This window comes from Pleurodeles waltl, chromosome 6 (assembly GCF_031143425.1).
Source record: "Pleurodeles waltl isolate 20211129_DDA chromosome 6, aPleWal1.hap1.20221129, whole genome shotgun sequence".
Classification (NCBI taxonomy): domain Eukaryota; kingdom Metazoa; phylum Chordata; class Amphibia; order Caudata; family Salamandridae; genus Pleurodeles; species Pleurodeles waltl.
The window spans coordinates 45687640-45822059 of NC_090445.1; the positions used below are offsets into that span (position 1 = coordinate 45687640).

The following is a 134420-nucleotide window of genomic DNA, read 5'->3' on the forward strand; positions in this document are numbered from 1 at the left end:
TGGAGCTTTAAGTATGGCTTCCACATTGCAAAATTTTGGCTTAATGCCCTCCGGAGAAATGGAATGACCCAGATAATCAATATGTTGTGTTAAAAATTTGCATTTCTCAGGTCTGATAGTGATCCCCCTATCATTCAAAATTTTGAGTACTTTCTCCAAAACAATGAGATGCTCATCCTTAATTTCCGTGAATATCAAGATGTCATCTTAAAATGCTTGCACATTAGATAAATCTCTAAACAGAATATCCATTACCCTCTGAAAAACACTAGCTGCCGATGCAAGCCCAAAAGGTAACCTCAGGTACTTATATGCTCCAAAAGGTGTGATAAATGTTGTGAAATCTTGCGATTCAGCACTTAAGGTTATCTGATGGTAGGCAGCATGTAAATCAATCACAGAAAAATATTTGGATTCCCCTATATTGGCTAACATTTCATGTATCCGAGGCAAAGGATGACAATCTATGAGAATATTGTTGTTAAGAGATCTAAGGTCTACACACAAATGGAGCTCTCCTGATTTTTTTTTTTGCTAGAACAATGGGAGAGACCCATTCAGACGATTCAGTAGGAGTTATGACCCCTTCTCGCTCCAAATCTTCCAGTAGATTCTTCAAGTCTTCACGAACACTGATAGGCACTGGTCTCACTTTGTGAGAAATTGGCTTAGTATTAGGCTTCAATTTGATTTTGTGTTGGAAACCCAAAACAGTTCCAATTTCAGACTTGAAAACACCTGGAAACTTGGAGACCATAGAAGATAATACATCAGAATGTGCCTCAATGGATAACACTGGCAGTTCCCCCAAAACAATCGGATCAACTTGACTGGGTCTGAGATGAATACCCAACTTGGCCAAATCCAACCAACCCACAATGTTTCTACCCTTGACCGCAACATAGATTTTAGTCCAGGTGCTTCTGCCAAGAATTTGTAGATGTGAATAAAAATAACCCAGTAATTCAATCTTTTTGTCACCAAACGCTTTAGGATTAATACCTGGACTTTCCAACTGAAAAGTGGTTGGCCAAAGAGAATGAAAAGTGCTGTCAGCCAAAATGGTGATGGGAGCACCAGAGTTAGCCATGACTGATAGACTTTTGCCGTCAATTAGAGCTAGACACATTGGCTCCTTAATACTGCAAAATGGTTGATCGCTATCGACAGTAAGAATAACATTAGCAAATCTGTCTGAACAATCATGAACTTGAGTAGTAAAATTATCTGTAGCGCTTTGAGAGGCACTAATATCAATAGTATGTATTCCAACATTTGTGCTTGCAGGTAGAGATCTACAAACTGCTTGAAAATGTCCAATTTTCCTGCACTTCATGCATTTCTTGCCTATCGCCGGGCACAATGAAAAGTTTCCCAGGTGATTGCGCGAACTACATCTGTAACAAACAGTTTTTTTCCTTTCTTTGACCTTTCTTACAGTTGCCACCTTATGTTCATTTGAAATGTAGGAAACCGGTGAGAGACCATCTCGATCACTAAGAGCTTGCATGGAAATTATGGACCTTTCGATACTCTTGGCAATGTCCATAACTTCAGAAAGAGAAGGATTTCTACAGGTAAGTAATCTTTCTGGCGTGCGATAAAACAGCGCCTGTGACTCTCAACGGTAACGGCTAGCGGCTCTGCTCACGCAGTAATCGAGCAATGGACGCACAACCCTACTCCTGGTACCAAAAATGTAGTGGTGGGGCGAAGAAAGAGCGTCCTCTGATAAATTCTGGAAGAAGGTTTATTGCTTTCAGGAAAAGTACAGGAACATGGAGAGTCACGGCTAAATGCCAGTCCAGGTGAGAGGTTCAGAATAACTGCCCCTCACCCGGCAAACAAAAGAAAACATTCTCTAGACGAATTGGAACGGACTGTATCAGAGGAAAGAATTCCCTGATGCAACCTCATTCCATAAAGATTAAAGCATACACTACACTCACCAATCACATTTCAGGTTTTGATTCAGCATGAAAATGGCTACCCTGAATCTTCCTAACCACATCTACATGACTCCTTCCTTTTCGGCTTGCTGGAAAACAACCATAGATCATGTCAGGCTGTTAAAATTGCTTGAGCACAGAATGGGCCTTTGCCTTTAACTGCTGGGCTGCTACCTTGTCAATCTTAGTCACATGTCAAAACAACTTTTCTTCAGTGTCCAGAGATAATTGTGGTGTACCTCAAGGCTCAACTCTGGCCCCCATGCAATTTGGGCCCGTATTTATACTTTTTTTGCACCGCATTTGTGTCGTTTTTTGACGCAAAAACGGCGCAAACTTGCAAAATGCCATTGTATTTTGTAGGTTTGCGCCGTTTTGCGTCAAAAAGCGGCGCAAATGCGGCGCTAAAAAAAGTATAAATACGGGCCTTAGTCTTTCTTGAGTCCTTAGAGGATACACTAAATAAGTCTGACTATACACAACAATATGCAGGCGATACAACGCTATTCATGAAGACATCATGCCTTAAGGACATTTGCATAAAGAAGTCCAGCATTCTAAAAATGCAACACCAGATGTCAAACAAATTGTTCCTACAAAACCCCCAAATGACTGGATTTTAACTCATCAACCTAAGAAATGAAAACAAAATGGACAAGCATCTATTGATTTAACTCTCATTCGACATTTTCCACAAACTGCAAAATCCTTAGGTTTCACAATTGGTAGCACTCTGATTCTAAGCACACTCATTCAACAAACAGGCCCAGTCAGCAAACTGCATCCTTCATGCCCTGAAAAGATAAAGCATCTTCCGAACCCCAACCAACCTGGAACCGCTGCCCACAACCTTATCGTCTCCTGCCTGGAATACAGCTCGTTTGATCTCCTTTAAAAACATTTGATCATGTGGCTCCTGTGTTGAAGGGACACCACTGGCTTCCTATCTTCCCGGGGTACAATTGAAATCTGGACATCGCATTCATAGGGACATTCATCTTAAGACCCCTCTAAATCTTTCCACACTTATCATCCATGGATGATAGAGAAGACTTAGGGGCAACAATGATTTCCTCCGACAAACACTGACTTTCAACACGTCCTTAGCACTACAACTATCATTCTCCAGAGCTTTCCTAGCCCCTGGATCTCCCTTCTTCCCCCCATCAGCACGCAACCTGAGTCGCTCACCTTCAGGTGTCTACTGCAAACCCATGTCTCCTCCTCCACCTCAACTAGCTGCATGGCCGGATGCCCTCCTTCTCTGTTCTCTTCCTCGTGATGGTTTTATGCTCTTCAGATACTCTTCTCTTGAACTATATCTTTTGTTACTTTAAAGCACGCGTTACACCTTGAACTACAGCTGCATTATAGAAGGCCTCAAGTAACCAAATACATAATATGAAGGGTTGTATGTCGGAACGCCGCCTGCCGAAACAACGAGTGCCTGAACAACGAGGTCGGAACACCGACCTCGTTGTTACTACTAATGCCTTTATATTTCGTTGTAAAGGCATTCCTGGTAAAGGCATTAGTAATAGGCACCCATTGATCCTGCATGCGTCACCCCAACCCCCCAACCCCCCAATCCCATCCCAATACCTAAAATGCCCGCCCCCCCAACCCCCGCCCCAAAACCTAAAAACCCCCGACCCCCCACCCCGCCCCAAAATCTAAAACACCCGACCCCTCACCCCCGCCCCAAAACCTAAAACCCCCCGCCCCCCCAACCTGCCCCAAAACCTAAAACACCCCACCCCCAATCCCCCACCCCAAAACCAAAAACCCCTCACCCCGCCCCAAAACCTAAAACGCCCCACCCCCCCAACCCTCGCCCCAAAACCTAAAACTCCCGACCCCCCACCGCCGCCCCAAAACCTAAAACGCCCCGCCCCCCAACCCTCGCCCCAAAACCTAAAACTCCCATCCCCCCAAACCCCGCCCCAAAACCTAAAACCCCCGCCCCCCCACTTACCTTAGTCGTCACCTCGTCATCCGTGCCGTCCTCCTCAGCCAACTCCCTTGTTTGTGCCTTAACCGCGCATGTTCGTTGTTCAGGACATGCGTGGTTTAGGCACAAAATAACGAAGTTGTGGTTAAAGAAACCGTTGCTCCGCTTTCGTTAACCAGGACTTCGTTATAAAAAAGTCGGCATAGAGGACGTTTCCCAATATGAAGTGACTGCCAAAGACCGTAGGTATCTGGGTATTCATATCAACAGAGGCCTGGGGAGAATGGTTGGGGCCAACTTATACACTCTGATAACATGCACCTAAAATGACTGTGCTTGCTGGACACACCTCATTCTGCTGGTATGGGGCAGGGTCCACACCATTGAAATGACTATATCTTCCAGGTACAGTTATATCCTAGGAATGACACCAATATGTAGAGTTTCATTGAAGCATAGTGAACTGAGTATAAAGATGTATGTCTGGAGAGGAGCGAGAGCTTGACTGAGTTGTATTTTCGCATCCATCATCTCTCATCTATTATATATTTCCCTCACGCACCGCTGAGTCATGCACAGGTTATCATTGAACACCAACTATTACAGTGCCTCAGTGATGCCCTACTCACAGAGCCTAAAACATCTGTACCACTATCCAGAGAGAACCCAGGCATTTGGTGTATGTTCTCCATGTGGAAAGCTGTGCATAAGCTGGTTGGGATTCCCTGCTTCATCAGCTGGCTCCTATATGGTAAAATGCTGTCCCCTACTAGGTGGTGCACCCCTATCTTGGAATGAATTGCATGATAAGCAGTTTCCCTTCTGGACCATCTACTTTAGGATTAAGTTCCTAGGGATTTCCAATACCTGCGCACACATTCTGTGCACACATTTTAGCTTAGTCCATGAACATTATTGCTTGATTTGTCTGTTAAGATCACTCCTGATCAACTTACCTGATTCCTCAATTCTGAACTACCTACAAACATGGGGTTACGTGGATCCTGTGTTATAGTGGGTACTTATTAATGGTTTGTTTGTAAGCCCACGAGAAAACTACCAGCATAACATGGTAAAATACTCTGGATAAAGAATAGCCAACAGAGGGATAGCCTTCCTCACTGCTTTCATGAAATAGATTTGCAAGAGACCAGACTTCTATTCCTATGATTCATGATTCTGCATGGTTGGTACTGGTCCAACTATGGAGAATAGGCATATTGCTAAATTCAAAATGTAGGAGATGCCACCAAACAAGGTGCAATCTGAAATACATACTTTTGAGTTGCCCAGTCATCCAAACATAGTCCCATGCTGACCCTTTCACATTCTCCATTCATGAACTGTCCATTCAGTATAACTTATCCTCCATCACTTGCTTGAGCCAAAATATCCACAGGTATCAACATATTTGGGGGCTGCCAAGACATGGCCCAGATTTACAAAAAGTGGTGCTTGAGCTCTGATGCACCACTTTTTCAAGAGCCCCCTACCAACACCTAACGACACCACGGTACGTCATGTTTACCAAACTGTGCACCATGGCAGTAGTTAGGACAATAGCGTCAAAAATGTTGATGCTATTGTGGCGCTTTGTTACACTAGAGTCAAAAATGTTGATGCTAGTGTAGCAAAGTGCAAGGAGGCCCATTGATTACAATGGGTGCCTCATGTTAACGCCTGCCCTTGAGCAGGGATTAAAAATGACACCAAAAATGGCGCAGTTAAATCTTGTAGATTTCACTGCTCCATTTTTACGGGCCTCCTAACGCTGGAACGCCCTCTTTACACACATTATGCCTGATGTAGGCACAATGTGGCACAAGGGGTTGCAAAGTGTTGCAATTCATGCATTGCGGAACTTTGTCAATATGGTGCGGTGAAACTTGCCTCCTTGAGCCACATGAGCATTAAAAAATTACGCTAATGTGGAGGAAGGAGGCACTAGGCCTTTTTAAATGTGGCCTTATGTATCTGTCGCCACTCGACACAACACTGTGTTCCTGTTGTAGATGAATGGTTAATGCAACTAACAAAGGTAGCCCAAATGCACCCATCAGTGACATCACTCACACATGCTACAGTGCATAAATTATTTTTCCCTCCCTCACCTACAATCTCCACTGAAAGTCTTGAAAACAGTCAGCTCATACCCTTTATTCTAGGCCCCATGCAATGTTCTGTGTGCAAATTCATGTAAACGCATCTGAAACGTGGAATTATTGGAGTGGCAAATCCTTTGAACCAGTCCCTTTGTGGTAAACAAATCTACAAGAGATGCCTGGTCAGTCCTCATAGTAAACTCAGACCCTACACATTTTAATGAAAATGGGATACCCCCCACAACAGGCGAACGCCTTCTTTTCTATGTCCAAGGTGACAGAAGGGACATCTTTCTTTCTCTTGAGTATGAACTACATGGAACCCAAAGTTGCTGACATACTTATTAATTTATGGTTGTATTCGGAATTAGAAGCATCACCCCTCAGAAATCATTTAGATTTTTAAATAGATTTTTTAAGATGTTTAGTTGTGTCAGCACACCCACGAATTAAGTTGTCATGAAATTCAATAAGTTTTTTTTAACTTCTTGATGGGACTTGGGGCAACAACAATGGCTCTCAGCAGATTTTCCTTCAAAGAGGCACATTCTTTAATAATATAAAGGTGAGAGCATCCAATCCACTTGTGCGAGAATTCCACTATTGTTTTTTATTTTTCTTTAAACGTCATGTAAGATTACATTTTGAGCTTCCTTCAGTCATGTGCTAAATTTTGATCTTCGAAATAAGTATTTTTGTTGTTCTTAAAGAGACAGTGCCGAGCCCTCTCGAAGACCACTGATGCAGCTTCTAGGCCAAATCCTCTTGAAGGACTGTCTGGTAACAGCAGACAATACATCAAAGCTAAAACCAGATACCTTCATCAGGGTCGCCATCACTTCTCCAGTGTTTGTGTCAATAAGTAACTTTCTCGCCCATAGCTTCGCCGCTTCACATCTGTACATTCTGGCACTTTTCTGCAGTTGTTAGAGGATAAAGGGAAGGAGAAGTTCGATGCAAGACATGACCAGCTGCCCATGCTCACAATCTAAAACTTTTAGCCCTTTATCAAGTTAGGGTGAATGACAGTGGTTCTTGAAATCCCCTCCTATGCAGTTTTTTAAATCGCTAAAACACACACAACTCTTCTGGGCAAGTTTTCGCACAGATAACTTTATTACCACAGCACATATATAACATTGGAATCACACATATGACTCCAGGGAAGATGGTACCTTAGCAGCAGCACAAGAGACATTAGGATACTGGAGCAGAGACAGATATGGTGAGGGAGCACCTTTGACCCATTCTTCAATAGCAGTCACCCCTGGAAGAATGATCAGACTACTTCCCTCATTACTACCCCCTGAGTCCTGCAAGAAGAGTTCTTTCCTCCAGTGGCAGGCAGGGTGGATTCAGAGGAATGCAGAGAAGCATGGGATGGAGAAATGAAGCATAGCCACTTTGTAATGAATCATCTCCTGTATTTCTAATATTGGGTAACTCTATAACCTTGAATTGAACCAACCATCACTACTGCGTAAGGTTGTCCTACTCCTTCACAGTTGAGTACAGAGGGGACCTCCTGATCACCAATCATGGCCTGGCACATCCAGGAGGCAGCAAAGCCTGCTCTGAAATTGACAAGTCCACGTGCTCCAAACATTCTGTAGCAGGAGCCCAGAGAACCCGAATAAAAGGGGCCAAGCACTGTGTGCAACCCAGGGACCTTGTTTCATGCAACGCCAAGACCACATGTCTACCAAAATTAAAGAGGCAAACGCACAGATGCAGATCCCTGACACCACAGAGTCAAAATCTCTGGAACCCCTCTCCCCAGCCATGAGCACGCAACTCAACTACTGCAATCAGCACTGTACAGGCGATGATATATCTGAGGAACTTGCCACCAAAAAGTAGGAGCGAGTAATGCCACACAGCCACATGCCTGATATGTGTGACCAGAACTAACTTTGTGAACCCTTAACCTGCTGACTCCATCCCCCTACATTCTTCTTGTTTAGAATCTTCTGTAAGAAAAGCAGTGCATCTAGTTTCAAACTTATTACCCACCAAAGAAGCTAAAGCAAACAACCTCCCTCACACAACTAACTATTCACCCATCATTTACCCACCCCGACTACTCCCTCCACCACTCTATTCACGTGTATGCATGGCGCTTCGAAGTGGCTGAATGGTGGTGTGTAGAGGCAATATAAGAGACTAATAAATAACTCCACTGAGTAATTCCAGTGTAATTCCATATAGAACCGGTGCCTGCAATGTTAACATTGGGTAAATCATGCATTATTCAGTATTGAACCATTTCCAGCAGTTTTAATAATGTTTGTGGGTTATTTCAACTTATCTGCAGTGTTGAGCAGCCTATATGCAATGTTAATGTGGAATAAATCCAGTGGAATTGTTTATTGACCATGTCTTTGCAGCATAAACATAGAGCAGCTCACTGCATCTAGATTGCAAACACAATCAGCTGAAAAGGAAAGTAAAGTGCTTGCACAGTAAAACGTGCACCTGTCACCACAGTGCAAACAGAGCTACATTACAATTAAAAACACAAGCATAATGGAGTGTAATTGCAATGTACCTGTAGTACTAACACAGGCTCCAATATTGCAAGTGCAATGCACCTGCATTAGAACTAAAATGGAAACAAAGTACAAACACAATACAACCTGTTCCAGCAGTACAAAGTAATGAACCCACAGCAGAAATACAGTGCACTCAGAGATAAAATACAAAGTATTTGAAATGTTGAGAGTGTGCACCTACAAGCACAGTGCATTAATGCATCTGCATTACAAATAAAACACATCTATTAGCACATAATGAAACCATACAACAAACACAGTACAACAGCAAAACAAGTGCAATGCAATGCAAACAGAGTTGCAAACATAGTGCAACTGAAGTACAACGAAATCACACCCCTGGTGCAAACACAGGATACCCATATCGCAAACTTAACGCAGTTGCATTACAAATACACTGTTCCCACAGTTCAGGCGTAAAGTAGTGTAGTGCAGACATAATGTTCCTGAACTGCAAATATCCTCGAGCTACAATCCAGCTAAACAGTATGTAGATATATATGAGATTTATGAAGTGCAAGCCTAGCTACAAAGCAGAATGTGATTTAACAAAGAGCGTACATCGTGGAGTGTAGGTGGGTTCATAGTGGTGTGGGGGTCTCTTGATTGCAGCGCATCAAATGTAAGGAGTAAAGGGGGATTGCAGGTGGTTGGTAGATGGGGTTACCATAGGGAAGGGGCTTGTAGTACAAGGGGGATTAAAGTTTAGGGAGGGGGCATACAGAAAATAGGATTAATGCCTAGACAAGAAAGGAAGATGAACTGAGTAGGAGACTGAAGGACAGTGTTGAGGTGGCGAAAATGAAATCACTTCATGTGATTACATTGAGAGGACATTTTGATTGCAGAGATGGAGTCTTCAGTTCTTTCTTAACTGGAAATTAGATGAATTCTGGATGATTTGGACTGAGATGGAGTTTCGCACCCTTGGTGCATGGGTGAAGAAGGCTCGGCTTCTCATCTTCTTCTTGCAGTTTCGGGTTTGCGTGGGGTCAGTGGTGCTGCTTGTTATGCGCATTCCACAGGGATTCTTAGTCTCAGTTGCCACAAACGTCACAGTGCAGGAGTTGTCTGCCTTACAGACGATGCAACAGTTCATTGATGTGGCCTACGAAAGGTTGCTCGAGCCTTTGCAGTGCTCATCCAGTTAAAATAGTAGGAACGTGTAGTGTAAATTCAGTGAACCACAATTGTTGTGGCTCGAAAGACTCAGCTTACAGAAGAGGGGAAGAAACTTAGGGCTAGATAGATTTATTTTATTACGCCATCAGAAAAAGGATGCAGCAGCTCAAAAACAAACCTCAGAGATGAAGCATCCCTCTCAATCTTTGGCTTTCACCGTAGTCTGCTGAGTACCGTCTCCATGGATGGAAGAGCCCGGAAGAGAACCTTCACACTACAGTCTAGCCTACACGTCCATCTTTCAGGATTGCTCAGGTACGATATGCAACTTGGAGCTATCAAGCTCTACTTGACATGGTAAGTGCATGCTGAATCTATAAAACGCAGAATTCTTTAGTCCAACAATCTGATCAGGACCATTTTGTTGAACAACTGACAGACTCCTCTGTCGCTAAACAACTAGAACAACATAGTAGCCTTCCATTCGTTCAAATCAATTTTGGCATCACTAACTCTTTGCGTCCATGGCATTGTCCAGAGGACCATCATCACATGTCCAGAGCCTCATCCTTGTTGCTACATCACTACTTTACTTATTGAAGGGGCTGCTGGAGAATTAGAATAGAGGGATGTGCAGTAGCAATTAATGTGGAAATCTGCTCACATTTTGAGTGTAAATGTTTCCATGGTTGTAAATGTGAATTTAATATGTTACGTGTGAACACCGACGTGTTTCTTTCTGCAAATATGGAAGAGGGAATTTTAAGAAGTCTATCATATCAGTTGGTTGACTTGCCTGCCTTCACTTTGCAAACTTTGTCCAGGTTGGATCAGTTTTGTGTTTCAAATGCTGATTTAGTTTAGGAAAGGGCCTATCGTAATCAATGCTTTAGGGCACAGCAGGCTGTGATATGTTAGGCAATTCATTTCCCTTGGGCTTGGAGAATGTTGGAGAGGTAGGGTGGGTGTCATGGTCAACATTCCATCCTTGCTCCTTTGATAGCCTTTTGCCTGTTTGGTGCACTGGTGATGCACCCATGCAGGGGGATGTCGGTCTTCTCTCCTTTCTGTAAGTTGTTCAACATGTCTAGAATTTATAGAGGCTGGAGTGGTGGTGCCTCAATGTGTCATGATAATCTTACTTATTAACTGGGGAAGTGTTTTGACCAGTCTTCTCTCTAAGGATGACTCAAGTTGATTTTTTTGGGGCAGGCTTGCTTTCCTTTCCTGCTGGCTGGTGTATCACTGGTTCAGGGAAGGTGGGATAGGTTTGGGAGTTGCTTCTGGCTCCACATTCTATGCCACCACCCGGTAGTTGGCATGGATCTCAGGTTTGATGTCGCACACAAGAGTGAGGAGCTGCCGGAGAACTCTCTCCTTATTCCGCTGGTGATTGGCCTGCATGGTCTGGATCTTCTTTCGTGTTTGTTGTTCCACCTCTGTCGAGAGATTCCCTTGTGAGCCCATGACCTGGAACGCAGAAAAGAACTTTAGTACACAGCTGCAACATCTTACTAACCACCTCTCTTCAGAAGTCTCTACTACCCTAGCACAATGGCACCCATTTGACCCAGAATATTTTAAGACCTTCAATTTTGGATTCAATACATCTTTTAGTACAATGGACACCACAAGTGTTAGTTAAACCGTGGTGGGGGGATGTGTATGTGTGTGAAGGGATAGCCAAAGGCAACCTGTGTGTGCGTGTGAAGGGACTGGCAAAGGCAGCCTGATGGCTCTAGTCCATGGAAGGCGCCAGATATTTTGGCACAGCCCGATTGGCCAGCCGAGTAACTGGGCCATTTTTGAGGAGGGTCTCCTTTCATAACTTTTATAAATAAGGAGTCCTTCCAGCTGGCAGCAAATTGGATGAACTACTGGGAGGGTGTCAAATACAAAACCGGCTGAATGTGTTAATTTTGGTTGCTGCTGAGGCACATTTATGGATGTCACTCAAAGCTGCCTTTTGCTATTAACCTAATATCATACTTATATATTACTAAAAATACTCATCACATCTTGTTTAGCACTCTTTATATGTGCAAGCCTAACAGCTTAAGCTAACATTCTATTTGTTTTATAAACATGTCACTAAGCATCATTTCTAGGCTAATTTATTCACTTCCCTTTATTCATTTATCTGTGGAAGATACACAATTGAAGTCCTGCATATAACAATACTTATTTCAACTTTTGTTTCAATTTACCACCCACAACAGACGCTCCGGGGAGGGTTTGGGGGTTGTAGTGAAATATGTGTTTTTGACCACTGACTTTGTGTTGCACCACTTTGCACCTGGATTAGTTGTTCAGTGTTCACCAATTGCAGATTACATTTTGTATTCAGTTTAGCTGCCTATTGACTTTATCGTAGCGTTACACTGCCATGTTAAAGGTTGCACAATGTAAACTGTGCTTGTTTTCGTATTCTTTCTCACTGAAGAGCTGAGACATATTATGGAGGAGGTAGGCAGTCAGCACAATAAGAATGTACCAGACTTCTGTTTTTTATTGCAAGCAGGGAACGGTTTGGCCTTGAAAGAGACAATTTGGGAGACTGGCCAGTTCCAACATGTTTCTTTCAACTCTGACCTACATTAGCCAGCATGTTTAAATATTTCTTTTTTTAGGGGAGGTTTTTTTCCAGAAAGCCCTTCTCAGGTTCTTTAAGATATAAAAAGGTGGCCCTGCTCAGTAGCGGTGGAATTTCCAAGACCTCGGTCAGGATTAGACGTCAAATGCCTGACATCTGTCCCGTGAGGGTGGATATCTCTTTCTCGCAGTTGAACGGGGTCATCTTCTTGCTGGCATGAGAAAGATGAAGAGCTTGGCAGGCCCTACGGTGATGAACTTTTACTTTATTCTTTGCTTTGCATAATCATAACTACATATATTTGCTGTGTACATTACAGTTGAGAAACATTTTGGTATATTTTCCTTTCATTGCTTTTACTATTATTAAACGTGTGCTTTCAACCTACTAATCTCCTTTTTTAGGAACCTTGTGGTGAAATAATAATAAATGTCTTCTTTGAACTGAGAAGTGCATTCCAGAGATTTTTGTCAGCTCGATCATTAGTGAAAGCAAAACAGGGGTTAATAAATCCATTGCATGAACAAAATCCCATATGGAAACGTGCGCTCATGTAACACTTTAATTGATGTATCAAAAACCAGGCTTGTAGCAGACATCTTCCTGAAACAGGAGATTAGAAAAAACTGGCAGCTGCAGCTTAACCAGTTCAGAGCTCAAGAAAGACTATGGCCCAAATGTATCAAAGTACTGTTTTGCATTTCCTAAATAGCGAATTTTAAGAAATTGCTACTTGAGAAATGAAAAATGGTATGTAAGAAAATAGCGAATCCCTAATAGCGATTTCTAAAAATTAGCAATCGCTATTAGGGAATCGCTATTAGGGAATGGAACTCCATTCATCCCTTTGGGCCTAAAGGCCGATAGGTGCGAATGGTTTTACATTTCCTAATTTGCTAATTCCTTTTAGGAATTCGCAATTTAGGTAATGCAAATCAAAGGGTGCTGGGGGCCTAAGGCCCCCTTTGATGCACTCTCTCAAAAAAAAAAAAATGCGCACATGTAAAGCACACACATACCCTAGGTACATGTGTGCGCTACATGGCACTTTTAAAAATGCATTTTTAAAAATTACACATGGTTACCACCAACTTGAAGTTGGTGGTAATTGCATTTCCTAAATGCCCAGTTTGCGTATAGGAAATGCATGATACATGTGCAAAGGTAATCGTAAATAGGTATTCCCTATTTGTGATTTCCTATTTAGAGAATCGCAATTTGCGATTCGCAAATTTGAGTCGCAATTTTAGGGAATCGCTATTTTAGCGTTTCTTAAAATTGCACTGCGAATGCCTTTCATAAATCCCAAAAGGTTGTTTTGCATTTGCAAATGGTGGAATTTTGCGATTCACGCCGTCTGCGAATGCAAAATTGTTGATACATCTGGCCCTATATATGCAAAGCAACTCCCTGTATCAGGAAAGGTAAGTCTTTCATTGGCATAGCACATGACTAGTTCCTAATGCATTCCTGAAGCTGTGGTCATACATGAACCTACTGGAGCAACACATATGCAAGCACTAATTTGTAACAGGAAGGTGTGTGCTACACAGTGTGTAATAATGATGCTACATGTCTAGGGTAGCTTCATTCTTGCACAAGTGCATTAGATCAACACCCTCTAGGTTGCTTCCTCCTACAATTAGTTGCAGATTACTGGCTCGTTTGTAGTTGGAATCTGTCTTGCGGAGATGCAATCTCTGTAGTCTCTTAAGTATTACAGGAAAATGGGCTCCATAAGAAAGTGCCACATGTTGACATTTTTGTTCACTCCCTGCTGGATCTCTTCAGCTCACCCCTGAGCCGATCCCATTTACTAGAATGGGAAACCCACTCCCACGTGTGCCATGAAGAGCCTCCTCAGATGGCCTGGTGGTCTTCAGTGAAGACTTCCTGATTCTGCAGCTCAGTAGTTTTTCTTCATGAACCAAATATCAACCAGCAATTCATATTTAGTCATAGGCTTGGAGGGGCACAAGTAAAGCTGACTGACATCTAAAGTTAAATTTACCTTAACCAACCTGAGGATTACCACTTGGTTTAGTACTGTTGCGTATCCTATTGTTAATTCTAGCAACCGGTCTCATCTTTTATCTTTGAAAAAATAACAGCGCAAAGATAGCGTCCCAGCGAAGCACTGCCTGGTCTACAAATTATTGCATTTGATGCTCTAGCTGTGTCTACCAAGATGGCCGCTTACCGCCTGCTGTTTACGCTGGAACTCCTTCTCGCGCTCAAGCCTGTACTGCTCGATCTCTGCTTGCGCCTCCTCCTTCGCCTGCTTCAGCCTGCGGGCTTTGCCTGTGCGGGGGGGGGGTGGAAGAGAAGGAGACAAGAAGAGGGATATTATAAAACATTGACAAACCATGATGACCTTGATAATGTTGACATAGTAATACTGACTCAATTGCACGAGGTGTGGCCCAGGTTGTCTCTTAGATATGGGGCACAGGAGACCCCCTGTACCCCATTTTCATTTGAGTCAATGAGCAGAGAAGCAAAAGCAAAACTCTTCCCAGAACATGTGGTGGGAGGTTGCTCCCCGTCCATAATAACCTGGTGAAAATGCCACAGTGTGCACAAAATGGATCAAAGCCGTGCCATGGGAACACATTGGAGTGGCTTACAGCCAGGCTCAGAAAAGAGCTGCAAAGAGTATATAGACATCTCACCCCTCATTTGTCTGTACACTTGACATAACATCACCCTTTGAAGGGATGGGTTTTTTTCCAGGTCTTTACATATTTTTCTAAGATTCTTGTATGACAACTTCTCACACCGCACTCCCATCACCACACACCTAAAGGAGATCCACTCGATCCCTAGTCACAACTAAGTACAATTCAAACTCCTCACTCAGACATTCAAGGCACTACACCTAACTTTGACCCAACATAAACCAACAGCATAACATAACTTCTCAAAGTAAGTCTGACAGCGGTGGAAGCAGTCTGTATACTCTGGAGATCAGTACAGCACATCTATAAAAGCTCACTTACTATTTATGTGCCCTGGCACCTAGTACTGCTATGGCCTATGGGTTCCTCGTCGCCAGAGGAGATGTTTGAGGCAAGGGTCCGAATGAAAGTACTGCTGGGATTTTGCCCTCCGTGATCCAGTAGCAAGAGCAAGTGGCACGAGGACTGATCTGTCTTCAACGTGACTTTGCATTTGTCCTTGGGTGTTTGTACCATCTTCAGTGTGACTTTGCATTTGTCCTTGGGTGTTTGTACCATCTTCAGTGTGACTTTGCATTTGTCCTTGGGCTGTAAAGGTGCTGAACACTGGATGCACTAGTCCAGAAAATTAATAAATCCATAGCATTAACACAAGCCCGTATGGAAAACTGTGCTCATGCCCCATCTAACACTTTAACTGATGTATTAAAAATGATGCACGTAGCGGACAACTTCCAGAGACAGGAGATTACAACAGACTGGGAGGTATTGCACCTTGTGGTAGATCAAGGCACTGTTCAGTGGTGGGGACTGTGTGTGAAGTTTTAAAAGTATGGAGAAAGGAGGAGACCAGAACCTAGGAGTGTAAAATGTTGTGAAGATCCTGCCTAGCCGGCCATCTCTACTGTTCTCTAAAGACACTTGCGGTCTGTCTGATCCACAGAGAACATTGGGTGCAAAGTGGACCCTGCACAGACCCGGCCTGGGTAAAAGCTGAAAGGCTAACATCTTAGACTGCAGCCCGGGGTAAGGAAAACCGGCGCCTTCACCTCCTGCACCTGACATAGCGATGGGCATTAACCGAGGGAGTAATCGATTCTCCGGATACCTTCTTGTGGGGCAGAGCTCCAATATTGTAGATGCGGATGGTGAGCTGCATATGTAAGGTGGAGATATGCAACCATGCACTCCATATATTGATATATGTTTGCCTTGAGAAAGATGATTGTTCCTCGAAACACGTGTTGGCTGTTCATTGCACTAATTGTTCCTACTGATGAAAAATATACTCCACTTGGATGAAGAAGATCATGTTGAGTGACCACTTTCTTGGACACAATTGTACTTGTGAATCGTGGCAATTGATTGTGTTGAAAGAAATCCAACAGGACTGTAAAGTTAAAATCTATGTATGTGCCTGGGGGCTCCTCTAAACCAAAGAGTTAACTAACCATTCAATGAACATACACGGTATATCAACGAGTGCACCCAAAACCAGTATGCTAGGACACACGTGATGTGAATCAGAGTGCAAAAAGTAAGCAAAACATTCGAATAAATATATATCTCTTTCATTTAAAAAGTAAAGGGGTTTGGCCCTGCAGTGCAAGGGTTGAAATCCTACCAAGGGGTGGGGGCGCAGAGGGGGTCAATGAGGAATTTTTAAACTGTTTTTTGAACACAATAACAATTATGGAATCACAGAAAGCAAGGACATATATCCAGGGCCACTGGAATAATGCAATAGTGCTACTGCATTTGACACATAATCCATCATCTGCTGTACAATCTACAGGTTCAACAAAAACAAAATCGGGGCATATTTACAACTTTTTGGCAGTGGGCAATGCTGCCCTGCGTCAAAAAAAAAGGGCAGAAATTTGCCATATCTATGAGATACAGCGCATTCCTGTCTTCTTCCACTAAGCTTGCGCACAATTGGCTGCCTTGCACCAAAGCAGACACCCTTGCACCATGGAAATAAAGTTATTTCTCCTTGTTATGTGTCCCCCGGGGGAGGCGTAGGTTTTAGACGCATTCCCAGGTTTACAAATCCTTGTAAATCTGGGAATGCATCTAAATCCACGGGTGTTGCATGGGAAACCCCATTGCAAGGCCCATGGAACGCCTCTTTGACAATGAGTAAGGCAACGCAGCTACTTGCACTGCGTTACCTTACTCTATATCTACAAGCACACGAAAAGCCATGCAAAGTGACTTTGAGTGGCTTGTAGATATGGGCCTGCAGCCTGTGCCGCCATGCGCCACATAAAGTGACGCACCAGCATCACATGCCACTTGTAATTATGCCCCTCTGTGTCTAGCTCAAACGGTTCTAAAGTTACTAAAAATGCAGCGACACGTGTTACTGCACAGTGAAAGGTCCATAGCAAAGCTGGACTAGTCACTTTTTGTTGCTTATTGCTAAATTTGGTTATTAAAATACTACCAATGAGGTACAACCAATACCCAGATAGTGTTACCAAGTTCAAAAATGATGAAATAATGAAGTAATACTATTACAAAATGTGCCACATTATGCCGCATAATTTGCCTTTTCTTTCCGCATAATTTACTCAACCCTGCTGCATTTTTTCGCCCTCTCCAGCTGTATAACTCCAGTGGCCCTGCATATATTCCATGCACCGCGGAGTGCACCGAGTGAGAAGATCAGGAGGCCGGGCCTGCCTGGTATGTGCAAACTCGTGTTACTTCCTCTGGTCAAGAGGCGTCGGTCCTCTGACTCCTGAGCCGAAAAAGGATGTGTTCACTTTAATTCGACTATGTGTCAGTATTCATGGAAGCAGGGAGGCGCGAGAGTGTGACTCAATTCACATGCATAATACTAATTGTGTAAATGTAGGAATATTTACAAGTACTATGAAATCAACTGCTCTTTTTAAATTCCGTCCGACAGAATACTGTGCTGTGACTTACTAGCAATGTGAATACCGCAGAAGAGGATACTGTGCTGTGAATTACTACCAATGTGAATACCGCAGAAGAGGATACTGTGCTGTGAATTACTACCAATGTGAATGCCGCAGAAAAGGATACTGCGCTGTGAATTACTACCAATGTGAATGCCGCAGAAGAGGATACTGCGCTGTGAATTACTACCAATGTGAATGCCGCAGAAAAGGATACTGCGCTGTAAATTACTACCAATGTGAATGCCGCAGACGAGGATACTGCGCTGTGAATTACTATCAATGTGAATACCGCAGAAGAGGATACTGCGCTGTGAATTACTACCAATGTGAATGCCGCAGAAGAGGATACTGCGCTGTGAATTACTACCAATGTGAATGCCGCAGAAGAGGATACTGCGCTGTGAATTACTATCAATGTGAATGTCGCAGAAGAGGATACTGCGCTGTGAATTACTATCAATGTGAATGCCGCAGAAGAGGATACTGCGCTGTGAATTACTATCATCAATGTGAATACCGCAGAAGAGGATACTGTGCCGTGAAATACTACTAATGTGAATACTGCAGAAGAGGATACTGTGCCGTGAAATACTACCAATGTAAATACCGCAGAAGAGGAAACTGTGCCGTGAAATACTATCAATGTGAATACCGCAGAAGAGGATACTGTGCTGAGAATAACTACCAATGTGAATACCGCAGAAGAGGAAACTGTGCTGCAAATTACTATCAATGTGAATACCGCAGAAGAGGATACTGTGCTGTGAATTACTATCAGTGTGAATACAGCAGAAGAGGATACCGTGCTGTGAATTAATACCAATGTGAATGCCGCAGAAGAGGATACTGTGCTGTGAATTACTACCAATGTGAATACCGCAGAAGAGGATACTGTACTGTGAATTACTATTAATGTGAATACCGCAGACGAGGATACTGTGCTGTGAATTACTACCAATGTAAATACTGCAGAAGAGGATACTGTGCCGTGAAATACTACCAATGTGAATACCGCAGAAGAGGAAACTGTGCTGTGAAATACTATCAATGTGAATACCGCAGAAGAGGATACTGTGCTGCAAATTACTACCAATGTGAATACCGCAGAAGAGGAACCTGTGCTGTGAAATACTATCAATGTGAATACCGCAGAAGAGGATACTGTGCTGTGAATTACTACCAATGTGAATACCGCAGAAGAGGATACTGTACTGTGAATTACTATTAATGTGAATACCGCAGACGAGGATACTGTGCTGTGAATTACTACCAATGTGAATACTGCAGAAGAGGATACTGTGCCATGAAATACTACCAATGTGAATACCGCAGAAGAGGAAACTGTGCTGTGAAATACTATCAATGTGAATACCGCAGAAGAGGATACTGTGCTGCAAATTACTACCAATGTGAATACCGCAGAAGAGGAACCTGTGCTGTGAAATACTATCAATGTGAATACCGCAGAAGAGGATACCGTGCTGTGAATTAATACCAATGTGAATACTGCAGAAGAGGATACTGTGCTGTGAATTACTACCAATGTGAATACCGCAGAAGAGGATACTGTGCTGTGAATTACTACCAATGTGAATGCCGCAGAAAAGGATACTGCGCTGTAAACTACTACCAATGTGAATCCCGCAGAAGAGGATACTGTGCTGTGAATTACTACCAATGTGAATACCGCAGAACAAGATACTTTGCTGTGAATTACTACCACTGTGAATACCGAAGAGGATACTGTGCTGTAAATTACTACCAATGTGAATACCGCAGAAGAGGATACTGTGCTGTAAATTACTACCAATGTGAATACCGTAGAAGAGGATACTGTGCTGTGAATTACTACCCCTATGAATACTGCAGAAGAGAATACCGTGCTGTAAATTACCACTCCTGTAAATACCGTAGAGGAGGATACTGTGCTGTGAATTGCCACTCCTGTAAATACCACAGAAGAGGCTGTGGATTACTACCAATGTGAATACCTTAGGAGATACTGTGCTGTAGACGACTGCCCTTTAAATACCCTGCGAACACATAGAACGAGAGTGCTGCCCCAGTGAATACATGGTACAAAATGCTGTGCGGTAGTTTACTTCCCCTGTGAACACATGGAAACAGCTTGCCACGGAGGGGTCTGAAGCCCTGTGAACACATAGAAGCAGAACACTGTGGTGGGGCTTGCTGCCCCTGTTAATATGCAGCAACAGAATGCTGTGGTATGGTGTGCTGCCCCTGTTAATATACAGAAGCAGAATGCTGTGGTATGGTGTGCTGCCCCTGTTAATATACAGAAACAAAAGGCTGTGGTATGGTTTGCTGTCCCTGTTAATATACAGAAACAGAAGGCTGTGGTATGGTGTGCTGCCCCTGTTAATATACAGAAACCTAATGCTGTGGTATGGTGTGCTGCCCCTGTTAATATACAGAAACCTAATGCTGTGGTATGGTGTGCTGCCCCTGTTAATATACAGAAGCAGAAGGCTGTGGTATGGTGTGCTGTCTCTGTTAATATACAGAAACAGAAGGCTGTGGTATGATTTGCTGTCCCTGTTAATATACAGAAGCAGAATGCTGTGGTATGGTTTGCTGCCTCTGTTGATATACAGAAACAGAATGCTGTGGTGGGGTCTGATGCCCCTGTTAATATACAGAAACGGAATGCTGTGGTGGGGTCTGATGCCATGTGAACACATGGAAGCAGAATGCTGTGGTACTGCCCCTCTGAACACACAAACATGGGATGCTGTGGAGTGGTTCGCTGCCCCTGTGAACACAGTATACAATGCTGTTATAGACTACTGCCCCACGCACACCGTGACAAAACATGTCGACGACGCGTGCGGCTCACTCCATCACGGGACTTGCCCCTTCACGGTATGTTTCTACTCTCTCTTCTCAGTGCAACTCGATCCCTCAAGGATGAGAGGCTGAGACGGACATGCCTGGCTTCGAACCCGAGACCTACAGGTTACATGAGATATTTTGAACTGGGTGAATTACCACGAAGCTTACACATTACTATGACGTAATAGTGGTACATCAGGTACCAAAACTCGTGGAAATGTTTGCACCGAATTCACATGGCATTGTGCAGAGGATACAACATACACACAATGCTTCTAATCTAGACAGACAGACAGATAAATAGATGGATAGATAGACAGACAGATAGACAGTGCATGTAGTTTTAGGGTCACAGAGTGAGTCCGCTATTGTAGTGGGGCCCAAAAATGTGTCCTCAGTTGTGTGGGCGCCAGTGGGGGCTCCCACTTGCCCCTCACCCTATTCAGAGATGTAGTGGCGCAACGAAGCTCGAGGGGTCCCCCTGCAAAAATATACGGAGGTGCCCCCTCGCCCTGGCCCACCACCTACCACTTGTGCGCGGGGTGGGGGCTGTAGCTCGCCTCCTACCCACACCTGCATCGTGGGGGCTTCTTCTGTGACGCCACTAGATGCCATTGCCAACATATCCTCGAACCCGGAACCCGACCCACCTCCATCCACCTTCACAACCCCCCTGCGCCCGCCCCTTCACTCAGCAGCCAACAGTGACGACCCTGATGACTAAAATTAAATGAAACGTCCCTCGCTGCACGCTAGAACACAACCTCCCGCCCCTCCACACCAGGCGCCTCTGCTTTCGGACACACCGTGTCGGAGGGTCGCCTCGCGTGGCAGGCGCTATATCCAGTCGGGTCTCGCGTTATTTATAGATTTCTTTGAATAATGTGATCTGCTAACCAGCGCCACAGTCTCGCAGGATACCCAAGACGAGGGTTTTCTGAGGGCTACCCTCCTCCACATCCATCCTCCAGCTGGTGTGCGATGCAGGGGCCGACAGAGGCGACCACGAGTCCTCTGCATTTGCCCCCACGCCCCTCCCGCTCTTGCCCCCGTCCTCCACTGGTGCCTATCACCGGTGCCCCCCCCCCCCCCGCCCCCCGCACTTCTCCTCTTAATCTCTCCCTCTCCTGACCCCTAGCTGCCCCAGCCTCCCTCGCCCACGTCTCTTCCCAAACCCTCCTTACACCCCCACCCGCCGACCCCCACAAGGGCAGGAGGGGCCCTTACGTTTGCGGGCCTCCGCCACCTTCTCCGCGGCCCTCTTCTCGGCCTGCAGGAGCTGCTGGATGCCTTGCGACTGGCTCGCCATCTTTGCTCGGTGTCTCCTCCCTGCCTGGGTACCACCGGAGGATGGATGCAGGAGGCGGGGGGAGGAGCGTAGGTAGGAGGGAGAGGGCAGAGACGAAAGAGTGGAGGAGTGGGAGGGGCACAGGGGGAGGTAGAAAGGAGCGAGGATGGTGGAGAGATTATGTTTGTAAATAGCAGGCATTCAACGCCTCTCACACCTGTGACCACCGTGCATTACAGATGGATGCTTGGAGACTCACCACGTATGTACCAGATACATCCACACACGCAGCGCACCCACAAAGAGAGCGTCTCTGGAACAAACATACAGCCTCATAACAAGAGAGATTACCACAAGATATACACAGAGTCACACGAGACTGACACGTGCAAGCACACAAACAGTCCACTACAAATACACAAAGCAACCAATGAAACAGGCCTTCAAAATATATACGCACACACTTTGCATGACATACGCAGACCCTCAACACTTCCATATACCAGTGAAGGTATATACACCAGTGCCTACACAATCTATGCATCACTAAAGCAAACTCACGCTTCATGTACACACCGTCAAAACACACCGAAAGGCAAAGGCGTGACCTTCTCTTTCGAAACACATACATCCCAACCACATGACCTCCAACCACAACACCCAACATAGCACACATATTCCCCCAACATATGCGCCCAATCATTCTTCACCTTATTCACTCTCAGAACACATAAAGAGACCCACAGTACAACACCCACACAGCACCACTATCACTGCCCACCCACAACACACAAGAAAAATACAACCTCACACATGACCACATGCCCAGAAATATATAGCCACAAACCAATTGCACACGCATCAAGAACTCAACGCATTCTGGGCTGCACATTCACATATACATTCCTACCTACAACACATATACAACACCAGAACACATACATTCCACCCGGCTCATGCAAACATTGTATTAGTATAAAAATACACCCACGTCATCATCTTACACCCGGATTCACACAAACACACTCACAGCCCAGCAATAAATACATTATAAACAACACAACTCTAAAAACACCCATATCAGCATAATCATAAACATACACACACTGTCAACATTTACAATCCGATCCCAAAAGTAATAGACATGCTCATACCTACTGTATAGTCATACAAACCACACACACAGCACAAAATGTACCTATTACCACAACATACACACCCACTGTTTTCAAGCACAATACATAAATCTGCTACCTCAACGTGCACAGACCATTAACAAAGCACACACCAAAGCAACAATATACACTTATATAACATATGCACACCCCTCAACACACCAACATATATTCAAGCATACCACACGCACACCTCTCAAGGCATAATACCCTGCAACATACGCACAAACCCCAGACAATGTGTGCACATAGATGCCAACAACACAACCCCTTGGGTACTACAACATACACTTCTGCCAAACCAGCAGCATGCCAACCGACCACCATAGGAAAAGTTACTAACCTTAGGCAAAGCTCTGGATACTCTGTCTAACTGCTCATCCCTCACCTTTAGAATATCCAAAGGTACCAGAGAGATCCAGAGATTTCTTTATTACCGGTGCTTGTGCACGCTGGTTGGTGGTGTAGCTGAAAGGTAATTCTTCATTGTCCCACACAAGATGGAAGAGTGCCTCATATAAGCTCTACTCTTGCACGCAGATGTCAGTTTCATTTCTTTTTCCTTCTGCGCCCTGAGACATGGAGCGCCAAGTAAACCATAGGGGACGATGCGCCCATTTCTAACTTGGAACCTTTTAAGATGCTAACAAGGCCACTCCAGAGAACAGGGAAGAGGAAGGCTAGTCAAGAATCTGTGGTTAGATAGAACATCCACCAGAAAGAGTGTTAGCAAGGTAATTTGGACTTTTGATAGATACTTCGAATGGTAGAGTCATCCTCTTTAGAATAGAGACCCCAGCACTACTTCTGAAGGTGGAGGGTCTGGGGATTGGGTTCAGACCACAAAGCCTTGCAGAACCAAGCAGGCAAATTAACCTTCCTGCTGGACTTGACTGCTGAGGCAGTAGTGATGCCTGGATGTATGCACCAACAACCACATAGAAGCCTGGCAGTTTTCTGGCAGAGGCAACCTTGCTCCAAAGCTGTTGTGGAGGACGTGTCCCTGGTGGGGTGTGTCCACAGGCCCTCAAGGAGTTACTTCTTGGCCAGCGCATAACATTTTCTTCTAGAGTGCTATCCACCTGATGGGGTCCCCTTCTGCACCACCTTCTTTTTCTATGATCCAGTGATACCCACAAAAGGCTTGCCCACAACATTGTCTTTTGTGCAGTCAATGTATAAGTTTAAAGATCTCTTAGGATCACGCTGACGGATTTTCTCCTCTTTCGAGAAGTAAGGTGGCGCGAAGAACGCTGGCAGACAGAGATTGGCCGACGTGAAAAGGGCTCTCAACATTCAGTTGACAGGCCTTTTGTCTCTGGGGCATAGGTGGCCCACCATTGGGGGTTCAAGGCAACCCCAAACTCCCAGCACGAGCAACACAGGGCCGGTCAGGTACAGAGGTCAAACAGGAGGCAAAATAACGTGGGCGCCTATGGAGACAGGGGTACCCCGGATCCAGTGTGCTTGCAGGTAAGTTCCCGCGTTGTCGGAGGGCAGACCAGAGGGTTTGGAGGAGTACTGGAGGGGCCCCAAGTAAGCACAAAAACCACACCCTCATCGGCACGGGGGCAGCTGGGTGCAGTGTGCCAACAGGACATCGGGTTCTCAATAGAACTCTAAGGAGGGACCCTGGGGTCACTTAGGTGCTGCAGGCAGGGCACAGGGGGGCCTCTCAGGTAAGCCACTGACTGGGCAAGGGTGAGGGTTGCCTGCTGGCCATTGCTGCACCTGTGCTCGGTTTCTCTCGGGCCTGGGTGCTGCAGGTGCAGTGCTTCTCCCGCCGTCGGATATCTTCATCCCAGGCAGTCACGGTCAGGGGGGTCATAGGGATTCCATCTGCAGGTGTTGTCATGGGGGTGCAGGGAGGTCAGCCCAGGGTGGACACGTGGTCGGTGTCGCCTGGGGGTTTCTCTGGATAGTTGCTTTCTCTGGACATGGGCTGGGGGCGTTGGGTGCAGAGTAATTGGACTCACGCTTCTGGAGTGAGGTGAGAGTCCCTTTAAATTTGGTTTCTTGGTCTTTTCTTTGGGCAGGTCCCCTGCCCATGGGAGTTTCTTGGTCCTCAGTAATGCAGGCAGTCCCCTAGAGACTTTTCAGGGGTTGCAGGGGTTGCAGGTCCTGCAGAATGCGTTGCTTCTTTTATTGCAGCTTTTTGAAGCAGGAGACTGGCCAGTAGGGCTGGGACCAAGTCAGTTGATGTCTCCTCTTCTCTGTGGGGTTTTCATCTCAGCAGTCCCTTTTTCTTGAGGTCGTCATGCAGTCTAATGATCTGGGTTCAGGGTTGCCACTAAATACTAAATTTCGGGGTGTGTTAGGGTCAGGGGGCAGTAGCCAATGGCTACTGTCCCTGATGATGGCTACACCCTCCTTATGCCCACTCCCTCTGGGGAGGAGGGCACATCCCTATCCCTATTGGTTCTACTCCTCCAAAGCAAGATGGAGGATTTCTCAAGGAGGGGTGTCACTTCAGCTCTGGTCACCTTAGGCGTGTACCTGACTGGAGGGGTGATTCCTCCTTGTTTTTCCCATTATCCCTCTGGACTTGCTGCCAAAAGTAGTGGCTCATCTGGGGAGGCGGGCATCTCCACTGGCTGGAGTGCCCTGGGGGCATTGTAACACCAGGCCTGAGCCTTTGAGGCTCACTGCTAGGTGTTACAGTTCCTGCAGGGGGGAGGTGTGAAGCACCTCCACCCAGAGCAGGTTTTTGTTTCTGTCCTCAGAGAGCACAAAGGCCCTCACCACATGGGGTCAGAAACTCGTCTCTCAGGTGCAAACCGGCACAGACCAGTCAGTCCTGCACTGAAGGATTGGGTAAAATGCCCTCTGTGTGCATTTGGCATCAATGTAGGTTTCTTATTCTGAGAAGTTTGAAACCAAATCTCCCAGTATTCAGTGAAGCCATTATGGAACTGTGGAGTTCATATTGACAAACTCCCAGACCATATACTTAATATGGCCACACTGTAATTACAACGTCCAAGAATTTACTTATACACTGTAGGGACATATTGCTCATGCAGCTATGTCCTCACCTGTGGTATAGTGCACTGTGCTTTAGGGTTTTAATGCCTGCTAGAGGGGTGACTTACCTATGCCACAGGCAGTGTGTTGTCTGCATGGCACCCTGAGGTGGATGCCATGTCAACTTTGCCTTTTTCTCCCCACCAACACACACAATCTGCCATGGCAGTGTGCATGTGTTAGGTGAGGTGTCCCTTAGGGTGGCACAACACATGCTGCAGCCCTTAGGGACCTTCCCTGGTTACAGGGCCCTGGGTACCAATGGTAACTTTTACAAGGGACTTATCTGCATGCCAAGGGTGAGGCAATTGTGGAGACAATGGTACATTTTTAGTGAAAGAACACTGGTGCTGGGGCCTGGTTAGCAGGATCCCAGCACACTCGCAGTCAAGTCAGCATCAATACCAGGCAGAAAGTGGAGGGGGTAACTGCAACAAGGAGCCATTTATCTACACATCGGCTTCTTGCAGTCTCTTCATGGCTTCAATCTTCTTGTTTTTGGTGTAGACATCATTTCTTAGCACACTGCCTACTAGGAATTTAGAAGTCATCGGAAGAAAGTTCTTCAGATTCAGTCTGGTGCCTGGAGATATTATGAAGGTGAGGAATCTGCAGTTAGACATATCCATCAGGCACAAATGATATACTGACTTGCAGCATGGCACAACCACACAATATTTACACACCACCAAATATATAGGCTCACACTCTTCCATTATACACACATAGCAATCAATCAATCAGGATTTGTAAAGCAACGCTAATCACCCGACAGGGTATCCAGGTGCTTGCAGGTCCCAGAAAAGCAGCGAAAATTAAGGAAAAGCAAGGAGAAGGCACAAAAAAACAGGAACAAGCAAAGAGAAAGCAGTGAAAATGAGGGAAAGTAAGAAGAAGGCACATAAAAAACGGGGAAAAGGCAAGGAGAAAACAGTAAGAACATGAGAAAAGCAAGGAGAAAACACACAACATACAAGAAGAAAAGCATGGAGAAAGCAGTGAAAACAATTGAAAAGCAAGAAGAAGGCAAACTAAAAAAAGGCAGGAAAGGCAACGAGAAAGTAGTGAAAACTAGGGTAAAGGAAGAAGACACAAAAAAACAGGGGAAAAGGCAAGGAGAAAAGTGTGAGAATGAGGGAAACGCAAGGAGAAGGCACACAACAAAATTGAGAAAAAGCACAGAGAAAGCAGTGAAAATGAGGGAAAAGCAAAGAGAAGGCACACAAAAAGGGGGGAAAACAAGGAGAAGGCACACAATAAAACATACATACATCTCAGATCTGTTGGAAATATCTTATAAAAGCATGTAGACCTAAGTCACACAAAACCTACAGAGAATATCTTCAAACTTCTAACGTTCACACACATTGCAAAACATTTATACAACACAACACATGCACAATGCAGAGAGTCACTTGCAAAGCCCAGAACCTAAATACAACCTTTTTGAAACCCATAAACACAGCCAAAAATGCACATACCTGCAGTTTCTTACACAAAACAAGCACAACTTAAGTCTTATCAACATGTACAATTCAGACATGCACACATATCTGCACAGCACACAGACACACAACTGCACCACAAGAGATTTAGGGCCAGATGTAGAAAAGGGTTTTACCCATTTTGTGTCTATGGGAAAATGTGTTCGTACATATGGCCCTTACTTACACAGCGGTATGCTCCACAAAGCATAAACTAAGACCACATGTATAGCCCTATGACACGTCTCATCTCACAATACCTACAACCTCCAAACATTTAAAATATTTAACTCCAACCCCAAAACACACACAAAGACACACTCCAAACCCCTGAACCTGCATCCATATTACTATATATGTTTTCAATTTTCATTGATGTATTGTGTTCACTATGAACTGAATTGAATAGACATGTGGAAACTGCACAGCCCTCCATGTTAAAACAAGTGAGATTTATCTACATTTCTTAATATGATCATGGACATGGATCACAGAATGCCAAAGGTGTGATGCCAGCACAGAGAACCCAGAGACTCCTTTGTTGTTAACTTTGTAGTTAGTTGCTGCAGACAACATCTAGTCAGAAGAGCCAAGATATGACTAAGGGGGTCATTCTAAGTCTGGCGGGCGGCGGAGGCCGCCCGCCAGACTTCCCCCCTCCAAAATACCGCTCCGCGGTCGCAAGACCGCTGAGGGTATTTTGGCTTTTGCACTGGGCTGGCGGGCGACCGCCAAAAGGTCGCCCGCCAGCCCAGTGCAAAAACCCTTCCCACTAGGACGCCGGCTCAGAATTGAGCCGGCGGAGTGGGAAGGTGCGACAGGTGCAGTGGCACCCGTCGCGTATTTCAGTGTCTGCAATGCAGACACTGAAATACAAAGTGGGGCCCTCTTACGGGGGCCCCTGCAGTGCCCATGCCATTGGCATGGGCACTGCAGGGGCCCCCAGGGGCCCCACGACAACCCATACCGCCATCCTGTTCCCGGCGGGAGAACCGCCAGGAACAGGATGGCGGTATGGGCTGTCAGAATCCCCCATGGCGGCGGAAAACCGGCGGGAGACCGCCGGTTTTCCTCTTCTGACCGCGGCTGAACCGCCGCGGTCAGAATGCCCTGCGGGGCACCGCCAGCCTGTTGGCGGTGCTCCCGCCAACCCTGGCCCCGGCGGTAAGGAACCGCCGGGGTCAGAATCACCCCCTAAATCTTCTAATCCAGAAAGAGCAGCTAGACCAATTTAGTGGGTGCCTTTGTCTCAAGAAATAACCTCATTCAGGTGGGAGAATCTTGGGCATACTGTAGTGCTTGGAAGCAGTACAAGGATATTCTTGCATAAAAGATATCTTGGTAATCAAGCATTCCGCTGCCTTTTGGCTAGGTTTACACTGTAGGAATACTATATACATAATTTTATGACAAGACCGGAGGCTCATATTATGCTATCTTTTCTTGCTTTTCATCGACCAGCAGCCACAGTTAAGAAACATAGAACCAATCCCAAGGGCAAGCGAACAAGCAGCCAATGGGAAAAAACAGAATATATCATACACCAATCAGACACAGGAAGCTACGTAAGGTATACCTATCTTGACCGCAAGCAGTCCTCTTTAAGATAAGTATACTTTCCATTACATGCCAAATGTTATCCTATATCGCATATGGTGCAAGCTGTGTTTCGTTTAAGATGTATTTAATGGTTTACTGACGTTTCCTCTTGCTCTTCGTCGCTTTGCGATGTTATTCTACAGTTTTCAGGCTCTCCCCTCCCCACCCTACCTCTTGGTGCCGGCCTTAACGGCTCCTGGTCACTGTGCGCGTCTTGTTAACAACGCGTCTCTACTGTCTGTCATAGCATGTCGTCTTCCTTCCTCACGCCTCAAAATCATCGCTGTGCCACTCCTGCAGGGCCCTTCGTTACAGAGCTCCAACCGCGTTATTATAGCCGTAATACTTAGTTGTTATTTCCTGTAAGGGCGCAGGCTTTCCTTTAGCCTGTCACGCCCCTCTTCAACAGTGCCCCTCCCTCCTCCCAGAACACTCCCCTTAATTTTTTAACCTTTTCTCTACCAAAATGGATTTTTCATAATTTCTAAATGAAACTAATGACAGTGAAGAGGAGTTTAAAAGTAATTTAAATAAATGTATTCAATCCTCTGTTGCCAAGACGGTTTCAGCCTCAATGACCAAGGATTCCAAGCAATTTGAGAATACTGTGTCATCTTTAATGTCACAATCTACCCTGGCCCTGTCTGCAGGGGAAAGCAGAAAGCGCAAAGCCATGGTGGCTTATCAAAATGCCCAAACTAAATCTAATTCTGCTCTTTTAGAAGGTGAGTCTTCCTCACAATTGATAAAGGATAACGTTCCTCACAAGCCTCCTAATCAGGAGGGGAAAACTTCAGGCAGTAAACGTAAGTCAAAAACCAAACTTCTATCTCCTGCCCAAAAGATTGTGATTTCTACTATAAAAGATGATGATCTCTCTTGATGGATCCTTTTGATTCCAAAACAATTCTACACTCAGATGGCAATCCCATGTTCGACCCTAAATTGATCCACCATCATAACTCCACGGAGTGGCTACCCTCAGACCACATGGGAGATTATATTACTGCAAAACTCCGTTTGCCATTGGACTCCATTCCGAATGCCCCAGACCTTCTTTACCCCTTCACATAACTTCTAGTCCGGTTATTGACCCTTCTATAATTACCTTCTTTACCAAATTCGGAAAAGACCCTCGTAAAGGAGTTGACAGAGCTTGGTCCTTCTGCCAAGACAAAACGTTGGATATCGTTGGTCCTCTTTCCCGTATTTTCGACATGGCAGAAATTGCAATACTGGAGAACAACTTTATCGATCCACAGGAATTATCTCTATGGGTTCAAAGAGCTTTCTGTCTTTTAGGCAATGCGAACCCGGCCATAACACATGTGAGACGGGAAGGGTTACTTCTTAAGCTGGATTCCAAATTAGCCAACCTAGCTCTTACGGATCCAGGACCTAAAGCTGGTGGCTAATTGTTTGGAGATTCCTTTATCAAGGAACTCAGCAGGTACGTCACTACGTTTGCATCCCTGGACAAGGCTCAACAGTCACTTAAGAAGGTTTTCAACAATCGTGTTTTTGCCAGGGCCGGAAGAGGAAGGAGCCGCTTTACTGGTTGCTTTGCCAGATCTCAAAGTTACAGAGGCTCATCAAATTCTTCCTAACAAGAATATCGCCCACAGTTCTACCCCCAGAGAACAAGAGGGTTCAGAGGTCTAAATCAGCGGAACGTCAGATCCCATCAACCAGCAAGTAAGTGTTCCTTTTGGCCATCTTTCCGTAGGGGGTAGCTTAACATTTTTTATCCTCAGATGGAAAAATATCACCTCAGATCCCTGGGTTCTAAATACAGTTCATGGCTATTCCATAGAACTCTACAAAAAACCTTTTCAAACGTCTCTTCCCTTTCCCCTAACTTTCTCATCAAGTATGTCCTCCCTAATTTCAAAAGAAATTCAAATGCTCCTTCACAAACACGCAATTCAAGCAACCCATCGACATCCAACAGGGTTTCCAAGTTCTATCTTTCTGGTTCAGAAGAAGAACAAGAAATAGAGACCAGTCATATATCTAAAACAGTTCAACCAAATTGTGGTGTATCAACACTTAAAAATGGAGACTATCTTGCATCTCAGGGAAGCTTTACAACAGAACGATTGGATGGTAAGACTCGAAGACGCTTACCTCACTATTCCTATTCATCACAATTCTTACAATTTCAGTGGCAGAATCAAACTTATCAATTCTCCTCTCTTCCTTTTGGTCTGTCATCAGCCCCATGGTGTTTCACCAAATTAATGAAACCCGTGGTGGCTCATCTCAGAGCTCAGGGCATCAGATTAATAATTTACCTGGACGACATCCTCTTAATGTGTCAAAATCTTCATACTCTTCACAAACAAATCCATTATACTTCTTCTCTCATATCGAACCTAGACATCATAATAAACAGAGAAAAGTCTATTTTAACTCCTTCTCAAGCCATGGAGTTTCTCGGTTTTCTGGTAAACTCCACAGAAGCTACTCTTCATTTGCCCCAATCGAAAATAAATGCTATAAAATCAGAGCTAACCCAATCTTTACGCCTTCCTTCTCTCTTCCTCAGGTCTCTTGTAAGGACTATAGGTCTACTTTCTTCTTCCATTCAAGCTATTTTTCCAGGACCTCTCCACTATCGGGCCCTTCAGACATTGAAAATTGGCCACCTCCACAAGGGTCTTGCTTACTCAGAATCCATCCCCCTGAATCAAGAATCCCGTATAGGACTTCAATGGTGGCTAGATCACCTAGACGCTTGGAACAGCAAGACTATCTTTGCGTCAGCCCCAGATCTTGTGTTAGAATCCGATGCAAGCCTAACAGGTTGGGGCGCAGGATGTGGACCTATATCGACTGGAGGTACATGGTCGCCACAGGAGTCTTTATTGAACATCAGTTGTTTAGAGATGCTTGCAGGCTCCTTTGCAATCAAAAACTTTGCAAAGAACATAGTTCACTGTTCTATCCTTCTATGGATGGCACTCTCTCTGCCGTCAGGTACATCAATCATCTGGCGGTACCAAATCCAAACCATTAGCAGAACTTGCAAAAAGTTTCTGGGAGTTCTGCCTCCAGAACAGAATATCAGTTCAGGCAGAATACTTACCAGGAGATCTCAGCTCGGTTGCGGATTGGTATTTCCGCCACTTGCGTGTCACCAGCGAATGGACACTTCATCCATCTGCCTTCCATGCCCTTTCATAGAAATGGGGTCCTCTACACATAGATCTCTTCGCGTCCCGCCTAAATTCCCACCTTCCTCTCTTCTTCAGTTGAAGACTGGATCCCCTAGCCTTAACAACAGACACCTTTCTGCAGGACTGGTCCCAGTCAACAAACTACGCTTTCCCTCCTTTTCTGATGATCAGCAGGATACTCGCCCAGGTGCGACAACAAAAAGCCATTCTGATCTTGGTGGTTCCCTTCTGGCAATCACAGGTTTGGTACCCTCCCCTCCTAGAACTGGCAATGGACTTCCCAGTTCTCCCCCCCCTCCTTTCCCGATCTCATTCTCCACCCTAAGGGTCTTCCTCACGACCTTGTCCTCAACAACACACTTCATCTTTCAGCCTGGAAGGTCACAGGTCTTCCCTCTCTTATCCAGGAATTTCGGCTGAAGCTTCAAACTATATCAAAAACTCATGGGCTCCAGGCACAGTAAAATATATAAACATATAAATCAGCCTGCTCCATTTGGTCTTGCAATCCATTTTCAGCGGATATCTTTCTAATTGCTAACTTTCTGGCTTCTCAAGCCAGTTCAGGCAAATCTTATAGAACAATCAACCTCGATCATTCGGCCATTTCGATAAATCATCCTTTCATTAATGGCAAGCCTGTTGGTGAACACCATCTAATATGCCATCTGTTAAAGGGAGTACAATTCTCTAATCCTCCTTTTCCTAAATACAGTAAATTATGGGATGTTAATCTTGTTTTACAGTTGTTTTTGTTCTGGCCTGTTAATGATTCATAATCTCTCAACATGCTTTCAGCTAAATTAACAATGTTTTTATGTTCGATTTCGATAAAGCATCTTTCAGAGGTAAAGGCTTTAGATATTTCAGCCTGTCATTTCACCCCTAATGGTATTCTTTTCAATGTTACAAGACGTACTAAAACTAACATTTGAACTGTTTTTTATCCTTTTTTTCCCAATCAACCGTGTGTTGGAAATTGCCTAAAATCTTATGAAAGTAGAACTTTCCATCTCAGAACGTCCTCTGTTACTCAACTCCTCATATCCTTCAGGAAACCCCACAAACCCGTATCGTCTCCTACTGTAGCTCGATGGGTTAAATGGGTCATGTCCCTAGCAGGTATTGACACCTCTAAATTTGGACCCCATTCTTCCTGGGGTGCCATGGCTTCCAAAGCCTTTTGGGCAGGTTCCCATTTAGAGGACATTCTGAGATCTGCTGATTGGTCTAATGACTCTATATTTCATACTTTCTATTGCAAACCTATTAATACAGCATCATCTGTGGTTATTGATATGCTTTAATAAAGCATAATATGAGCCTCCAGTCTTGTCATAAGATGTAGATTTTTCAAATAAATTATATAGGAAAGTCTTAATTTCATTAAAGACACGTAGGCGAGTATTATCTGGCCTCATGATTTCATTAACAGTGTTTATTTCCCTCTTTCCCTCCCTTAGTCTTAGAAAACGCAACATCATATTCCACCTAATAATCTTCATTACAATGTTTCTCCAGGCTGGAGTTTTCTAACAGCGGCTGTTTCTTCCAAGGAACCTTCTCCTTATGTTGCAGATAGAACTGTTACAGACTTTCATTTGGACTGGATTCAAGACTTTTTCTCTCTAGTTTTGTCCGTTGGCATTATTGCATATATTTTACCAATGTTTAATACTTTCTCAGGACTATTCTTGCACAAGAAAAGAGGGCTGTTTGCGTTCAAGATTGGTATAACTTACGTAGCTACCAGTGTCTGATTGGTGTATGATATATTCAGGTTTTTTTTCCATTGGCTGCTTGTTCGCTTGCCCTTGGAATCGGTTCTATGTTGCTGGAGAGCAGCTGCTATTCGATTAAAAGCAGGAAAAGATAGCATAACACTCGCCTCCATATCTTTAATGATATTAAGACTTTCCTACATAATTTATTTGGAAAATCTACATTACATACAATCAAGGTGCAAGATGATCGTAGATCCTATGACTGTAGTGAATCCTAGTTTGTTTTAATAGGATAACAGGAGTTAGCTTAGCCTCTGGCTTGAAGACTCGTGCTCCCTTCACCTAGTGACTTTTAACCTACTTAGCTTGCTGGATCTTAGCCCATTTTATTATTTAATTAATCTAAGATGGCTGCCTTGTTTATAGTTAGGCCACTTGTTATGCTTTGCATTATCAGTGCCACCGCGCTAAGGCGTCAAGATCAAGCGACAAAGACAGACAAACAGTAGGTGTTCACACTTAGGGATTTTCCCTCTCTATACTTTCGAGGGAATTGTTTATAATAATTGCCATCCCAAGCATGTCTGATATCTATTGTTTGGGAACACACCTAGGTCAGGGGTCGTGGTAGATCTGTATAAATACATCACACTTTAGATGGATAATCAGAGGGATTCCGACCAGAGGGCATCGCCACCATCGTTGATACCGATGCTGCACGCCCTCTTGACGCTGACCCAGTCATCGTGTCCCTGCGGAGTCTGAGATAGAGACCTCATTCCAAGGTAACGAGGGTTGGGGGCTCCTCTCATGGACATGGCATTGGCAGATTAGGTTTAGCAAACCCAGCTCTCCTTTAGGTAGGAGGTTAGGCCTCTCACATTAGGGTATTAGGGCATATTACATCTTGTATGTCTTTTACATGCATTGCAAGATGGTGGGGGTCTTTGTAATAATGATTCTCATCTTCACAATCCTGTTTCTTGCATTATTCATTATCCTAATCATTGCAGCCCATGCAACATATCGCAAACTGCAGTTGTGTTAAATAAAAACGATTGAAACTTTACTGGATCTTTGACATTGCCTGTATTTGTATCAGACATGATATATGTGTGAGAAAGGGGTAATCTCTGTTTAACCACGACACTCCCTGAGATGTCTTATTCTCGAGTCCATGCGTAAAGGCTGCCACAAATCACCTTTTACTATTGTGTTTTTGGTGAGGTGCTGCTAGTGAGCCGGTAAGGTTGGGACAACAGTTGCGACTTGTTGTAGGATAGGCATAGTTGCCTACATGCAAAAGTACTGTCATCCTTTAGCCAGCAGTCTTGCCTAGAGCAAGAGTTCCAACTACGACATGACCACCTGATTAAACGCACTAGGGACACAAAATTAAAATTAAAATTAAAAAAAATCAAGCAATGTTGAGAGAGAGAAGTCAAGCTAAGGCCCACACCCCAAACTCAAGGGTCTTCACTTTCCTCATAAAAGACACTCAGTGGCAAAGAAGGAAAGGTAAATCTAACAATGGTCCTTGATTAGCCAAAAGATAGCAGATGCTAACCATCAACTCAGTTTTGCTGGTGTTTAGTTTAAAACCAAAAGTAGAATTACTTAAGTTCAGGTGGATACTCTATCTACAGATGCTACAATTTCTGAGTGCCCCAATGCACCAGACTAGACTTGGAGATTTCTTCAGCAATTCTCCCGCGCACTACCAGATGGCATCATACTGCTCTTCAGTGACTCCATACCGCCCAATAAGTGATGGAGCTGAGCCATGTATAAGCTGTACCTCTTCCCACTGACATTAGTTTCTGAATCTTTCTCTTGTGCTGTAAGATGAGAAGCACTTTAAACAAATTTTAAATGACAGTGTGTTGAATTCTAACATGGAACCGTATTATGATGTACAGAAGTCCACTTCACCCAATGGAGAAGAGGGAGGGCAGTCAGGGCATTCCACTTTGACAAGGTGCTCTCTTGCATCACCTTCTCTTTATTTGATCCAAAGAAACCACAAAGAGCTGATCATCCACATATTTGCCTCTCATGCGGTTAATGTAAAAGATGTAAGACCAATTAGGGTTGAGGAGATGTAGCCTCTCTGTTTCTTTAGAAGGGACTTCATGGAAGGGTGCCTGGCTGCGAGGATGACATCTAGTGCTTCTGATGGCAACTCAAAGAAGTTCATCTGGCACCTCAATCTCCATGCATGAAAGTGTAGATTACTAAGATCTGGGTATAGGACTCTGCTCTTTTTCTGGGACAGAAGAACCTCCCAATGGGGTAGATCAATCAATCAATCAAAGGCATTTGTATAGCGCACTGCTCACCCGGAGGGTCTCAAGGCGCTGGGGGGGGGGGGGGGGGGGGAAACGCTACTGCTCGAACAGCCAGGTCTTGAGTTGCTTCCTGAAGGCGAGATGGTCTTGCGTTGTCCGGAGGTGGATGGGGAGGGAGTTCCATGTCTTGGCTGCCAGGTAGGAGAAGGATCTTCCTCCGGCGGTGGCTCTGCGGATGCGGGGGACGGTGGCGAGAGCGAGGCTGGCGGAGCGGAGCTGGCGGGTGGGCTTGTGGAAGGTCAGGCGGCTGTTGAGGAACTTGGGGCCCAGGTCGTGGAGGGCCTTGTGTGCGTGGGTGAGGAGTCGGAACGTGATTCTTTTGTTGACGGGGAGCCAGTGCAGGTCTCTCAGGTGTTCGGAGATGTGGCTGTGTCGGGGGATGTCCAGGATGAGTCGTGCTGAGGCGTTCTGGATCCGTTGGAGTTTCTTCCGGAGTTTGGCGGCGGTGCCGGCGTAGAGGGCGTTCCCGTAGTCCAGCCGACTGGTGACGAGGGCCTGGGTGACCGTCTTCCTGGTCTCGGTGGGGATCCACCGGAAGATCTTTCGAAGCATGCGCAGGGTGTTGAAGCATGAAGATGAGACGGCGTTGACTTGTCTGGTCATCGAGAGGGAGGAGTCCAGGATGAAGCCTAGGTTGCGAGCGTGGTCCGTTGGCTTGGGGGTGGCTCCCAGGGCGGGGGGCCACCAGGAGTCGTCCCAGGCGGATGGTGATGATCCCAGGATGAGGACCTCCGTCTTGTCTGAGTTCAGTTTCAGGCGGCTGTTCTTCATCCATTCGGCGACGTCTTTCATCCCTTCGTGTAGGCTGGCTCTGGCGGCGTCCGGGTCGCTGGTGAGGGAGAGGATCAGCTGGGTGTCGTCGGCGTAGGTGATGATCTTGAGGTTGTGTTGACGTGCGATGGTTGCGAGGGGGCTCATATAGACGTTGAAGAGGGTGGGGCTGAGCGATGACCCTTGTGGAACTCCGCAGATGACTTCGGTGGCCGCTGACCGGAACGGGGGGAGGCGGACTCTCTGGGTTCTTCCGGCGAGGAATGAGGCGATCCACTCCAGGGCCTTCCCCTGGATGCCGGTGTTGTTCAGGCGCTGTACCAGGGTGCGGTGGCAGACAGTGTCGAACGCTGCGGAGAGGTCCAGGAGGATGAGGGCCGCAGTTTCCCCATTGTCCATTAGGGATCTGATGTCGTCTGTGGCTGCGATGAGGGCGGTCTCCGTGCTGTGGTTGGCTCGGAAGCCGGATTGCGAGTGGTCGAGGGATCCGTTGGTCTCGAGGAAGGCAGCTAGCTGTCTGTTGACGGTCTTCTCGATGACTTTGGCAGGAAACGGGAGGAGCGAGATGGGGCGGTAGTTCTTGAGGTCGGAGGGGTCTGCAGTTGGTTTCTTCAGCAGGGCACTGATCTCGGCGTGTTTCCAGCACTCCGGGAAGGTGGCGGTGTTGAAGGAGGCGTTGACGATGTCACGGAGGTGGGGTGCGATGATGTGGTCAGCCGTGTTGAAGATGTGGTGTGGGCAGGGGTCCGTAGGGGATCCGGAGTGGATGGTGTTCATTGTGCGTGTTGTGTCTTCGGTGCTGACTGGGGTCCAGGTGCGGAGGGTGGCGGTGGGGGGCATCGGTTCGGTGGTGGGGTTTGTGGTTGGTGGGCCGAAGCTGTTGTGAATGTTGGCGATCTTGTCGTGGAAGAAGGCTGCGAGGGAGTCGCAGAGGTCTTGCGAGGGAGTGATGTCATTGTTTCCGGCGTCGGGGTTGGAGAGCTCTTTGACGATGCTGAAGAGTTCCTTGCTGTTGTGGGTGTTGTTGTCCAGTCGTTCCTTGAAGGCTGTTTTCTTTGTGGCGCGGATCAGTTGGTGGTGTTTGCGGGTGGCGTGTTTGAGGGCCGTCATGTTGTCTGTGGTCTGGTTGGTGCGCCAGGTGTTCTCCAGGGAGCGGCAGTTCTTCTTGGAGGTGATGAGCTCGTCGGTGAACCAGGAGGCTTTCTTGCTGCTGCGTCTGCTGGGGGGGTTCTTCTTCAGTGGTGCGAGGGCGTCTGCGCAGTTGGTGATCCACTGTGTGAGGTTGTTGGCGGCTTCGTTGGGGTCCGTTGAGCTGGTGGGGGGGTTCTGGCTGAGGAAGGTGGTGAGCTGGTCGCCGGTGATCTTGTTCCAGCTCCTGCGGGGGGTTTGTTGAGGGTGGTGGTGGGTCGTCGTTTTACTGAAGCTGAAGTGGACGCAGCTGTGGTCAGTCCACTGGAGATTGGTGGAGTGGCTGAAGGTGACATATTTGCTGGATGAGAAGACTGGGTCAAGCGTGTGGCCGGCGTGGTGTGTAGGGGTGGTTACCAGTTGCTTGAGTCCGAGGTTGGCCAGGTTGTCCAGTAGAGCAGTGGTGTTGCGGTCCTTCTCGTCCTCCAGGTGGAAGTTGAGGTCCCCCAGGAGGATGTAGTCGGTGGAATTGATGGCGTGGGGGCTGACGAAGTCTGTGATGTCTTCGCTGAACTGTGTGCGTGGTCCCGGTGGTCTGTAGATGAGGGTGCCTCTGAGCGTGGTCTTGGGGTTGGTGTGTATCTGGAAGTAGATAAATCAGAGGGTAGAGGCTGAGGCTCAGAAGCTCTGAGTACAATACTCTGCTTGCTTAGTTCAGGGCTATAAAGATGATTTGGACCTGGTCTCACCTGATCTGATGATCATCAGAACTCAAGGTAGGTGAGGGAGCAGTGTAAACTCATACAAGAGACCAAAGGCCCAATGTAGACCGAATGTGTCTACTAATGGCTTTATTGTAGGACCCTCTAATATACAGAAGCTTTAACACTGCATGTTTTCATCATGGCAAACAGATCTGGCTAAGTCATGCTCCAGTTACCACTGTCCTGTACCACATTGAGGTGGTAGACTCTACTGAAGTTCTGACAGCCAATGTCTGCTCTGGCATTCAGTGACCCTGCTAGGTGGAAATATTTTCTGCTTCTCAAGCCACTTCCATAGGTTTATGGCCTCCTAGCACAGGATGCAGGACCCTACCCCACTTGGCTTGTTGTAGTACCATATGGCCGTCACGTTGTCTGTGAGGACCTGCACCAGCCTCCAGTTGATGGAAGACAGAAAGGCTTTCAGGGTCAGATGGATTGCCCACAGCTTCAGAAGACTGACATGGAGCTGGCTCTCCACTGCAAACCAAAGGCCTCTAATCTCCACAGGTGATCCTCCCCTACTCCAGCAATGATGCATCAGTCACAGACAAGGAGAGTGGCCAGTCGTTGAGGTACAAAAATGCATGAACCCCTAACCTTCGCAGATTGGCTGGGGCCACCACCACAGTTTCATGACCATCCAAAGGTCAAATTAGGCGGAAGGGAAGCACAGTGAATAGTTCCAGGACCCATCTTGAACGAGCTACAGAGATTGGCTGTGGGACTACAGGAAAATATGCATTCTGCATGTCCAGGGACACCATCCAGTCTCCTGGTCCAGAGCAGTGAGGATTTGAGACAGAGTGAGCATTTTGAATTTGTTTTTTCTCAGAAAGGCCTTTGGTGTTCAGAGGTCTACTATCGGCTTGAGGTCTCTTTTCTTCTTTGGCAAAAGAAAGTAGCACTACTAGCAACTCTCCCACCCTCTACAAATCCATCACCTTCTCAATGGCATCTTTGACCATCCAGGAGAGTGATTTCTTGCATAAAGATTGCAGAGTGATTCCAAAAAAGTGTTTATGAAATGGGGGAATATGGGGCAGGAAAGAAACAAAAGGGATAGCATAGCCTCTTTGATCAATCTGGCAAACCCGGTCTACAAAAACCATGGTCTGATGTTATTGATCTCCAACAAAAAAGGAACTGTAAGCTGCCCCCTGAATTCAAAGCAGCTCTGAAGCAGCTGTAGTGGGGGAAGAGGATATGGAAGGCTGCTACCCCTGCTGATGTGAACAGCCTTGCCTTCCACTTTTCTATATTGTCGTTGGAACTACCTGGCTGGGGCTAACAACCTCAAAGACAGTGCAGGAGCGTGCTAGTCTTTAATCGTTCACGTGCCACATCACCCTTCCCTCCAAACAGTCATGATCCCTTATGAGCATGTCCATAAGAGCCACCTGAACATCTCCTGAAAACCCAGTTAACTACATTCAGGTGTGCTGTCTGGATGCCCATACAGTATGCAGCGTCCAAGCTAGCATACAACCCATACTTCGTTGAAACTTGACCTTCTGGATTGTTTGGGCAAATAAGGCCCCAAGTTCCTCCCAGATGGCCGGCAAGATCTTGATGGCCATTTCCCATAAGGCCTGGGTGTACCAGCCGAGAGGTTACACTGCATTCAAAGATCTTATGGCCAAACTAGTGAAAGAGAATATTTTCCTCCCAAAGGTATCAATATGTTTTGACTCCCTATCCAGGGATTGGTCCTACATGTTATTAACATTGGTCCTACACGCATCTGGGTTGGCTTTACTTATTGACACTTTTAAGACCTAGGTTTTCTGGTATAGGATGCCGAGTCAAAAAATCAGGGCCGGGGGGCAGGTTTATGTTGCCTTGCCACATGTCAACTGACTAGAGGGCCAGAGTATGGTTTAGACCAAGTGGCCATAAGAGTGTCAGTGATAACCTCATTGTCAACAGTAGCTCAGATGAGGTTGGGCCTGGTTGAAGGATTTTAGTCACTAAATTTGCCTTAGTTTAAAGTGTGGACAAATGCAAATCCAGCACTTCTGCTGCTCTTTGTTCTTTACACTACTACGGTGAAAGATGCTCTTTCATCAGTTAGTGGCTCAGGTAGTGAGCATAGCTGTCTCTGGGAAAATATTAAGACCACTTGCATTTTGCAAGTCTAGACATAGCCTTTCATTAGTATAGTGAGGAGGGGGCAGCTTGCCTGCCTCCTTGTCATCATCAGTGTTGTGGGTGACATATGTATGCCCTAAAATACATCAGCACTAGATCAGAATAAGGCCTTCAGCCTCTGGTAGTACTGGCATTTAGGTAGTCTTAATAATGAAATTGCCACTAGCTAAGACAGCTCTTGGATAGTTATGACTCTAGATAAATTAGCCCCAGAGATAGTTCCTTCCCACAGTAAGGGACCTACAGCCTGTGGTACATACGGAATCTTACTCCTGCCAAGAGCCGGACATCTAGATTACTCTTGTGAAAGTAAAAGCATATTTACCATAATCTTGAAGCAATATGAAAAGCAGTGTTGCTCAACATGTGCTGCAGATTATCACTCACACATTGTAAATGCACTTAAAGCGTTCAAGTAATTGCAAGAACTTGCAAAGAACATCTAACCGCACTTGCAAAGTACTTTTTCCTTGGAATTTTATGAAACTCTGGCATCTTATTTTTATCACCAAGATTCAATTATTTCAATCCACATTTACTCTGGGCCCAGGATGCTGAGTATGTCAGTCAACCCACACACCCTAATACATAAAAGTCATTGTTCACCAAATGTTTACCTCCATCTCCCAGCAAGACAAAATCTCTAATCAGGTTAACTAAATCTGGGCTCCCCTTTGACTCTTGTCCGGTGCCTTCGTTTAATGTCCTGGCCCTACTAGAGGAGATTTTATCAACTGCTCCTTTCCTACCACTTGTGTTCCAACGATTTGGAAACAAATTCTTCTATTCCAGCTTCATAGGCCTCTTGCTGACCCTTGTTTACCCAGGAGCTATCTCCCTATTTTTCTTTCACTGTCTATCTCCAAAGTATCTAAAAAGGAAGTGGGTCAGCGATTGACTACTTTATTATTTTATTTATTATAAAGCACAACCATCATCCTCATGAGGACATCCTGGCTCTGAACCAAACACACAAAAGCTCTCAAACTCAAAGCCACTAGAGGGGAAAAGCCAGGTCGTCAGGTGCTTATGAAAGGCAAGGAGATTCTCTGTGAGGCAAATTTCTTAAGGCAGGGACTTCCAATGTGCCTAATCGACACTCCAAAATCTTGCCTTTAATTCTCAAGTTTCAAAAGTCATTTTCATTTCTTTCTTTTATTTGAGAACTCCAAGGAAAATTCTACCCTTACGTTCCCAGGAGAACCGATTCATGGTCATTCACGCCATCACTAGATGATGTTTACAATACAGCAACATTCTCTATCTAGGGGTACCCAAATACCAACTTCAAAGACTTCCATTGATTCAAAATGCTGCTGGCTGTCTTTAACTAGGTTGATCTCAGCGCCCTTCCATTTCCACTCATCTTGTCCAACTTCACTGGTTACCACAGCCAAAAGCACTCTCTTTAAATGTCTCTGCATTCTCCAGAAAGCTTTTTATGGACATAACAATCAATTCATTAAAGATGTTGTCCTCTGGTACTCACCAACTCACTGTCTTAGATCATTGTCAGCTCATCTGCTTGAAGTTCTCAAATTTCATCATATATGCCAGGGTTGCCATTCCTTTTCCTTCCCTGTAGCCAAGGCTTACAACTTTTTATCGCTCCTGCTTGCAATGACTAATCATCTTTCTTCCAGAACATTACTCAAAACCTGGGTGTTCACTTAACATCCTTAGTTGCAACCTTAGTCAGATTCTTCCCATCCAAAGGATACTATAGTGGGTAACAGTGTGCTCAACAAATTAATTAACATGGTATTATCAGCCATGATTTGCAGCTCTATGGTCAGCCTTTACAGTAGGGTGCCGACATCTGAACAAATCGTCATGTCATCAACACATCAAAAAAGGATGGATCCCAGATCCCTCAGCTAACCATGAGGTATCAGCTATAGTTGAAAAGGGTGTGGATAGCAGGAAGTTCTGTGGGACATCAAAAGTAAGTGGAACTGGACACGAGGGAAGTGATCACAGCTTCTAATTTGTTGAATCCTGCTCAGTAAAGTTTAAGAAAACCATCCAAGGGAAGATGTTGACCATAACAACCAAACACAAGGTCAGTGGTGCTGAAAGACATAAATAAGTCCAACATTACTTACAGTGACCTATTCCCCTTCATCATGTTGGGGAAGAATGTCATCCCTCACACATAGCAGAACCTTTTCCATCCCATGTTGGCTGTCCAGTGATACCACCAAAACCTTTGAAGCTGCATGATCACTATACAGTCCTACTTCCTTGAAGTTCTAGGGAACATTTTAATAGAAGGTTATCTTCTTCACAAGTGGAATCAGAGGGCCCTATCCCCGACATGGGATGAGGTTAACATGTTTAGTGAGTACTAGTGCCAATAGATCAGTGAGTTACCATGCAGCAAGTACTGGTGAGGAGCCCGCTGGGAAGTAAATGTGTTTAAGGGCCATTTGCTGTTGGATTACTTTAACCATCTAAACTGGATGAGAGGTGGAAGTCAGATGGAGGGTCAGCCTTGACGGTGTCCACCTCGATTACAGAACAGAGCTAGCAGAAGACAACATTAAGATTGCTTCGAATTTGTAAAAATCTAAAGTGCTGGAGTTGTTATAAGGTGCTTCCTTTCAGGAAGAGGATGTTTTGGATGTCACAGAAATATTTTTCGGACTTTAATAGTAAAGTAATCCTGTGACCTAGTACCTCAGACCATAACAATGAAATTGCAATGTTTTTTAAACAGGCTTCCAAGATGAAAGCATCTGAGCTCTCCTACGTCACCACCATCCTTTGGATGCACTATTTCCAGGGTGGGCAAAAATTGTTATGCCCTCAATAGTGGCCTGTATATCAAATTTGCGTTCTTCAATGGGATTGAAGGAGGGACATCCTGAGTGGCATGTGGCTACAAGGAGACAACAAATTGCAAGAGGCCTTTTTCTGGAACTACACAGCCGACTGGTGGAAACTGTGTCACAACTGGACCCTGCTGTTAGCCTCTGCCTGGCACCCCGTGAGTCTCTGAGTGCCTCCCTGAGGTCCAGGTGTGTGTTACAAGTGTACTTGTTAGACCTGTCAGCCTAAGGGTGGCCTCCCTCCCCACCCCAACTTTTTGCCTTCCTCCTCCACATTTTCTGACCTCGTTTTTGCTGGCATTAGGACTCTGCACACTTTACCACTGCTGACCAGTGCTAAAATCCTTGTGCTCTCTCTTCTAAACAAGGTAATACTGGCTTACTCCCGATTGGCATATTTAATTTACGTATAAATCCCCAGTGAAGTGGCACTACCTGTGGCCAGGGCTTGTAATTGAAATGCTACTAGTGGGTCTGCAGCATTGATTGTACCACCCATTAAAGTAGCCCTTTAAAGATGTCTCAGGCCTGCCATTGCCGAGCCGCGAGTGCAGTTTCAAACTGCCATTTCGACCTGATAGAATAAACTTTTGGCCAGGCCCAAACCTTCCTTTTTTATACATATGGCACCCCTAGGATAGGCTCTGGCCAGCTCAGAGGGCAGGGTGCAGTGTATTTAAAAGGTAGGGCATGCACGTTTATGTTTTACATGCCCAGGTAGTGAACAACTCTTTAAATGTGTTTTTCCTACTTTAAGGTCTAGATCTCCCATAGTAAACATTGGAATTGCCTAATTACATTTTATAAGTTGGAGGATATAACCAGTTCATGTTTAATGTTTCTTGAATCCTAATTCAAACTCCCAATTTATTGTGAAGTCAGATTCTTAATTACAATTCTGAAAATGCCACTTTTAGAAAGTTGGCATTTTCACGGCTTAGCTATTTGGTGCCTGCAGACAGTCTCTGAACTCATGACTGAGTGTAGTTGGCAGCTGGGCTTTGTGTATTCCTTCTAGACAACCACACACAATGGGAGCTTAGGTGTAACTGGATGGGCCATCTCTGGCAGGATGGGAAGGAGAAGCTGGACACAGCCTCGCTTACGCCTGAGTAGGCTGTGTCCTGTCTTCACACAAAGAGCTGCATACCCCTGTAGTTAGTCTGTAGGAAGGAAGAGCATCTGTGCACTTCAAAGGCATGCCTCTGGAAGCTTCTCACCACTTCGAAGGCACAACTGAGTATAAATACTGGACCTCAGACACCAACTCTCCAGTACACTTTTGGATGTGTGGATACTCTGCCAGAAAGGACTGCTGTGTTGCTAAAGGACTGTCACTCTCCAGGGCTCCTGCTTTGTGGTGCTGACTTGCTGCCCTCATGTGTGAGTGAGAAGGACTGGATCTGCAACTTGCAGTGGTGGCTGGTGGAATATGAAAGAGGTGGGCGTAAAACAAACAACTTATGCATAAGAGATCCTAGGTCCTTATTTAAAGGAACACTTTCCTGCAAAAAACAAGCACAAGAGGTATTTTCCTCTTTCAGAATGCAGCACACATAGAAAGAGGAAAAAATGGGGAGAAATAACGATTTTTCTCCCCTTTGGGTCACTGATTGTAAATCTGGGAGTGTCTCAGATTCCTTTGAATTCCATGGGTGTTAAGTGGGAACACCCCAAGCAACAACCATTGAAGGCCCCTTTCACGCAGTAATATGAGTGAAAGGGGTCAATATTTACAAGGCTATGAAAAGCCATGCAAGGTGGCTTTGTGTGGCCTTGTAAATATGGGTTGGTACACTGTGCCAATGGAGCATAACAAAATGACGTTACGTGGTGCAGTGTGCTTCTATGGCCTCGTAATGAGGCCCCTAGTATTTAATACAGTTCCTCCACTCCCTGAGAAAATTAGTAAGAAGTGTTGTACGTAGATGTAATTTTCAGCACTATTTTTTGATTAATGTATTCAAAAATAATGTTATTATATATGTTTATAAAGTAAAACTCATTAAACGTTGTGTTTTTTACTTGTTTGTTTAGCATATTACTCCTGTACAGTGCATCCTTTGAACTGAGTGCATGGATGTCACAATTAGGAGCTGCGCTCTGGAGTTGAGGGTGACGGCAGTGCAGGTTCCTCAGTGTCTGTCACGGAAGCAAAAGCATGCTCGGAATACATAGTCATCCAATTGTTGTCCTCGCTGCAAAGCACACAGGGAAATAGTAATCTGCATTCCAATTGCAATTGTATTTCTGTGAAAGAGCTCATAATGGAAGCATAAAGTTGCCAAAACATTATTAAAACATCAGTCACTGCTGCGCATCGCCACCTGATTAAGTGACCTGACCTGCAAGTTAACACACACATCGCATTGCTTAATATTTAACAAAGATCAGGTAGCTGTCATTTTCTGATTGTTACCTGAGTCTTGCTGCTTGCTCTTCGTGTATAAGGTGAAGAGAAGTAGTCCGGGTCTATTTCTGCTCTGCGAGTACCCTCTGAGCTTTATCATGCAGATCACATTGTGGACAGCCAGCCTCGTATGCACCACAATCCTTTCCCAGCTACTCACAGAATGAGGTGGGGCCATGGAGGCTTGTTTCCACCCACCCTGTGACGAAGGGCTGCAGTGCGACACAGCCTTGCGGATTGACAGCCAGCTTTGGAAACCCAGCGCTTATGCTTAAAGCGCCCAGGCTGTTTTCTTTGACCGAGGCTTTAGTGAGTCATAAGGGGCAGTACCTTACAGTGTTGTAGGATGCCGGAGGCCAGGGCTGAGATCAGGTAAGCCCTAGAAATCCTGCGACGGCCAGCACATGCGCTGCAGCACGTGTCTTTCAGAAGTGCCTGGTTTTGCCTGACCCTCGCGCAGAGCGAGGGTCACACTGTTTGAAGTTTTCATGAATTCAAATAAGCATTTTTTGATGCAGAAATTGAAGCTGGGGCGGAGCCCTGTCGCCCTAATCAAGAAACTGCCACTGGCAACTTGAGTGACTCCACGGGGTAATTGGCTGACATCTTGATCTGAAGCCTCAGGGACATAACAGACTTCCAACAACTTTGCATCTGTCTTGACGACGATGACGGACTCCGCATCGCAGTCTCGCAGCTCTTTGGAACCAATGCATCACACCGACTGTGTGCCACACCGCAGATGCCAGAACTCACTGCAAGGCGCATCGACGGGATCTTTGACGCTGATGCAACAGGACCTTGTACCGCAGCTTCGCCGCATCTTAGAACAGATGCATCGCCTCAGCTGCGTGACACCTTCAACAGAGATCCATGCAATGATCCTGCAACCCAGGATACTCTGTTTGGTGGGTCTAACTAGGTCCCTGTGGCCGATCTGCATTCCATCGTGGTCAGCTTGAGCTTGTGACTTTGCCCTGGTCCAGTGCGATCAGATATCCGCAGTTGCTGCTTTACACCTTTTGGCACTATTTTCCTTAAAAACTTTAAAATGCATTATCTTCCATTCTCCTAATTCGATTTTAGTCATTGTGGTCCTCTTATTTATTGAAAATCACTCTATTTTTCTAACCTATTTTGGACTCCTTTTATAGTGTGTTTTCACTGTGTTATCATTAGGAGTGTTTCACAAGTACTTCACACATTGCCACTAAGTAAAGCCTAACTGCTCTCTACCAAGCTACCAGGGGGCTGACCATGGGATAATTTGGGGTTGCTTGTGCCTTCTCCCGACTAGGACTGTGATTGCTGCTTGACCAGGGTTCACACCCCAGTCAACCACCAACCCGATTTCTTATAGTACTAATATGGTTGTTTGGGCACTAGAAGAAAGTTTGGAAACAATTCAAAACCTTTCCTCCAGACTATTGGCACTTATAAGTCTTAAGTTTGAAGGTAAAGTCTTTGCCAAGGACAAACCAGGTTGGTGTGTCTGCACTCCATCGCAGTTGGCCTGAAATTGCACCTTGGTCCTAGTCTACCACTACCATTAACTATTGTAGTGCTTTACTTTTTTTCTTGGTGCTGTATATACCCAAAACTTTAACATTCATATTTCTGGTTCCTGTTCCCCTTATCTGATTTTTGTCATTTGGTGCCATTTTGTTTTACTAAAATGTACTCTATTTTCCTAATTTTTGGGGGGATTGTTATTGTCTTGTATTTATGCAGTACCAAACAGTCATACTTTCCAGATTGCCCTAAATTAGGCCTGTCTGTTCTGTGCTATAACTACTTAAGGGCTAAACTCAGGTTAATTAAGTTACTTTGAGAGTTTACCCTGATAAGAGTTTTGAATATTCCATGAAGTGGGCAATCGCTCACCCCAAATAATATTCCAATGCCTTACACACAGCAACCACTGTATGACTGGTCCAAAACAGCCAAAGCACCACAAATTGTACAAACACATATAGCTCCATGAAATGTACAACCAGAACAATGCAGCATTACGAAGAATACATACCTACACACACACAACCCCCAATAATATTTATGCATCAGAAAATTACATGAAGATCCCCAAAACCCACACATGCACAAAACAAAAATTTATATTTAGACACACAAGCAGCCCTTCAGCAACCAAGCACAGGCACAACAGTAAGATGAGGCCCAAAAAAGTTCTGCAAATGTTTATTAGAAGAATAACCAATACAACTAGAAATTTCTTCATTATCCGGCAAAGTCATGTTTCCCAGAAGTAAAATAGCAAAAGGCACCTTTGATACAGGAGAGAAGTAAGGGTATGCTAGAAACATTGAAGGCCTGCTCCTCCTGGTGAGGCTGCATTACTCCCTCATCCTTTTCCCTGGTTACCTGCTCTCCTAGCTGGAAGTCAGCACTTGGCTAATGATCTACAACTTAAAGAAACATGGCCTGAAAAATGTTTCAGCACCTCCCCCTCAACTTTGTGGGAGCCCTCAGTGGGATTCCCGAAGCCCAAAAGGAATTTAAAGATCTATCAGCACCAAAGATGCCTGGGATCGGATTTGCTGACAAACGTTGGTCACCCCGAATGTCATCCTACAGCTTATGATTTGCAAGATATCGTGGTTGGAGAACTCAGTTATTCTACAATCTAGGATGTTCTGTTGTCTGGATTAAATGCCAACCATTCCATGGAAGAGCGGGGGAGAGCAATCCTACTAGTGAAGCTCCACCAGAAAACCGTGTCTGCCACATGATTTGTCTTCCTTACCATTCGGATGGCTCGGGCCTATTTCAGAGGTGATGATAATGCCTGCAAGAGAAGGACGATCTAGATCTTTGCAATAACAGCTGAATCCTTACATCTTGGCAAAGAGGTCATCTTCTGGTTGGATCATTATTCCTTTCAGCAGCTGAGAGTTCCACAAGTTGAGATATGCTGGTTAGCTGCTTAGAAGGTGAAGCTCCAAGACTACTTGACATAAGTGGGAATGGGCTGGCAGTCTGAGGTGGAGGTGTAACAAGGCTTGACACCTTTGGCAATGGTGTTGGGAGATCAGGACAGGAGGTTTGTGGAGATCCGATAACTTGCGACCAATCATGGTGGAGACAATGATCAGCAAGGGCGCATTTTCTCCAGTTGAGAGCAGGAACGTCACACTTGTCTTCCAATGGTTCTCAGAAATACTATATGTCACATATGACATGACACATCAGTTGCCTTTTTATGGGTCACAAATCCTGCAAGGTACTTCTCCCATGTAAAGTCTCTGGCATCACCTGTATGCAACCAGAGACAAAACTGAAGGCTTTCAACATTAACGATTGTCTACTGCTATCAATAGCTTTTCTGTTCTTCAACGACTCGTAAGTAGAGGCCATGAAGCATTCCCTGGCACCTGGGGTTTCAAGAGCCAACAATGTGGCCAAAAGGGAGGCAGGGTACCTCACTTGTACCCAGTGTATTAGCGTTTTGCCAACCAGAACAATAGAGAACAGCTCTTCTCTTGTCGGCCAGCAATCAGCAAAGTGCTCAAGATCCAAAACAGTTAAAATGCGAGGGGGCTCCAGTCTGCAACTACATGTGGGAATGCTACATTTCTACTGGTATACATCCAAGTGAAGGGAACCACCCTTTACATCCACCTTTACTACAGAATACAAGTATTACCTCTTACTCCCTCTGAATTCCAAGAAGGCAGACACCTTTGTTTTCTGGCAAGATGTCTGTCCCTTTGAACTCAGTTGCCCTTGAAGGGAAGGTCACTAATGAGGCAGGGCAAATATTTTTGCAAATTGAGGTCTTCTTTCTCCTTGCTAGGGACAAATCCATTAACAATATGAGGTGTTACCTTTTCAAGCCAAGACACAGCATTGGCTGTCTAATTTAAGAAATACTTTTTATCCTTCTCCAGATAAACTTTTAAAGCAGTATATTGTCAAAGTATTCTAGAATTAGCAATTGGATTCAAAAATTATGTACACCTCTACATACTCAAGGTAATTGGATCTGAAGTCGGTGAGATATTGAAAATATGTTAATTTACAAAGCAATACATTTAACAATGCATTGCCTGCAGGAACTTCTATGTGTTTGTTTGGTAGTAGGGCCCAGCACTTAAATACACATAGATCTATGAAAGAAGTGTTTTAGGTCTTTGTGCATAAAATACAAGTACATGTTAAATAGAAATGGAAACAGGCACAAATGAGAAGGCTTCATCTGTGTGAGGCCTTCCCGCAGGTAATAGAGGCATCATTGTCATCAAATTCGAGGAGCTGAAAAAATGAGAAGGGACCGTTACATATCAGCAGAGCCGATAACACCTTTTGCTAATCTTGGATCCTGGAAGGGTTGCATGTGATTTCATAGAAAAACAGTTTCATGGAATACCGTTACTGAGAAACCATTTAATCTAAACTGTCAATGGAAATATTCAGGATGAATGGCATTTACCTTTATGTAGAAACCAATTCACAGAATGCCTTTTTGGTAGAAACTGGCTTTTGAATCCTCATTTTTTAAGTGTAAATGAAATGGTTGCAGGTCTTACTTTCAGAAACAGTTTTTTTCTGAGATATTTATTTCAGTGTTTTAATTCAGGGGACATTATTTATATCTTTTACGTTATCAAATAATTACTTCACATGGTGTTAATTCCCTAATCACTGGTAAACACCATCCACCGCTGACCCCTCACAAACCCCTAAATATCCTCAATCCCTGCCCCTAAACCCCTCACCACACCTAAACTACACTCATCCCTTAAGACTAAAACCTCTTTTTACCCCCGAAAAATCCACCATATTTGGACCATAAAATCACTCACTGCCCCTAACGTCATACATTTCTGATCCCTAAAAACCCCTTTCTACACCTAAGCCCCAGCCATCTCATACGCCTTAAAACACCTCAGCACCCCCAAACTCCACTCATCCCTGAACACTAAAAAACGCTCACTGTCCTTAACCTCTTAGCTGCTGGGCCTTTCCCCCCCCCCCCCAATATACCGTTTTGTCTGCTGGACTCTTTTGGTTGCGGGGATATAAAGGGCTTGTAGATTCATCAAGAACCCTAGGTACCCAGAGCCAATAAATGAGCTGCACCCTGCAGTTGGTTTTCATTCTATACTGGGTATACAGCAATTCATTTGCTGAAATATGAACAGTAAAAAATAGGTATCAAGAAAACCTTTGCATTTCCAAAATGGGCTCAAGTTAAGGTTTTGAGGAGCAGTGGTTATTTGCACATCTCTGAATTCCGGGGTGCTCATACTAGCATGTGAATTGCAGGGCATTTCTCAAATAGACGTTTTTTTTACACACTCTCTTATATTTGGAAGGAAAAAATGTAGAGAAAGATAAGGGGCAATAACACTTGTTTTGCTATTCTATGTTCACCCAAGTCTCCCGATAAAAATGATACCTCACTTGTGTGGGTAGGCCTAGCGCCCGCGACAGGAAATGCCCCAAAACACAACGTGGACACATCCCATTTTTTTGACAGAAAACAGAGCTGTTTTTTGCAAAGTGCCTAGCTGTGGATTTGGGCCTCTAGCTCAGCCGGCACCTAGGGAAACCTACCAACCCTATGCATTTTTGAAAACTAGAGACCTAGGAGAATCCAAGATGGGGTGACTTGTGGGGCTCTGACCAGGTTCTGTTACCCAGAATCCTTTGCAAACCTCAAAACGTGGCTAAAAAAACACGTTTTCCTCTCATTTCGGTGACAGAAAGTTCTGGGATCTGAGAGGAGCCACCAATTTCCTTCCACCCAGCGTTCCCCAAAGTGTGCCGATAAAAATGATACCTCACTTGTGTGGGTAGGCCTAGTGCCTGCGACAGGAAATGCCCCAAAACACAACGTGGACACATCCCATTTTTTGACAGAAAACACTGCTGTTATTCCAAAGTGCCTGCCTGTACATTTTGGCCTCTAGCTCAGCCAGCACCTAGGGAAACCTACCAAACCTGTGCATTTTTGAAAACTAGAGACCTAGGGGAATCCAATATGGGGTGACTTGTGGGGCTCTGACCAGGTTCTGTTACCCAGAATCCTTTGCAAACCTCAAAAAGTGGCTAAAATAACACGTTTTCCTCACATTTCGGTGACAGAAAGTTCTGGAATCTGAGAGGAGCCACAAATTTCCTTCCACCCAGCGTTCCCCCAAGTCTCCCGATAAAAATGATACCTCACTTGTGTGGGTAGGCCTGGTGCCCGCGACAGGAATAGATCACACAACGGTCAATGTTGGTCCTTACATGAGGCAGCTGTTGACCCTGGGGTGATCCATTCCTGACGCAGGCACTAGGTGTAGGCACTCAAGTGGGGTAGTGTTTTTATCAGGACAGGTGAGGAGTCACTGGGTGGTAAGAATTTTGTGGATCCCAGCATATTCCTGTAGTTTGTGTGACAGAAATGCAAGAAAAATAGAGTTTTTATTCAACATTTCAGCTTTGCAGGGTATTCTGGGTAAGAAAACTTTGGGGAATCCACACAAGTCACACCTCTGTGGACTCCCCCGAATGTCTAGTTTCCAGAAATGTTTGGGTTTAGTGTGTTTCTCTATATGGCCGCCGAACCCAGGACCAAAAACACAGGTGCCTGCCCTACAAAACCAGTTTGTTTTGCCATAGCTAATTTTGATTTCTCCAAAATACGATTTGGGTGGTGGAATTTGGGGCTGAACGAAATTGGGGAGCTCCCAAGAGAGAGATAGATATATATATATATATATATATCTCTCTCTCTCTCTCTATTACCCAGTTGCACAAACAGCTTGCGAAGGGACAGCAGGACTGTCCTCATCACCTCCCTCATAATGTACTGGAAGAGGAGTTATCGAATGGGACTCCTCCGACTGAAAAATCACTCCCAGAGTCTGCGCCATTGTCCTATCCCTCAGATGATGTCTCAGTCTCTGATCCTATGTCAGAGCGGTCCTCTATAACCCGAGTGCAGGCAGCAGTCATCCATCAAGATGCCATCGCTGCTATTGGCTAAACTGTTGCTCTAAAACACTAGCCTACGTAGACAGTAACAAAATCGATGGTGTGTGTGAGATACGTGCAACAGTAGAGGCCACCTTACCTGCGCTTCTTCCCTCAATCAGCACGTTCTTTCAAGACACTCAAAAAACACCTTGTCACATACCATTCGTCACAGTCTTTAGCACCTCCTGCGCCCAGTCCAACAATCATTATTGCTGCTCCCACTCCCTCCTCCTCGGATTCCCTCATTACAACCCAGCAAAAGTGCCCTTCATCTCTCCATAGCCGCCCTCCACCCCGCACATACATTTCACTTGTATTATAGCGCAGGTAATGGCTGACTTTACTAATGTACTCAGCTATTTACATAAAATACAGATTTGCTCTTTGCAGTAGGCATATAAATCTTCTGCGCTTCTTTATGGCACTAAAACTGCCACTAGACAAGTCTGACCCTTTTCCCCCCAGGGAAACCACACACCTATTGACAAAACTGATATATATATGACAGCCAACCACCTGAAACTCAACTCAAGCAAAACCGAAATAATCCTCTTTGGCCCACACAAAAAAACCTGGGACCCCTCATGGTGGCCCACCACGCTAGGCCCTGCACCCACCCCCGCCAACCACGCACGCAACCTCAGCATCATCCTAGACTCCTCCCTATCGATGACCCAACAAATCAACGCTCTCACCTCCTCATGCTTCAACACACTCCGTATACTGAAAAAAACATTCAAATGGATCCCCACAGAGACCAGAAAAACTGTCACTCACGCACTCATCAGCAGCAGACTTGATTACGGAAACGCCCTCTAAGCCGGCACCACTCTAAAACTCAAGCGCAAACTACACGCATCCAGAACTCAGCAGCACGACTCATCCTCGACCTCCCCCAACACGAACACATCTCTCCACACCTCAAATCCCTCCACTGGCTCCCCATTGACAAAAGGATCACCTTCAAGATCCTCACCCTCGCACACAAATCATTCCACAACACAGGCCCTGCCTACCTCAACGAGAGTCACGTTCCACACCCCCACACGAAACCTCCGCTCAGCTGACCTCTCTCGCGCCTCTGTCCCCCGCATCAAACACACCACCACCGGGGGCAGATCCTTCTCCTACCTTGCACCCAAAACCTGGAACGCCCTCCAAACCCACCTATGCAAGACCCAAAACCTACTTCTTTTCAGGAAGGGCCTCAAAACCTGGCTTTTCGAACAGTGAACCTCCCAGCCCCTTTCCCTCCCCCCGTTCCCCCCCCCCCAGCGCCTGGAGACCCTCACGGGTGAGTAGCGCGCTTTATAAATCTCTTTGATTGATTGATTGATATATATATAGATCTATCTCTCTATATATATTTCTATCTATCTACATAGATATATCTATAGATATATCCATGCCCAAAGATATATCTATATATATAGATCTATTTTTTTTAGTTGTATGGTTTCCTTGGGGGCCAAAATGCCCCCCAGGGAAACCCTACAACATCTAAAAAAAAAAATATTGCCCCCACAGGGGGTCGCCCTGCCCACGGGCGACCCCCTGTCCTTTTATTTTAATTTTATTTTTTTTAAGAAAAAAAAAAATTCCCCTGGGGGGAGGGGGGCGCGATCGCGTTCCGTTTTACGAGGGGGCCGACCCCCCCAAGTGAAATCCCTGGCGTCTAGTGGTGATTCCTGGCCCCCGATCGCTGCACAGCTGCGATCGGGGCCAGGAAACAGTTTCAGAAGGCCTCGTAAGAAAGGGGAGAGTCTCCCCTTTCTTACGAGGCCTTTTGAAAGTGTTTCCTGGCCCCCGATCGCAGCACAGCTGCCACCGGGGGCCAGGAAACACTTTCAGGAAGGCCTCGTAAGAAAGGGGAGACTCTCCCCTTTCTTACGAGGCCTTCCCGAACGTGGGGAAGGCTGTTTTCCCCATTGAAGCAGGAAGCGGCCGCAAGGCTGCTTCCTGCTTCGATGGGAAAACAACTTTGTAACGTCAGCACGCCTCGCGTCACAAAGGGATGGGTGGGGGGTAGGGGGGAGACACGGAAGCTTCCGTGTCTCCCGGGGCTAGAAAAAAAAAGGATTTATTAACACCCTCCCTGGTGTCGGCCACTGGTCGTGACCCGCACCAGGGAGGTAGTGCGGGCGTCGGACAGTGGCCGTCGCCCGCATTGAAGGGGTTAAACACCATCCATCCATGTCCAATAAGAACTCATCACCCTAAACTACTTGTCCCTGAACCTTTGAAACCCCTTTCTACATCTAAACTCCACTCTTCCCTGCATCCGTAAAACCTCTCCCCACCCTAAACTCCACCCCATCCTGAAACCTAAAAACACCTCACCACCCCAGCGGCTACCCCTAATAATGGCATAAGACGCGCTGGACTGCTTTTCTTCGCATTTGTGGCTTTATTTGAAATACAGAATATTTGTTGTGTAAATGATTGTTCAGGACATCTCTAGAGGTTCAAATGTATCTTTATGCTTTGAGAAAGCCCAGGTGAATGCACCCCATTGGGCGAAACACGTGTCGGCTGGCTGAATGTTCACTATGCTCCATGAGTTAATCAATTAAATGCAATATGGAAATTATCTATTTCATCTGAATAAATTTCAATCTGGATAATGCTTTGAGATATTCTTTTGAACACTTCAAGGAACCCTCAAGAATAATTGGCAATTGGTTGCCTCAATTTTATTGCTACAAGTGGGAACCTACCATATACCATTTAGCTTACGTCAAGTACGGAGGATTAGGGTCCATTTCCTCCGATTTGAGTTCCCACGTCTATCACATGAACAGGCAATTGGTACGGGAAGTATTTCAACTGGACCCCTTTATACCCGTTTAGCAGCTACCCATAATTTAACCTTAAAAACCCTCACCAGCCATGAACCCTAAAATCCCTCAACACCCTTACACTACACCCATCCCTGAAATCTTAAACCACCTCACTCACCTAAACACCACTCATCTGTGGATCATCTCCGAACTCTAAAAACCCATTTCTATGCCAGAACTCCAATTATTCCTGACCCCTAAACATCACCAATAACTGAACCCAAAAAAAACACTGTAGTCCTAAACTCACGTTTAATGTAATCTAGATGTTTCCTTAAAATTATCTTTCCTTTAAAGCGTTTCCTTTAGTTTTCAATATTGTTTGTATTTCCTTAAAATTGGTTTCTCTTGAATTTGCTTCCTCTAATGTGGTTCCTCAGTATTCATTTCCCATTAATTCACACACATCACCCCAAAAGCTGTCAAATATGTCCTTTTCAAAATGTTAAACTCCATATTTGGGCCTCCTATCTTAAATTGTGGCCAAGTACATGCATAGCATGGCTGCTGGTCCATGGAGGGTGATGACTACAGTGGTGACCCACAGTCTCAATTTGTCTTCATGAAAAGGATATCAATGATCACTCATAAGATAGCTATTAGGCTGTACTTCAACCACTCCAGGGAGGCATCTGGCATCCATTAATCTGGTCATTCCACTCGTAACCTCTCTAAACATGGGGAACTCCTCTGGCAATGCATACTTTCAAATTAGCTGGTGAGATTCTAGCAGATATAATTTGAATTTTAAGAAAGCAGTGCAGACTTTGTAAAGCAGGCCACAGATCATCATTCTGGCCCAAATACAGCTTACAGAAAAGTTCTGTAAGTAATTAAAGTAACTTTTAATGACCGGCTGACTACGATTATTTAAGTGCATCTGTGGGCGGTGAGGACACAAGAAGCTGGAGACATATTTCTCCCTCCTTCTATAGCATTAATATGGAGTAAGAACATTTACTCATGATCCACAGTGATTCTCAGGCTCGTACAGCAGAGACTTGTATACTGGCTAGTAGTAGGATGACAAGCTTTGGAAAAAAGAGCTCTGATAAACTATTCATACCAATCAGGACTAGCTCTGTTTTGGCTCAGGCAAGAAACATCTTGTGTTACCTCCATCAGGACCAGTTTTGTTTCGACTTAGGCAAGAGCCATCTGCGTTGCCTCAATCAGGACCAACTCGGTTTGGCTCCATTGGTCTTCCATAACCATGAGGGTTTAGTGTTTGTGCGTGAGACTTTTCCTCACTTTCCTCCAGACTCATATGATCAGTAAGGTACAATGAACATTGCCAATTAACAGCTCCAGGCTTGTTTTCGAGGGGGACGCAAAGTAGCCCGGGTGGAACTCAGACCAGATTTCTGCATCATGCATATAAATCAACTGAACTATCATTAATTGGGTGCTGTGTGATACATCATCTCCCGCACAAAAAACAGGGTGAAGTTCATTCATAAGCAGTCCACCAGCCCCCTAAAAAAGAAAAAAACAGGCAACATTTTATTCTCAAATTTATCGTTTGTCATTAATTGTGCTTTTTGTTATTAAAGAGGTATTCTAGAGTTGTCTCTGGAGCGTCTGCATCAAGGTACCAGGTGTTAACAAGTCCCCCTTGGGTGGTCACGGTGGCTGCAGATGTTCACCATGTTCAAGTACATGGAATGGTCTATCATGGCATAGTCAATCCCACACACAATTTATCTGTATCACTCTTCACCGATGGCAGAGTAGAGCATAACCACAGAGTTTGCACCATGGCTACCACTATCACTGAGAAGCTCATCTGAGCCCTTGGGATGTCATAACAGCCCATAGATGTTGACTTTGGCTATGGATATGGATTCTGTGATGTCAACTCGCCCCTTCTCATAGATGATATAGATGTACTGCTCATCGTCAATGGTGTGGTTCAGCGTCGTTATGGAGGAGTAGCCGCTGGCAGCAGCCCAGATCTGGGACGTCTGCTTCACCCATGAGCTGCCATTGCAGAAGCTCCATCGCAGGGTCAAGTTCACACCTAGGGAGACCAAGGACCAAGACAATGCGGTGAGAGGAGAAACAATGTCTATTCAGGTACAGTAGGAAATATTTCAAACCCTCTGACCCACAACACTGAATCCTACAGCAATGCCCCTGCCCCAATCACAGACCGAGGTCTTGCAGGACCGCCTCTTAAATCGCTCTTGTGTTACAAAATGCTGGTACTGCCCTTTTAAAAGCATCCCGTGGGCTGCTGAAGTACCTTTAGCAGCTCCTAGTCTTAGAGAGATGTGTTGATACTGCTCCTTTAAAGATGCAATTCACCACACAGACACTATAAGGACCTTCTCACAATATTACAGACAAGTGCTGGCTCTGTAGAATGTGTGTGAGCATGCATGCATGTAGGAAAGAATGTCTTTAATAATGTGAGTGAGCAGTGTGTGTAGAAAACGTAACAGAGTGTGAGACTGTGCATATGAGAGGGTGATTACCTGTCAACTGTCTAAGTGAATGTGATCAGTGTATGCTTATATTGTGACTCTGAAAGTATGTTTTGTATGTGGGTGGTGGTTTTGTATGCAAGTGGTTACCTAGTATGTAAGTGACTGGGAGTGTGTGTGCATGAGCTGTGTATTTTGTGTGACAGTGTGGGTGTTGTGTGAGTTGTATGTGCAGTTTGAGCATGTATGTACTGTGTGTGTGGTGTGAGTATGTGTATTGTTAATGACGGAGTATGTGTGTGTAATGTACCAGCATTGTCTCATCTATCCTCTAGCCTGGTCAGTATCTTGCACCACGGGACTGCACACTGTCTTAGCAGAGTCCTCCCCCCCCACCTCCTTCCTTCCAACTTTCCATTCCATTTGCTCCCAAGATCTCCAGACACCTCACAAATGGCTTTTACTGAAACTTTAGTGGGGCGGTAAGGACCAGTGTCAGCTGTACCATGTCTGTGCTTGTGCATGGCATGCTCAGCTTAGGCAAGCTGAGTTCACATGGTGCTCAGGTGACCAACTCCGTGCAACACCTGCTCTGACATTACCCCTCGTCATCGCACTGCTCAGTGGTTGGCCAGGGCCAGGTCACAGATAATCCATTATAATTCAGTTATTCATGGGGGAGGGTGGTCTCCTGCTTTCTGATGTATTCAAGGGATTTCCTGTGCATGGACGATAAACAGCCACCCAAAACACAACACTGCAGAAAATGAGATCATGCAAGAAGGGGCACAAACCTCAAACTTCAGCCATAAGGTCCTAAGTACTTGATGCCCCAACAGCCATATCAAGGCAACCGAGGAACCCTTGTACTCAGACCTATCTCTGAATATGGAGGTCAGTGAAGCTACTAGGAACACCGCCTGCACAATAAAAACACTAAGACTTATCTTACCATACTTTGGATGCCAACAAAGCCTACAAGCTGTTCTCGCCTTCATAACCTCAAAATAGACTATGACCACAGCCTATGGGCCTCATGCTCCCTCATAGAGACACTACGAAAATTCAGAAGGCCACAGCAAGACGTCTCCTAGGAATACATGACACCCTCATACAAGGCCTCCCCTGGCTACCTACAGCTAGGAGATCAATGTTAGAGGCACTCTGCATTGTTCACACACCCTCCCAGGGAAAATGATCATAATATTTACAGGTTTTCATGATACTCACAAAACAGGTCACTGTGTTTGAAATTAGCACAACAAATTGTCGTACTCCATAGTAAAAAACAAAAACAAAAAATAATAATTATAAGAGGGTTCACATTCTCAGTTCAAAAGGCAAAAGTCTGAAACTCCTTGCCAAGCAAAATATTAAGTACACAGGCATAGACGGAACTCATGTGAGAGGTGAAAATCTGGCTAAAGCTAAACCCAGACTACTACTTCTGCCAAAGAACCTGGAACTGCAACCTACTGCCAGCCTATGCCAGACTTGACTATGGCTACTAAGCGTTTCGAACACACAATGGGTGCGGGTAGGAATGCTTGCATACAGTCTAAACCAATGCAATTGCTCTGGGTAGCATTCCAATCCATTGATTTTTCATCCAATGTGCCACTCTAGACAGAAGCTTCCCTAGGCACATCAGTACTGGCCTTGCTCTCTGTGCCATAGGATCTAAGCTGTACCTCAGGAAGAAGGGCCTAAGAGGGACAAAACCAGTCGGGCTGCGTGTGGTCCCTTCTACTGAGGGCCATGCCTGGCAGGTTGGAACAGTCTCTTGCTATGAGGAGCAGGGTCAGCATTGATTGCCTATGTCAGGCCTCTATAGACAGAGGTACGGTGGCCCAAAAAAACATGATTTGCAATGCTACTCATATGGATTGCCAGAGGCTAGACTATTTGCAAGCGTTCCTCCCATCACTTTTTGTGCATCAATGCTTTCAGCCAGTTGCTGACATTATGACAGACACAGGTAACCTATCTGTGTCAGAGGCACCTGCCTTTCCTCCTCCGACCCCACAACTAGAATAGTTACGCAATAGTGTAATTGCCCATTAGACGTATACCCACACCTGATCATTGTATACCTACTGGATAAGCATAGAATAGCTAAAGAGATCTCCCACACATTGTTGGCCACTGAGGACTTTGTCTACGTCTGCAGACCTTGACCAGCAATATACTGCGTGTATTACTTGACGTCTTGTACTTAAAAACCTATAATAAAAGTAATTCAAGGGATGAGCGGAACCCAAAGCATCCAAGGTTGGCAGATCTGCCTCTTGCCTCCCTCTCTACACCCAACTTCCCAAGACACTTATGCACTTAAAAGTGGGTAACCCGCTGCTACAACTGGCACATAAACATGCACCCAGAATATAAAGCAATCATAAACATAAGAATGGGGCTTATCACAGATGCCAGCACTACAAACAATAATCAGAGTGTGGGGTGCTCCTTGCACATAGGGGCACTAATAGCTATATAAATTCGCTAATCTGGCTCATAAAAATGATGTGTATGTGTATAGCGCAACCCTGGACAAAAATGCAGCAGAGCGCTGTACAGGGCCAAAGGCGAACATAAAATCAACGTGTGATAGGAGAGGCAGCTAGCTAATGGACTGTAACTGCATTATCATCTAGTGTTCTTTAAAGAGGGGAGTGTTCCACCCTTTCATGCATTGGGGCAGTCCTTATCAACACGGAGAAAATTGTTCCAGATCCTGTGTGTATAAATGGAAAGGGCCTGTTTTTTTTCTTTTTGTATACTTTTTAATCTCAAGTCTAATGGTGGCCTGGCTGAAAGCCACAAGAGATGGTGAGCTTGTATGCAAGATAAGTGGGTGTGCTTGTCATGATGGTACAATAATGTGATCCCAGATCAGGGAGCACAGGGTGAACCAAGCTCATATACTAGAAAGCCACTTTGAATATGGCAGTAGAAGTATAAGTATTCAACAAGAATGGGCATTTCTCAGGTTAAACAGATACAAGAGGATCAGATCCTATTTGGGAGATCACGGGGCAGACAGGGTGTACTGAGCCTCATCCGTTATGGTTGAGATGGTTTGCTAATGGTGCCCAGGGACCCATCAAAAAACTGCTCAGTGAACTGGACCAAGGACAACCCTTTCCAGACTTGACTCTCAGGGCAGTGTGGGCAAGCGGTGACCGGCTTCTCATGCAGGTAGTGTGGAAGTGAATCAAACTGAAAACTAAACAATCACCCAGCAGCACAACAACTGATTGTCAAACCAAGTGCTTGTCTTTTATAAAAAGGAAATACTAAAATACACTCCAGTACAAAATACCACGCACTTCAATATGAGGGTACGGATATGCACTGGAGTGGGACACTGTATCCAGGGTACAATGTCCACCTTCCCCAACCTTCTTCTAAGGTGTATCCTAAAGTGTGACTTATGATACAATAGGTTTCCAGTGCTACCCTTCTCATTCAGAGTTAGTACGCTCAGTTTTGCAGACTCAGTCCTGGTAGGTAGATCTCACCAATGAGAGTCCTCTTCTCTTGCAGTATGCGGACTTCCTCCTCTTAGAGGAAGATGTGTCGGCTGTGAGTGTGTTGGCACTCTGGTCTTGTCTGTGGAAACAGTAGCTCCGGAGGATGTTCATAGTCTGGCTGGCTGGTAGGCAGGCAAGCCCGGGCATCGCTGGGGGTCTCCGGTCATTCGTGACCCTCTCCAGACACAGGGCGAGTTGTGTATGGTTGCATGTCAGAATGCACTTCTTAAGATAGCTATGCTGCACTGACACCACTCGAGGTGATAGGATAGCGGCTTGGTCTGCACAGGTCCAGTCAGCCATAACAGGTGTGCAGTCCACTTCAGCCACCCTTTCATACTTGTAGCGGTATGGCTTAATTTGGGCACAAATGCCCAGGGTCACAACAGCGCAGTCCACTCAGGCACACTTCAGGACAATGCCACTGTACAGGCCACTTGCAGGTTCACAACAGCGCAGTCCATTGTGACACGTCAAGAGTGCCACAGTACAACTTCTTCAGAGTAGCAGCAATGTAGACTGTTTAGGGCCACCTCACTATAGTGTCACCATGCAGGATACTTTCAGGGTCCAATTGGTGCAGCCTGCTCAAGCACACTTCTACAGTCCCACAGTACAGCTGCTTCAGGCAAGAGAGAGAATGTTCCAATCAGGGAGAATGCTGATGGCCCTCTCTCCAGTCTCTCTCAGTGCACAGACCCTCAGCTCCCGGGTCCACTGCTTCTGTTAGCCCTGGCAGTCAGCATGCCCTGCAGGGTTGGCATTCTCCTTTCCTCTAATTCTAGGGTAGGTCAGCCCCCAGGTGCTTCAGGACAGGGAGACAGCTATTCCTTCCTGGTCAGACTCCAGGTCATGTCCCCTTACCTTTGAGAATCTAGTTGTCAAGCAGACCCTGTCTCTGGTTCACTGTAGTCCTCTGAGTACTGCGTGGAGCACATGTTTCCATGCTCAAAGAGAACTTTGGACTGGAACAAGAGGGTCAGCAGCTCCTACCTTAATGTAGATAAAGCAGACAGAGGATATGGATTCTCTGTACTCAGACCCAGTTTCATGTGTCCTTCTCAGGCTGTCAGGAACAGCCAGTCTTTGGGGAGTGTGATGCTCTTCACTGCAAGATCATCTCCAATTCAGAACACCCACAACAGAGGGTCAAAGAGCTGTGAACTTTCTGCACCTGGAAGTAACTGCTATTCTGAACAGTGATCAGGAGAGAAATAAAAGGCTGGTCTCCACTAAAGGACCCTTCACACTGAACAACAGATACTGAAGTCCCCACCCTTCACCGCCCACCATCTATCAAACAACCGTGATCAACAGCGCCTTGAAGAAATAGCACCTAAACAAATTCCTAAAGGGAGCCCTTTCTTCTCTCACCCCATTCCAGTGTCTGTGTTTCCTTTTTCCAGCTTCAGGACTATCAGCAATACTCTTTCACTGCCTGTGAAAACATCCTCACCTCCATCTTGTGCACATGAGCAGGCCAGGGGCTTCCAAAATGGGACCCATAAGCTTCCATCCCTCTAGTTCACTCATACACACAATGTATGCACCACACTGGCCACACAGAAACCAGGACACCAGATACCTGCCGCTGGGTACTCTGGGCATGGGAACACGACTGTATACCGAGCAAGGTACATCCCAGTATCAGCAGGAATTATATTACATGTCATTTTAGTAAAATCAAAAGGTCTTGGCTAACGACAGACCTAACAATTATATTCAGTGCACCTCATTTCATTTTTAGGGGAGTAGCTATGAACAGTTCAAGAAGTGGAGAGGCAGAGTGGAAGGAACAGAGCCATCACACCTCACTTGCAGATGTTTCTCACTACCACATCAGGGTTTTGGGGGCACTTCTTTCCTTGCACTGGGGCCTTTGGCATCCTTTCCATGCCACTGTCCATATGCCCATACTCAAAGAACGTAATTGTCTTTAGGCACTTATGAAAAGGTACTACTTACAAAGATTAAGATAATGGTTTCATTGAGCACATCAGGATGGCAGGTCGAGCCTTCCTACCAGATTAGAACACACACCATTCACTAGCTTATGCATCTCTGAGGAGATACATTAGTCTCCTGAGATAACTTCTACAGTACCACATCCGGCCCAAAGCAGGAATGCCATCCTTTTGGATGGTGCCATTTCCTTACTGAAAGAATATTGTACTAATGAAGTCCTTTGATGGTTTACGGCTGCACCTTCCGGCCACAATGTCTGAGGCTCCAACAGACTTCACCCTCCTCTTCCATCCTCTCTCCAGGTCTGGAGGAACCTAGCTGTCAAAGTTGCAGCAGGTGCAGTGGCACCAAGGCTCTGCTCCCGTGTAAAGATGCTATGACTACAAGGGCTATGGCGGAACTTTTACGTGCTAGCATTATGGCCCAGGACACCTGAGCTACACCACTAATGGAGAGGTCCCCCACAGAGGCCTGAGTGCGCTGCGCGTCTTACGACTGCTGTAGTGGGCCGGGTTGGTGAAGAAGACAATGTCGTTCTTGAAGAGTGCGCCAGCAGCTACAGCGGGGTCCACCAGGGTCTCGTCAAAGGTGACGTGCTCCAGCAGGAGGCTCTCGCAGCCGTCAAAGCTCTGCACCACAATGCGGCAGTGACAGTGGTAGAAATTCTGGTTCCGGGCGTTGATCACCACTGACCCATCCGGTAACTCATAGGGCTGTAAAGGAAGATGAGAGGTGACGTTACAGCAATAAAGGCGCCAACAGGGCACTCCACCCTGACAGTGATATAACACTGAGCTCTCCAATGTGTCTTCATGCATGAGTGAGCGGATGGGTGTATGATAAAAGAGTGAGGGCAAGGAAAACGAGTGAATACTGTATTAAAAAAATGAGTAAAAGAGAAGTGAGTCCACGGGTAAGTATGCAGTGGAGCAAGTAAGTGCAGGAGTGAGTTACTAAGCGAATGAGAACAATTATACAAGCCTGTAAGTCTTTGGGCGGGATGGTAAGAAAGTGAATGACTGGTGGATTAAGTAAAACAATGAGTGGGTCGGTGTGTCAGTGGGTAATTAAGAGAGTGCCTCGCACAGTGCTAGTGTAAGTTCAGTTCTGAGGAGGAAGTTTAAGGGTTCACACCTTCAGTCCATGCTTCGTCATAGGCCCCTGCCCTATAGGTGTCAGTATTTTGGGAACCTTTAGGTTATGTCCTATGCCCTTCATGTATGTATGTGTGCATGTATGTGGTGTACACAGTGCATGTGATTTACACAGTGCAAACTTAGCTACAGAGAAACACAGCACCTGGCACTCATCAGGGTTAAAGTCCTGGGCCCTCTTGGGTTGGTTGTAGGGGATGCTCTTCAGGCTGCCTCCGTAGCGCCAGGTCACCCCATGGTCATCACTCAGTAGGCAGAAGACCCCATCCCCACTGATAGTCCCGTGACCACACACGATCAGTCGCCCCTTACCGGGAGCCAGCTTCTTCTGTGGTGGAGAAAAGTAGAGAACACACAGTGACCGTATCACAGCAAAGAGTGCGCATCTAATCAAGTTCAAAAGATAAAGAACTTCCACAAAAATTGATAGAAACATTTCACAACATGGCTGCGGTCACAAATAGATAAGTTATTGGGATTATGGGGTGAGATGGTGGTTTTAGCCAGATTGACGGAAATATAGATCATAGTATCAACATTCCTAGACATTTACACCACAGATAGAAAGTCACCTTACCCGGATTATTATGAATACTCATAAAAAGGACATTATAAAAGCAAAAGGCTGAATTTTACACCAACTCTATTTTAGTTGTTTAAATAGTCCAAAAAAACATCTTTGATATATTCTGTGACTTGTCTAGCCCTCAAGGTCTGAAACAAGAAACAGCCCCATCACAGAAATGTTGCAATGAATTGCCGGTATTTTTCTAAGATAACATTATAAAGATTCTAGAGGACATTGATGGTTCTTTTATGAAGGGACAGCCTTCCTATTATAAAGACACCACCGGGACTGTTGCCTCCCGAGCCAAGACTTATGGATATAAAACAAGATTTGCCCGGAACTCTTACTGTCGGATTGATTGCTTTGATCCTATATCAGAAGAAATGTTTCTCAGTATTGCGGTGTCTACCATGTAGGGCTCGCTGTTAGATTATCTGCTGGCTAGCCAGTGGAAAAAAATGGGCAGATGAGCTTTTACCACCTGGAGGTTTCTCTTCAACCAATCTCTGAGTTTAGGGCAGGTGCCATGCAAGTGGAAGAAGGCCATAGTCATGCCCTAACTAAAAGACACCCTCAGCAGATCTGGGATTACTGGGAAATTATAGGCCTATTCCATTCTTCTGATCCTGTGAAGATATTGGAAAGCTACGTTAGTAGGATCATATCCCAATACTTGGAAGTGCACTCGTTACTTGAGGAAGAACAGTTTAGTTTTAAGCCTGGTCATGGCACCAAGACAGCCTTCCTAGGCGCGATGGATGAGATGCGCCGACTGGTTGATAATGACCAGTCCGTGGTGTTAATATTGCTGGATCTGTGGGCAGCATTTGACACAGTCAACCACAACACCCTACTGGCTAAATTAGGATCTTTGGGTGTTGGTGGTACCGTGTTAAAATGGATAGAATCATATTTGCAGGATCGCTGCCAGGCGGTGGCCTTGCCCCCTTTTCGCTTGGATTTCAGAAACATCCATCATCAAGTACCTGAAGGACCTGCACTTAGTCCGGTATATTTAATATCTATATGCAGTCCTTGATCTCTATGATAAAGGCGCATAACATATAGGTGATCAATTATGCTGATAATACACAATTGATTTTGTTTTTTAATAAAAAATCAGCTGGATGCGGGATCCTCCTTTCAGGGGTGCATGACCGACATTGTAAAATGGATGAACTTAAATTAAATGGGGATAAAACAGAGTTTCTCTATTGCTCATCTAATAAGATTCAGTTGCCGGGACCCAAAAACCTCTGGCCTTTTCCGACAGAAGTGGAGATGTGCCCCTCGGAGGCTGTGCGTAACTTGGGGCCATATGTACGAAAGCTTTTTCCCATAGACACAGAATAGGTTAAATCCTTTGGTACATCTGGCCCTTGGTTGTTACCTTCGATGCACAGCTCTCTCTTGAGAAACATGTGAATAAAGTGGCTGGTGTCTGTTTTGCATTACTTCACAGCCTTAGAAAACTTTTCCCAGTGCTGCTGCTGCATGCCAAATCACTAATTGCACGGGGTGTTATACTCAGCCGGCTGGATTACTGTCCTGCCATCCTCCGTGGAGCATCGACGATCCTCTGCTTCCTATACTCTTAGGGAACATCACTGGCTCCCCGGGGAACAGAGGATTCTTTTTAAGTCTATGTGCAGGTCTCATATTATTGCAACTTAGACTGAAACAATATGCTCCCAAGAGACACCTGCGGTCTGCCACGGGTAACCTTCTGCAGGTACCTAGATTCCGTAAAACACAAGATGGCCGAGCCTTTTCCATTGATGATGCTCAAGTATGGAACAAGCTCCCAGCCGCCCTGAGGACGCAGACAGATTTTTTGAAATTCAGGAAAGCCCTGAAAACCGGTCTGTTTCCAAAATAATGAACTTCTGGATGTCTACTGGTTACTCCCCCTCCACTGAAATTGGTTTACAATAGCATTAGGATACCAGTCTGGCCACAGAGCACTGTACAAATGCTATATTATAATAATAGTAATAGGCTAATTGGGAGTCTTGTATTTATTTATGCTGTCAGAGTAGTATGACGTAGCCACATAGGCAGTGGACCTCTAATAGATAACAAGGAATTAAACCAGTTACTACAAAGGGGGCAAATGGGAGAATTGACGGTGGAGAATACGCAAGCCAAAGATACTCATAAGAGATGGACTTTCTTCAGGGACATCTGCAGCCACGGTCAACAGATCCCGCCCGATTCCTGGTCTTCCTGCAATTCCATTAGGCACATTTTCAGGCTTTACTGAGGTCTACAATGCATATTCCAGGGACCTGCTGGGTATCAAATTACATATATTCCTTGGCTAAATGGGAGTAATCTTATTTTTAATTTTGTTGGAGAACTATCTATGCTAATTCCAAGATTAGTCACTTTTTCCAGATGAAAAAGTCCATTAAGGAACACTGAATCACACATACCCATCAAACTCACCATCAGGTAGTTGGGATCCAAGAATCAAAGATCCTGGGCATCAAGAATAGCATAATTAGCACCAAGAGCATTACTTGCCGGAATTACAGGACTTGTCGGGTCAAGTTACACAGATCTTTTGATTAGTTTAGAGCATACTGAGTTGACAGTCTGATCAATTTCCTGCATCTTGTTTAGCCAGGATTCATAATACCCAAATTCCCTGGATAATATGGGGGTCAAGATACCTAAATCCCTCTTTAATAAAGGTGACATATGGCTTTAATCATTCGGGCAATGTGTCAGCCTAGGTTTGGTTCTGCATTTGCTGGTGCCCACTGGGGGGAAAATGAAATGGTAAACCTGTTACCCACCTGCCATCTGATGGATTCTCTCTTGGACTCTCTGGCAGAAGGGCTAAGTAAGAAAGCCCTGATATTTTTGCGGCACACTCTTGTATGATCCTTCACTGCTCTTTTAAGCCGGGGTTCATACCATCTATACCAGTTAAAGAACATAACTAACTCCATACTGAAAGCGCCTCCGCCATGATCTCTTGAAACCTGCGCGTTCTAGAGACAGATGCACATCCTTGAAGGCATCTTCAAAGTGATACAGAAAAATGTAACTTTGAAATTGCAGGAGCTCTTAAATCCAACAGTGGTCTGCATCGCATACATGTGGGCTGCAGAATCTTGCAAGGTACCAAAATGGCACTGGTAGCTGTGTGCTGAGCTCCTTGAGACCGTTGAGCAAGTCTGAGCAGAGTCTTGGGTCCCTTTGTATCTCTCTGCAGCGCTTGACAAGGGGCCCTGGCACTGAGCTGGTTTTCCTCCTCGCTGAACCCTAGAAGCCACCCTGTTAAACTTGGGGCTTTCTTCTCCTCTGAGAGATGTCTCAGGAGGTCACCATTATGCCCTATGGTGATCAGCAATATACTATCTTGTAACTCAAGATCATAGTAAGGTAAACCTATAGTAAGGTTCTTGTTTGGCGTGCCAGCAGTGACTTCCCATGTAAACTGGTTTGGCAGCTTGCATGGACAGTCGCATCTGGCACGCCGAAAATGGCATCATTATGCACAGAGGTGATGGACATTCCAATGTGCTGAATAGAGCCATTAATGACTGCAATACATGATGTGTGGGTGACCAAGAATAAGACATTCTGGATATCACTTATAGATCATAAGCCCTGAGGAAGCCCTGGAGTGTGGGTGAAACACGGTGGCTATCTGGATGTTTTCTATGAAGGAGATTGGAAACAATGACAAAGAACTGAATTTTAACCATATCCTTTCGAGATGTCTGGAGATTTAATTTTGGACTTACTGAATTAATTTTGGGACGATGCGTCTTTACTTCTGTGTTGCGCTAATCATTAGGGTGTAGGGCAGCTGACCCAGGAAGGTGGGCAACTGGTTAATCAAGAAAGGGGTACTAGTTAACACATTGAATGATCCTTAATGGTCTCATAGTTGTCAGCATTAGGAAAATCCTGCTGCCACTTGGATATTTGCTGTCTGTGTGGATTCTTTGGCCTTCCAAGTACTGAGAGTAGCCATCACCTAGTAAGTCGTGGTTATTTAGAGCAGCGTCAAAACAGCGTAACTAACTATCCTCTAGACAGGAAGACAGGTACCAACCTCTTCGAAAGGGTTTTGAATACACACGCACCAGGCATTGGGCAAACCCAGGCTCATGCAGCCCCTGCTCAAGACGTTGAGAGCCGCCAGTGGTGGTAACAAAGCATGGTTCTTTCAGATGCACCAACGGAAGAAGTGTTGTGTTGTTGAATGGTGGCACACTCGGCTCATGTTCTAGTTCACAATGCCAAAAATTAGCCTCCTTGATCTACGACACCTTGTCCCTTGGTTTCTACATCACTCACAATCCTTTAGAAGCCTTCTGAAAAAAGTCTGGAATGAACTAAACCTCCACGCCAACTCCACCACTTCAAGGATTGAAATCTAAACAAGTGAAGAAGGAACAGAGAAGGAAACACTTTGATATACATTCAATCAAGATCTGGGGAATAACTTTTAGGCTCTCTCCAACACTTTCCCCGGGTGGCTGAAGCCACTAGAGGCTGGTTGTTGAAGCTCAACAGCTGCTGCCTTTCCAGCAAGTCAGGAAGGAAGTCAACACTGACATTTTAGTCCACTCCCTGCCACCACCAGAAGGTTCCCCTACACGCCTCCCGACCAATCTGCCTCTAGAAACGTAACGTCTCAATAATATATGCGTCCTGGCTGGCAACGAGCATGCCCTCAGAGGTACCCTACAACCAAGTACAACTGGCACGTCTTTCTGTGCTATGTAAAGCACTCCACTGCCCTCTAAAGCCATATACAAGCTGAAAAACAAATTTAAAAAATTGAGATTTCCATTTTTATTCTTAATGTACACTAGTCTTGCAAGTTTCTTGCTGCAGAGTGACAAAAAAAGGGCACAAGCCTAGAGTTAACGTCTGCACTTGCCAGGTGGCATTGACTATCGGTGTTACAGGTTTTCAGTTTTATTTACTGTGCTGTGTGTTCAAAGAGATTTTCTTCAGCTGGGGCATCCATTTAAACCGGCGGACGCAAGCTGCCTTCACTCTTTGGTGCGCTGTGGTCAGCGTGCCTTCCAGGGATAGCCCCCAGGTTACTGAACAGTCCAGCTCCCGAAAAGATCCGAGGCAGAGAGAGGCAGACACCGGGTGCTGGCACTTCATGACACACAACATGGATTTAACCGAGCAGCGGCTCCTTCGCAAAGGCCAAGGAGCGTCGTCCCACTGGCTCAGAGCCAGCAGCTCAAAAATATTTTTCAGATGCTGGTTCGGAGCCAGGGAGGTGCGGGGCTATACCATAATTTTTTTTTTTTGGGGGTGGGGGGAAGGGGGGAGGGTGGGGGAGCAGTGGAGTGCACTAAAGTGCGCATGTCTGTTTGACCGCCCGTTCTAGGCCTGAAAAGCAGACCTGCGCACTTAGGTTTTCTCCAACCTAGCTGCAATTGACAGCTTGGTTGGATAAACAGCACAGACTTCCGGTGCCTTCGCAAGTGGGAAACCAGCCTGCTCAGGCCAATCCCTGTGCTGCTCTCATGCTTGGTAATAGCATGAGAGCAGTGCGGGGATTGCACAGGGAGTCTCTCAAGCTGCTGGGACCAGGAGGGGTAGCGTGAGGCAGCCGGCAGCACCAGGTAAGTATTATTATTTTTTAAATGTTAAAACCCTCCCGCCCCCCTCGCCCGTGACCTCCCCCCCCCTCGACCGTGACCTCCCCCCCCCCTTCCCTGCACCCCTCACACTACCCCCACACCCCCTCCACCTGCCCCACCACTTTTAATATGTGCCGGCCGCCCCTGGTTTAACCCCTTGTGCTCGCACTCAGCTAGCCAGTCCCAATCCAGAAATCTGCACTGGCAAACAGATCTACAGAACGTGGCAATGCCATGCAGTGAGAAGAAAGGTACATGGCATTAGCTGGAACATTTTACCCTCATGTCGACTGTATTCAATTACAGGTGCCAAATTCTCCAGCATTCATTCCCAGAGCCCAATGAAAGTCTTTTTTGCTTTTTTTGTATTTTTAAATCAACTTCTGGGGCCAGAAACCGGGAAGGAGAGATTGCACGGTCACCAATTCAAATCCTAGGGAGTTTAGGGGGGAAAAAACCTTTCAAGTATGCATGATCTCTTACGGCAATATTCTGCACTATAGAATCGATGTATACTTTGCAATTCTTGTGCATATCTTCTATGGTCTGGATCCCTCGTGATGAGCTCAGGTGATTCGTGTGTGTAACGCGTATTTTAGATTCCTTGCCTGCACCTCCGAACTGTGCAAGTGGGGTGAATTTTAAATCGAGTTTTTGCTGCGCTCCTAAACTATAATATTACAGAGAACGGGGCGTAATTACGAGATGTGGCGTAACAGCAGGACCTTTGCGTAACACTTGTAATACAAAATTAACAAAATTGCGCAAGTTACACTGGCATATTTGAAACTCCGTCTGGGCATAGGCATGGACTCGATTGTAAGGAGGGAACGACGTGATTGAATAACAAAGGCAGGCTGCTATTTCTCTTCTGTCCACTAGGTGGGGCTGTTACATTACTGTTAATACTAGAAATGCAAAGTCATTACTTTGGCAGAAACATTTTATAATGACATCATTTGGGTATTTTATTTCTCCACCACACCCTGAACTTGTGCAAGAACACAACATGTGACCTGAAAACACAAGGATGCGCAATTACACACCACACACAAGAATGGAAGTGATACATAGCTGAAGTCACCGCATCCGTGGTGGCAGTACTGAACAACAACATAAAAACACTGGGGCCTTTAATACTCTGGACCATGAAGTTCTTGCAAGACATTTGGTTATTAGTTGCAAAGGATGCGAATTCTTCACAAGTTACAAGTCTTCAAGTTTCTCTTTACTGAGAACCAAGTATCCAATTGCAGCACCAGACTCTCTCAGGGTAGCGGAGCAGAGCAGTCCAAGGGCTACTCAGGGCATGTGGTGTGGACTAGTAACCCCAGTACACTGATATGAAACAACAACACTCAATAGATCATTGTACAGACAGTGCTTCTTCTCAAATAAAGGAACATTTCCTTTATTATACACACGCTCATACATGCTATGCATTAAATTACAAAACAGGTACAATCAGGTAGCTGGAAATACCTTTGGTGATATCATCGCATTATGTCATACCCCTAGTGGATTCACAATACTATGACAACAAAACCTCCATCTATGCAAGATGCAACATCACAATATAAAGGGGCGTCATTATCAATAAGGCAGGTCTACTGGCTTTGTCAGGGTGTTACCACACCAGTAGAAGCAGAAACATATTATAATGCCCGGTTCTCCCACACAGATAAGGGCAGGGGTAGCGTGAGGTGCACACATCAGGGGGAAGCAATGGTTCTATCTTTTGTGCAAGTGAAATGGGATCCCCCTGGGACAATTCTGCAGTGTCAGACCCCCAGGGAGATGGGTCCCTCTCCACTAATGTATGGAATTCATTTACCAAGGATGCGCCAATCCCGGAGGACTTGGCACTTCCTGGAGGAATATCTCTTTCTGACAGAGCAGCACTAAGCACTTGTTTTCTTACCCAGTGCCCTGGAGGAACCAAGCTTCAGGCAGAGATTTCTCTGGCACGTAAGGCTGATTGGTGTCATTTTGCTCCTGGTAGTGAGCTCTAGTCACCTGGACCATTATCTTCCGGCCACCTTACCTCTAATGGGTGATTTTTGGGCAGAGCTTGATTTTATGGCTCCCAGCACCAGATCTGTTCACTGCCCGGGATCCTGGTCCTCTCTTCTGCGTGTGGGAACTCTTCCACAGCCCGTCTGCGGCCAACAAGTAGAACATTCTCTGTGATACACTCCCCAGGCCCCATGGCTTTGCCCATCTTGGGACCTGTGTGTCAACAGACTCAGTGATAAACTTCAAAATGGGGGTCACCCCGCTGCAGGACCAGTCCATAGAAGATTCAGGGGAACCCGCCAGGGTCCTCCAGAAGGTCCATTCCCCAACTGTTTCTCAGGGGGCATGAGAGGGCCAAAGCCGCTGGCCCTGAAGAGATCCATCCTAGTCCTTAGGATCAGCTGGAGCTACAGTCCGTCAGTCCATCCTTACAGTGGCATCAGATGGCATCTCCTTCCAGCTGGGCATTCGTTATGTGTCATCACTCCCAGGTCCAATGTCTTCCATCAGTCTCTCTCTTGTGTATGGGTTTTTGATGGAAAGTTCTAGACCCCCTGGCCAATCCCAAGGTGCCACATCACTTCACCCCGTCCAACCCTTCTGCACAGCATTCGGAGACATTCCAACATGGCGACTTCAAGCTGACTTTGGAAAGAGCTTCCCTGAGAGCCTTAGTTCCATCCCAAGCTGACACAGCTGCCTGAACCCTTCCCACTAAAACGTCAAAGGGGAGCCATTCCTGTGTTTAGCTCCGGAAGTCTGGCCCTCCTACTTTTCTTTCTGTGGGCCTGGGCTGTTCCAGGCCAAATGCAGTTTGACAATTTAATTAACAGATGCAGATTTCCTTCACTTGCCTTCCTTTACCAGAAACTGGAGGCCTTTGATCCTCCTGCTGGACAGCAGAGTAATTAACCTGGCCCAGTATTCCTGGAATAAGATTAGGAGCTAAGCCAGGGAAATATAATAATTCTTAAGGTGACCCAAGAAGTGAAGATATTTTGAAAGGCACTGTGGATCTCCACTCACAATGCATGTATTTTCCTAGACCTCAGTGGGCCATGTAGGTTTAAGTAGCAGGAAGATGTACTGTAGTACAGATTCCTCCTATCATGTGTGTTTCAATTAAGCACCATAGCTTTTCAGTAAGCACTACAAACCTACGCTATGAGTGCCCACTCACATTATAAGGCCTACCCCTGGTAAGCACTAATTCTTGAAGAGTGCCTTCTGCGATGGGCTACCTGTGAGTAGATACCAGGCTGTGCAAGATTGTAGTCTTCCATGTGCAGCCTGCACACATGTGTTTGCATGTTCCTGTGTAACCATCCAGAGCCTCCTATATAGATGTGTAGCGTCGGCCTCATCTTAAAAGGTGGGCACTGGGGTTTAGCGCTCTGTTAATTTACTGTGAGCCTACGGCAGTGAGACTCTCAAAGCAGAGGTCAAAAACCAGATAGTCAAAAGCAAACAAATCCACTGGGTTAAGTTGGCGGAACTCACTTTGTAACAATTCTCCTTTATAACTTCAAAGATAGGCTCTGTATTAATAAGTCTGTGTTAGTGGAGAAGTGTGACACAGTGGTTAGAGCGGCAGACACTGATGCAGAGATCTGGCCCGGGACCAGGGTTCAATTCCCGCCTCGGCAGGTCTTGGGCTCAATTCCCTTGGACCAGATCATTCTCGCCTTGGTGCCTAATCTAATTAATGGGTCCCACTCTGTAACTCTGGGCAATAGCTTGCTTAATCTCCACAACGGCCCGACAGCGCTTGGATGCCTGGCTTCACCCTGGGGGTTCCCAGGAGTGGGCGCCTCACAGGGAAAAGCCAGGAGGGGTTCCACAGCGGTATGTGTACAGCGCCTTGAGACCCTAACGGGTGAGTAGGGCGCTACACAAGTGTGAAGTTTACAGTTTACACAGCTTGAAATCTTAACAGTCATCAATGTATAACAAACATTTACAAATGCAGTTGGTTTCCAATATCCGGACACTGGCAAAAATGTATCTGTCCTAGGTTGTGAATGGAGGGTTGGCCCAAGCATATACACTAGTGAGCATGTTAAATATGATTACTGCATAGAGTCCTCTCTTCAGAGCCAGATGAAATGTAATGTCCCAAACTTATTTACATTCATTTCTTTGTTCTATGAATCTATGGCCGCTCACAAAATGTCAGAAACTACCAACATTAAGCCAGGGTTAGCATTATGCTTCTGAATGCACCATCATGCCTTGCATGTTCACAACATGTCATAGATTAACCCATAATGCGGGGGTTGTATTTAAGCAGGCTTGGGTGTCACCGATGCCCACAATATATGTCAAAATGGCAAGAACTACTGCCATTCTGTTAGAAACATCGCAATACTAGAGAGAGGTACCATCACATCAAAGATGCCCACAATATTCCAGTAATTACCATCATTGTGGCATGGCAAGCATGCTAACCAGGTTGGGGAACTTGCCATGAATGCCCACAAGCTGCAAATAAATACTACCATCATACAAGGGTTAGCATTTGATCATGGGTGAGCAGTGAGTAACATGGATGCCCACAAGTTGCCAACAATCACGACCATTATGTGAGGATGAGCATGGATGAGCAATGTCACGTCACACCCCCATTGATGAAATACTGTTGGATCTCTACAGTGACTTTTTTTTTTACATAAATGCTCTTTGCTAAATGTTTAATATAACGGAGTCTCAAATCGTTTTCAGATTAGTTACCTGCATTTCAGGCAGCAATATATATGACACTACACACCTTACCTGTTCACCGATTTATTCCCAAGTATCTCTAGTAGTGGTCGGGTTGTTTGGGTCTTTTTCTTTTTCTGAGCCTGCGGTACATATAGATACGTGTTTTCTCGTGCCCAGCCTTCAGGCCATCTTAGGTAGAGATACTTTGTAGTTTTCACTGTTGCGGTCTAGACTATGACCAACAACAGGCATAGGAGCGGACGCTCCAATGGAGTGCCAAAGGCAAGCCCATCTGCACCTATCTGGGCCTCAGCCAGGCTTAGGGCCAGGACCTCTGCCATTTTTGTGTCCGAGGTTAGTACAGATAAACTCTTGACTTGGGGGTATGTTCTATTTTCTTTTTTCTCCCCCCATACTACCTTCAGGGAATCTTCAAAAAATTCCTATTCTTTGTATTAGTCCCATGAACTGCTTCTTCAAATAATAGTTCACAACCTACTCTACACTTGCATAACACGTAGGTCACAGTCTTGTAAATGTTCGCTCTTAAGTAAAGCGTGCATGGAAATTAACAAAGCTAATTTTAGAACTGAATTTAGACTCTCTCTTCATTTTAGAAACCTGGCTGTATGCTGGAGATCGAGCGTGCCACCCGGACAGGGCACCAAATAAACCACTTAGTCCGCCCAGATAGGAGAGACTGTGGCATTGGTTGTATTTTCAAAGAAAATCTTAAAAGTTCTAATTATAGTCTCCCACCACTCAACGACGCACAATACTTTTCCTTACGATAATGACTCCTGATTGCGCCGCGGTTCAATGCATTTTGACTGACAGATCTCCTACCTTTACTGCTACCCTCTTAGAAGCAGTAACTACTTGTCTACTTAACACTGATCGATTATTGGTCTTAGATAATTTTTATTTACATGTTGCGTGTTGACAATGTACAAAACAAAGAGGCCAGAAACCAGATTTACTTCTGTGTCCCTAGACCTGCAGCTACTCCCTCCCAGCTCTACCCACTCTGCAGGTCATATAATGGACCTAATGTTTGGCTATCCATCAGCCCTTCATTTTAACAGCACGCTACCACTTATTTGGCGAGATCATAATTTAATTATTTTTTATATTAATTCCAAATAAGCTGCTCCTGTATCTGAAGGCAGGTCTTGCAAATTTGCTAGGGCCTGACCAAAATGACGAGCCAATACCAGAGGCATTCTTTTGCAAAGCACCAGACCCTTGCCTGATTCTTGTGATCCGGAATCTGAAACTAAACAGGTTCATGAGTGGGAATCCTTAGACACCTTCATTCCAGTTAAGCTTATTGGATCAAAGCTAAAAAATCCTTCTGCACAATGCTACACTGAGACTTGGAGATCCACCTTGCGGACAAGTAAGAAGCTGGAAAGATCTTGGCGGAAACGCTCTATCCAGCAAAGCAGTCAAATAAATAAAACTCATTTACAGCAATATAAAAAGCTAGTCAAGAAAACAAATGCAGACTCTTCTCATAACCGGATTGCAAATGCAAGAAACCCCACGAGATACGTCTTTGCTGTATACAAAGTATGGCACATCCTCTGCAATAGTAAATGTAACTGTTCCGCTCAGGAGCTGTGCAAAACCATAACAGACTTTCTTCAAGCTACGATTACTAAATTGCTGCACAATTTGGGACAAGGGGATACAAAGAACAATTCCATGTAGACAGACAATTACAAACCATCTGATATCAGCTTATCCTCACCACCATGTGTAGGTCCAGTAACTCATCTCTTCAATTAGGAACAGTACCGGTCTCTTGGAAAAATGAACTGGCGACCCCTCTACTGAAAAAAACAATCGCTGGACCCTATGACTTCCAAATTACCGCCCCATTTCTTTACTTCCCTTCTTTGGTAAGAATATAGAAGTTGAGGTTAACAAACACCTAATAAGCTTCTTGGAATATTACCAACATTTTATCAGGTTTAATCAGACTTCAGAAAAGGCCCAAGTACCAAAATCATGCTCCCGCCACATCATGGATGATGGAGATGTCGCTGAACTGATATTGCTTGCCTTATCGGCCGCGTTCATATCATCTCTCAAAGCATTTTGCCATGAGCTCCTAGCTGAAGTGAGAATTACGAACCGGGTCCCCCTATAGTCTGCATCTTTTTTACAAGATCGTAAGCAAACAGTGGCCTTGTGCAATGACTGGTCCACTGCAAAACCCAATTTTACTGGTGTATTGCAGGGATTGGCTCCAAGTCCAACAACTTTTAGTCTTTATGTAGCACCCCCAGCCAGATGGATAGATTGTTTTGGACAAAATTTCTCTGCATGCTGATGACACCCAATACGTTTTGGGGCTGGACAGAGACTCAGAATTTACCAACAATTCCCCTCCTATCTTAAGGGAGTTGTGGACTGTATGAAATAGAACTCTGACTCTAAGTGGAGTCAAAAAAGAGATGGGTATCTGTGGAAACCTCACTCTATGGTCCAATCCATGGTGGCCAGAAGATCTGAGCCACTTCCAACACCTGTCCAACAAGTTAGAAATCTTGGAATCGCTTTTGATTACAACTTCATTTTTGAAGGACATATAACAATCGCTCACCAATACTTATGTCCGTCTGCTCAATGCAAGTAGGGAGATCCCCCTCTTCCCTCCCTCAGTCGAGAAGATAATGGTATTTCAAGCTCTGTTACTCTCCAAGCTGAACTACTACAACTCCCTAAAATTCTAATTCATAGAGTTCAGCTTCTACAAAACGGAGCCGCCCATTTGGTCTGGGGACTCAAATGAGAATCAGCTATTTCCACTCACCTCTGCCAGCTTCACTGGTTGCCAGATTATAACGGGAGTCTTTAGTGGACTACATGTCTAATACAAGACAGTTAATTGTTCCAGACTGGAAAAATATATATCTTCTATATGTGTTTGCTAACTTACCACCCATACCCTGCATTTTAGATCTCAGCATCTGCTGTCAATCCCTAAATGAAAAAGAAAAAAAAAAAGAAAAAAAAACACAGGATGGGTGGTAGATCCTTAGTTTTAACACACAAAGCATGGAATTCCATGCCCCTGCCCCTCCAGGTTCTGTCTAATTATGGAATTTTTCGGAAACAGGTAAATCTTGTCTGTTTACTTTAACTGTTTGAACCTTTTCTGTTGAGTTGCAGACTTCCTTCTTCTTGTGTCAAGGTTGTCATTGAAGGGCGCCGACTTATCATTTTCAGGTAAGTGGTGCGCTTTATAAATTATAAATTCATCCCACGGACATCATCCCAGAGATGCCCAAAAGTTGGCAAGAATAGCCACCATTGTTAAACCGCCTACACAGGTGGGCAATGTGCATCATACCATAGATGAACCACTAGCTGCCCTGGATTACTACCGCTCTACTAGAGCTTAGCGTGTTATCAGGGGTGGGTAATGGGCATCTTCCTGCCGATGCCCAAGGTTGCCAAGAATTACCATTACTGTGCGAGAGCAAATATTTAACCATGATAGGCAGTGGCCACAACTCATACATTCTCCTTAGGCATGCACATGTGTGTACACACACAAGCACATTCAGGCACATGCTCACAATCTCATTTCAGATGAAACTGCATATACCACTACAATGACACTTTTGCTCTACAAACGTTCTTTCCTCTGGTTCGACGATGCTGCCTATTCTCTCCCTCGTATGATCGCTCTCTGGGGCGACAGCCCGGTGTCCGGGGGTGGGGAACTAGCGGGAATAACGGGGGGAAGTCAGCAAATGGGTGAGCTTGGACAGTTGGGGAAGTGACCATTGGACAGTTGTTGGTGCTCCAAGGAGTATGTAAGGGGAGGATGGTAGCATCTCTGGCAGCCTAGGGTGGCAGCAGGAGTACATGGGGGAAGCAGGAGTACTTCGCACCCCAAAGGCAACAAGTGGGGGGCTAGCAGCTCTAGAAACATGCCATTTAGCCCTCTTCAAGATTATTTGCATGGTGCTTCGCCTCAGTGCATCACCATGCAGCTCCGTTTAGCTGAATCCAAAAGAAAGTGAGTCTTAAATCCCATCCCTGTCATCTATGGTATCTTACAATGTCAATACTGGCCCCGTTATAAAGTATTAATGCTGGACCCACTTGGCCCCTCCTAACAGAATTAGGAATTCAATATCAACTGCCTGCAGATGTTACTCAGTATGAAAATAAAGTAACTACGACCACTCAACCTTGTCCTCCTGTTTACCCATCATTCAAGAGTCCTGAAAAACTAGACACCGGAAGAATGAACCTCGAATTGTTGAATCAGCAAATCCTTAGGATTCATATTAAAACAAACAACAAGCTTAAAAAATCTTGCAAAATGAGCATTTTTCTAACTCAAATCACTTCCCCACCATCAAGCCTTTTCTAGAATCCTGTGCCCTAAAAACTGCAGTGTAACCCCTTGTTCTCTGCTGTCTCGGCTACAGCAATGGCCTTCTCACCAGACATGAAGGAGCGGCTGACACCTTTAAAGGCTGCCCCCAGGCAGCAGCCAAGCAGGATCACTATACCTGCAACACAACAACATTTAGGAGGTCCTTTCCTCCTGCATCTGTAAGACCAGTGCTTAACCTGAGCTGGCGGTCGCTGGTGGGGGTCACCGGCACACAGATTTACGGCCGGACGCTTACTTTTCTTTATCAGACTTTGAGCCAGAAGAGAGGGAGAAAAATACCCTTGGAAGAGAGAAAGAGGAAAAGAAAGACGGTGAAAACAGTGACAAAGGGAGAAAGGATGGTTGTTAGCCCAGAAAAGTGAAATAAAGGAGCAGGGAGAGCCAGGTGGTGGAAAGCAGGCATGAGGTGGAATGAAAACTACACAGCCTTGGTATTCAGCACATCCTCACTTGTCAGCGCCAGAAAAACTGGGCACCGGCACTTTTTTCTTTGACAAATTAAGCACTGTACAACCAAGGTTCTACAACTAACTACTCTCCAACTACTCTTAGGTCTCTCAGAAACAGACTATCTCCCAGCTGTGGGAGGACCCACAAAAACTCTTGCCTACAATTCCAGATGTTCTAGAAGAGATTGTCTATTTCTCGAGCTTTCTTAGGCCCAGCAGCCATGTTATGGGATTCCTTATCCCTGTCTATCAGAATGCTCAACTTCTTGAACCAATTAAAGCACTCACTGAAAATGCACCTCCGTAAAAATACTTTCATCGCCCATCCTACGACTCAAACTACTCAAACGTTACATGATATCGGAGTACTCTGTTTTCAAATGACCATGGTCCCTACATGATCACTGACAACACACCTCCTCGTGATCCCATATTGTTAGTAGAACACTTGTAATGACATTAGTAACCTTGATGCCAGAAGTAACTTTTGGAGATTTAAATAAATGAAACAGCTGCTCTTTTAAAATGGGCTTTGGAGGTGAAATGATCGAGTAACCGCAACATTCTTGTTATAAATTGCACTGTGATCGGAAATATTAATGAGAGGTGCCCTGTTCACGCCAATATAACACTTTCAAAAGTGAAAGTAAAAAAAATAAACTGCACACATGTATGGTCAGATTAACACCACAATCTCAGTGGGTCAGTTTTAGCATCTAGAGTTCCTGCTGAAGTCAGGACAACTGTTTTCTCTAGTCAGTATACTCAAGTAGGGGTGATTGACGCAGACTGCCAGTGAAGGGGTGATGAGCAGAAGTCTCCATAGTGCAGAGGGGGAGTACCACAGATGACCAAGGCATTCCTCTCAACACCTTCGTCTAGGCCTTTAGGAGTCGCCCATCTACATAGGACATGACAACCTATCAGAGAGCAGGACCGGGCATGGGCTAGCCAGCAGGGCCCAGTTAGGATAGTTGTTACCCGCTCAAGCCCTAGAAGACATTCTTGTGACTGTGAAAGGCCACTAGGGCTTTTTATGTTAAGTAGATTTGTAAATCACAGTATCACTCAGGAGGCAGTCTAGGCACTTGTAGGAACGGCCAATGTGACTGAGAAAAGTAAGCACCTACATGCACACACTGGTAGTACTGTGGGTTTGGCATAGCGCCAGAGACACCCTCACTTCCAGAGGACACTGATCTTCTCTGCTATCTAAGTTCTGTGGCAGGCAGAGGATGGGGCCTCTCTTCGTTGTCATTGAAGTGCAGGCTAGTAATACAAATCATAACTCTGAGTAGGAATTTTAAAGTAGGAGCCAGGTCTCTACATTTCCTTTAACTTGTTTAAAGTACTCAATGGAACTACATAGGTTCCATTAAACTATGAAGGTGGGTTTTTGATTTGTAACATGTCAGCTGGGATCCGGAGTCATAACAGATTTATAATTTTGATTCACCACTCGCGTTTTTAAACAGTTCTGAGGACAGCTCGTTGCCAGACTGTAGGACAGCGGGTAAATATGAGCAAGTTCAGAGTTTGATACTGCGAGGCCCAAGTGGCACTGCCCACCATAGTGTGCCAATGCTCACCTGAATGCCATAGCCCGGACCTGGTGAGAACATCTTGGTACAGTTGAGCTCCTTGGAGAGATTGCGGGGCGAGCTCCAGGTGAGGCCGTCGTCCACGCTGGCGATGATCATGGTACTGGCCACGCTACAGTGAATGTAGTGGGCGCAGACCGTATACACTATGAAGATGTACCCAGTCTCGTCGTCGACTACCACCACGCCAAGGCTCAGGCCATCCAGCGGCGTGCCGTCATCCTCGATGAAGGTGGTCGGCTCCCAGGTAGCGCCTGGAGGCAGGTGGAATGGAAGAGAGAAAAGCGAGGGAGTATTGTTTACAACGTAGGGCATGCATGGGAGGAGAGGATCAAGAGAGGAAAGGTAGGGGAAGAAAGAAGGTGAAGAATGAGAAAAGGACAAACTATAGAGATGAGAGAAGTGGAATGAAACAAAGAGAAAAGAAATGCAAAAACACCACCACAAATGGGGACGTTACACATATGATCCTGAGATAACTCAGTGAGTTACTGTGCCTGCCGCACAGTCCTGCGTACAGCTGTAGGCCACCTCAGCTTTTTATCATTCTGATTGGGTTTAAGTGAATGGCTGCTAACACAGCCAGTCTTTCAAAAACAGTGATATTTTAACACATACTCCTGCCTAACAGCATTGGCCCACAGGGAACCTCATTAATTAAATATGAATGTTACAAACAATGTGCTCAACAGTGGCGGCCGGTAATTTTAGGAGGGAGGGGGCGGGCGGGAAGCACACTCACACCTATTCATTCACACATGCATGCACATCCATCTATTCACAACACTCATCAACCTTCAAACATGCACACACGCACCAAACATTCATTTAAAATAAAAACACACACACTTACCTTCAGCTCGGAGGTCCCAGGAAGGTTGGGACTGCTGCCTTCCCTCTCTGGCTGACCTTAGGTCAGCCAATGAGGGAAGGCAGCAGTCCCAACTTCGGCACAGAGTGCGATGGGGTCAGTGAGACTGCTGACCCCACCCCACTCTGTGACGAGGTGTCACTAATTGGCACTCGCCCTGGGCGCTTCAGGGCTTAAACCTGAGGCGCCCAGGTCGGAGTCAATGGTTGACGTTTCTCCTGGTCACCGAGGGGGAAGGGCCTGGAGGCACCTTTGCTGAGTCGAGGAGGTCACGCCCACACGAGCTGTGACCTCTTCAGCCCAGAAAAGTTCAGCTCAGGCAGCCAGGAGTCTGCGCGAATCGCGTGTATCTGGGTTCTGGCTGCCTGACCTGAACATGAAGAGTGTCTGTCAGGCTGACCTTTGCTCAGCCTGACTGACACTCTTCATAAGGGACAAAGGGTGGTGGGGCGTGGCCCCTCCGCCCTTAAGGACGTGCTGTGGCTGGTGTTCAAACTACCCACCCTCTTTCCAAATCCCACCTTTCTTCATTAGGGAAAGCTCTCCTCTGACTGTTTCCCAAAGACAGCACTGGAGTAGATGGATTGTCAACAAGTCTTTGCATTGTCATGGTGCCCATGCGGCGGCTTCTGGATGGAGCCTCTACAGCAGTGATACTCAAAGTACGGCCCGGGGGCCGCATGCGGCCCTTTTGACCTTTACATGCGGCCCCCAGGGCAGCAGTAGCACTAGGCTGCTGTTTACTGGATTTAACAGGGGACACTTTATCTAAACATGATAGAAGATAAGGAAAGGAAGTAAGGAATTTGTCCTGCACCGCTTTAACTGCAGGAACACTTTAATTCTTTAAGAAAACTTGCAGCAGATGTATATAACTACGTGTTCTTAAAAATTCAAAAAGTGTATTTCATTTATTTACACACAGAACCATTTAATTTAACAGTGCATGGAGAAGTAGTTTTTTAGAATGAAGGTTTCAAATATAAATTCAGAAACTTTCATTCTTCCCCCACCCCTAACATTCATTCTTCCCCCCACCTTCATAACAATGCCAATAGTGAAGTAAGAGGCAAGTCAGTTTTTATCTGAACTCTTGGATTGGCCTGATTTGCTAATATACATGAACAACTTTATAGTTTATTAAATCAAACACAGGAGAATGGTTTGCACAGCACACAGTCCAAAGTCATACATTGCGAGTTCCTCCTACATACAATAATGAAGAACAAGAAGGGAACGTGAAATAAAACAATTGCCTAGGATCGCACAGTTTGGTAAAGTTGGGAAGCTGGGATTAATTCCAGGTTTTCTGGTTTCACATTGTGCGATTCAGCCACTAGATCTATATGCTTTGCTGCCCCCTATCGCCACCATAATGCCACAAACCCTCCCCACCCATAGCCCCCTCCTCCCTTTGATCAGCATGCTGCTATCATCAATGCGGCCCTCGGTTGTACCACAGACCAAACTTTGTGGCCCCTGGGAAAATGTTTGCGAGTACCCATGCTCTACAGTGTATCTCTATGGTCGGTGTCTCACTCAGGTTCCTGCTGTCTGTGCCGTCAATCCAAGTATCCTGAGGTATCTGGGGCATGGAATATCCTTACATTCAGTTGATAGAAGGGCAAGGCAGAATCCCCAGTGTGTTTCAACGTCTTTGCTCTAGGGTCATGGTTATCTTTGTCATTGATAGGATGCCCCACACACTATAAAGCCAGGATTTATGGTCTGGGACTCGGTCCATCCTCCATGTGGCCAGAATAGTTAGTTTAGCTGTTGCTAAAGAACTGCTATCATTTCCTCCCTCAGTGACCAGAGAGGGTAGGAGAGTCTGCCTGCACCCCCAGCACTATGTATGTGTGGAATCTCAATAGTTTAGTTTCTGGCATTGCATCCATGTCTTCTAGTACTTCTGTCCAGTATTTTGTGAGTTTCGGGCAGTGTCACAAGAGATGGAGAAGTGTGGCAGTACCACTGCAACCCCGCCAGCTTCCCTTAGCTCTAGTGTCATCCCATGTGTTAAGTCTCTCTGGGGTGTAGTACCAATAGGAAGATATCTTGATAATTGATGTCAGCACTAGCGAAGGAAACCTCTGCCCTGTGAAAAATGACCGACCACTCGTTTAAGGTGAGAATGTGGCAAATTCTGCTTCCCATCGTGTCGGACATGCATTTTCCTTTCTCTGTTTTCCCCCATAGATGCTGCTATATTTACTGCCAGTGTGCATTTATTCCCTATTTTAGTTATCAACCATTTCTCAAAGGGTTCTAGGGTCAGACGCGATGTATCTTTGAGGGCCCATGGGATACCCAGTGTCTTATTTTACGGTATCTTTGCGACACCTGTTCTGGTATGCCAGAGTCTGCCCTAACATGTTGAATGATTTGAGGTCTTGTACATGAAATAGGTCTCCTTTCCACTGACAGGTCTGCTTTTGCCACATTGAAAACTTCAAGCCGCTGGATGCCAGGGCAAAACCTGGGTTACCCATGAAAGGGGTGAATGGTGCCAAGTAGGCACATAAGCCTGACTTTATTATTGCATTGTCACATGTTCTTAAAGTCCCATCAGTTAACTGGGATGAGTGCACACCTCAGGGTAGGCGTTGCCGAGCCAATGAAGGCACCCTCCATAGAGGCGCTTCAGCAACTGCCTGGCCATGAAGCATCAGTGTTGCTCGCTCTCCTCCGGGTGCCACTGCACCCTATAACGATTTTGTGTTGCATAGAAATATTTCAGATTATTCGGTGTACCCTTCCTCCACCAGCCTGTGCCTTTCTTTACCGGATATCCTTGGCCGCCTACCTGTCCATACGTTAGTTTAAAAAAATTGTATTTCGGATAGGGTGCCTCCAGGTGGCTGTAGTGGTTGTACTACATATAGGAACCTAAGCAGAGAAGTCATTTTAATGGCCGCTAGCTGTCCCAACCATGGGAGGCCTCCTCCTTGCCTAGACTGGATATCTTTTTATACTTGTTTTGTCACAATGCTATGGTTAATGCGTGCAGTCCTGGCTATAGGTGGGGGTAAATGCTATAGTGGAAGCGTGCAGTCCTAGCTATAGGCGGGGGTAAATGCTATAGTGGAAGCATGCAGTCCTAGCTATAGGTGGGGGTAAATGCTATAGTTGATGCATGCAGTCCTGGCTAGAGGTGGGGGTAAATGCTATGGTTGATGCGTGCAGTCCTGGCTAGAGGCGGGGGTAAATACTATGGTTGTTCAGTACAGTCTTGGCTAGAGGCGGGGGTAAATGCTATAGTAGATGCATGCAGCCCTGGCTAGAGGCATGAGTAAATGCTATGATTGATGCGTGCAGTCCTGGCTAGAGGCGCGGGTAAATGCTATAGTTGATGTGTGCAGTCCTGGCTAGAGGTGGGGGTCAGAGTGATCCCTAAATACTGGATGCGGTCCCTGGCCCATTGGATTGGGTAATGCAGAGGGGTCTCCCCTGCAAAGTACATGGAGGGGTCCACCCCGACTCAGTCAGGATCTCTTAGGCCAGGGTACTGTGCTGAGGGGACCCACTGGAGCTCTGGGACCCTCCGCACCATGAGATCTGCGGGGCACTATGTTATGCCACTGGGGTAATGCGGTTTCAGCCCGTCGCATTTGTTGACTACAATGATAGGTTCAAATCCTCCAACCTGCCTTTTCCAGTGCTGCAAAGACCTGTAGCTGTGACACAGAAGCTACATTAAAGAAGTCATTATGGCTATTATTAAAAAAAAAATGTAAGCGAGGAGCAGGAGGACATAGGTGTTAGTACGACAAATTGGACAGCAGTGCTGAACATGGAAAAGGCACTGACAGAGAAAAGAGATAATCAAAGGGGAGGGCACAGAGACAAGCAGAGGAAAGAGAACTAGAGGTTAGACAACATATAATAGAAGAAAAAGCAAAAGTGGGAAAGAGTGGAGAGGAACTCAGAAAAGTTGGTGGTAACAGGTCGAAGAGTTTTTCAGAGGACGGACAGAATTCTTCACATCCTCAAAAACTGCACTATTTCAGGCGAAACAGGAGAAACACAAAGTCTTTGCAGCAGGATTAGCTGTGCACAGAAAATAGGAGTCTTGAGCCTCATTTACTCAGGAGTTTTACGAAATGTCACTAATGTCACTTCAGAATGCTGAACAGACATGGGAAACAAGCACAACAGAGAAAGTTCTGGAAACCAAAGATTCAGAGTCCAGCCACATACTTCAGATCCTCTCCTGATAATGTTAAATTTATCTGAAAGCCTACTAGGTTCACCGTATCCCACAACAGCCGACCACCCTACTCAACTCCAGCCTACACACCTCACACACTCACCTTTGTCCATTGAGCGACGCATGGCCAGGAACTTGGGACCTTCGTCGTAGGCACCATCTTTACGCGCCTCAGAGAAGGCCAGCAGGTGCCCGCGCGGGGTGTACGTAATCAGAGGGATCCGGTACGTGTCCACATTAGCAATCTTCTTGCCGGAGATCCACAACAGCTGTTCGCTCACAAGCAGAGGATTCACCTGCTCCTGGGGGGATCAAAAGCATGAGTGTGAACACCTTCGGAAGCTGCTGCGTTCACAGTTAGGCAATGCTGCCATTGCGATAGTTCTATTAATTTATAGCATTTTATAAAGTGGAACATTCACCCAAAGAGTATCTTGGTGCTCACTACCACAGTCTGCAAGAACAGGTGCCTACCTACATTATCAATCCAATCGTTGAAGGAAATGCAGAGGTGTGGACAAAGGACCAATTATAACCCAACAAACATGGGAAAAGCCAAATCTTCAGCACTTTCCTGAACTTTAGCAAAGAAGATTCAGAGTGAATAGCTGGAAGAAGCTAGATCCAGCCACAGACAAAGAAAGAGCGCCAATCTAAGGATGTTAAAGCCAGTGAGACAATATCCCTTCTCCTAAACCCCAGGACCAATCTGCAGCTGAATTATGGAAAAAGTTTCAAAAACGTCTGCATTAGTAGACAGACAGTAGCACCATTTTATGGAAACAGTTTCAAAAGCAGCTGTGGTTATCGGCTATCGCTGGCCTTCTTTTATGGAAACAGTTTGCAAAACCTCGGTATTCACAGCCAGGCAGTGCCACCATTTTATGTAAAAAGTAATAAATCCTACTGAGTTCATAGGCAGGCAGTGGCTCCATTTTATATAATCAGTTTCCAAAGCGTCCGTGCTCACAGCCAGACAATTCTGGCCTTTTCTGCAAACACTGTCAATACCTGGGATAGTGGTTCTCAATTCAGTGTGAAAGAGCTGGGATTAAAAGATGTGACTGAATGCACTGAGTTTATTTTTTTTAAAATCCACATGCCCTTTATGATACCATGAATTGAAAGAACAGATTATGAAAGAGTTCCTATTAGATCAGAGTTTCAATAATAGTCCCTATGAGTTTCCAAGGACCCATATTATATTAGAGTTTGGATTCTAGCAAAGCTCTGATTTTGCCACTTATGTACAGATCTAAACACAGGGTTTGAGAGTAGGAGTGAAGCTGAAATTATAGGGTTGAAATGCCCTGTGAATCTATGCACACCCACAAAACCTTTAACGGTATTCACCAACTCCTCCCAATCTCTTCCCATACGGAGAGAGTTGCAGATTTACTGCTGTGATGATGACAGGTGTAAAACATTTTCCAGGAAGGGGAAAGGATTGGTGCAGGAGCGCGTCAAATTTTCACAAGCATATATATACCTTATATTTGCTCATGAGAAAAAGGAGCTCACAAGAGTTTTCTAGAGTGCAGCTTCCTTGCCTATGCCATGCAGTGTTATAGCTACTTCAGATAACTATAACTGGTGAATTTCAGTGGTTGTTTGTTTAAAATGGTACGTCTTAACTGGCATTTTCATACATTATACAGCTTCAACTCGGAGTGCTTTAAAAAACATGATAAGCTCTCCTGGGGTCATGAATTCAGTGACACAGGAGACTTACTGTGTTTTTTTAATGTTGGTGGAGGGCTGCTGAACTCCCTGCAGCCCCACAACATTAATAAAAGGTTGATGGTGCCCCTGCCTCTTATAGGAGCACCACCAGGTATCAAAAGAATTTTTAACAAACGCTGTAGGGCAATATAGGGCGCTCCTTCCATTAAGCAATGAATAATAAATGAGCTGCTCATATATTATTCGTTTTTTGCTTCGTTTTTGTTTTCTTCAAAGTAGGTTCCCTGCTGCCCACCCAGGTTACCTACATCACCCAAATTGTATTATTGGGGCCTGTGGGGCTGTGAGGTAGCCCCCTCACCCCAAGCCAGATCCCCAGCCAGTACCATCCTGAGTGTGCTGGAAGACTGCATTTATTTCCCCAACGTGGATGCCCCGGTACCCACCTGGGGCACTCAAATATCTGGAGGCCACACAGGGAGTCCCAGAGCCCCTGCTAACTCCCATGACAGGAGCCAAAAACTCTGATTATTGTTAAGTGCCCCAGTGCCCACCTGGGGCAACCTCCACAATGCCTTCATCATTGGGGGCCATGGGATGAGTCCCACGAACCCCTGAGGCCACAGCAGGCTCCCCCGCCAGGACGCACAATGGTGCTGGTAGGAGCTGGCATTGTTTTTCTAAGTGGGTGCCCAAGTGCCAACCTGAGGCGCAACATATGTGGGGAAGAGACCCAAGCCCCCACCCCCCCAAGACCCTAACTGGCTTCTCAGCCAGTACCGATTCTTATGTTCCTGTCCGGTAAAGTGCAGGCAGGGAATAAAGGTTCTAGGCCCTGCCTACACTCTCCTGGGCAGCCAACACCAGGGTATCACAGGCTGGGGTCCCCAGGACACTGGAGCTGTATCAGGCTTCAGAGGATGGGAGTCTCTAGGGCCAATCTTTGGCTCTGTGAGGGGAAGCTGCATGCCCCCCCCCCCACCACTCCCCCCCCCCCCCAAAACTAAAAATCACTGCCCCTGGGATGGGATTCCCCCTGGCTGCTTAGAGCCTAGGGGATTGGGGGGGGGTGTCCCCCTCCCCTTTTTATAATTTGGCCCCAGGGGATGGGATCCCGATGGCCTCCTAGAGCCTAGGTGAGTAGGGCTAAGTGCCCCCCTCCCCTTTTTATAATTCTGGCGCTGGGGGATGGAATTCCCCAGGCCTTAAGGCTTAGGGAGGGGGGGGGGGCATGCACCCCTTTCCCTTTTAAAATGTATCCACCAACCCCCCGGGCTGTGACACACACAAGGGGGCTTAAAAGTAAAACAAGGAGCCCCCTTTTTTTTCCTTAGTCATCAAGCCAATATTAAAAAACAGCCCTATCTGCCCTTTTTACTTTTTTGGCCCGACAGGAAATCCCAGAGTCCTAAAATGGCTGCCCCTGCATCTTTGTTGATGTGGTGACAGTCAGTCAATCATTCCTTTTGATCTGTCTGATCGCAGACCCTCCATGGCATGAAATACCTATATTTTTTAACCTTAATTTCTCAAAAACTACTCAATGAAATTACACCAAATCAGCTGGGTCTACTTTACTATGGAAAAATGAATGTGGAAAATGCGTGTTGAGACCCCCCTTTCTCTCTCCCTCTGCATGGTGGATTACCCAGAAACTTTACAGGAAGGAGCTTAGATGGTTGAGACTTTCTTTGGAATGTTTTGTAGAGATTTATCACACAGTGCTAAAGTTATTAGGAAACAAAAAATTCATTTTCAATGGAAACGTAGTTCTAACTATAGACACCCAGTGGCGATCGCTCCCATGACTCCACCTCCAGGTACTGAAGACATTCTGCACCACCTGCCTAAATGCATGCAGCTATACGTACAGCATCTACATTCACATGTGCTGTTTTAATATGTCAGTCTCTGGGATGGGGTCCCCAGGGACTAATTAAGGCTCAGGGAGTTGGGCCACATGCCCCCTTCCTCTTTCTAACATACAATAGACAAACCTGAGCTCTGGACCACCAATGGGGGCTCAAAATTAAAACAGGTTTTTGACAGAACAGGGCTGCCACACCTTTGTTGATGTGGTGGAAGAGAATCAGATCATTCCTTTTGATCTATCAGACCTGCAGAACTTGCATGGCATGAAATATCTATTTCTTTAACCTTACATTTTCAAAAACTGCTGATCCTATTTACACCAAATCACAAAAAAGCTTGCTTTCTGGACCAGAATCTAGCTTTCTGCCAAATTTGTCAACTTCTGTACAGCCATTTCGGCTGTAACTGTGTCTAATTGTCTATGGAAAAATGTGTTTTGGGACTCCCCACCCACCAACACCCCCCCTTTTTCTTGGTCACTCACTTGATGGATCACCCAGACATTTTCCAGAAAGGAGTTGAGATGGTTGAGACTTGTTTTTGGAAAGTTTGAAAAGATTTGTCAAACTGCACCAAAGTTATTAGTAAACCCAAAAAAATCAATTTTCAATGGAAACGTGGTCCTAACTATAACTACCCCGTGGCGACTGCTCCCGTGACTCCACCCTCACATACTAGAGACGTTCTGCACCACCTGCTGGCATGCAACTATATGTACAGTATTTACATTCACACAAGCAACTTGAACTACGTCACCTCCGGGACTGGCTCTCCACCAGAACCATGCGCACTCACAGACAGGACAACTGAGTGTAATTACACAAGCTCTACACTGTCTGGCACCCATTTCGGGTGCACACACCCAGGCAGCAAGCAAGCACTGGGAGACCCCACTGGAGATTAATGCAGTGTGGCATGTAACCTGAAATTAGATAACAATTTGGAAACTCAAACTGCTGAACCTAGGAGTTTCTGCAAACTACAGGGCTCAAGTTATGGAACATGAAGGAAAGTTGAGGCAAAGTACCACGTGGTAAGCTATGTATAATTTATTTATTCCTCTGACCATCCATTGGTCATCCAGTCTTCTGACTCAGTCTTGTACTTCTATTTATCACTAGCATACAGTATCGTCTCTTCCACCATCTTCCTGACCCTGGAGAATTAACAACACATCAGTTTCTGGGGTCGAGCATGCACTCGTGCATGCGTTCGCTTGTGAGGCACTATTGTTTCAGTAATTGGCTTGCAGCCAGCTCATTAATTACTATTTGTTGGCTTCTGTTTCACTCATCTTTGTTGCCTCCTAATTGGCCAGCGTAGGCTAAACATCACCTCCGTTTGCCTCTGTGGAGCAGGCACCAAGCACAGACTGATGAAACTTAATCAGTGCCTGTCAACTGCTCCCAATGTGATTGAGGTACTATTTCTTGTACCCACCACCCCATCTGGTACTCCCTCCTCCCCTACACCTCCCTCGATTTGTTTATCTTATAACTCCAACCCCGTTTTTTTCAGACCTATTCAACAGCGCAAACTGCCGTGCAACATAGCTTAAAAAAAAAAGAGCGAAATGACGCTGGCCACGCGATAGCTTTTTTTTAAAGTGCTATGTTGCTTGTTTTTTCGTGGTGTTCTGGCACAAACAACAGGCCAGCCTCACCACATACCCGGTAGGGGCTTCGCTATAACTTGATTACATTAAGTAATCATGCTCATTGAAGGCAAATGCAATTTTATGGCTGCTTGAGTAGCGCCTGAACTGTTTTGCCTGCCCACACATGGTGGCCAGGGCAGCATCAGAGGCCAGGGATTGGGAGAAGTGCAGGGCAAGTCTTCGTACTTGTAGTGCTCAGATGTACGTGCCAGAGACTGCCAAGCACGTGAGCAAAGGCTTGGTGTATGATGGATGGTGTATGTCCCACTCGATGTATAAATAACGTCAATATTTGCTACTAGGTCACTTCACTGGATGTTTGGAAACTGCAGGATTCGCCTTTTGGCCTCTTGGCACTATATGAAGACAACATTTAATGTAACACTTTATCCCGGTGTGGAGCCAGATGTTCACATTGAATAGGTACTCCCGGGGAACATGAGCCAATGTGCATTTTTTTGTATCCATCTAATGTTATGTCGAAATACCTCATTGAAGGGCTGAGCCCTTTATACACAGTTTCAGACAGCACACCATGGTTGTTTTTTATGGTCTGGCACAAAGTAACACTTTGTATGACTTTCACGATACCTTTTGCAATTTGAGATACAGGAAAATAAAAGGATCTGAGCAGCGCCAGGCCTGTTTTTTTACCAAGTCCTGACAACCAAGGTTTGCAGGTTCCAAAGTCAACAACCCAGCTGCATTCTGGTAGTTGTATTCATTTTTTTATTATAAATCACAAAATAAGACTAATAATCCGGGTGGTGAGCTATTCATACGTAATATGGAAAAGACTGAGCTCTCTGGTTTAACCTCGAAGGATCCCTCTTTTTAGCAGATCACAAACCTGTGGCACAGGGCGCTGAGGTTGTTCCATGTATGTGTTAGAAGTTCCCAAAGGGTGATCATTGCTTTTACACTTCAGCTGTCCTAGCTGTGGATTTATGATGGGAAAGGGACCCCCGCAAAGGCTTTCAGTGAAAGGTGATTTGGACATCGTGCACTCCACAATGGAGAACTCTCAGACTGCCAGATGTAATCACTTGCCGAGGCTCACACGATTTGTGTAAGTGGGGATGATGGGATGAGAATGCTGGCCACCTGTTTACGCATCAATCAATCAATCAATCAATCAGTGCTTGTAAAGCGCGACTACTCACCCGTTAGGGTCTCAAGGCGCTGGGTGGGGGAGGTGTAGCGTTCACCGGTGAAGAGTTCTTAAAAAAGCCATGTCTTCAGTTCCTTCGTGAAGCTGAGGAGGGAGGTGGTTTGTCTGATGTGGAGAGGGAGGGCGTTCCAGGCGGTGGCTGCGAGGTAGGAAAAGGAGCATCCTCCTGTTCTGTTCAACACATTAACTACTCATACAACTAGATCAGATTTTGTCTGTGTATATTATTGTGCAGACAAACTACTTTATTCTGGAAGGTCCCATAACGTGGAGAGTCCACACTCCTCACCAGGGTGCTTTGCAATCTGGTCACAGCGCCGTTCTCAGCCATCCAGTCCTGCATTGGAACTCTAGAGACAGATTCATTGGTGCTCTGGACCACCCCTCACCCCCTACAGAAACTTGGTGGGAATTTGCTGAAAATGTAGAACTTGTAGTGTAAAAACTACGTCTCCTTCTCCCCTATTTGTGTAATGTAAATGTGTATGACACGCTCAGGGAAGCTTCAGGTGTTCACAGACTCAGGCAGGAAAGTTCACGAGGCAATTTTCAGGTGAGAGGCATATTTTGGTGGACAGTTCATTCTTTTTGGTTTATCTGCCCACATGCATCAAAACAGGTGAAGCTCATTATTACATTGTTTCAACAATATTTCTGCAAAATGTGCTTATATTATCAGGTCAAAATTCTTCTTCTTTCGTCCCTTTTCATTTGATTTCACATTAAGGTTATTACAGTCGAGTACTTGCACTGGCCTGGGTTGGTTTGGTTGCACCATGTTTACCTCTTTACTAATGCCATGTTACCCTCAGTTGTAGTTTCGAACAACACAATTTTGGCTTCAATGCTGCGATTCAGTGATATGTGCAGTATGTGTACGTTTCTAGGATGTTAAGTATTGTGTTGCGCTTTTTGCCCTCACAAAGCCACCTCAAATGACTGGGACAAGTGGAGGAAAGGTAAACAAGCACTGGCAAAGCCAATAGGTCTCGCCTACACAAGATCTATTGGCTTTGTCAGATATTTTTTTAGCAATGTTGCATAACAGCGTGGCCACCCTCCAACATAGCTGAAAGTAAGAAAACAAAAAAAAAAAAATATACAAGCGTGATGACATGGCAAGTGTTGACTACTTCATACAACTTTCATTTTCTGTACTTTCAGCTGTGTTGCACATCTGCTACGCCTCTGTGCAACAGAGTTAAAAAAAAAAAAAAAAGCCCATTGACAAAGCCAATAAGTCTATTTAAGGCGTGACGCACTGGCATTGCCAATGCTTGTTTTATATGTCGCTGCTCTGGTGCTGCAACATTTTTAAGATTGGGGGTGCTGCCATCAATGTTTACATCTACGATGTTAACAAAGGAAGTGTAGCAAATGAGCCACCCCCATTCAGCAGGAAAGGGAACAATATCTGTTTAGTGGTGCATTTAAGCAAGGCGGGCTTTTGCGCTGGTGGCGCCCGCTGCGAGAATCTTTTTTGGCACCACCCCCATACCTCCTCCTCCAATTCCCTCACTTGGCCCTCTCTCACATACAAGTCATTTGTTTCAAAGTACTGGAAAAGGCTGACTTTACTAATCCACTCAGCTATCCACATAAAATAGAGATCTGTTCTTTGCAGCCGGCATATTAACCCTCTACGCTACCTTATGGCGAGTCAAAACTGACATCAGACAAAACTTCATCCCTATCTCTCTAGCAGAAACATGAATCACAAAGGTTATTACTGTAATTTTTGTTGCAGTTGTATTTACATAGCGCTTACTACCCCTGACGAGGCGAAGAGCTTTTCGGCGAGTAGCACGCTACTCCGAAACCCAAAACGATTAGTATAGGGAAATATGAGCACAGTATTAGTAAAGGGAAAATATAAGTTAATTTGATCGCTGGACTTGTGAGTCTTTTAGTTGGATTTACTAGAATAGTGGAGGGATAGAAGAGGGAAGAAACCAGAAAGTGTTAATTGGGTGATCATAATAGTAGGATGAGGTTTGGCATTTTTATTGCTGCCTGAAGGTTGGACGCACAAGGAGCTTTGCAGCAGGTGCTTTTTAAGTATAAGCTATTACTAAACACAGCGCCTTCCCGAAGTCAGTGTTCTCTCTCCAGGTCAGTGCCCAGTGTGGTCACAGTTGTCACAACGTTCTAAAGCTGGGCTTACATTTAGGAGCACACTGTCCCAAATATATCACAAAAATTATGGTGTGGTAGGGCACTGCCATTTACAAACAGCATATTTTCCATTTAAATGGCCACTAAATTTGCACTAGACATGTATCATGCAGAAACCATAACTTGTGAAAATCAGATTTCAGCCCATCACACAAGTGAAGTGTCAGGTTTAAGATCCTATTGCAATCTTTGTTTACCCTAACACTTTAGAATTATTGAAAAACTCTTACACCCTCATCTGTACTTTCCCCACTGCTGTTATATTATAAGCATTTAATTTTTTTTTGTGTTAAGAGACATTTGCCATCCAAGAGTCATTCATTTTGCACTCCGTGTACCCCAGCAAGACTATAACTTGATCCACATTAAAAAAAATTCAATTCCCTAGCAATTAGAGACCAAAAAAGTAAAAAAAATACTCTCCAGTAAAAAAAAAAAACAGCAATTTGTCATAAGACTCTTCTTGACATCCGACCTCTGCCTTTGAATGCACAGCAACATAATAAAAACGAAACTTTAAAAATGATTCTCCTCTTTAATACTCATTCTTTGCCTGGCCTCCTGCAAGGTTATTAATGGGGTGCTGCAGCACTTCTCGCAGCCCTACTTTCCAGGGCCCTGAATGTGAGTGTGTGTATTTATACTATGCAAGTAAAAAACATTGGCAAAGCCAATAGGTCTCGCATTGGGTGCAAGCCTTTCGGCTTTGTCAATGCTTGCTTTGTTTTGTCATGGGAAGCTGCAGAGCTCTCGTTTAAAAAAAAAAAATCAATTGGCTACAAGCAAAAACACTTTTTTAGTCTCAAAAGGCACACATTGGCATAGCAGTCCACGGCTCCAAAGTGAAGTACTTTGTGTGTTTGTGTGTTCCTTGTGAAAGAGGGGAGTGCCATCACTCAAAGTGAAGTAAGCCAATGGCTTAAGTGGGCGGACCCTTGCCTCATGCTGTGTGTTGTTGTGGGTGGAAGAAAAACATGAACAGCACAAGAACACTCCAATGAATGAAGAGGGCTGGCTGGGAGCCCCTGAAGGTAATACCAATTATCAATAAATTTTACTAAACTCAAGAGGTCTTGGCTAACGCCAGGCATAAAAGTAAATGGGTATCAATAAACCATGTTATTTGGGCCAATAGTGCTGATAACCGTACAGATAGTTACTATCACAGTGCAAAGGTCACTTTATTTGGTATTATCGTGGTAAAGACTTAGGGCTTGATTTAGATCCCGGCGGAGGGGTTACTCAACAAATGTGACGGATATCCCGTCCGCCATATTACAATTCCCATAGGCTATAATATGCCAATTATTACCAGACGGAACCTTCAGTGTTGAGGTACCGAAAGGTGTTTTATGCAAAGGTCCAGCTAAGAGAATGGTCTCTAGTGCCAATAACCATTGCACTGTGTTTAGCTGTAATTGTGTAGGTAAAAGATTAGTTGTTATATGAATTACTCCAACATGTCTGTGGCATGAGTCACAGGGTGAATCAGGCAGTGGAACATCCCGGGCTTGTGACTTTTTGAGGGCTGGTTATGTCGGCTGTCCATGACAGCTCTGCTCCTCTAAAGGTTCCAGTCTCGTGACCTCGCTGAGAGACGCTGTCTGGAGTTTTAAGGTTCCCTCGCCAATCACTGCTTCTCCACTTCCGTGAGGTAGGTTTTCTTCAGCCGGACCGGTGGGTACCACACACTCCCCTCTTCCTCCTCCTCTTTTCTCTCAACCTCTGCCCTCCATGGTCATTGCACAGCTAACATGTTGTGATTGGTGGAGAGTGAAAGAGAGGGGCTGTGAGAGACTGGGGTTCCCAGTCCCTGGATACAATGCAAGCCTTTCAGAAACCCTACTGCAGCCGGTTCATTTGGGTTCCAGGATCCCACGTATAAAGGAACGCTTGGAGCCTCCCGCCTGCCCAGGCGCCCATGGAGCCTCCCGTCTGCCCAGGCGCCCATGGAGCCTCCCGCCTGCCCAGGCGCCCATGGAGCCTCCCGCCTGCCCAGGCGCCCCTGGAGCCTCCCATCTGTACAGGTGCTCTTGGAGGAATCCCCCCTATACAGGCAACCCTGGAGAGTCACCCTCCCCTTGTACAGGCGGCTTTGGAGGGTCCCCCCCGTACAGGTGGCGTTGGAGGGTCTCCCCCCCCATGTACAGGCACCCTTAGAGGGCCCCCCCCCCCCCCTGTATAGGCGCCCTGGGAGGGTCAGTATCCCTCTTCGTAGCCCGTCAATCATCCATCCTCACATTTTTCTAAGAGACCTGCAGGCTTTTGCAAAAGGCTCAAATCAATGCATATCAACCCCTTTAGGATATTCTTGGCCTTAGGGTTGAATGTTAACTGAAATTCTAACACCTATGAAGAGGTGTGGGGTAACAACTAGGCCTAGAAGGCACTAAGCCCTCTTGCTTTGCAGTGTGTATTTTTTAGGCTACCCGTCTTTGATGTTTTTTCACTTTTAATTTAAAAAAGCATTAGCAGGACCTGCTATTACGGAGACTAATTTACTGTATTATGCTGGGCCTGAGTGGCTAAGGCCTTCCACCTCCTAGAAGAAGCCTTGACTGCTTCTATCAGAGAGCCACGCGCCAAAATGGAGTTGCTTGGTTATCTAGTGGCAATGACCCTATTACCACACCACAAAATCCCACCATACGGAATTGACTATTAGCCTTTATATAATGGTAATATATCGACTTAGAGAAGACGGCCCTGCAATGACATGGACCAGTACTGTGGTCCTGAGACACAAGTGATAAACAACACTGCGCACAGGGAATGGTGCCTACTAACCACCGACTGCCCCAAGATCCCAAGAGGAGACACCACATTATATTATACGGCAATGCCACTCCATTCACCATCGCCTATGAAGAGGCCACATGCACTCAGCACGCAGACACAACACGCTTCCTGCAAAAACATGGAACAAAAGAGGCACAGTGCAATCCAATGGGCATCCTGGAAGTCTCAACTTCCAGGAGTTTGTTTTGTGATCCAGAATGGAACGTGGGCCGATTGGTTCTGGATTAATGAACGGTACTTTCACACTGATTTAGTTAAAACCACCACTCAAGGTTCCCAAATTGGATTAGTGGGCTTAAAATAAGGCAGCCCATATCTTCTGCCTTCTATCACTGCCCACATTATTGCCTCTGAAGAACACTTATGCTGAGTAGCGTGTGTGCAAGAACAGTGGAAACCGGAAAAAGAGGAAATCAAAACGTAACCCTGAGATTCTGCAGCGGTTGCAGCAGAGCCGGGTCATCTACGGCGAGTGGAAACAGTTCCTGGAAACCAAGATGATTTTCTGTCTTTCCTCACAGAACTCCCTATTTTTTTAGCAGCTTTCAGAGTGGTGTTTAAGGATGTGGTTTTGGACGTTGGTATTAAACAAAAGAGACGATACCCTCTCCCAACACTGATAAAAAAATGTGTTTAAACTGTAAGAAAAAGCATTTCTACATGGCTACCAAGTCGCCCATGTCTAGTAGGGGATCCTACAACCTGTCCTGGCTTTTTAGCTAAAGTTACTTTGCAACGTGGAATTTTTTAGGCTCAGTGCAAACGTGACACTTCAGGGACCAAAGATACCAAACTGGCCTGAATGCTAGGATAAATTAAGGTGTCAGTCATTCCATGGCAAACTCGTAGCCATGCTTCAAGTTGGGGAACCGATGAGATGGGGGTCGGAGAAGTACTCTGCCTAAGTGAAAGTCTATACACTATAGACCCAAAGCACTTGCCAGATTTTATTTCACACGTAGATCTCATTCTTTAACTTCCAGGGGCTAGCTGTCTTCTAATTCTCATTGCTAGCACTCATGCGCGCTGATTGGATTCACTCACTGCTAGCACTCGTGTGGTGACTGGATTAACTCATTGCTAGCACTCTCATCCTCTGGCTGGATTCACTCATTGCTAGCACTCTCATCCTCTGACTGGATTCACTCATTGCTAGCACTCCAGTGTGCGGACTGAATTCACTCATTGCTAGAACTCCTGTTCGCCGATTGGATTCACTCATTGCTAGCACTCTCATCCTCTGACTGGATTCACTCATTGCTAGCACTCTCATCCTCTGACTGGATTCACTCATTGCTAGCACTCCAGTGTGATGACTGAATTCACTCTTTGCTAGAACTCATGTGCGCCGATTGGATTCACTCATTGCTAGCACTCTCATCCTCTGACTGGATTCACTCATTCCTAGCGCTCTTGAGCGCTGACTGGAATCACTCATTGCTAGCACTCTGATTGGATTCACACATTGCTAACGCTCTTGTGCTCTGACTGGATTTACTCATTGCTAGCACTCTCATCCTCTGGCTGGATTCACTCATTGCTAGCACTCTCATCCTCCAGCTGGATTCACTCACTGCTAGCACTCTCATCCTCCAGCTGGATTCACTCATTGCTAGCACTCTCATCCTCTGACTGGATTCACTCATTCCTAGCGCTCTTGAGCGCTGACTGGAATCACTCATTGCTAGCACTCTGATTGGATTCACACATTGCTAACGCTCTTGTGCTCTGACTGGATTCACTCATTGCTAGCACTCTCATCCTCTGGCTGGATTCACTCATTGCAAGCGCCCTTGTTCTCTGACTCGATTCACTCATTGCTAGCTCTCGCGTGTTCGGATTGGATTCACTCATTGCAGGCATTGTCATGTTCTGATTGGATTAACTCATGGTTAGTACCCATGTGCACTGAATGGATTCACTCATTGCTGGCACTCGCTTATTCTGATTGGATTCACTCACTGATAGCACTCACATGTGCCCATTCGATTCACTAATGGCTAGCACTCGTGCGCCTATTTGATTCATTCATTGCTAGCACTCTCATGCTCTGATTGGATTCACTCATTGTTAGCGCTCTTGTGCTCTGATTGGATTCACTAATTGTTAGTGCTCTTGAACGCCGATTGGATTCACTCATTGCTGGCACTCGCATGCTCAGATTGGATTCACTCATTACTAGCACTCACGGACAGAATGAATTCACTCATTGCTAGCACTCGCATGCGCTGACTGGATTCACTCTTTGCTAACACTCGCGTGCTCTGACTGAATTCCATCATTTCTAACACTCATGCATTTAGATAGGCTTCTCTCATTTTTAGGACTCTCGTTGTCATTCCTCATCTTTGTCCCTACAAACCTAGGTTACAGGATAGATCAGTAGTCAAAAGGGATCTTATCATAGTTTTCTCCCTCTTAAACCTTACTCGCTCCATTTCCATAAGAAAATTAAATGCCCTAATGGTCTCCTCTAGATCTCCCTTCCAGGGCTTCCCAAACATTGGCATGCAGAGAGGCACTGCTGGGAACATGCTACTGTAATGCACTGCTGAGGACGGAGGGGTTGTTTAGGTTAGCAAAAGTAGTACCTAATTTGTAATTGTGGCCTTCGTCTTGCAGCATTACGAGTGATGCAAGCCCCAAAACGCAGGGTTAGGTGTCTACTATATCAAGTTACAATAACGAGGTTAGATTTTAAAAAAATCGTTCTAGTCGTTCACCCTGTGTCACACACCTCAGTAAGAATATATCATCAGGGGTAACCCAGCAACTGGAGCACGAGGAAGAGAGTACCAAAGAATGCTCAAGTCAATGAACACATGCAGTTAACATTTGCTGCCAGAAGACAGACTATTTCCAGGATCAACACTTTGAACTATGTGACAAATACAATACGAATAGGCTTTACCTTGTCACTTCTCTGTGACATCCAACAGAAATGAGTTTAATACATATATACTTTTTAGGTGTGGCCACAATGACTGTTTGGTGTCTCCTTAAGAAGAGTTAGTATTCATGTCAATGTATATATTGCGTCTTACCAAATTGCTTGAGTCTGCTTAGGCTGAGACAACATGATCATATTTATGTTCAGGTTAAAGCTAACACGCTTGACTTATTGTTAATTCAATGTGGTGGCAAAGGCAGTAGGAATCTCATTTTACATTCTGAATGGGTCGACAAACCTGTTGACATGACCTTTTTCGAGTGTGAAAACCCTCCTGTTTTCCAACAGGCCCATGTAGGAGCTATACTGGTTTTTAGGATTAGAGACTACTAGTGCTCAAATTATCACAAAATTACAAGAGCAAACTACATTTATAGGGTTACTTGCCCCCCGGTGATTATTCTTTACAGTATGTAATTTATATCATATTTCACCTGTGATATCCTTAAAGGAGGGGTTATAATTTAAAATTCCACCTGAAAATATTTGTCATGTTGAGTAGAGTATTTAGTTTGCATTAATGTAATTTACATTTTGAAAGGAAAAATCATTGGTTTGACGCAGATTTATTGTTGCTTGGCTCAGGTCATGTTTTTGGCCCACAGCTACTCCGGGGTCATCTCTGGCCTGCTCCGCCTCATTACTATGAGAGTTGAGCTTACACCTTGAACTCTTCTATGAATGGAATAGGAAATGGGTTTAAATGGTGAACTCTTACAAATGAAAGAGTAAAGAGTTTGCATTGATAACTCCACAGTGGCAACTATAATAGGAAGAGCTTCCAGTTGTGAACTAGTTAGTGAACAACGTAGGGCGGCGCTATACAATTTTCAACACCAAGATAAGAATGTCTGACACATACCTCTAGGTCTGATGGTGCTGCAGAGGTCTTGTTCTCATTGTATACATTTGTGTTTGTATGTGTAGTATTTGTGTTTTAATTAAATTATTTTCACTTTATAAGTATAAACACGGGGCATTGATTTATTTTAAGAATTATTGCGTACCTTTAATGTTTATTTAAATCCTTTGGTTACTTTAGTTCATTCTTTTATCTTTATTTTTTAAAATTATGCTGTTGACACTCCATTTCTGATAAAACATAATGGTAGTACCTCTGACTTTCTCCTTAACTTTAAGAATGTCTTTCTTCAGTTCTCTGTCGGATGACAACTAACCTTTTGAGGCTGAATGCAGATACCACTCAGGTGCTGGTTTTAGAGAACAATTCTTAGACTTAGACCTCCTTTTGGTAATCATTGGCTTTTGGCTCATCCCACGCCCCTGCTACTGTGAGTAAAAATGGTGTTACTATCATTGACGAGCTTACCTTCCACCTACATGTGATCACGGTCTCTGGTAAATATTACTCTCATTTGAAGAACTTAAGGAAAATTCTTTCCTGCCTCCGAGTTGATAGGGAGAAGGTTAGTGATTCAGTCACTTATCTCATCTTCTCTGGATTGTAGGAATGCAGTCTTGCCTGGCTTACTTAATTATTTCATCTGTTGCAATAACATTGTGCAAAATGTACATCGGTTACAGTAAAATGTACATCGGTTACTTCCCCCGTGTTCCATCTCATCAGAGAATGGCAAACTGCCTTTTGTGGTTCTAGCTTCTAATCCCAGTGCATCAAAGATGAAAGACTCTGCCCATGTGAGGGCAAGGTGGGCGGTCTGCCTATGTGATTGCTGGGTGCAGCACACTAAAGCCAGGCTTGATAGCACTGACAATGCGTGTTTCATTTTTCCCCTCTTACCACCTCTCTGCCCTTTTCCCAATTCCCGCCAACTTTTATTCTTGCCCATCTTTTCACTCCCTCACTTCATTCATTCATTCATTCATTCATTCATTCATTCATTCTCGCGCAACACTGTGCATGCATCACTTTCCTGCTGTTCATGCCATATCCTCTGTTCCTCCTCTCTCTGCCATTTCAGCTCTGGATCACGCTTCATGCTGACAAGGTTATTCATTCTCCTCCTCAGTCATTCCATGAATCAGTCTTGCCTTCCATCTCTGGTCTTCACTCCTTGCTCCCCAAAGAGTGAGTGCTTTCTATGAATGTTCACTTATAGGGTGGCATTTGCTGTTCGAGGTCCAAATAAACATAAGTCGCCTATAATCTGTGTTCTGAAACAGAGGCGGTACCTCTTTGAGTCAAAGGACGCTGGGAACTTGCACAACAGGTTTAACACAAGTGTTCACTTGGAAGCTGGGACGTTTCAATGCCTTTACAACTGCCTGTTTACCTTGACCAGTGGCGGCCGGCAAAGATACCTAATTTGGAAGGGTGTTGATTAAGGGAAAAAAAGGCGCTCAAGGCTACGAGGTGAGTATGTGTTTTAACCTAAATTGTCACACGGTGCTCTCTTAAAGGACCACACCCCTGATCCCCAACTGCGTGGCAAGCCAAACAGATAATGAAATGTAGACAAATAAGAGGCATTTGTTATATAAACATTTGTATATCAGACTGTGCAGAAAGTATCCACCGAAGTCACTACAATTGTCCTTAGAAAAAGAAAGAGAACACCATACTATGTGTCCTTAGGATGGTGTGAGATACTGTAACAAACAATTGAAGAGGCCAAGCAGTTTCCAATATAGTTCCTCTTGAGTTTTAATTACAATGTCCAAATTCAATTCAGTCTGTTAGTCAGCAATGCTGCCATGAGTCACAATCTTGATATCTGATGTGTTCCATTCAGAACCCACAGCCAACACGTGTTTCGTCCATCGACTTCATCAGGGCTATGAGGCAAATCTGCCTTAATCTCAAATCTTGAAATAATATGAATAGCGTTCGCCCATTAATGTGCTATTGTAAAGCCCATCTCCAACTTCCACTCCGTACTCTCGTCATTCCCAATCTGACGAGAGAATGCCGACGGGTCTATCACTCCGACGACCTCCATTAAGTCTGCGAGTACGCATCGGTCTCGCGTTTAAACGCTGCTTTAACATCTTGGCTGTCCTGCGTGTTTATCATCCTCCTCCCCCGTCTGCTCAAACTGGAAATCTTAAGTAAAGCCTTGAAAATCTGCCGAGGTCTCAGCGTCCTGCTACCCTGGAGCATCCAGGAGCGGCGCCCCTCAACTGGGCTACACGATCTGTGAGTCCCCGGTGACGGGCGAGGGCTGTTCTTTGAGTGCGCCTCAGCTGCCCAGTTGCAAGCTCCGGAGGCCTCTGCAGCTCTCCCAGTAGTTGAGCTAAGAGAACCCAGTGGCGGCCGGCAGCTTTAACAGAGAGGGGGGGCTGGCATGAAGCACATGTACACACTCATTCTTTCACACACAGACATGCACATCCATTAACAACACTCATACCATTCAAACATGCACAGACCAAACATTCATCTTAAAACACCTCTCACACACACACACACACACACACACACACACACACACACACACACTTACCTTCAGCCTCGAGGTCCCAGGAGTTGTTAGGACTGCTGCCTTCCCTCACAGTCCCAGCCTCGTCACAGAGTGGGATGGGGTCAGTGAGACTGCTGACCCCACCCCACTCTGTGACGAAGTGTCACTGATTGACACTCGCCCTGGGCGCTTCAGGGCTTAAACCTGAAGCACCCAGGGCAAGTGTCAATGGGTGACGCTTTCCTCGCCACCCAGGGGAGGGCCTCGAGGCACCTTTGCTGAGCCAAGGTCACGCCCATAGGATCTGTGACCTCCTCAGCCCAGCAAAGTTCAGCTCAGGCAGCCAGGAGTGTGCGCAAATCGCGCATGTCTGCTCCTGGCTGTCTGAGCTGAAAATGGAGTGTGTCTGTCAGGCTGACCTTTGTTCAGTCAGACAGACACTCTTCATGAGGGGCAAAAGGTGGGGGCGTGGCCCCTCCACCCTAAAGGACGGGCCGCGCCTGACCTGGACATATACTGATGACTGTTCTCAGTAAATACCCATCCTTTTCTAGGTTCAGCATCAATTGCACTTTCTCAAGTTCTGCTCTGTTCGTAGTGCTGCACACTAAGAACCCAACTGTGGGTCTCTGGTCACAGATTCCTCTTGTACGGTAGTTGATTTACAGGTGTAATACATGAGGATGCCCCGCTACAGCACTCTTGCGTGGTGCTGCACTTCACAAGCAACTATTGTCTCCTTCATAAGAGCAGCGGCTTGCTTTCAATTTCTTTCTCTTGAGTGGCTTCCTGAAGTCCTGATGTTTCCTTCTCCACTCCTTGTGGCACGAGGATTAATAGTTAATACACCCGTCTTCACTACACCTCAATCCTGCGTGTTTCACTCACATGGTTTAAGACGTGTCACATGAATTACAGTTACTAACAAGCACCTGCTCCACACCTTTCAAACTTTTCAGTGCAAGATATATTTACAAAAACACCAGAGTGAACACCATAACAGACATCTCCTTCAACTGGCTCCCTCCTGGCCATTCTAGTCTTTTGCTCCAACTCTCTAATCTTTCCCACACTGGGGTGAACTGTGGTCTATCTGTGGGAGAGATTAAAACAATTGAAGAGAAGACTAACATGGGCCTGGCAGAGACAGAACTAGAAGGGCAAATTAGATGGATGACTGAGCAATGGATGGTTAGATGGGTAAACACATTACAGAATGCTTAGTAAATACTGCTTACATTCAGTAAACTCAGTCTTCCAGGCAGCAGAGCCTCAGTGCACCACATGGCCTTATTTCCAGGATGGCAAAAGGGTGCAGGAATAAGGCGTAAGGTACGAGGGTACATGTGTGAATGGTAGGAAACGTGACAACAAACGTGTTTACCACAAAGTTACAAAAGTAACTTCAAATGATCGTCCCCATAAAGTAGCAGGGGATGCAGGATTGCCTGCCAATGGATGAACAAGAAGCATGGGTTCTCCAATGTGGGACAATCAGGAGACACAGGGTACAAGCTGTGGAGTTGTCAAGGCCACAGGATTCCCAACTATAAAGGAATAAGGGGGAGTAGAGGATTCTAAATGTGGAGCACTCTGTGTGGACAAAGCAATTCTGGAGAAGAGCGGGCAGGAGTTCTCCCCATAATAGAAGTAGGGATTTGGGCAATTTTGCCGCAAACCAGTCTAATTAGGTGGCAACCGGATTTAGCATCAATACATCTTTCATGGAATCAGTGGGCTCAATCAAAACAAAGAAAATCTGACACAGGTATTTAAGTGACGCATTTAAAATTTTGATGCTATTTAGGGAGCCATCTGACTCGATAAGGCGAGCACTGTCCTTAACATCTTGTTCTCTGTCGCTGTGACCTAAAGCGAAGCAGAGGCCGACAACGGATTAAACTCAGAGTGAGATTACTACAAGGACAGGCAGCAGGTAACTCAACCCCTTACACACAGGTAGTTCAATGCAACCACAGAATCACGCTGCCGTTCCCTGGGTAACCGTAATCCCAGATTTTTACATGACCTTTGATGTACAGTGACTGTGCATGAAATTATTTTCCACTTTCCTCTAGAATAAGCCTTTTTAAGTTACGGATCCTTTGTACGTATCCAAACCTATGTATAGCTATAGCGTTATATCTACATATGTAGCTAGCCATATCTTTTGATGTCTAGTTATAACTTTACCATACAGTGCTCTGAAGCAACCGCAAAGTTACATGTTTGGCACTTTATAAAACTGATTACAGGTAATGTGATGAAGACCGCGTAGTTGGCCGAAACGCGTCATTTTCGAAGTAAATCCCCGTTGCCACTTTCTACCTGAGTAAGCGTATTTTTTTGATAGAGTTGAGGATAAAACTGATTATTATATATCTTGTGTCATGTCTTTATCTACTTATCCAAGTACCGCTAATAATATATTTATTTCTATGGTTCCACATCTAAATCAATATTGCTACCTCTCTGGACGCACAAGCCCCACCTCGACAGCTAATGTTTTCATTATAAACACAAAATCTACTAACACAACTCCACAGTTAAAATAAAGTTACGATTTGGGAAGTACAAACACTAATATTTCCATAAGAAAAAACACTGATAAAAGTGGTGTTATTTTTCTAAAGCAAAACCAGACAACTCCTTACATTTGCTAGTTATTACTCCCCATGGAACCCTTCATTTGCCCTTTATGTGGCCTGGGTGGAATAAGTTATTAGCAGGTAGAGTTGATTGTCGTCCGTGTGTCCATGGTTGGTCGTTTCTGTCCCCTCCATCCGGGTCCAAATTGGTTCCAAATACAACTTGCGCAATCTGAAGGCCAGGCGGAAACTTGAGTGATGTCATCAATGCTGACAAGCAGTGCATGATGGGGTGCAAATTATAGTTAGATCATTAAACTATCCCTATCGTCGTTGAGCGGGTTTTATTTTTCGGTTTCATAACGTTAGCTCGTGTCTCACATTACAACACTTCACCATAACGTCACTTTAACCATTTTTTCAGAGAATACATTTTATTTATAAACAACATAAGATCATCGAGCAAAATACATGAACCACGTATAACAAATTAAAGCATACTACATACAAAGTTTCAAAGTGCATTAATATGCTAAATTGCCGCGCACTCTTAATACCGCATTCAGCATTTGATTTTATCACAAAACAGCACCAGTACTACTTTCTACCGATTAACCATTTGCAAGTCTCTTGCCCAGTGCGACCCCCTGGACAAGGTAAGTCCCTCCTAGAAAGAACTTTTCCATCTTCGTGCAGGAAGCAGGATAACATCGTATCATGTACAATCAACAACAAAAGGCAACTCATAACTTGAAATAAATGCACATTCTAAACATATAGGAAAAAACTTTTGAGTGCTCATACACTGACACACATCGTTGCCTTGATATGTACTTCCGGGTTTACAATAGTAGACCCGTTTTAATAATGAACAAACAATTCAGTGGGGCACATCAACAATCAATGTCTAAACTATTATATTATCAAAATGAGATGACATGAGAGAATCTAGTATGATCAAACTAAATTGCTAATTGATAAATCTTCCTTTTCTGAAATAAACAATAACTAACCAAAGAGAAAAACCATGTACTCATATAAAACTAACCAAACAGAAATGTCCATGCAAATAGAGAATTTTAATACAAAAGAATATATCATATTATACACATAGACATATAAACATATATACACAACATGTAGAAAAAGAATGAAAAGCCATCAGCCTACACATAAACATATAAACATATATACACAAAATGTAGAAAAAGAATGAAAAGCCATCAGCCGACACGTGTTTCGTCCTGACTGGACTTCTTCAAGGCTTGCAATTTAGTTTGATCATACTAGATTCTCTCATGTCATCTCATTTTGATAATATAATAGTTTAGACATGGATTGTTGATGTGCCCCACTGAATTGTTTGTTTAACATCGTATCATGGGCGCTTTGCTCCTACTGCTCTCACAGAGGCTGGTCTTACCTTTGTTTGTATATTGCCCACACCAGTTACCTGTGACTGCCTTCGTTTTACTTGGCCCAGCCTTGATGCCCTAAATTGCCCAATTAGGCGTAGATTATAAAAAGACATCTGTTTGGATGCACCATGTGCCAGGAGAAAGCCATGGTGGGGACAGCGCCTAGGCATGGTCTTGAAATCCCTCCTCGTGAAAACCTTTTTCAGCGAATCTTTTATTTGTGTCAACCCTTTCAAAATAGGGATTTTAACAAGCCCAATAGCTACAAAGTGAGATGCGTAAAGCTCTTTTACAGGTGTACAATCCCGTTTGGTTGCCTAATGAGCACATCATTACCAAGAGCCAGAATATTTGCTCGACACCTTCCCCAGAAAATAAAACTCATTTTGTGAACAGTCAAGCCTTTCCCATGAGTGTGATATGATTTTAATACTAGATACGGTATATCCAGTGTGCATGTGTGCTTCGGTGTGGCATCCAACCTCCTCTACCAGTGAAGAGCATACCCAAATAATTCCATTTACCGACCTCACCCAGGCTTCGGTGCACTCAGACACAATGTACTCACAAGGGGACTGCTCCAAATCCCATAACAATGTTCTTGCTTTTTTTAATGTTAAGACTTTTAATTCAAGTGGAACTAGCTGGGGCAATGACAAGTTTCCATAGTCCTTTATGGGTTTGAAAAAGTATTTCATTATTTGACATGTTTATATAGCCCTATGGCACAGGCGCCTTGAGGTTGAGTCAAGTGGAAGGAGGATTGGTAAACTGGTTCGTTAAGTAGATCAAAAGAATAAGAGGAGAGGGAAGGTGCGGATTAAGTTGTGGTAGAAAGCGCAAAGATCTGGTCGAAACATCTCTTATATAGGAAAGCGAATCCCCTTCGGAAGGACAGCAGGTCGAGTTGATGTTTCAGGTTTGTTGGTAGAGTGTTCCATAGGCTCCCATCTATGGATTCCTCCATTGAATCTACACAAATGCTACCTTATTCTGTCTGTCACATTCAGACCATGCTAACATCACCTGCAATATGGCGCACCAGCACTCCAAGTTCAACCGAAGCTAGAAAATTATTCCCAACAAACATACACCGTGTTAATATGCCCTGCCTGGAAATCATATGAGACCCCCAGCCAGTACGACCCCCTCACCGCCTGTCATCATGGACACCATTTCCAGTCCTGTGCTTTTGAGCGACTACCTAATGCTCTCTGGGTATAAGTCTTGGCTTGTATCCAGTCACCCATTAGACTAACACACCTGACAGTAATTATTTGCAGGTGAAAAGTCCAGGACTGGAGAGGTCTGTAAAGACATGATGTAGGAGTGGTCACACTACTCGGCACAAACACAGATACAATATGTGTGAATGTAACAATACTTCTATACCACAAACCTTGCTGGAAAACTATATTGACACGACTCCCTTTCAAGTAGTCGGTGGAACTGTTCAGATCAGAAACATTGGCAAACACTTTCTTCTGGTACTATTGGACCCACACAAAGCCTTCAATACCTCCGGACGATCAAGGCTTCTTGACACCCTTTCATTCAGAATCAGATGCAATAGAAACACTGAGCTGGTCAATATAACTTTCTCCAACTCCAAACACATCAGATCACTTGCAATTGTCATAAAGCCTTCTATTACCGATGATTCTTAAGCTCTCAAAGGAGGTCGTTGGGTCGTACTGGATAGGAAGGAAGACGCCCAACTTTACTTAAGAGTCTGCTTTGATCCACATCTTCTGTATGATGGACCACTTTGCCAACATTCAGGTATTGATGATCAAGACCTATCCAAAGAAGAACCCCACAGAGTTCATGCTCATCAACAATGGGTGCACAAAGCAACAGGTTGAAGGAGGACTTACTGAGATGAATCTGGAAGGTTCAACTCTGCAATGTTTTGACAACCCCAAATCCTTAGCTTAAACATAGTTACCATCCTCAGCTCTATGGTTTATTTTAAGCAGAAAAAGACTGCCAAGCAATAGATAACCTTTCCCACCAGTGGCAGACTTACAAACTGCCATCTAGGTTCTGGTCCTAGCCTATTTCATCAGAGGAACACACTTCAATCTGGACCCAAAGAGATCCACCTGGCACCCGAATCAGAATCCTCCATGAAGTAGCCTGTCTCATCAAACGTGCCACAAAAACTCTCTGGGAGCTCCCCTAACTCCCCTGCCAATCGCAACACATACGTGACCTGGAGGCAGAAGGACTACACACAACGCCATCGCCTCTCTGGAAATCAAGAGATGCTGGAAACAAGAAGATGCTGGGCGTTCTCCTGCTATATCCCGAGGCTGTGGAACTCTAGCTCAATCCTGATTGGCTTTGCCTCATTCCTTCTTTACTTTGTGAAAGAACTTAAGACATCTCATCAAACCACATCTCACCACAGTGCAAACCCCAGACACAAGACTTGCCCAATCCTGAGAGAGATCACACTCCACAAGATGTCTCTTAATATGCAACAGTATCGCAGACCAGCACACTTGTATCACCGCTTATTTAGAGTTGAGCAACGTGCAGTTCTGGACTTGTTCTCTAAGTCGCTTATGAAAGCTATGAATCAATTCCCACCATGCTACATGGCGTAGTACAAACCGTTCGTAAATCACATTTATCTGGAGGCTGAAAATGAAGCAGGGGCCTTGTTCTGCTTCTTGATTATCTTCTTGAGCCCGGTACTCAGCAGGCTCTGAAAATGTTTTGATGTACCATCAGACCCTGTTCAGGGGACCAGGGGCAAGACAAGGCTAAAGAGAGACAAATTGGCAGGCCGTGCGTAGAAGCTTCCCTTCCACCAGCATCTGGCAATTCATCCACATTCCACCACTGACCCAACGTGGAGTGCACATGAAGTACTGATCAGCACCCCATTTCTAAAAAGGTTTCCACATAATTTCTAAGGACAGCCCTATCTCCACCCGCCATCACTTCAGGGTGTAGGATTCACCTTTCAGCCTAGGACTGCAGTCAATACACTTCCACGGTCACAAACACACTTGATATGCACAGCGAATGTCAACACAAGGGTCTGGTTGTCTCTTACAATCAGAACTTCAGATGAGTGAGGCCAGCAGGCGCCACACTCATGACTGGGAGAATATGGTGTCTTCACGGCTAGAGTTATTAAATGTCAACAACCCAGGACAGGGACAGTTGCGCCCTGTCAGCTAGAGGGCATGCGTGTGTGCTTGTGCTCCCCCATCTGACATCCCCCCACCCGCTCCCTGGGTGCTGCCAGAACCAGGTTCTGGGCCTCAGAGTGAAAGGACAGGCCTAGGCCTGAGTGGCTTGAGAGCTGGGCCACAAAAAGCCAGAATAGCAGATATCACATGCAGTGCTCGGGGAAGGCAGGGGACATTCCCACCCCAGCATGCTGCTACTGGCCTGCAAGATGAGAACTGCGGATAAGTCGTTTCCTTTAGTAACCACGCAGTGGTGTCAGTGAGGAAGTCCAACATGTGACTGAAGCCTCAGGAGTCGAGTGATCTTCCGGTGACGTCATCGCCTATTGTAATTGGTACTCATTCCTCAGACTCTTTGGATCTAAGGGGCTCTGCGCCATGAGTGCTCCTCCTGGCGCTCCAGGGCGGTGCTGCGGGTGTGTGGGTCTAGGTGGTGTACTCGTGTGTGTCCACCCTGCTTGCAGGGGGTCTGCACGCTACAACCCCCACGTTGCACCCCTCATCAGCCCCCTCGGTACAGGACTCTCGCGTCACGTGACCGTTGTTTGGCCGTTCAAAGCTCCTCTCAAGGCGTCTCACGTCTTTCGTTTGTCTATTTTTTCTTTCATGTTTTCCAAGTTGTTGTCGCCAAGGTTGTTTTTCCCGCCCACATGACTGCAGCTTCCTCGGGACGCTGTTGTCCAGGCTGAGCAGGTGAGCTCACGTGAGCCTCACCTGGGGCTGGGCCGGCTACAGACGAGCACATCCTGGTGTGCACCTCCGGGGGGGCTGGCAGTCACGGGGGCAGGGACCGGCCTGCAGGGAAAAGGGCAACTTCCCTCGAGCTGTCCGGGGAGTGAGAGACCGGCTGTCAGGACCGGGCTGGAAAGAAATCCGAAAATATTGCAAAGCCAGTGGGTCGGGTAGGAGTCAGTCATAGGTCGGTGCCAGAGCTCCAGATACCTGTCAAGTTGCAGCTTCCCCCTGATGGTCGAGATAAGAGGCTCCCCGAGCACGTGGCTTGTTTTTTTAAATATACATTTAAATATTTGTATAAGTACATGTGTTGCGTCCATTCACTGCGCCCCTGCATACCTGTATAAAAAAATAAACAATCTGTCAGGACAATCCCGGTGGCTGTTTCCCATGGACATCCGAATCTAAAGCAGGTCAGGTCCTGCACCCTGAGTGCTAAATGCTAGTTCCATCAATAATTTTGGGGAAAGGTGTCTCGCTGAAGCCGCCAGCTGGACTCCCAAGAGTGAGGCCTCATCAAAGCAGGTGAGTGAGTACTCGTCAAGAAGCTGATGCGAGTTCTGGGGCCAAACCTTCAGCATACTGAGGATGCTCCCCTACCACGCCGGGTGCCAAAAGGCAGCGCACCAGTGGAAATACTCATTCTCGGATACAGAAAAAAAAAACAAGTAAAAAATGTCATACATTGCAGGACTGCACAGTTTATTAGCCTGTGTGCAACTGTGTAATTTAAAAAAGTGAGACTGAGGTCATCATACACACTTTACATGTTAAACTCGAAGACCGACTGGAATATAGCCTACACGTATCTTTAACTTGTTTACCTGTTTTCGCCAGACCAATACATATTTTTGTTTCTTTTTCACATACGGTTATGGGTTCACTGAGATAGGGGATCCCCAGTCTGACAACGTAACAGCGTCTGGCCTACACTACCTAATGGCACCAAACCGATCACAGGAGTTAAATGAATTTCTTCACACTGTTGAACTGGGTTTTCATTTGGATTGATCAGCTGGGGACATGTAAGCTTTGGTTAAATTGCCCTATGCAAGATCTCTGGGTGAAATTACTAGGAGTTTCTGAAAACAGTCCATACAAGGAGATTAAAGGGGCCCATTACAATTTTTTATGGGGAATATTGTGGAGACATTCACTTGAACTCTCCAAGGGCGGCCCATCTGGGTTGGCTTTTGAAAAAGGGACTCCTTAGTGTAGTTATTGCCCTAAGGCTGGTGGGCATAATACATTATTAGTTATTGCCCCAGCCTTTATACATCAGTTGACTGGTATGGCAATTGATTGATGCTTAGTTGGTTGGGAGGTGCACTACGCAAGCACCTCTTCCACAATCAGATGGTACCCCAAATGCAGGATAATGCCTTTAAGGCAACATGTCAAGTCCCTTTGCATGCCAGATTTCCTTTATTCAGGAATGGAAAAAATAGCAGTTCCCTATGAATTTGGCATGTTGTCTCCAGTTTTGGACAGGTGAGGAAGAGCATGATGTATGACTGTCTTAATCATAACGAAGGACACACCACTGCAAACCCCGAAAGGTGGAGAGGTATGCATAAAAAACAAGTAATGCACATCCACAGCATCTCCTTTAAAGCAAAAAGCTGCCTTAGCAAGTGCTCCGGAAGCTGCTTAGAGATAAAGATACCCTAAAGCCAGTGATATTTTATGGTCCATGGCCAGTAGTTAACTTGTACTAGAAGAATCACTCACATCCATTGGTTAACGGGATGTTAGTGCCACTATGCGTCTCGGAAGTCTCTATGCCTTATTTATTATAGATTTCCCGTAGGACTACACGTACCAGAATGCACAGAAAAAAACATGATTTGATGAACTGCAGCCACTTGGCATGTGAGAATAGCAAATCTTTGAGTGTTATGTAATGTAGATTTGTATAGCACACCATCACCCGGGAGGGTATCCTGGAGCTGGAGTGCATGGTCGAAATTACATTAGGTCTCGCTCAATGCAGATACCTCATAAAGACTACATGTTTCGTAATGCGCAATGTAAAATTAGAGCACGCTGAAGTATGTATGTACATACACATGTGGTATCTGTGTAGCCAAAAACACCTCAGCGCTGCACAGGGTCAAAATAACTGTATAATAACAGCGCAGCGCCATACAACGTGACACTATGGCTAATTAAATGCAACTTTTACACAAAGTATCGACTAGATTAATAAAACGGATTTCTAAGAAGACTTAAAACCAATCCTGTGCCACATGAAAGTGTCCCTTACTCTGTGGTTGGTCAACCCTCTTGGAAAACCGACAGATGTGCAAAATCTACTGACATTTGCCGGGATAGCTGGAGAAGAACTGAGAATATCGCACCAAATCCGGAACGCCTGGTCTCCGATCCCATGAAGCACTCTTTCACCAAGCACTGATACCACTGTGGGCTGCACGGCCCTCAAAGAACGACCCTCTTAAACCCCACAGAACTGCTACTACATGAATGTGCAGTGTCCCTACGCAAATTTACTTCTACGGAACGTTTTTCAGTCCAGTTCCACTACTCCCCGATTCACGGGATTAAAAATACCAGAATGTCCCGCTCTGTCAGTACAGGTAAAACCACAAGTTGATGCCTCAAAAAGTTATTTTGCACTCAGTGCAGCAACGACTCTGTCCCTCCTAACAGATATATTCTACGCAGGACTACCCATCCCAGAAGGCACTCTTTCCCTCGGTAAATATACCATTTAAATGACGTTTCACAGTACAGTTTCAGTCTCCCGAAAGACACAGGACCACAAATACCAGAATCACCCGCCAGTACAAGTAAGACCGCAAGTTTATGTGTCTTAACGGGTTCTCTCTCTCACTCAGCAATGCTACCCACAGGAGGACTCCGTCCCATACAGAACTAGGTGACAAAACAGTTTCCCTCGGTAAATAATTACTTTTACGGGGCACTTCTTATTACAGTTACTCTCACCCCACACAGACAGGATTACAAATACTTGAATGCACCCCACTCGGCACAGGTAACACCACAGGTTCTGCTTCAGAGCGTTCTCTTTCTTCATGAGTACAGCTCCATGACCTAAAATACCGCCAGTCATACTCTGTCCGGTACCCCTGAGAGGTACACTGGGGCCAGCATGCACTCACTCTGCCTCCCTGTGCACAGCTACCCTACACACAGCAACATGTCTTTATTTTGAAGTTTTGTATAACGCAGCCTAACAGTTTTACTCAGGTACACGGTAGGCGCCACTATGTACAGACAAAGAACATTAGTCACAGAGCCATTTGAAAAATGAGCTTTTTCAGAGTTTTTCTCAATCTCAATGGTACTTTCACAGCTTTCCTAGGAGCACTACCTCATATCTGCAGATACTGTGAGAGAACAGCTTAGTATGCACCAGTTATGGTTCACTGACCACAATTAGAAAACCAGTCATTTATCCAATGCACACAAACACCCCCAGGGCTACCTCTCCCAGCATTATCTCAGCTTGACTGGGCTGCCAGGGATACATGTGCATGACACCCAGGCCTACAGACCCCCTCACCTGGGTGAAGGCCGCCGACCCCTGGCAGGGGCACAGAGCGAGGACCAGACCGAGGAAGAGGGGCGTCAGTGACAGCCGGTGGGGGTTTAAGGGGTGCACCAGGGAGCTCTCTATGTCTCTACACCCGGTGACACCGGCGCTCCGGGGGCACCGCGCACCCCCTCGGCCCTCGCCCCCACTGTGACCCCCTCCGCAGTCCATGTCGCGCTCCGTGAACCTACAACAAGCACCAGCTCCTAGAAGCCGTCACGCCGATGGGAAACTTCTGCACACTCTCTCGTTCCAGCAGCACTCCTGGGCTGATCAGCTGATCTGCACCCGGAAGTGGCCGAGGCTGGTGCGGAGACTTGCGCCAGCTCCGTGCCAACAGGGCGGCCATCTTGCAGAGGCTACCCCTGCCAGCGCCCCGCAGCAGAGCAGGGAAACAAGAGCGTCTTTTTGACTTCCTTCACGAAAAAAAACAAAACCAGAATTAGGTGTTCAAATAAGGGGAAGGTCGGCCAGTGTTTACCTGTTTCACGGATAAAAAGAAAGAGACACATCAATATCTATACAGTACCTGTATTCCTTATTTCTAGCAGCATAGGCTGGGAGGGGAAGAAAGAACTGCAGTTGTGAATTACAATGTGTTAGACCTGACAGCCTTAGGGTAGTCACCCCTAACTTTTTGCCTGCCTCCCTCCACTTTTTGGACACTGTTTTTGCTGGTTTTTAGACTCCGCGCACTTTACCCCTGCTAACCAGGGCTAAAGTGCATATGCTCTCTCCCTTAAAACATGGTAACCTGGAATCATACCTGATTGGACTATTAATTTACTTATAAGTCCCTAGTAAGGTGCACTTCATGTGCATAGGGCTGGTAAATTAAATACTACTAGTGGGCCAGCAGCACTGGTTGTGCCACCCACTTAAGTAGCCCCTTTTCCTTGTCTCAGGCCTGCCATTGCAAGGCCTGTGTGTGCAGTTTCACTGCCACATCGACTTGGCATTTAAAAGTACTTGCCAAGCCTAGGACTCCCCTTTTTCTACATATAAGTCACCCTTAATGTGTGCCCTAGGTAACCCCTAGGGCAAGGTGCTGTGTAGGTAAAAGGCAGGACATGTACCTGTGTAGTTATATGTCCTGGTAGTGTAAAGCTCCTAAATTTGTTTTTACACTACTGTGAGGCCTGCTTCCTTCATAGGCTAACATTGGGGCTGCCCTCATACACTGTTGAAGTGGCAGCTGCTGATCTGAAGGGAGCAGGAAGGTCATATTTAGTATGGCCAGAATGGTAATACAAAATCCTGCTGACTGGTGAAGTCGGATTTAATATTACTATTCTAGAAATGCCACTTTTAGAAAGTGAGCATTTCTTTGCACTTAAATCCTTCTGTGCCTTACAATCCACGTCTGGCTGGGCTTGGTTGACAGCTCCTTGTGCATTCACTCAGACACACCCCAAACACAGGCTACTCAGCCTCACTTGCATACATCTGCATTTTGAATGGGTCTTCCTGGGCTGGGAGGGTGGAGGGCCTGGTCTCACACAAAGGACGGCCACACCCCCTACTGGGACCCTGGCAGACAGGATTGAACTGAAAGGGGACCTGGTGCACTTCTTAGCCACTCTTTGAAGTCTCCCCCACTTCAAAGGCACATTTGGGTATAAAACAGGGCCTCTGCCCTACCTCATCAGACACTTGCTGGAGAAGAAACCTGAACCAGAAACTACATCCTGCCAAGAAGAACTGCCTGGCTGCTCAAAGGACTCACCTGTCTGCTTTCTACAAAGGACTGCTGCCTTGCTGTTGCCCTGCTGCCTTGCTGAACTCTTGTCTGGCTGTGAAAGTGCTCTCCAAGGGCTTGGATAGAGCTTGCCTCCTGTTCCCTGAAGTCTCAGGACCAAAAAGACTTCCCTTTTTCACTTGGACGCTCCGTGCGGCAAAAATTTCGACGCACAGCGTGTTCCGCGGCGAGAAAAACGCTGCACACCGACGCTGATCGACGCGACGCTCTTGGGACGACCGAAAATCCGACGCACGGCTTCGCAAGGACAACGCCGCCCGACTTCTAGAGGAGAAATCGACGCGACGCCTGCCGTGAGATCGTAATTTCGACGCGCAGCCCCTCAGACCGACGTCTAGAGGAGAAATCGACGCAACGCCTGCAGTGAGATCGTAATTTCGACGCGCAGCCCCGCAGACTGACACGCAGCCGGAGAACAAGCAGGAAAATCCACGCACAGACCCGGGACATCTGGTAATCCCCGCGATCCACAGAAAGAGACTGTCCGCGCGCTGGAAAACGACGCACGACTTCCCCGCGTGGAAAATAACGACGCGAGTCCGTGTGTGCTGGGGAGAAATCGACGCACACACCCTTTTTTCCACACACCTCTTCCTTTGTGGCCCTCTGAGGAGATTTTTCCACTCCAAACCAGGTACTTGTGCTTGAAAGAGACTTTGTTTATATTCTAAAGGCTTAAGACACCTTATATCACTTCTCAGTGATATCTCTACAATTTCCAATTGCAACTTTATTCTTTTTGACCTACAATTATCCTGATAAATATTATATATTTTTCTAAACACTGTGTGGTGTATTTTTGTGGTGCTATATGGTGGTATTGTATGATTTATTGCACAAATACTTTACACATTGCCTTCTAAGTTAAGCCTGACTGCTCGTGCCAAGCTACCAGAGGGTGGGCACAGGATAATCTTGGATTGTGTGTGACTTACCCTGACTAGAGTGAGGGCTTTTGCTTGGACAGGGGGTAACCTGACTGCCAACCAAAAACCCCATTTCTAACATTGGTGATCAGCGGTGAGGTTAGGACTTGTATTTGTGCAGTGACATACAGTAGCTAAGTATTTCACTACCTACCCACAGTTGAAGGTCAACTTGGTTTTTATCTCTTTTTGCAAAACCGTTTTTTTTTCCTGACAATTTTCAAAAACTAAATCCTCACTCAACATGTCTCTGACTGGGTCTCAGACAGGGTACTTTGATCTAGTCCATTTGGATACATATACGGTCAAACAACTAAGAGGATTCTGCAGGGCATTGAGGGTACCCACCCAAGGGGCCTCCAGAAAGGAGGACTTTCAAGTGGCGCTGAGGGCCTGGGCAGAAGCCCATTTAGGGGATGATGAGGAAGAGGAGCCAGAAAATGGCCCCTCAGAGGAATTTTCACTATCTGTGGATGGTGTTACCACTGCAATTGTGCCCCCTTCCAGACCAGGGAGCAGTGTCTCTGTGCAAAGCCTGACCGCAGAGGAAAGGAGAGAAGAAAGGGAGTTCCAATTGCAAATGGCCAAACTGAAAATTGAGGCTCAACAGGAGGAGAGAAGGGCAGAAAGAGAAGCCAAGCAAGCTGAGGCTGAAAGAGCAGCCAAACAAATTGATGCTGAAAGAGAAGCCAAACAAGCTGAAGCTGAAAGAGCAACCAAACAGGTGGAGGCTGAGAGAGCTTTGGCTGAAAAGAAACTATTGTTGGCTCATGAACTGAGTCTCAAGGAGCTGGAGATCAAGGCGAGACAGTCTGAATCCAGCAATAATGGTGGCAGCATACTGACAGGACCTGCTGGAGAAAAGAAGGTTCATATACCCAAAAATGTGGTGCCCAGTTTTGTGGTGGGAGATGACATAGATAAATGGTTAGCTGCTTATGAAGTTGCACTGAGGGCTCATGAGGTTCCTGAAGGGCAATGGGGGGTAGCTATGTGGGGTTATGTACCGCCATTGGGGAGGGATACACTCCTCACATTGGATCAACCTGATCAAAACACATACCCACTTCAGAAAGCCACTTTACTTGCCAAGTTTGGGCTGACCCCTGAGGGATACCGTCAGAGGTTCAGGGACAGCACCAAACAAACCACACAAACATGGGTAGATTTCTTTGACTTTTCCAGTAAGGCACTGAATGGATGGGTGCGGGGCAACAAAGTAGCTGATTATAAAGGTTTATATGACTTGATTCTGAGAGAGCATATGCTTAATACTACTTATACAGAGTTGCACCAGCACTTAGTGGATAGTAAGCTGACTGATCCCAGGAAGCTTGCTGAGGAGGCGGACCTCTGGGTTAGCACCAGAGTGTCCAAAAAGGTACCTGGGGGGGACTCCCACAAAGGTGGTCAGGGTTCCCAACAGAAGAAAGAGGGGGGAGATAAACTTGCAGATAAGGACCTCTCCAAAGGCCCCCAAAAGAATTTCCAGGGAGGGGGTGGCAACCCTTCCTTTTCCAGATTTGGGAAAAAGCCAGGGACATATGACAAGTCAGGGAAATCTAACCCCAAATGCATGGAGTGTTACCAGTATGGTCACTATAAAGGCGATCCCCAGTGCCCCAAGAGGGCACCGTCCACTATCGGACAGGCACCTGGGTTGACTAGTGTAGCGCTGGGGGGGGGAGATGGCCCCAGATAGCTTTGGGGAACAGGTAGAGATTTCCCTAGTGTCCCTGGGAGAAGGAGAAATGGTGCCCAAGGCCCACATGCCCAAAAATACTTCCAAGTACCGGCAGTGGGTCACCATTGATGGGCAGAAGGTGGAGGCTCTGCGTGACACAGGAGCCAGTATGACTACTATCAAGAGTCAGCTGGTGTCCACAGAGCAGATAGTACCTAATACATTCCACCAGGTCATAGTCGCTGACAATCGCGAGAGTCACCTACCGGTGGCTCTGGTTCCCTTTGAGTGCGGGGGGGTCTCTGGTACTCTGAAAGTAGCTGTGAGTCCTGCCATGCCTGTAGATTGTCTGTTAGGCAATGATCTTGAGCATACTGCTTGGAAAGAAGTGGCGCCCAAGTCTCACCTGGAGATGTTAGGGTTACCTGAGTGGGTCTGCATGACCACACGGTCCATGGCTGACCGAGAGGGAAGCCAAGGGCGTCTGGAGCCTGGAACGATGGCCCAGAGAGCTGCCAAGAGGAGGGACACGGAGCGCGGGAAACCGGCCCCAGAAGTTCCCGCAGTGGCTGACGGGGCTCCTGAGGAGGTGGCTCCCGAGCCAACGGGGAAGACATTGCCACCCTAGGTCACTTACCTGAGCTTGCTGGCTGGCAAGTTGAGGGTGGACCCACCAGGGAGGAATTCTGCAAGGCGCAGAAAGAATGTCCCACTCTAGAAGGTCTGAGGAAACAAGCCTCAAACCAGGCGGCAGGTGACGCCTCTGGCGATCACCACCTATATTGGGAGAATGATCTCCTCTACAGTGAGCTTAAGGTTCCGGCCTTTGGGGCAGCACGTACGCTGGTGGTCCCCCAATGTTACCGAACCTTCCTACTGGGTCTGGCTCACGACATTCCCCTGGCAGGACATTTGGGGCAAGGCAAGACCTTTAACAGGCTTGTCACCCACTTTTATTGGCCCAAAATGAGGACACACTCAGATAAGTTCTGCAGATCTTGTCCTACCTGCCAGGCCAGCGGTAAAGCAGGAAAAAGGGTTAAAACCCCCCTGATTCCACTTCCTGTCGTTGGCACCCCCTTTGAAAGGGTGGGCATCGACATTGTTGGTCCCTTGGACCCCAAAACTGCCTTAGGCAACAGGTTCATCCTGGTTTTGGTGGACCATGCCACCCGTTACCCAGAGGCAATCCCTCCGAGGACCGTAACTGCACCGGTGGTGACCAGAACTCTGATGGGGATATTTACCCGTGTGGGATTCCCCAAGGAGATAGTGTCTGACAGAGGCACTAACTTCATGTCTGCATACATGAAGTCTCTGTGGGATGCGTGTGGTGTAACCTACAAGTTCACCACACCCTATCACCCCCAGTCTAATGGTCTTGTGGAGAGATTCAACAAGACCCTGAAAGGCATGATTGGTGGCCTCCCTGAGGCCCTGAGGCGTAAGTGGGACGTCCTCTTACCATGCCTTCTCTTTGCTTACAGAGTGGTCCCCCAGAGGGGGGTAGGGTTCAGTCCCTTTGAGCTTCTCTATGGGTACCCTGTCAGGGGACCCTTAAGCATTGTCAAGGAGGGATTGGAGAAAGCTCCAAAGACACCCCCTCAGGACGTGGTCAGCTACATGTTGGCCCTCCGCAACCAGATGACCCGCTTCTGGAAAGAGGCCCAAAGTAACCTTGAGGCCAGTCAAGAGGTAATGAAACACTGGTATGACCAGAAGGCCACCCTGGTAGAGTTTCAGCCTGGAGACAAAGTGTGGGTAATGGAGCCAGTAGAGCCTAGAGCTCTCCAGGACCGCTGGTCTGGCCCATTTGAAATCAAGGAGCGGAAAGGGGAGGCCACTTACCTCGTGGACCTCCAAACCCCTAGGAATCCCCTAAGGGTGCTCCATGTGAACCGACTAAAGGCTAATTTTGAGAGGTCGGAGATCAACATGCTTCTGGTCACAGATGAAGGAATGGAAGAGGAGAGTGAACCTCTCCCCGACCTCCTCTCGGCCCAAGAAGGTGATGGGTCAGTAAGCGGGGTCATTCTTTCTGACTCCCTGACTCTAAACCAGAAAGGAGACTGCTATGAGCTGTTGGAGCAGTTCTCCCCCCTGTTCTCCCTTACTCCTGGACTGACCCACCTCTGTGTTCATGATATTGACACCGGTGACAGTCTCCCTGTGAAGAACAAAATTTACAGGTTGTCGGATAAGGTGAAGGCCAGCATCAAGGAGGAGGTCTCCAAGATGTTGACTCTAGGGGTTATCGAGAAATCCAGTAGTCCCTGGGCCAGCCCAGTGGTGTTGGTCCCTAAGGCTACTGCCCCAGGTTCGAAGCCAGAACTCCGGTTCTGTGTGGACTACCGGGGTCTCAACTCAGTCACCCGGACTGATGCTCACCCCATCCCCCGAGCTGATGAGCTCGTTGACAGGCTGGGCGCTGCCAAGTTCCTGAGTACGTTTGATCTTACTTCAGGTTACTGGCAGATCGCCCTGACTGAGGGGGCTAAGGAAAGATCCGCATTTTCAACCCCTGATGGCCATTACCAGTTCCAGGTGATGCCGTTTGGATTGAAAAATGCCCCCGCTACCTTCCAACGGTTGGTTAACGGGGTCCTAGCTGGCAAGGATGCCTTCTGTGCAGCCTACCTGGATGACATAGCTGTCTACAGTTCCAGCTGGGAGGAACACCTGCTTCACCTCAAGGAGGTGCTTCAGGCCCTGCAACAGGCAGGCCTGACCATCAAGGCTAGTAAGTGCCAGATTGGGCAGGGTTCCGTGGTGTACTTGGGACACCTAGTGGGTGGTGGCAAGGTGCAGCCACTCCAGGCCAAGATTGAAACTATAAATGCCTGGCAACCACCACGAACGCAGACTGAGGTGAGAGCCTTTTTAGGCCTCACAGGATACTACCGCAGATTTGTCAAGGGCTATGGTACCATTGTATCACCCTTGACAGAACTCACTTCCAAGAAACAACCTAGGTTGGTGAATTGGACAGAGGCTTGCCAGAAAGCCTTTGACGCCCTGAAGGAAGCCATGTGCACGGCCCCCGTGCTCAAGGCCCCTGACTACTCCCAGGAATTTATCGTGCAGACAGACGCTTCAGAGCATGGCATAGGGGCAGTCCTAGCACAGCTAAATGAGGAGGGCCGAGATCAACCGGTAGTCTTTATTAGCAGAAGGCTATTACCACGGGAACAGAGGTGGAGTGCTATTGAGAGAGAAGCTTTTGCTGTGGTCTGGGCACTGAAGAAGCTAAGACCCTACCTGTTTGGGACTCACTTCCGGGTTCAGACAGACCACAGGCCCCTCAGATGGCTCATGCAGATGAGGGGTGAGAATCCAAAACTATTGAGGTGGTCCATTTCCCTACAGGGGATGGACTTTACGGTGGAACATCGCCCAGGGGTTGACCACGCCAATGCTGATGGTCTTTCCAGGTACTTCCGCCTTAGCGATGAGAGCTCCCAGGAGGTCGGGTAGCTCTCCCCACTTTCAGCTGGGGGGGACACATGTTAGACCTGACAGCCTTAGGGTAGTCACCCCTAACTTTTTGCCTGCCTCCCTCCACTTTTTGGACACTGTTTTTGCTGGTTTTTAGACTCTGCGCACTTTACCCCTGCTAACCAGGGCTAAAGTGCATATGCTCTCTCCCTTAAAACATGGTAACCTGGAATCATACCTGATTGGACTATTAATTTACTTATAAGTCCCTAGTAAGGTGCACTTCATGTGCATAGGGCTGGTAAATTAAATACTACTAGTGGGCCAGCAGCACTGGTTGTGCCACCCACTTAAGTAGCCCCTTTTCCTTGTCTCAGGCCTGCCATTGCAAGGCCTGTGTGTGCAGTTTCACTGCCACATCGACTTGGCATTTAAAAGTACTTGCCAAGCCTAGGACTCCCCTTTTTCTACATATAAGTCACCCTTAATGTGTGCCCTAGGTAACCCCTAGGGCAAGGTGCTGTGTAGGTAAAAGGCAGGACATGTACCTGTGTAGTTATATGTCCTGGTAGTGTAAAGCTCCTAAATTCGTTTTTACACTACTGTGAGGCCTGCTTCCTTCATAGGCTAACATTGGGGCTGCCCTCATACACTGTTGAAGTGGCAGCTGCTGATCTGAAGGGAGCAGGAAGGTCATATTTAGTATGGCCAGAATGGTAATACAAAATCCTGCTGACTGGTGAAGTCGAATTTAATATTACTATTCTAGAAATGCCACTTTTAGAAAGTGAGCATTTCTTTGCACTTAAATCCTTCTGTGCCTTACAATCCACGTCTGGCTGGGCTTGGTTGACAGCTCCTTGTGCATTCACTCAGACACACCCCAAACACAGGGTACTCAGCCTCACTTGCATACATCTGCATTTTGAATGGGTCTTCCTGGGCTGGGAGGGTGGAGGGCCTGCTCTCACACAAAGGACTGCCACACCCCCTACTGGGACCCTGGCAGACAGGATTGAACTGAAAGGGGACCTGGTGCACTTCTTAGCCACTCTTTGAAGTCTCCCCCACTTCAAAGGCACATTTGGGTATAAAACAGGGCCTCTGCCCGACCTCATCAGACACTTGCTGGAGAAGAAACCTGAACCAGAAACTACATCCTGCCAAGAAGAACTGCCTGGCTGCTCAAAGGACTCACCTGTCTGCTTTCTACAAAGGACTGCTGCCTTGCTGTTGCCCTGCTGCCTTGCTGAACTCTTGTCTGGCTGTGAAAGTGCTCTCCAAGGGCTTGGATAGAGCTTGCCTCCTGTTCCCTGAAGTCTCAGGACCAAAAAGACTTCCCTTTTTCACTTGGACGCTCCGTGCGCCAAAAATTTCGACGCACAGCTTGTTCCGCGGCGAGAAAAACGCCGCACACCGACGCTGATCGACGCGACACTCTTGGGACGACCGAAAATCCGACACACGGGTTCGCAAGGACAACGCCGCCCGACCTCTAGAGGAGAAATCGACGCGACGCCTGCCGTGAGATCGTAATTTCGACGCGCAGCCCCGCAGACCGATGTCTAGAGGAGAAATCGACGCGACGCCTGCCGTGAGATCGTAATTTCGACGCGCAGCCCCGCAGACCGCCGCGCAGCCGGAGAACAAGCAGGAAAATCCACACACAGACCCGGGACATCTGGTAATCCCCGCGATCCACAGAAAGAGACTGTCCGCGCGCCAGAAAACGACGCACGACTTCCCCGCGTGGAAAATAACGACGCAAGTCCGTGTGTGCTGGGGAGAAATCGACGCACACACCCTTTTTTCCACGCACCTCTTCCTTTGTGGCCCTCTGAGGAGATTTTTCCACTCCAAACCAGGTACTTGTGCTTGAAAGAGACTTTGGGGGTCATTCCAACCCTGGCGGTCAATAACCGCCGGGTTGGAGGACCGCGGGAGCACCGCCGACAGGCCGGCGGTGCTCCCAAGGGCATTCCGACCGCGGCGGTAAAGCCGCGGTCGGACCGGCAACACTGGCGGTCTCCCGCCAGTGTACCGCCGCCCTTTGGAATCCTTTGGCTAGCTGCGCCACCGAGGGGATTCCGACCCCCCCTACCGCCATCCAGTTCCCGGCGGTCCGCCCGCCGGGAACCGGATGGCGGTAGGGGGGGGTCGCGGGGCCCCTGGGGGCCCCTGCAGTGCCCATGCCACTGGCATGGGCACTGCAGGGGCCCCCGTAAGAGGGCCCCTACAAGTATTTTACTGTCTGCTTGGCAGACAGTGAAATACGCGACGGGTGCAACAACACCCGTCGCACCTTCCCACTCCGCCGGCTCGATTACGAGCCGGCATCCTCGTGGGAAGGGAGTTTTTCCCTGGGCTGGCGGGCGGTCTTTTGGCGACCGCCCGCCAGCCCAGGGAAAAACTTAGAATACCCTCCGCGGTCTTTCGACCGCGGAGCGGTATTTCGGAGGGGGGAACTCTGGCGGGCGGCCTCCGCCGCCCGTCAGGGTCAGAATGACCCCCTTTGTTTATATTCTAAAGACTTAAGATACTTTATATCACTTCTCAGTGATATCTCTACAATTTCCAATTGCAACTTTATTCTTTTTGACCTACAATTATCCTGATAAATATTATATATTTTTCTAAACACTGTGTGGTGTATTTTTGTGGTGCTATATGGTGGTATTGTATGATTTATTGCACAAATACTTTACACATTGCCTTCTAAGTTAAGCCTGACTGCTCGTGCCAAGCTACCAGAGGGTGGGCACAGGATAATCTTGGATTGTGTGTGACTTACCCTGACTAGAGTGAGGGCTTTTGCTTGGACAGGGGGTAACCTGACTGCCAACCAAAAACCCCATTTCTAACCTGAATCGTGCAATGGCATGGAATTTAGAAATAGCTAAATCAATCCCATTCTCCATCATTTTGCATTACTCCACTGCATGGAAGAAGGTGCTTCACAGAGCGTAGGTCATTCCATACATATTTGTGGACCTAATTCTACTCCACCACAATTCCTTCTAGGAAGTAAATCCTTTTACCATCAGCGTGCAAAGAAATGGTTATGTTTAAACGGCTGGTAGGATGGGGCCCCCACACATAATTAGTCTGAAGAGAGGTATGTCCTTGTATTCTTTCACACTCATTCTACAGGTGAGGTGTACGTGTTCCTTAGTATGTTCACTAGCTCTTCTAGAACCTGGCGGTTCTAGGGTTGGTGGTGTAGATCAGTCTTCATTGGAGCTCCCATTTAGAATATTGGAATGTTGAGAGCTCCATTGAAGACAATGGAGTGGCTCAGGGCTTCTAATGGCTGGTATAAGGCTTCTGCTCCAACATTCTAATGTTTGTCTTTCAGTTTCTTCCTTTTTAATTTAAAACATTCTTCTCTTAGTAGGTGGAATGTTCTAATAGCCTTATAGCCCTTGGGCCATATCTGTTGTTAAAGACCCTTGTTATAGGCCTGAGCCGCACTCAGGTTCAGGGCCTTCAACAACCGGTTTAACCCTCGGCAGTGGGCTAGAAGGCTATATTAGAACATCAGAATGTTGAGAGCTACTTTGAAGACAATGGAGCAGCAGTGGTCTAAATGAACTGGTATGGGTCAGCTGCTCTCAACATTTCATTGTCCTAATACACAGCATCTGCCTTTCTCTTTCTCTTTCCCTTGCCTCAAAAATATATTATTTAGGCAGAGGAAAGCAAAAGGCCTAGGCCATGCAGGAGGACACATGTAGTTTTCATCATTTTCATCCCTCCCTCCTCCTGTAGCTCAGTGTCATTAGGGCGTCAGAAGGAGGGAAGGGTGGATGCCGCTCAGCTCCTGGGTCTCCCTGGCTTGACTGACCTACAAAAAGCAGTTCAGCCAAGCCAGGGGACCAGATTCACAGTTCCTTCTCAAGCGAGGAATACTCCGGTATGTTCACCTCATTCAGCCCCTCCGCCATCCAGGCATATCAGAGTTGAGCATATTTCAGGTACTTATTGGGGTGGACAACATACTCTCTCTGCAAAAGGCATAAAGACCAAACCTCTGGAACACCTCACACTTTTGAAATGTCGATAAGATGGCACTGACCGAATCCACACAACTTCCTTATTTCCTTTATTATGACCCCTTCCCAGATAGGTGTTTCCTTGGTGACCCTGGAGTCCCATCCTAGCAACCTGGACACCTTTCACCATACTGCGATCGACACCTGCGTTGCTGGTAGCAGCCCAATCCAGCGAGTATCCCTATATATAAAGTGTAGTGGGGGAGAACACAACTGAAAACATGCACCTTCGACCATATAAGTGGGATGATTTTGCACGGTGTAAAGCCAGTCGTCAATGGGTATCAAGTGTGCTGCCCAATAGTAAGCATGAATATCCGGCAATGATGTTCCCCCATTGTAGGAGTTCTGCTGAAGCCATACCTCTCTGTCTATTTTATTAAATAGTTCCTCCAGAACCATGCAGTACGTATTTTGAAGACAGTAAAATAGTTTGGGAAGAGTGATCATTTTGAATACAGCTGATGTACCTAGGATCATTAGGGGGGGTCGGCGCCAATGCGCAGCGTCTTCCCGAAAGGCTATAAAGACCCTCCCCAAATTAGAAGCCAGCCAGAGGTCCATAACTGATGTGACTTGAATGCCCAGATAAGTAAAGCTCACTGCTTACACAACCAATCGGCACAGGAGAGAAGTGGTATCTGGGTGTCCGCATGGGCCATATAATACCGATTTATCCCAATTTATCCCTAGGAGCATACCCTGTGGCTGCGTTAAATAAAGAAGGATGTCATATGCGCATAGGAAAATCTTTTCCTCATGTGAGGTTGATACTGAAATGCAGAAGCCCTGATATCTGCCTGGGTACAGATCATGCGTGCCAGGGTTTTTAGTGTGAGTGCAAAGAGTAGGGGCAACAGAGGACACCCATGGCATGTCCCTCTTGCGATTGGGAATGGATCTGAGAGGGCCCTGTTTACACGCACAGCGGCCATCGGGGTCTAGTACAATAGTGCGTCCCCACTGCTGGAATTTCGGACCAAATCCAATCGTTTCCAGTGTGTCTTGTAAATAAAGCCAATGAACAGCATCAAAAGCTTTCTCAGCATCAAGCGAGAGAAAGAGGCGCGCCAGTGGTCAGTCAAAAGTTTCTGCTAGCCAGTTATGGAGCCATCGTAGACTGAGCCAGGTGGACCTGCCAGGCATAATGAATGATTGGTCCCTGTGAATCAGTGACGTTATGAACTTAGTCAATCTGGTTGCCAGAATTGTGGCCAACACCTTGGCCTCTACATTGAGGAGTGAGACTGGGCAATAGGAATTGCACCGGTTCTTAGGTTGGCCCTCCTAATAAATTACTGTTATAGTAGCACAGTGGAGGTCCAGTGGCAGCGTCCCCTCATCTCTTGCTTCTCAGAACATGTAAAGCAGATGTGGCCCCAAGATGCCTGCATATCTTTTTTAAATTTCTGATCGAAGACCACTCGGCCCAGGCGTCTTTATGGGGTTAAGTCTGGAAATGGGGGCCCGTACTTCCTCGAGATCCACCTCTCTCTCAAAGTCAATAGGCCCTCGAGAGGCAGGATCGGGGTATCTACTGCATCCAGAAAATCTCGGATTTGTGTGGCGTCTGACAGCGCGCATGCTGAATAGAACTCTTTGTAGTATCTAGCAAAAGCTTCTGATATTTGGGCATCAGTCAGACAAGTTTCACCCACGTCCATTTCAATAGACCCAATCCAATACGCCTCTGTCACCCTCCTACTTAACCATGCCAGGAGTTTACCTGCCTTATCACCATGATACTGGGTTGCCAGCGGTGCTTTCCATATCTTCCCCTGGGGTAATTCCCTGTATTATGCTCGTAGTTCTGCTAACTGTTGGAGTTTATGCAGGGCTGGAGTGTCTTGGTAGGCTCCCTCAAGCATACAAATCCTATTTTCCAGTTTCTCAATACATTCTATCTCCTCCTTTTTAAGTGTGAGTACATTCTGTGTGTGGTCCCATAAACCGCTTTCTATGCCTCCCAAAGCGTTCGGGCAGATTTCACCGAGCCCACGTTATTTACACAGTAGAGTTTGGTGTCGATTTGTATTTCCCGTGCAACATATGCATCCTTCAGATCTCTGACATTTAACTTCCATCTTAGGGGACTTGTTTGCTTCCTCTTTCCTATGATTACCCAAAGTGGAGAGTGGTCCAATAGGCCTCTCACTAGGTATTCCGCCCTTGTTATCTCACTGACATCTCCTGCAGGGGCAAAGACACAATGAAGTCAGGACAAAAACCCATGGACCCCCGAAAAGTACGAATAACCTCTCAGGTGTGGATTGTGGTACTGCCATACGTCGGCTAGTCCCATCTCGGCAACAAAGCAAGCCAGTGGGGTATCACAGGAGCATATACACTCACTGTGGTGATAGCAGTCCTTCCCCAACATGTCCAGGACCCCAACATATGTGCAGGGAGTGTCTATTCACCTGTGGGTGACCTGACAAGGTCGGGTCTTGCATATTAGGATCGCCATACCTCTAGAGCCAGCTGTGAAGTCGGCATGTGCCAAAATGGTATAGGCACCCTTACACAGAAATGAGCAGTGGGACCCTCTTAAATGTGTTTCTTGTAGCAGTATCACATCGGGGCAGAGTCTGTGAACGTGTTGGGTCACCAATCCCCTCTTAACCTTGCTGCCTAAGCCATATATGTTCCAGGACATAACTAAAAAGATTGTGTCTCCTGAGCTCTTACCCTGTGTCATAATTAGTTTTGTATCTAGTTCCTGGTCTATGCTCCATGTCTGGACTACATGCTGGAATGCTACAAGTGTTGCTCCAGATAAACCATAACACACATAAACACCAAACCCCAACTGGGCCAATCAATCAGTAATTTGTTAAGTGCGCTACTCACCCGGTAGGGTCTCAAGGCACAGAAGGTGGATGGGTCCTACTGCTCGAAGAGCCAGGTTTTGAGGTGCTTCCTGAAGGTCAGAAGGTCCTGGATCAGAAGTAGGTTGTCGGGGACGGAGTTCCAGGTTTTGGCGGCCAGGTGGGAGGAGGATCTATCACCGGTTGTGGTCTGGTGGATGTGGGGGACGGTCGCTAGTGCAAGACTGGCGGAGCGGAGCTGGCGTGTCGGGATGTGGAAGTTGAGACGCTCGTTGAGGTAGTCAGGCCTGGCGTCATGGAGAGCCTTGTGAGCGTGGATCAGGAGTTTGAAGATGATCCTTTTGTTAACGGGGAGCTAGTGGAGGTCTCTGAGGTGGGCTGAGATGTGTTCGTGGTGAGGGAGGTTGAGGATGAGTCGTTCTGAGGTATTCTGGATGTGCTGAAGTTTCCTCTGGAGCTTGGCCGTTGTTCCCGCTTAGAGAGTGTTGCCGTAGTCCAGTCTGCTGCTGACGAGGGCGTGGGTGACCGTTCTTCTGGTTTCCACAGGGATCCATCTGAAGGTCTTGCAAAGCATGCCAAGGGTGTTGAAACATGAGGATGAGATGGCGTTGACTTGCTGGGTCATAGAGAGCGATGAGTCCAATATGAAGCCGAGGTTGCGTGCATGGGTGGTGGGCATTTGGGCAGATCCCAGAGTGGCAGGGCACCAGGAGTCGTCCCATGCTAATCTGTTGGAGCCGAAGATGATGATCTCGATCTTCTCAGAGTTCAGTTTGAGGCGGCTTGCCTCTATCCAGTTGGCCATGGCATGAAGTCCGATGTGAAGGTTGGCCTTGGCGGTTGCGGGGTCCTTCGTGAGAGAGAGGATGAGCTGAGTGTTGTCCGCGTAGGAGACGATGTTGAGGTCGTGGGATCGGACGATGTTGGCGAGCGGTGCCATGTAGACATTGAAGAGGGTGGGGCTGAGTGAGGATCCCTGGGGGGCAATCCCCCCAACCCACCTCCCACCAAACATTGCAAGCATCTACCACCCAACACAACTTCCATAACTACTCGCAATCTCTGAACAAGAGGTCTGTCGCCCTCCCACTCCACCAACATTATTATTAAATTATGTAAATTCTACAAACAGCACACTCTTCACTCCACAACCATCACTCACACCAAACAGATCCGTTTAGGGGGTGGCCGCTCACTACTCCAACCTCAGCCCCACATCAAGCATGCCTGATCTGTGGGTCCATGCAAAGTTGCCCCCGAGGGGCCCTACCAGACCGCCACATCATCCAGAGTCTACAGGATTATCAATCTCTCTGTGCATCTATTCTGGATCAGATACAGTGTCTGAACCCAGGCCTGGGCAGTCTTCTGTCTCTCGATTAGCCACTGGAACATCTTTCTCAGCATGAGAGGGCTGGCTTCCCTGCCTTGGCGTCTCTTCCTCAGATTCCGTCGATCTCTCATCCCCCACTTGTCTGCCGGATGCACCCTCCAGACATCTCCTCCCCCCTCTCTTGGTCCGATTCCTTCTCGTTTTGGTCGAGGTCTAGAGCTGCCATCTTTCCATGGCCAGTTCCCTCACTCCATCAATTCAAGGGGGGGTCGGAGTTGGGGGTCGTTCCTCAATCCATTGCCAGGCTCCTCTGGCATGAGAAAAAAAATGGGTCTTGTCTAGAAACAATACCTCTAGTTTCGAAGGGAAAAGCAATGTTTTTGTAGTTTCATGGTGTGTACTTTGACCTTTACCACATCAAATGTTCTCCTTTGATTTTGTACCGCCCAGGAATAATCAGAGAATATCATGATGGTAGAACTATCAGATCTGACCTCCTCCTTCTGTCTTGCTTCCTTGAGGATTACATCTCAGTCCTAGAAATTCAGAAAGCATGCTATTATTGGCTGTCGAGGGGCGCCGGGCAGCAGCCTGGCTGCAAAGGCCCTGGGTGCCCGCTCAATGGCAAGGCATGTGGAGAAGTTTTCAGCTGTGAAAGTGGAGCGAAGCCACTGTCCCAGGAAGTCAATCATAATGGGGCCCTCGACTCCTTCTGGCAATCCCACTAGTCCTAGATTATTTCGTCTCACCCGGTGTCCAGCATCCTTAACCCTCCACATCAAGGCTTTGGTGGTTTTCTTTACCTCTGCCAGTTCTGTCCCCAGGGCACGTATTGTGTCTTCTAGTTTAGATACCCCATCCTCGACAGTTGCCACTCTTTCCACTGCATTTTGTAAGTCCTGCCTCAGTAGGGAGACTTACGACTGCACTGCTCTGATTTTATCTTCTAGGGATGTGCTGGACATTTGAATTGCCATCAATAGGGCTGCGTTGTCTGATAACGGGGAGGTCTCCGGGGCGTCTGAAGGGGAGGTCCACCATGTTGGTGTATCTGTCAATTTTCCCCTGATGAGGCAGTTTTGGTTCCTTATCCCTCAACATCATGGGAAAGTAATCCAAGACAGTGCAGAGATCGTAATCCACTAGACCAGGGCATCCCACACTGTGTGGCAAAGAAAGACAAAGAAGGAGGGAGCAGGGGGCACGTCTC

General features: G+C 46.1%; 2 protein-coding genes across 2 annotated transcripts; both read right to left on the reverse strand.

Annotated features, from left to right (window-relative positions):
* Positions 1 to 7095: 7095 nt before the first annotated feature.
* Positions 7096 to 22079, reverse strand: LOC138299150 (V-type proton ATPase subunit G 2-like). Its single transcript, XM_069237215.1, has 3 exons — positions 21961 to 22079; positions 14470 to 14570; positions 7096 to 11146 (listed from the first exon to the last, which is right to left on the reverse strand). Exons 1-3 carry the CDS (start codon positions 22040 to 22042, stop codon positions 10973 to 10975), a joined length of 357 nt encoding a protein of 118 aa, XP_069093316.1. The 5' UTR covers positions 22043 to 22079; the 3' UTR covers positions 7096 to 10972.
* A 35855-nt stretch (positions 22080 to 57934) lies between these two features.
* On the reverse strand, positions 57935 to 117457 carry LOC138299151 (sialidase-1-like). Its single transcript, XM_069237216.1, has 6 exons — positions 117164 to 117457; positions 88083 to 88281; positions 82887 to 83152; positions 65654 to 65836; positions 64848 to 65067; positions 57935 to 58453 (listed from the first exon to the last, which is right to left on the reverse strand). Exons 1-6 carry the CDS (start codon positions 117362 to 117364, stop codon positions 58236 to 58238), a joined length of 1287 nt encoding a protein of 428 aa, XP_069093317.1. The 5' UTR covers positions 117365 to 117457; the 3' UTR covers positions 57935 to 58235.
* Between the last annotated feature and the right edge of the window lie 16963 nt (positions 117458 to 134420).

What these genes read in the sequence shown, in the direction of transcription:
- LOC138299150 (XM_069237215.1), bottom strand. Translation starts at nt 22,042, where the DNA reads ATGGCGAGCCAGTCGCAAGGCATCCAGCAGCTCCTGCAGGCCGAGAAG. An exon ending in GGTGGCGGAGGCCCGCAAAC is followed by an intron (nt 14,571 to 21,960) that starts GTAAGGGCCCCT and finishes CCCCCCGCACAG; the next exon opens with GCAAAGCCCGCAGGCTGAAG. An exon ending in TCCAGCGTAAACAGCAGGCG is followed by an intron (nt 11,147 to 14,469) that starts GTAAGCGGCCAT and finishes TCTGCGTTCCAG; the next exon opens with GTCATGGGCTCACAAGGGAA.
- LOC138299151 (XM_069237216.1), bottom strand. Translation starts at nt 117,364, where the DNA reads ATGGACTGCGGAGGGGGTCACAGTGGGGGCGAGGGCCGAGGGGGTGCG. An exon ending in TTAACCCTGATGAGTGCCAG is followed by an intron (nt 65,068 to 65,653) that starts GTGCTGTGTTTC and finishes CTTCCTTTACAG; the next exon opens with CCCTATGAGTTACCGGATGG. An exon ending in CCCGGCCCACTACAGCAGTC is followed by an intron (nt 58,454 to 64,847) that starts GTAAGACGCGCA and finishes TGGTCTCCCTAG; the next exon opens with GTGTGAACTTGACCCTGCGA.